Here is a 144,179-nt window from a genome sequence, read left to right on the forward strand (position 1 = left end):
AAATCACTGTGTTTGTCCTCATTGCAATTGACAGATTTTAGCAAAAACATTCAGTAGAAACTCTAAAAGTCAATAACGTGCAGTCAGCAGTGCCACTATTATTATTAAGTAATCAACAATGAAAACAAATGTTTCACTCGGGACTCGAATATCAGAAACCTCAGACACAAGCACCTCCCCAAGATTTTGAAAGCTTTGAAATTCCCGAACCTATAAACTTCCCAGAAAGGGGAAAAAAGTTTTCAACTGCATCCATATAATGAAATACTGACAATTTTGACCCATTTGGTATTTTAAAAAAACAATTCCAAAAACTTTGGGCATTCTAATAAAATGTTCATATTGCTTTGAAATTCCAGGAGAGAATTAAGGTGCGTTCACACGTTGCAACTAGTTTGTTACAACACGTTGCATGCCACAAGTTTTATACAACTAGTTGCAACGTGTGAACGCACCTTTAGCCTTCAGCAACTCCTTCTAAGTAGCGTTGAGAATCGGGTTGTCGGGTTGGCTTACTTGATTGATGCGTGACACCGTATACCAACTGCATGTGTAGTTCGAAGCTTATGATATCACTCACTGGAAAGTCCGATCCAAACTCAATTATATAAATACGTATGCATACTATGTATGTTACTTGGAACAGCGTAAGCATCAACACATTAACTGTAACTGAATACACGACTTACGTGTATATAACAAGAAGAGCTTTAATGTATGCCTTGGCAATTTTGTGAAATTGTCAAATGTTGTTTGCAGGTGCCAAAAAGGGGTAGAATTGTAAACTCCATTCCATTCCATTCCATAGATGGGTAAGGTGTATTTTCCTCAGTACATTGTGTGAATGTTTTGAATGCGGTGTGTGTATTTGTGTAACATGACTATATTTTAATTTAATTAATGCAACCTATAAAATGTTACAGAATTTGTTGTATAGAACATTCTCATAGAATGGTTGATTTTGCTGTCCATTGGATTCTTTGTCAAATGTTTCAGGGTGATGTTTTGTGGATTCTGAATGACTGACTACCCTACGTAATAAAATGTCCTCACCCCTTCCAGCGGCGTTGTTATTTTGAAGAGCTGGTCACATCTATATCTTTACATCTGTTTAAAACACTTAGAAAACGTGTTTCTACGCCACAATCTTGCAATAACCACACAAAAGATAACCCAGAGTGAAATAAAAGTAAACTTACATGGGATACCCAATTGTGACCACCATTGTCGTCGTATGTTTTTAACATTTCATAGCATGCCTTTGGAATACGATAACTTTCCATATTCAGGAGTCTACACCAGTACTTTATACAATGGGTGAAATACTGTACACAAAGATGGCTTTTACCCGTTTCACCGAGTACAATGTTTGTAGATACATTTTTGCTAACACAAAGATATCTTTTGAAATAATAACTTTGCATTTTTTCAACATTTGCACGATAAAGGAAAACTGATTTATATGGATAGTCAACTTCTTTATTGCAATGAATGCGACGTTTCTGTGTAGGTACTAACACCGTTATCAAGCAAGTGATACTGAAATAAGGAGAATATATACATAGCTGTATAGTGAGTATATACAATTAACCACGTTGATGTAAACTGGATATTTGATAAGTAATTACAGCAGAGGAGGTTGATGTACAGAGTGATTGATTGTGATTAGAGTTGACTTTATACAATTGACGAGTTGACGTACAATAGTTGTGATTACAAGCACAAAGGGGGGAGCATGGAAGCCAGAAGGACAAAGGAGGTAGGGAAGGATTACTGGTGGTGGTTTTGATTAGGTGGTGATAGGCTGACGAGATGAAATAACCTTGATCTCGATTCATGGTGGGGTTGTGGCGTTGGATGTTTATGGCTTCAAGGAGTTTCCTAATTTTGTAGTCTTGTCGGTTGATTTCTAGGATATCGATGTTGTTCCATAGGATGGCATGGTCAGGGTTGGCTTGGGTGTGGTCGGCTATGGCGGATTTGGAGTCGTTTTTCTGGACTGACGCTTTATGTTCCTTGATTCGTAGTGGGAGCGGGCGGGATGTTTCGCCAATATAGAAGTCTCCGCTTTGACAACGAATCTGGTAGACTACTCCCGAGGGGTCATCTTTTGTTGTTGACGATGGTTTGCCTGTGGCTTGGAGGAGGTTCTGGATGGATTCATTGCAATAAAGAAGTTGATTATCCATAGAAATCAGTTTTCCTTCATCTTCACAACTTCTAAAATGCCTCTCAAAGAAATTTGCACGATAGGTAAAACCCCATATTTCTGCACCATAAAGCAGAATCGGTGCAATTATACTATCAAATATTAACCATACGTAGACAATCTAGAATTTGAAATGGAACACCGACAGAGTGCTATGCTATTTTCCATGGGAAGGTAGTTAGTTGTTACGCAAACCGTATACTAGGTTGCCGGCTCAAAGTGCAGATGTAAACATGGCTGCCTTGCGATTCGATGGACGCGTAGTGCTGGTGACAGGCGCCGGGAATGGTAACCTTTTCTCTGTGCAGCATTAATGACAGTTGTTGAATTTTGCATCATTTTCCACTGAGTCTCGCTTTCACTTTTTGACATTTTGTAACATGATTGTTTTCAGTGAAATTTCCCACATCAGCTGATCATCACTTTCAACTGTCCAGGGATTAGAGTCCATTTCGATCTCATCTGCGTTTGTAGTTACTATTATATTTTAGCAACATTTTGCGCTTTCAGCTACTTCAGTTATGAAATATGCATTATATGACGAGTAATAGTAACAAATATCACCGTTACTTTATGCCAATTTATGGATACAATATTTACGTGAGTGTAAGTTAACGCTCACAATATCACATTTTTCTCAGTAAAATCAGATTTAACTGCACTCCTTGTTGATTTAACTACTAATGTTTTTACGTGTTTCTGTAGGCTGTTATGAATTGAGCCACTTTTCCCACGGTGGTACTTCCTACCGGCTGATTTCCACCGTGGTTCTAGGTCCGCCCGATCTTGGAATCCTCTGTCCGCTTTCGATGACTGTCATGCACACTTCCCCGGCAAAACATGTTCCAGTCTACCAGTGTGGCTGACACGACCCGCATCCTCAGTTCCTTCAGCTGTATTACATGAGAAGGCGCTCTTTGTAAACCTCGATCGATGCTTTCTGGTCCGCAGGTCTTTGACCCGGCATCGCCAGACCAAACCATCCTCACCTTAGCTTGAGTCTTTCTTCGAGTCAGCTCGCCGCAGCCACTACCACAACCGGGACAGGCTCGCTCGAAGTCACCTATGAAGTCCCGCTGGTAGTCAGCCAGTCGACAAGAGCCCGACGAATCGAAACTCAGGCAATAAACATCATCATAGATCATTACTTCTCTGGATTGGTTGGGGCGACATCTTGAAACAATAGCTTGTAGGTGTGGCTTCGAGGAGTTGATGAATGTGAATTGGGCCATAAAATGCCCTAGAAGGCCTTAAATTTGATGGCTTCTAATCTGTCCGAACCCTGTCATCGGACATTGTTTCGTTGGAGTTTTGCAGCAAAGTTTCACAAATTTTGTTGGAGGGTAAGAGATGTTTCTACATTAGGGTAGTAAATTGGAAAGGTAGCCCAGCTGAAATAATGCTTATGTTAGTTAAATTTTAAAACATCCTTTCATCCATATTTGCTTGCTTGTTCAATATGGAACAGACTTTATGGATAGCAACTTCTTTTATTTTGTGAGTAGGATATTTCGATACAGATTCTTGTACCGTTGTCATTCCTACTTGACAAAAGAAGTTGTTATCCATAAAGTCTGTTCAATATTGTACTTCCCAACTTTTAAAATGGCACTCAAAGATGCTTTCTCGTTTTTTAATTGCACACCCAGCAATGATTAATTATGGTCTGTAGATAATCATCTCTGGTCCGGTGACTAATGGGATTGGGTGGTCAGGCTCGCTGACTTGGTTGACACATGTCATCGGCTCCCAATTGCGCAGGTCGATGTTCATGCTGTTGATCACTGGATTGTCTGGTCCAGACTTGATTATTTACAGACCGACGCCATATAGCTGGAATATTGCTGAGTGCAGCGTAAAACTAAACTCACTCACCACTTATCTATGGTGCTGACAAAACATGCAGTGATTGATGATATGAGCAATCTCCCATGCCTTTGGGGTATGATGACACAGTCAGTCTGATCCTTCAGGTTTCAAAGGTAACTGGGGACCCATCTAGTCAGGAATATCCACAGGGCCATGAACACATGACACTTTATTTGGATAACAACCTCTTTTATTCTTTTTACAAGCGTTTCAGTGGTACTCAGATGCCCTTTGTATATATAAAATGGTATCACAACACCTAATTTTTTTCTCTATGGCAGCCTATTATGTGTTTCAACGCGCAACAAATCATGCTGCGATGTTTGCAGGTAGATAACAAGTGGTGGAGCATATGAAACACTTGCACTTCCTGTGTCATGAAACCACAGTTTCAATTATCTTTCACTCTTGTTAGAAAACTGATCTAAAACATACTTATTGTCTTAAACCACTCTATGGGACCCTCAACTAACGCCATGCAAATCAGCAAGAGATGGCAAGATATAAACAGGCTTGGTTAATGCCGGGTTGTCCATGAGACAAATTGCCAGACAGTTAGGTCACCAGCCCCTCAACAATCAGTAGCTTAGTGAGGAAATATCACCAAACAAACGTGAAGGTGCGCATTCACGAAGACATCAGCTAAACAATAAAAAAGTCGCACGAGTCCTACTTCGACGAAAGCCAAAATGGCAATGGCTTCCACATCAACAATGCTGTCGTGCAACTGTGGTGGGGTATAAGGCCAGTCCATCTTTACAGCCATCTGCCGACACATGCCCCTCATGACTGACATCGTTGGAACCTGCCTTCTTGGAGGAAGATCTGTTTTTCAGATGAGAGCTAGCTTTTGCTTTTGTTGTTGATGGAAGGATGCGTGCATGGCTTACAGAGGAACATGACATACGGCTCAAAGGAAAGAAGTTCTATTCTGGAGGATCCTTGATGGTATAGGGCTGTGTGTCTTATGACTGAACTTCAGCTTGTCACAGTGAGAGGAAATCTGAATGGAAAAATGATACCAAGAAGGAAATCTTCAGGAAGCATGTAGCGCCCTCATTTTGATAATCATCCCCATCAACAAAAAGGACAATCTTTTGGATGACAACGCCAGGCCACATCGTGCGCGCTGCGTGCAGTCATTGTTCCTGCATCAAGCCATATTACACCCTTCCGCTGGCCAGCCAGAAGCCCTGATTTGAGAACTTCTATCGTGAGCATATAAGGACATTCACTTGGGTGTAAGGTTAGATCAGTTAAGCCCCAATCTCGGATTCAGCGTCCTGTGCACTCCAGTGAAGAGCGAGTGTTCAAAATGTCATCCAGATGGATGGAGGTTGCACATGATGATACTGACAGTGTCTTGTGTTTCTGAAAACTATAGACCTTATTTGTAGATTGGGTGCAGGAAGTAGGATCTTCATAGCATCTTGTTACCTGTTTGGAATGACCGTACTTTTATTTGACACATTATGTTATCTTAATTTCAGTTTTGTTACAGGACCCATGTTTAATCTCAAATTATACCGTAGTTCAGATTTACCTTTATTGCTAAGCTTTGTGTTAATGAAAAGTCTTTTTAGCATTTTAGCACATGACATATAAGCTGTGATTAAATATACGGTAGGCTTATGTCATAAAACTTGGTGTTAGTGTAATGAGGGTGACTATTAGAGGAAACAGCTATTGCAATGGCTTCTTTCTCTTTGAATCGTCTCACCGCCATTCTAGTGTGCCCCTCAGAATCGAACCATTTTACATTACGCCACAATGTAAGCCGCATGTCACGATGCATGTCAGTTGTCATCGCCAGACGTCGCCTCTCCTACAGTAAACTACACCGCTGCATCCAGTTTCTTGGTTTGCTGTTGCTTCACGCAGCTAACATCACTGGTGGAAACAATACGCTTATGTTTTACTTACGGTTAAAATGTGTCATTTCGACTCACAAGTTTTCAGCCACACGGTAACGATCAGAATGTTTACATTCCCACAATGCAATTGTGGAATGTCGCTTTGACTACTCAACTTCCTCTGGATGTACTGATCTAAACTTACGCTTTGGTAGTAGAAATGCAACGCTCATATTGCCCCATATGGTTTACGTTAATGACAGATGTAATTAAAATAATTCAGAGAAGATATTTAATCCGAACGTGAAAACCGCCATCAAACTGTTATCATTTGTTTTTTCTGGTAACGCTCGCCTTTAACGTAGGGGCAGACACATTAATAGAACAACGCACCAGTTAGCCCCAGCGAGGATTCTTAATTTAGGTCACCGATTAATCGGCCGCTTGTTTTCTGCCTTAAATTAATCGTGAATTATCTTTAGAAAGTATTAAACTTGGCATCTTAGAAAGAAATACACTTCGCCTTACCATCATGTATAGTGTATTAAAACACTTTTCGCCCTGAACTATTATATTCGCAGAAGCACTCGGACGCAAGCCGCCCTCGTGCTTTAACTATAATAGTTCAGGGCAAAAGTGTGTTTTATTACACTATACATGGTGGAAGAGCGAAGTGTATTTCTTAAATATGTTACTGTATTAATAAATTATTATTGTTGTTGAAATGCATCTTGTACGTTTTTACACAAAGTTTCTTCTTGTTGTTCCAAAAAATTCGGAGTTATGGAAAGTATAAGTTTCGCGGGTTCAGAAACCAATGCCAAGTCTAGTCATTAGTAAACGTCAGCTAGCTAATTATATATGCAAGGAATGTCGAGTCAGATTTTAAAGGGCGGTCCTCCCAGCAACTCACCAATCAGGAACAAGTACATTGTATTGTCAATATGGCTGACGTTTTCTATGATTTGACACGAAGCACAGAAGTCTTATTTTCAAGCGAATTAAACTGAACACAATTGTGTACATATCACAAGTTAATTATCTTAACACGTATTCCCTACATTTATCACTTATCAGCAATATATTTTCTTGGAGTAACAAGCGAACTCGTTAGTGTAATGCAAATTAGGGGGCGGAATTTAGACATGTTTTGTAAACAAACTCGCGCTACCAGGTTATCAATCAGACTATGTAAATTCTACACTTGTATTTTCGCATGCACAAGAGTACATATTTTTAGTGACTGAGCATCAAATAGCATACCCTCCCCTGTTTGGCGTTACAGTACCTTTGTGAACAGGTATCTCAGTGGGCTAGCACACTTAAACCAGCTTTAGTCTGGGCTAGTACAAGCAGCCGCACATACACATACACACGCATGCACGTCGTCATGAGTGAAATATTCTCAAGCATGACATTAAACCCAATTTCACCTCACCTCACCTTTGTGAACAGATCTATTGGTGATGTTGATGTGGGAAAATGATCATTCAGAGAGTAAAGATTGGTCATCGTATGTGGACTTATTAAGTGTGTGAACTTCAGAAGGGATTATGCTGAAACATAATTAGCAATCAACTCCATTAATGCAGCTCATCATAATTGGGGTTTTCAGATGCCCTGTGTATATATAAAAAGGTATCACAACACCTAATAGTTTTTCTCTCGATAACCTATTATGTGTCTCAAATGCAACAAATCATGCTGCACGTGTTGCAGGTCACAAGTGTGGAGCATATGAAACACTTGCACCCCTTGTGTCATGAAAATACAGTTTCAATTATCCTTCACTCCTGTTAGAACACTGATCTGAAACACATACTTATTGTCTTAAACCACTCTATGGGACCCCCCTCAACTAACGCCAGCCAAGAGATGGCAAGATATAGGCATGGTTAATGCCGGGTTGTCCATGAGACAAATTGCCAGACAATTAGGTCACCAGCCCTCAACAATCAGTCGATTAGTGAGGAAATATCACCAAACAAACGATGTAAAGGATCTACATCATTCAGGCAGACCACACAAGACATCAGCTAAACAAAACGCAGTCCTACTTAGACTTGTTCGGCGAGCTAAAATGGCAATGGCTTCCACATTAGCAACGCTGTCATACAACTGGTAGGGTATAAGGCCAGGCCATCTTTACAGCCATCTGTTGACACATGCCCTCATGACTGACATCGTTGGAACCTGCCTTTTTGGAGGAAGATCTGTTTTTCAGATGAGAGCTAGCTTTTGCTTTTGTTGCTGATGGAAGGACGCGTGCATGGCGACAGAGGAACATGACATACGCTCAAAGGAAGAAGTTCCATTCGGAGGATCCTTGATGGTATGGGGCTGTGTATCTTATGACTGAACTTCAGCTTGTCACAGTGAGAGGAAATCTGAATGGAAAAATGATATCAAGAGGAAATCTTCAGGAAGCATGTAGTGCCTCATTTTGATAATCATCCCCTATCAACAAGGCCAATCTTTTTGGATGACAACGCCAGGCCACATCGTGCGCGTGCAGGCATTGATTTCCTGCATCAAGAAGCCATTTACACCCTTCCATGGCCAGCCAGAAGCCCTGATTTGAACCCTATCGAGCATGTATGGGACATTCTGGGGTGTAAGGTTCGTCAGTTAGCCCCAATCTCGGATTCAGCGTCCTGTGCACTCAGTGAAGATGAGTGTTCAAAATGTCATCCAGATGGATGGAGGTTGCACAGGATACTGACAGTGTCTTGTGTTTCTGAAACTATAGACCTTATTTGTAGATTGGGTGCAGGAAGTAGGACTATGCATCTTGTTACCTGTTTGGAATGACCGTACTTTTATTGACACATTATGTTATCTTAATTTCAGTTTTGTTACAGGACCAATGTTTAATCAAATTATACCATTCAGATTCTTTATTGCTGGCTTTTGTGTTAATGAAAAGTCTTTTTAGCATTTTAGCACATGACATATAAACTGTGATTAAATATACCGGTAGGTTATGTCATAAAACTTGGGTGTTGTAATGAGGGGTGACTATTGAGGGGGAAACAGCTATTGCAATAGACATAGTCTATTGCAACATACTATTGCGATTGCGATAGTTTATTGCGAGCCACTATTGAAATACTATTGCAGTAGTTTCTTTCTCTTTGAATTGTCTCAATTGAAGTCATTTCCCAAATGAATGTGTAGTTTATATGAAATATAAACAAGTTGAAGTAGTTTCAGTCTCATTTAAGGAGTGACAAGAAACTTGAAACCCAGATCAAGTAAACAGTTGAAGCATAAACTCAATGAAGCTGCAAGTCTGCACCCAAACATCCTGTATTTTACACTGCACATTTATCAGTGGAAGTCAATTACTAAACTATCGATAGTCAAACATACTATCGATGCATGGATAGTTTTTCGTTTCTACCATCGATTAATTGCTATCAGACTCAACAATTGCAATGCATCGATAGTTCGATGCATTGTTACAGCCCTAATTGCGATACAATTTTTTCCTTCTGTATATATATAAATTTTTTGTGAATAGATGAAAATGCTAGTTAGAATAGGTCTTCAGCAACCCAAACTTAATATAAGAGGGGACTAACAGGTGGTCAGACTCGCTGACTTGGCTGATGATGCATGTCATCATATTGCAATTGAGTAGATCAATACTCATTGTCAAGACTCAATTATTTACAACCACCCATCATATAACTGGAAAATTGCACAATGTTGACGTTAATTTATCATCAAGTACACAATCTAGGTCTGGGACAGGTCCAAATGTTTCTACCCGGGTACCCCCTATTACCCTTCCCTACCCCGATACCCATGATGTTAATTCCTGACATCAAATTTGCAAGAAATGGCAATATATTCTTCAGCTCGGAGGCTAAAATTTTCAGTTTTTCAATATCTTAACCATGTGTTATATTCAAATGAAGTGACTGTAAATAATGTCTAAATCTTCAAAGACAATACAACCTTTTAATCGTAAAAGAATAACATATTACATTGTTTAATGTATTAGTCACGTGATTATAACAGGTCCGGGTATTGAGACGTGGGTCCAACTCATTACCCACCCGTCCCAGGTATCCGGGTTACCCGTCCCTGCCTTAACACAATCTGTCATACAATTCATTCATGTTGTTACTGTATTCATGGTCTTACTTAGCTATCCTCTTTACAGGTATACAATGCATTCTGGTGTCGAGCTTAAATATACTGGTGGGTAAGACAAAGGCTCCACAGGTGGAAACATTAACGGGTCTGTCTAAAAAGATTGATAATTGGAAATATAAGAAGAATTATCAATGATAATTGCTGTGAAAATTTTGTCATCAGTAATATCTCACATAAACTATTGTGATAAAATACGAGTTTAATTTACCCATATTTATAGGCAGCTCCTTAATGATCCTCAGAACGCTGATTTTGTTAGTAATCAATGCATAAACGAGTCAAAACTCATCAGTAACATAAAAAATGTTGATTTCTTTCCGGCTTGTTTTTTTTCATTTTGCTCAAACAATTGTTGATCTGATATATGATTTATATTGATAACCAGCCCTAAACAATAAAAACAATTATTTTCATCATTGTTTGATGAGATATGTTACAAGGGCAAGGAATAAAGTCTAAAGCTATAAAGACAGTAAAAACTGTCCGATAAAACCAACCTTCATCTTACAATGCTAAACATTAATCGTGTTGGTGCACATGCCAGCTGTATTGTATAGTACGAGGTTGGTGCACATGCCAGCTGTATTGTATAGTACGAGGTTGGTGCACATGCCAGCTGTATTGTATAGTACGAGGTTGGTGCACATGCCAGCTGTATTGTATAGTACGAGGTTGGTGCACATGCCAGCTGTATTGTATAGTACGAGGTTGGTGCACATGCCAGCTGTATTGTATAGTAACGAGGTTGGTGCACATGCCAGCTGTATTGTATAGCACGAGGTTGGTGCACATGCCAGCTGTATTGTATAGTACGAGGTTGGTGCACATGCCAGCTGTATTGTATAGCACGAGGTTGGTGCACATGCCAGCTGTATTGTATAGTCACGAGGTTGGTGCACATGCCAGCTGTATTGTATAGTACGAGGTTGGTGCACATGCCAGCTGTATTGCCAGCTGTAGGTTGGTGCACATTGTATAGCACGAGGTTGGTGCACATGCCAGCTGTATTGTATAGTACGAGGTTGGTGCACATGCCAGCTGTATTGTATAGTACGAGGTTGGTGCACATGCCAGCTGTATTGTATAGTACGAGGTTGGTGCACATGCCAGCTGTATTGTATAGTACGAGGTTGGTGCACATGCCAGCTGTATTGTATAGTACGAGGTTGGTGCACATGCCAGCTGTATTGTATAGTACGAGGTTGGTGCACATGCCAGCTGTATTGTATAGTACGAGGTTGGTGCACATGCCAGCTGTATTGATAGTACGAGGTGAAGACAGACTAACAGTTTAAAGACTGTGACAGTGGCAGTACTAAGACCTTATTTCACAGATGGGAAAACAGAAAAGACTTTACTGATATGTAGGGCAAAGTAAGTTAGATTATCTCGAGATGAACTGATTATGATATCGAATGATGTTGATAAATCAAATATTTGTGTGACCTTCGGTGATGAATACGTTGTCACTAGCTCAGTGCCTATATCGTTCTCACAAAGGTAAAGTGTACATGTCATGCTTGTTGTCTTGTGATGTAAGCATTATACTGTGTATTGTATGTTTTTAGTAATTTGGCATCGGGATAGAAAACTAAGACATTTGGTTCAAGCATGTAATGTATTATCAAGTGTTAACAATGGTCAACTGAGAGACATTTGGTTCCCATATACAATTTATTATCCAGGGCATTGAAGTTTCACTTATACCTTTTAAGTAACAACAATGACAAATGTTCCCCTCTCTTCACTGATGTGTTCAATTGAAAAGGCCTATTTCTCTTCTTACTTCAAGAACAATATACCAGAGAAGCTTTTTGCTAACAGGCTAAAACAAAATAGATATACATGCAAAACGCAGGGAAATGCAAATTGTTTCCTTGATTTCAAACTTTGAATATTTGACGTAACAATACAATGGTGTGAGCGATGTTTGTATGTATTAATACGCAGCAAATTTCCGGGAGTCGAATACCATTTAAACACGTTTTTCAACCAATCAGATTAAAGAACACAGTGACTTTGGGTTTACAATGTTGGTTAATATGGTTTTCAGAAATTACCAAGTGTTTGTCTGTAGACATTTGGGAGATGGTCATCACTGTAGTGTCATACACATTGTTGTGTTCTCAGTAGAAGTGGGATATTGTACAGAGTTAGAGCAAGGCAATCTGTAGCATGAAGCAGTGGATGGGTGGATGTTACCTTCAAACTGATATGGGAGGGAATCCAAGTGTAAAGCAAACAACAGATGCTTACCATCATGTGAAGCCTGTTAACAACATCCAAGGTTGATATAGGTACCCAAAGCCTGATACAGGCAACACTTGAATGTCACTATGCACCGGCAGCTCTAGTGCTTTAGACACTTGCATTCTAAAAAGTTTTTTAGTATAATATACTTATTTGGAAGTTATATTTGCCATGATGGAGACAGATTCTACAGATCTCATGTCAGTACAGCTGGCCATCTTGGCATTTAATACAAAGTCAGATTAATGTAAGCTGAAGAATGGTCATGCACGTTCACAATCATACCGAATGCCTCCAATAGTCTGAATATTGAACAGAAGCCATCCACTTGTGTTCCTTTTTTTTTCAAATAAAATTTATCCAGAAATGGTTTATTGATTGCCCTACAACTGTTGGCCATGTTTATGTCATAATTGATTGTGATTTTTTGTGTTTGGACACAGAGAAGCATTTTTTCAGTGAAAAGGCAGTACATGTAAAATGTGAGAAATAATTGCAACTTTTATGACCATATCTAACACAGTGAGTTCATGATTAGCATATGAAACAGTGCTGTACACGTGGCTTGAATGTAAATCACCAGTGACACTGATACCGGTGTGTATTAGTATGATTAGGAGTGAGGAAAACATTTTTTAATTCTTCCATTGTAGCACCGTGGAAGCTCATTATGATCTTGTTTGTATCCTATTTATCATACTGACATGTGTGCAAGATTTTGCTTTCCCTCCATTTTTTAGTAGGTCAAAAGTCTATCAAAATAAAAACCTGGTTTACGAAGTGTAACTTTCAGCTTGTGAAAGTGTCAGTCACATCTTTATTCAGTTATCAGGGATCAAGATGAGTGAAGTTCTGATATCTGAAATGCAGTTTGATTATGAAATAAACAGTATGTATATGTTGTATAATAGATACAAGTTACGAATAATATTCATTGAATATCCAGCTGAAAGTGACCTGTCCTGAACTTAGTCTTGAATTGTTTCATTAACAGGACTGGGACGAGCCTATGCATTAGCCTTTGGTGAACGTGGTGCCTCTGTTGTGGGTGAGTATCTGGTACTGCGTGAGTTAGTTGAGTTTAAATAGTATTTTGGCTGACACAGTATGTCAGCTGTGCATTGAGGAGTACTCAAAGTACCGTTTCACAAAGCTATCGTAATGCTATGACTGTCGTAAGTCTATGTTACAGTATAGGAGGTACGACAGTTATAGACCTACGACAGGTACAAACTGTTTCCTGCTCCTTGAAGAAGCACTCGTCAACACATGACTCCTGACAGGGAAGCCTAATATTTTTATTCAGAGCACTCTTTCATATGAAAACTCTTTTCTTTTGTCAGTAGTTTCTTTTAAAGAAGAAATTCAGTTCTACATATTTTCCTGCCTGGCTTCCTCAGTACCAAACAGCTCATGCCACTTTACTTCACTGCCCCTAGCACCTAAGGATGTGGGTTCCATTACAGGTTTTCTTATGTGAAATGCACCTTTTGGTAGTCTCAGCAAACATAAATGTTTTATGTGAATTCCATGCAGATACTTTGAACAGGTTTTTAAAAGGTACTGTGATATGGTACTGACATCTGTGTCATATATATAATATTATGGTGGATGGAATGTCTAAGTGTTACTTTTCCTGCCCTAAATAATATTACAGTAATATACATTATGAAAGTGATAAACCCTGGAAAGGGATCATAAATACAAAAAATGACATCCCTTTCCTGAAGAAAATACCTGCGCTCTTTGTTTTATACAGGACCATGGTGACCCATCAGTATGTGATGTATATTACAAGAAGGCATTATATTGGCAACCCATCAGTTTGTTGAGATCAGTCCTAAGTGGATAAACAATTTGAACCATTCTTGTCTGTCATCTGTCTACAACTGCTTGCTACTATGAAATACAGTAATGTATTGGCAATACATGTCAGAGCTAGGACACATTGTACCTGTGTTGTATTCAGTGACCTTGACCCTTGGTGTAGTAAACAACATTGACATGTTTTCTGTGACCTTGGCTTGCATTTCAGTCAATGACCTTGGCGGGGACATACATGGTGGTGGTAAGACAGCCCGTGCAGCTGATGTCGTCGTTAATGAAATCAGGGCCAAAGGAGGCAAAGCCGTGGCTAACTATGGTGAGTGATTGGGATTTATGTCCATAGTTCACGTAATTCACAGGTATTTCTCTGTCATCAAGAATAGATGTGCCAGTTAATTTAGCTGATATTATTATGCCATACATTTTCAGAAACTGTTAATATGATAGTACAAGTATTTATCAATTGAGTGAAAGCAACTTCTTTATGAGAGTTTCATTAAGATATGTTTTTAAGTTGTTATCCCCGCCGCGCGTTTACCGTGAAGCGGAGGATATAGCATTAGGCTCTGTTCATCCGTGACGTACGCACGAATTGGAATATCTTAAGAACCGTTCACTAGATTCTTTTCATATTTGGTACCTAGTTTCATCACAGTAAAAGAAAGGTCCAAGTCAGGTTTGGTGACCTTGACCTTCATTTCAAGGTCACAAGGGGACTTTAACGTTTTACCTGCATGTTAAACTATCTCAAGAACCATTCTCTGGATTTTCTTCACATTCAACACCAAGCTTTATCTAGAGAAGGCACAGGGCCAAGTTGATTTTGGTGATCTTAACATAATTTTCAAGGTCATGCCGACACATTGACGATTTTAGCATGTTAACCTGCATGTTAAGCTATCTCAAGAACTGTTGTCTGGATTTTCTTCATATTTGACACCAAGCTTCTTCTAGGGAAGGCACAGGGCCCAGTCAATTTTGGTGACCTTCACATAATTTTCAGGGTCACGACGACACTTTGAAGATTTCAGCATGTTAACCTGAATTGTCAGCAAGATATTTCAAGAACGGTTCACTGGATTTTCTTCATAGACTTTCAAGACTTCCCTTGAATGTTTTTCAATAAGCAATTTCTTTAGTACTATTTTTGCATATTTCATACACTATGACATTCATGTCACGGTCAAAGTCAGTCTTGAAAATGTGTGTGTTTGAAGAACTAAAGAGCAAGATATCAAAAGAGGTTGACTGGTCATGTTTTTGTTGACATTTACCTTCATCTTAAACTTTCATTACTTTATATGTTTGATTTGATCATTTGCGGCGGGGGATTATGTCACCTCAGTGACAATGCTTGTTGTATTAATTTTTCTCTTCTAATGTGGATCCTTGATGACATATGTATGATAAGTAGAGAACAGGATTCTAACAGGCCAATTGTTTTTTTGTTAAAGTTGTCAAAATTATACATCATGAAGATGTCCAAATTAAATTCATCACAAATGTGTACAAATATGATTGGTCATACAGCTTTGCACTATGGGGAAATTAAGGGTCAGTGGGGTAGCTTGGTGATTAAAGCATTCGATAAAAAGGCCTGATTTCTATTCTCCCATATGGATACAATGTGTGAAGGCAATGTTTTCTACCATGATATTGCTTAAATATTGCAGAGAGAAGAATAAATACCATACACCCTCATTCTCATCTGATCTCTCTGTCCACAACAAAACAAGTTGACAAAGGAATCCAACTATTATCAGGAATAATTTGGCAACTGTGTCTTGCCTCAGCTGTGAATTATACATTGTTTTGGGCTCCTTTGGGATTGTATTTTCTAATTTGTAGCTTAATGTCTTAAATAAGATAACTGAATATCTGAGAATACATTCTTGTCTATTAGTCCCTCACTAGGGAGAGGTAACTGATAACAGTCTAGGATATATTTGGGATGCAGTCGCCCTGTTGAGCTTCTTATGTTTTCAGCACCATACCCCTATTTTTCTGCAAACATGACCTAAATCACTTATACACCAAGCTGACATGTGATACAACTCAAAACTGCTCCTTGCTGCATGAAAACCAGCAAATCATTCAGTGTTTCATATTTGGGCAGTTGTTAATAGCTTGGAGCCCATATTCAATGTCTACAGCTGTGTTTTAGATAAGGTGAAATGCGAAATATTTCTCTATGCATAAAATATGTTTTAGAACCTAATTTTTCTACACATGCAGAACATCTGGTGGGATTTAGTTAAAAATCCAATATTTTTTATGTCTTTGTCATACATATTGTGACATATTATTAGCCATAAGCACAAATTATTCGTCATACAACATATTGTAATTACATATGCTGTTAAATATCATCATGGAACAGGTTGCTCTAATGCAAGTGTGAGGAAGCAAGTGTCCCATGTAATTACATTGTGGCATCACAGGCAGAATGTTCTCTTTGTCATGGAATAAATTCATTGGGCCCAGTAGAATTAAAACATGGATCCAGTCATCATATGGGACTGTTTACCATTGGCAACAGCGCACTCAGGTACGAACTAAGTAACTAGTCAGTCATGTGTGCAGACATTTCTGCTTCACTTGATTACTGGAGAATTTCCGCCAAATTCATTATAACAGAATAACAGAAGTTTATTGTATTTCGAGGCCAGGAAGCCTAGAGTTAGTGTATGAAATAAGCCAAAACCCCAGCCAGACATCTCGGCTGGTAACTTCAAAAACTTACCAGCCCAGAAGAGATTTAACCAGTCTTTCTTAAATCTTTGCCTTTGGACACGTCTGAATATTTTTTTTCACCCGTCCATCGGGCTGGCTAGAAATCTATCCAGTCTCGGGCGGTCGGATGGGTCTTATTTTATACACTGCTAGAGTACTGTTTAAGATGTAGTTTAAGATGTTAAATACATTTTCAGAGCGCTATAATCTTATGATAATACCATATGCACTATTGTACACAATGCCATTGCGAATGTGGTCAAATGCAACACGTTCTATTAGGGATCACGCCCTCCCAGCAAAGCACAGACTCCCGCACCCCTGCCGGGCCGAGTCCCATCCAGGACCCACACCCCCACAGCCCGGCACCCACTCGCCAGCACACAGAGTCAGCCGCCCACGTGGTGGCTGGGCGAGCTAGGCAGCCGACCATGTGGTGGCTGGGCGGGCTAGGCAGCCGACCATGTGGTGGCTGGGCGGGCTAGGCAGCCGACCATGTGCGCCAGCGACCAGGCAGTCAACTCCGGGGGTGCGGACCCGAATCCTGGAGGGGACCCAACCCCCAAAAGCCTGAGAATCCGCACCCTACCAAGAGAGCACAACCCCAAACACAACAAATGTTACTCTATAATCTTGATTTGAATACTTTGTACAAGTAGGTGGCTAAGCGGAGCAATAGATTACTGTCTGTTGTTGATAACTAGGTAACAAAATGTGCAGTACAAGGATGGCTATAATAATACATGTACATAGGTAGATAATGTTTCCGACTGTGTGCGTAATATGGACATATAAACAGAACATGATATTCATCTTCTTCACCTTCTCCGCAATACGGGCATGATGGATCAGTTGTGTACATGTTTGTATTTAGTAACTTTAAAATTATTTGAAGAGCATCTGAACTAAGTCAAAGCCCTTTTTTAATTGTATAGATTTTATACTGGTTAAATATCTTTCAGTATTAAGCTGAGAGTTAAATGTACAATATGTTGACAGTAAAGTAGAATTACTAACATCTTGATTGCCGTCAGTAACGTCTAGCTTCTGCTCCATGAACTTTCGTAACTTCATTTCACTCTGGTCCCAGCTTTCATTATCCCCCGCCCTTCTTTGATCGTAAAGCAGGGGATATAGTATTAGGCTCTGTCCGTACGAATTGGAATGTCTTAAGAACTGTTGACTAGATTCTTTTCATATTTGGTACCTAGGTTCACCACAGTATAAGAAGGGTCCCAGTTAGGTTTGGTGACCTTGACCTTCATTTCAAGGTCATAAGGGGACTTAAACATTTTACCCTTGTCAGCGAGCTATCTCAAGAACCGTTCACTAGATTTTCACATATTCAACACCAAGCTTTACCTAGGGAAGGTGCAGGGCCCAGTCGATTTTGGTGACCTTCACTGAATGTTCAAGGTCACAGCAACACTTTGAAGGTTTCAGCATGTTAAGCAGTAGTATATACAATGGGGGTACGAAATCAAGTCCAACAAAAGCCTCTGCAAAGCCTTATTTCACAAATAAGGCTTTTGTCAGGCCCTTAGATCTCGCCCCATTACCCCTACTACTTTCCCGACCTATAAAAAAGTTGAGACACCAGCGGGATACGAACCCCCTATGTATACCTCACAACCGCACCACTCAACCGACTGAGCTACCGGGGACTTAGCTGAAGTATCTCGGTTTAACGGGTCTATACTGGGATTGCGCCACGTGGCACTATGTCGTGTTGACCTCGATGAAACAGTTTAATGTGAATCGCCTATGATCTCTTTGGTGTTTGTAATAAAGGCTTGCTGGGCTTTTTTCACCCCTTGTTCTATGTACTTTTTTTTCTCATCCTCGCTGATAGCAGACTTACGAGACTTGGATCGAATCTCTTGTTTCATTTTGTTATATTTTGTGAGTTCAGATAAAATTGAACGAAACTCCTCCTCTGAGATCTTGTTGTCAGTGAGTGCCGTGGAAAATACGCTCACTTAACGTGTTCAGCTTTGCTTCGGCCAGAACCCTGATCTCGTCGTGTTTCAATGCCTTACGATGCACTCTGCGTGATGTAAACTTAAGCACCAACCCTAACACCCCTGCCACCCCAGCTGTTATTTCGATACCTAGCACTATAGGTGCGGCCACGATGGTGGCTAATAACCCAACACCTGCCACCCCTAGTCCCATGCTGGTTGTCATAAGGGCAGTATCAACCCCATCCACGATATTGAAAGCTCTATGGTACTTCTTACATAGTGCTTTCCGCGTGTTGCGGTCTTGTTCTAGTTGGCGTTTTACATCACATAACTATCTCAAGCGGAACCTGTCTACGGTTTCCAGGGTCTTCGCGACTTCCTCTACGACTGGGTATAGACCAATTCTGTGTGCCTATAATATATTTGGTGAAATATTTTTTAATTGAGCTTCAGTTAATAGCTGATCAATGTACTTGAGGCCTAAAAGGTTTAGATTCCTGTTTAGGAAGATACGGGAAAAGTCAATAGGTGCCATCTGGTCTATGCTAACATCCATCCCTGCTATTAAGGGTGTCATCAATGTCCGTTGGTGGTTTAATCGTATGACGATGCAGCAACACAGTGTTGCGAAACGCTTGTTTCGATGTAGTATCACCCCGGGTAAAAGTTGCAGGCTTGAATTATTAATATCGAGATTAAGCGAGATGTCTATGATGAGTGTGGAGCCTGGTTCCATAGTCATGGCATCGGGGGAGTCGGCCCTTAGCTCTGACTCCATGGATGAAACTAACTTATTGCCCTTCCCCCCATGTACTCGAGAAACTATCACCCCATCATAACTTGGAATGAAAGACGTGAGCATGAAGCCGTTGTTCCTAATTTCGGTGACATATCCACGTTCGTTTAAAGAGATGTAAGGTGCGGTGAGGGTCACATTGACCAACCATTTGGGTTCCTTTAAGTCTACCATAAGCATCGGCCTATACACGTAGCCGTCATAGTACAGGGTGTACGCGGCGTCGTTCGGGATGGGAAAATCGAACCCTTCTAAGTCTCCTATGTCGTTAAGCGCTTTGCAGAGGCTTTTGTTGGACTTGATTTCGTACCCCCATTATATATACTACTTAAGCTGCATGTTAAGCTTGTCAGCGAGCTATCTCAAGAACCGTTCTCTGGATTTTCTTCATTATTGACGTCAAGCTTCATCCAGGGAAGGCGCAGGGCCCAGTCAGTTTTGGTGACCTTCACTGAATTTTCAAGGTCACAGGGACACTTTGAAGATTTCAGCATGTTAAACTGCATGTTAAGATTGTCAGCGAGAAATCTCAAGAACAGTTCACTGGATTTTCTCCATGGACTTTCAAGATTTCCCTTTAATGTTTTTCAATAAGCAATTATTACTATTTTTGCATATTTCATACACTAAGACATTCATGTCAAGGTCCAAGTCAGTCTTGAAAATATTTGTGCATTTGGACAACTACAGAACAAGATATCAAGAGAGGTTGACTGGTCATGGTTTTGCTGACATTTAACTTCATCTTAAATTACGACCTTCACTTTCATTCCTTTTTAAGTTTGATTTCATAAGTTGCGGCGGGGGATTATGTCACCTTAGTGACAATGCTTGTTTGAACCTTCGTCCAGCCCGTAGAAAATCAAAATCAGGTTGTGCCGAGACTGTGCTTCATTTTTCTCTAACCTGTCATGCAACTGTTCGTTTTCAGCTTGTAACTGCTCTGTCTCTTCCCATAGGCTGTCTTGTTCTTGTTTCAAGTCCTTCACAACTACTGACATTTTGTCACTCTTTGCAATTACTTCCTCCATAGTTTTCTGATTTAAGTCCACTTCACTTTTGACTGTCCATTAAAATGCATTTAATGTCTGCATTTTCCTGTTGTGATAATATGTCTGTGTCTATGTGCACATGTCCTTGACCACGTGTTGACAAGCGAGTTTGTCGTGTTTCACGTGTACCCGACTTGGGGCCCGGGTTGGGTTCTACATTTCCACTAACAGCAACACCCTAACCAGCCAAAAAACTTGAAACTTGCGCTTACTCCACTATGAATGGAAATGCGTTTTACGAATGTTCTGGGTACCTTTGCAGGTTGGTTAAAACAACCAATTTGGGCTCTCCACGCTTCAATGCCGACTCCCATATCGAAACTTTGCGGAGCTCCGACAACACACAACCGCCTGCCGCCATTCCAGGTGGCACTGTCATTAGGTGGCGAATTCATTATGTCATTATTTCATTGTGAAACATGCCATTGCATTACACGCATAAATCTTATAGTTCTTCAGCCTCTTGTCTGAGGGACAATGTCGTACAAAATCATGTTATTGCTGGAATAATGCTCAAAACAGGTAGTTTAATGGCATTATGAAGATTCCAAAGTTGTTGAAATGTCTCAAACTTTTCGGCTGACAACTGTCTGTCTTTATGTGATATCATCTACAACTCAGAAGTAGAAAGGACATATGTTCTCCAAACATTTTCTTATATGAAAACCCCCACAAAATCACTCCCCAAAAAGCCTGATTTCCCACATTATACATGTAAAGCACTCGGTGCACGATTGTTTTGATTGGATGGAGTTTCTAGTTGCTTCATTATAAAAAAAGATCGCAAGAAATTCTATAATCTCATGCTTATGAAGGAACCTTGAAATACAGCTCTTGAAAGGCATTCAGAAGTTGGACGAACATGAATACATGACACGTTTTTATGGATAACACTTTTTGGTATTTTTTACAAAGGGGGATCACTTTCTGGTAGAACAGCAGGTAATCAACAAATATGTGTTGTGAAATTTCAATTTCACATGCACAACTCACACACCTGGCTGTTCAACCAGCAATTTTTTTAGTGGGCCTCCCTTGTAAGAAATAGCGAAACGTGACAAACAAAATAATGATTGTTTGTTAAAACAACTTTTTTATTCGGGTGTCCAAACTTATGAGACAAATCATCAGAGTTGGTCTGTTGATTTCATACAAAAATTGGTTTCGTTGCAATTATTAGATTTTGTGTTAGTGAGCAATTCATCGGTCTCAAATGAAATCAAATGGACTGTAAGTGTTTATTGGAGCAGAAAGTGTATACATTGTGTACTACAAGCAAGCTTCTCTGATATCTCTCTATGTTCCTGCACAGACTCAGTGGAAGATGGAGACAAGTTGGTTCAGACAGCACTGGATAACTTCGGCAGAATTGGTAAGTAGAAACACTTGTTACTGAGTAGTTTCCTGTATGGTGTGTAGAGACTTGTCAGGGCGGTGGGTAGTCTAGTGGTTAAAGCGTTCATCATTCTGAAGACTCAGGTTCGATTCCCCACATGGGTACTATTTGTGAAGCCCATTTCTGGTGTCCTCCACCATGATATTGCTGGAATATTGCTTAAAGTTGTGTAAAATCATTCTCACTCACTGATAATTTGAATCAATAGATATTTTTTATTCAAAATTCTTTATTCCTTGATCTGTTTTAGATCTAGTGAGTGAGTGACTGTAGTTTTACTCCGCTTTTAGGAATTTCGGCAGGGAACACCAGAAATGAGCTTCATACATTGTACCCATGTGGGGAATGGAACCTGGATCTTCGGCTTGACGAACGAACGCTTTAACCACAAGGTTACCCCACCGCCCGTTTTAGATCTAGTATTTGTTCGTTAGGAATTTCAAGCTCCATTCTCTCATGCTTTTATGTGTAAGTAGAAAAATGTTTAATGCATCATGGTCACTCTTTGAGCTGGAGTATGGTTACCGGGTGACATTTACATTTTTCACAAATCAGTGCCTGGCATGCAACTAATCAGTATTGCTGATCTGTATCTATAAATTTATAGCTTGTTTCACTGATAAATAGATTCGTACATCTAAGGTATAACGCTAATAACAACTGTAGCACATGCTCCAATTTAATGAAGATGTTGATTATGATCAAAAAGATAAACAATGTTACTGTTAAAGTGAGTTCAGTGTGGCTTTCTTTGAACCTTATAGTGACAGGTGTTAAAAGATTCTGTATGGAAGATAGTAGTATCTTTATCAAGCAAGCATTTTCCTCACTCGAAGCTAGATTAGAAAGCCATTGTAGCGTGGCTTGAATGCTGATGCAGAAGGAACTGTGCATGCGGCTATATCTGGATTAAACACAGTGTGCGCGCCTACCGCCTGCTGAAACACAGAGTGTGCGTCTGCCGCCGGCTGCGCTGCTGTGGTTTGGGTAACAGGCGCGGGCGTTAGGGACGGCGCTGCTAGCAATAAGTTTGGATCTATATGAATGGGATTGTTAATTCCCTGATGTAAACCAGAACCCAAGCTAAACCTACCTTCGCTTGAGTGTTCCGAGGACGATCCAAGGTCGGTCCTTGAATGTCCACCTGCAGGCTTTCTGTGCAGATTCCACTGCTGTCCCGTGTTGTCCTTCGTTGGATGACGTTAGATTGTTAATAGCTGTGCGCGACAGGAGTTCGGTGGTGACGCGAGAAGTGAGGTAACTCACTGTTAGCTGTCGCGTAGTGTGATGACGTAGCAACTCATGACGTCATGTACTGACGTTAAGTTTGCAGCTGCGCGTGCCAAGGTCATGTTTGTAAACAAAGGCACGTAGTATGGCGACGCCAACAATAACACAATTTAGCGGTTAATGCTAAATGCGATTACATGTACACAGTCTGTAATGACTAAATATGATTTATACAACCAGATACACATTTCAAACATAAGACATGTAACTGTTTTGCATACGCTTGAATCCAAGGACAATTTATTTTGGTCCAAAGAATCAATCATAACCTAGCATACTGAAATGCACATGCAAAACATGTGGTGTCATAGCAGTGTATAAAATATGGTCCCATGGTACTTGACGATCTATATTTGTGAAGGACGGTCTATTAAATAAGTACCGTCCATAAGCCGAATTTTGAGGACCCAAAAAATATGTCTGTAGAAGGGGGTCGTCTTATCTATAAGATACAATTTCACGGAAATATTTTTTAGCTCGCCAGTGCCCTGCCAGGACGATGTTACAGGTTACCGGTACATCTGCCAGGATGTTTGCCACGATTACAACGTTTATGTTGTGAATGATGAATAAATACATATTAACCTGTACGTTTTCATTATTTCAACATATTATTACATATTAGTCATTATGACATTTATCGTACAATCAGCTGACTAAGCTGTGCACACATTTCCCGGTGATCAAGTTCAAACATGCACAATAATATAACGGGATGAATTCTGGCGCAGTCATCAGTAAAATATGATACAGAATACTATTATTTAACCCAAAGAAATTGTAACGGTAACATGCCATTCCTGCGGGAATATCTACTCCAGTGAGAGTAACTAGTGTTATGTGTTTTTATGTACGCGCCCTTTTTCCTTAATTATTCATGTCTGCACAACTTTCACCCATAACATTAGGTATCATCTGAAAGATCATGTTCTCACCTTTCTTAGTGAGTAATCTGTTTTGTTATATCTATAATCTTGGAAACATACCTTCACTACAAAGTATGCCAACCTACTCCCTGTAGCTCAATTTCATCAGTTAAATCCCTATATCCCATACTAAGTTCATATAATGATTATATTACCCAGGCAGGCTGATAGGGAAGTTTCTCAGCTTGCCATCCACGTATGGATTGATAACTTTACCATCACTTTAGTTAGTAATGTTTTCGGAATTGGAAAAGCACAATTCCTTGGGACTGGCGGGTCTGAGAGGGTTGTCCAGTTAATTGTTTCCTCCAACGTCCGCCCATTCCCCTTATCTAGACCATGGTAAAGCCCGTCAGGGCCGAACATCGCCACTGCTCTAAGGAACGTTGGGGAGGACCTCGGGAAGCCGGACATGGGTAAATATGGTACACCTCCTTCATATGCTCTATGGGGTTGCTTTGAATAAGCCAACTGTCAGGATTTATATTGACTAGACTTCCAGAGAGTATGTCAACAATATAATGTCATTCTCACCCAACCTGTGTTTGTTCATCTTTGACTCCTAGTATATTAGTTTGTGAAAACGTCCTTTTGGACACTAGTGTGGAAGTTTGGTTTGCCTAAAGCTACGTTTCTGTCTGCTATTTTTATGTTACGGTACGGGAACTAAGTCAGCAGTATACCAGTATACTGCGAGGGGCCAGGCCGCCGTAACAGAAATATATCCTAGCATTGTGTAATTTTAATTACAGTTTTTGCACTATAAATGTAAAATATATATAATCAACACTAAGGTTATGCGGACCCTCATGAACGTGGTAACTTGTACGCACATGGAAGGGGTAAAATAGGCAAGCCATTTAAATTCACACATTTTTACGGATGTTACTGTCAACTAGCAGTCTATGGAAAACAAGGCGGTAATTAGTCTGTCTCACAGTCCCTGAACCACATTATTTTCCCCACTGCCACGCCATCTCTGCAGTGCTAAAGCCCTAAATAAAGCAAGTCTAGATTCCCTCAGGTTCAATCTCTGGTCTCCCTAGGGCTCCTTTTCAATATAAATGGGCTTGTTTGTTACTATCAAAATTACATATATTCAGAGACTAAGCCTTAGTCTAGGCGGTAATAAGCAAGCCAGTTTGTTGACATGTTATCGTCTAACTACAATATGTATTATATTTAGCAAAACAAAATATATTATCCATTTTCTGTGAACTACACTTCATTTCGATGCGTGAGTAGACGCAATATGATTGTGAATTTTTTTAATAATGTGGACCAAAGTAACCGCCAGTTGTCTGTGGTCTGTGTTTGCCGCGATTAGGACCCCATCACGGGGGATCGGCTTATGTACGAAACATACCATTTTGACACTGGGTCAAGTTTGGGGGTTGGCTTATATATGGGGTCGGCTTATAGACGGTAATTAACGGTAAAGGAAATATTTGAAAAAATAAACTTAACTTGGTTTGAAAACCCCCATTTGTTGATTTTTTATTGTTTTAATTTTTGGGACTGGCTGTGTTTACTCAGTATTGGTCACTTTTTTGGACAGCCGGTCCTTGGACAGGCCACATTTCAAAACTATTTTATTCACTGATCATGGCCATCGTGTTGATATTCAATTGCTTTCAGATTGCAAGTAAATTGTTACCAAACTTCAATTTCAATTTTCTTTTTGTTTAATCAGAGTAAAATATGTTACAGTTAACAATTTGATGCACGAAATTGGGTTTTAGAAGCAGATACAACTTGTATTGTTTTCATACTTATATAAGCAAAAGTGGGTGGTGCTTGGTTGATGCTCCTGTGCCCAGATGTGTGTTAGACTGTGTTCACTGATAAGCATGCATGCCATGTAGGGATGAGCAAACCATGATGGTATTTGTAAATACTTGTGTTCCAATAATCCACCACAGTTGCAGCACTAAATATACTCCCAGAGAAGATGGCTACATATGTCACAGAGGTCACAGAATGTATATAGTTGTAAGGTCCAACCTATGCAGGCTGTGATTCCCATGTCTTTCTGTTTGCCAGATGTCGTTGAGAACAATGCTGGCATCCTCAGGGACAAATCTTTTGCCAGGATCAGCGACCAAGACTGGGGTAAGTCAAAGTTTGTCTTTCTTTGATGACAAAATCATATGTTTTTTGGCTGTGTGAAGCAACCTTAACCAATAGCCATATAAAAGTGCAACATTTTTTTAGGTCAGTTGGTATGGGTCTGAATTAAAGTGGATTATCAAACTCTGTTCTGTGAAAAGTACAGAAAGTAGCTTAGGTGTATTTCAGGAAAGGAAAATCTGCTATTATATTGTGGCTTATCATTCAGAAGAGCTGAGTTGGATTATTTCTAATCCTGACACTTTGCATTTAGATCATGAAGCTCAGAACCAAAAACATGATGCTTCTGCATCATTGGTGCCTGTTGCTTTTGGTTGCAAACATGAGTTATCTGCCTTTGATCATCCACTTTGTCCAGAAAGTCTGACTGCAGACTGGACTCTTTGATACTTTGCCTTGCTTAGACAGAAAGAGAAATGGAAGTCAGATCCAATGGATTTCATTATGACCTCCCAAGATCATGTGTTGTGTCCCAATAACAAGTGATTTACACAAATTTGGATAATCATGATTTCAGTATACTTACCCTGACATAACAAGTCTTCCTGTCCACCTAACATGTGGACATGAAACTTATTGCCAGTGTGAAGGCAGTGAGTGAGTGAGTGAGTGAGTTAAAAATTAAAAGTCACATCGGCAATATTTCAGCCATATCGTGACTAAAACTAGTTTAAATTCATAATACATACATATAATATATAAAACCTTGTCAACGAAGGACAGTAAAATTACTAGATTATCACAAAATGAGTTAAAACTAGCTAGTATATATCTTTAAAAGAAGAAAACTATTTTTGGACAATACAATGTAAAAATGGTCTAGTAATCGCCAGTGAGTAATTAAGGGACATATCGTGAATTAGCAACCGAGGGCAGTGGCTGCTGCATGTGGTGAAGAAGCTTGTTTTTGGTTCTGGTATATGATGAAAGTGAAGAAGATACTTACAGTGTATTGCATTAGGACCAGTATACTGGTATCATGAATATCCAAATTGATGTAACAGTGTGTGATGCCCATTTCTGATGTACCCCTCTATGTTAGTGCTGGAATATTGCTGACCATAATATCTCCCTCAGTACTTCAGTGAGTAAATGAGTTTAGTTTTATGCTGCACTAAGCAATATTCCAGCTGTCTGGACCAGACAATCCAGTGATCAACAGCATGAGCATCGACTTACGCAATTGGAATACACAATTGGTATACGATGACATGTGTCAACCAAGTCAGCGAGCCTGACCACCCATTCCTGTTAGTTGCCTCTTACAACAAGCATGGGTTACTGAAGATCAATTCTAATTCTAATCAATTCTTTTACGGGTCCAGTACCTCAGTGTTTCATTATTTTAAGAAAATATGATACATTATTTGTGGCATTTTTTTCACTCCCATGACTGAAAATCAGAACTTATGTTGCTACTAACAAAAACTTTTATTTTGTGGCAGCCTATGTTGAGATTGTAAACTGAGGATTACTTATTGAGGGTTGCTACAGTACCATGTTTTATTGATTATTCTAAGTATTAGTATCTGATTAACATGTGTGGTTTTAGATAGGTATTTTGTGACTTAGTACTGACTGTAGTAATTGGTTGTGACGTGTGATGCTTGCTGCCTCGAAAACAATCTGATGAAACTGATCACTGTTGTAATGTTGGCGCCACAGACCTCATCCACAGAGTCCATCTCCGAGGGTCATTCTTGGTGACACGAGCAGCATGGCCGCACATGAAGAAACAGAATTATGGAAGGTAGTTCACTTTCGGCTCTGCTTTTGACTCAACTTGTTGATACCAGGAAATCAAATCTGTTGTGATGAGCAATTGTTATAATCTCAAGGCTATTCCACCGCCTGTAAGCGCCAAGATGTGAGTGGCTTGAATGCTTCGATACCTTGATCGATGGTCTTTTTCCTTGGTTGCTTTTAATGTGCCATCATCTATTTCTCTGCAACATGACAAACATTAAGTTGTTCATGGAATGTGACACTTGCCTCTGTTTTTTTTCAGAATTATCATGACCACATCAGCTGCTGGTATCTATGGCAACTTTGGCCAGGCCAACTATAGTGCAGGTGAACATAATTCTGTACAACACTAAAGACAGACTTAAAAACATTATTCAGATTTCTGTCTGAATTGGCAGATGTTTTAATGTTTTTCATCTTTAACCTGATCATGTAGTTTACGTCGACATTCAGAAGGACTTTAGTACCGAAACAATCATGAACTACCCCTTGATATATGTTGAGTTTTGAAAATTGAACATCCTAAGTTACATCCTAAAACCCCATTGTGATACATCTTCCTGATGTGGCTAGGGATATGATGTATACAGCACAAACTGAAACTCATCTTCTTGCAGCCAAACTTGGTCTCCTTGGTCTGAGCAACACCCTGTCTATTGAGGGGAAGAAGAACAACATCAGCAGCAACACCATCGCCCCCATTGCAGGTTCTCGCCTTACTGAGACGGTCATGCCACCAGGTGAGAAATATGGCCTTGTTGGGAGCTCATGCCACCAGGTGAGAAATATGGCCTTGTTGGGAGCTCATACCACCAGGTGAGAAATATGGCCTTGTTGGGAGCTCATGCCACCAGGTGAGAAATATGGCCTTGTTGGGAGCTACCACCAGGTGCCACCAGGTGAGAAATATGGCCTTGTTGGGAGCTCATGCCACCAGGCCACCAGGTGGGAGCTCAACCAGGTGAGAAATATGGCCTTGTTGGGAGCTCATGCCACCAGGTGAGAAATATGGCCTTGTTGGGAGCTCATGCCACCAGGTGAGAAATATGGCCTTGTTGGGAGCTCATGCCACCAGGTGAGAAATATGGCCTTGTTGGGAGCTCATGCCACCAGGTGAGAAATATGGCCTTGTTGGGAGCTCATGCCACCAGGTGAGAAATATGGCCTTGTTGGGAGCTCATGCCACCAGGTGAGAAATATGGCCTTGTTGGGAGCCTCATGCCACCAGGTGAGAAATATGGCCTTGTTGGGAGCTCATGCCACCAGGTGAGAAATATGGCCTTGTTGGGAGCTCATGCCACCAGGTGAGAAATATGGCCTTGTTGGGAGCTCATGCCACCAGGTGAGAAATATGGCCTTGTTGGGAGCTCATGCCACCAGGTGAGAAATATGGCCTTGTTGGGAGCTCATACCACCAGGTGAGAAATATGGCCTTGTTGGGAGCTCATGCCACCAGGTGAGAAATATGGCCTTGTTGGGAGCTCATGCCACCAGGTGAGAAATATGGCCTTGTTGGGAGCTCATGCCACCAGGTGAGAAATATGGCCTTGTTGGGAGCTCATGCCACCAGGTGAGAAATATGGCCTTGTTGGGAGCTCATGCCACCAGGTGAGAAATATGGCCTTGTTGGGAGCTCATGCCACCAGGTGAGAAATATGGCCTTGTTGGGAGCTCATGCCACCAGGTGAGAAATATGGCCTTGTTGGGAGCTCATGCCACCAGGTGAGAAATATGGCCTTGTTGGGAGCTCATGCCACCAGGTGAGAAATATGGCCTTGTTGGGAGCTCATGCCACCAGGTGAGAAATATGGCCTTGTTGGGAGCTCATGCCACCAGGTGAGAAATATGGCCTTGTTGGGAGCTCATGCCACCAGGTGAGAAATATGGCCTTGTTGGGAGCTCATGCCACCAGGTGAGAAATATGGCCTTGTTGGGAGCTCATGCCACCAGGTGAGAAATATGGCCTTGTTGGGAGCTCATGCCACCAGGTGAGAAATATGGCCTTGTTGGGAGCTCATGCCACCAGGTGAGAAATATGGCCCAGCTCATACCACCAGGTGAGAAATATGGCCTTGTTGGGAGCTCATGCCACCAGGAGAAATATGGAGAGCTCAATATGGCCATGTTGGGAGCTCATGCCACCAGGTGAGAAATATGGCCTTGTTGGGAGCTCATGCCACCAGGTGAGAAATATGGCCTTGTTGGGAGCTCATGCCACCAGGTGAGAAATATGGCCTTGTTGGGAGCTCATGACACCAGGGGAGAGAATGGGCTTGTTAGGGATCATGTTGCCAGATGAGGGAAGGGCCTTATTTGCCACCAGGTGAGTGAAAGGGATCATGCTGCCAGGTAAGAGAAAGGAACTTGTCGGAGGGTCATGCTACCAGGTGATTGAAAGAGGGGTTGTTTAGAGCGGTCATCCTGACATGTTTGAGAAGGGGACTTGTTAGGGTGTCATGCCACCAGGTGACAAATATGGCCTTGTTGGAAGCTCATGCCACCAGGGTAAAGGAATGGACTTGTTAGGGTGCCATGCCACCAGGTTGTGTGCTTTTAGCACAGCATTGAACAGGATAATTGTTGAGCATTATTGTGGGGCGATGGGGTAGCCTAATGGTTAAAGCGTCCGCTCGTCATGCTGAGGACCTGGGTTCGATTCCCTACTTGGGTACAATGTGTGAAGCCCATTTCTGGTGTCCCCCGCTGTGTTATTGCTGGAATATTGCTAAAAGCAGCGTAAAACCATACTCACTCACTCACTCAGTATAGAAACAAATACAGTTCAAATGCCTCAGATTCTTGTTTGACAATCTTGTTTGCTATATATATATGTAGGCGCTGCTTCACTAACTGTCCTATGTGTTGTAGACTGGATCAAGGCCCTAAAACCCGAGTATGTGATGCCTCTCGTCTTGTTTCTGTGTCATGAGAGCTGCCCAGAGACTGGTTCCCTGTTTGAGGTTGGAGCTGGATGGATGGCAAAATGTAAGTACATCAACCACCACTGGTCAGATTCATGTGCTGCTCAAGTACAGTTACTAATATTACTTGCTTACATATTGACTGAGATTTTTTGGTGTGGATCAAAACCGCACTCTCATTTCTTCGTCTGTTTTTTATTTTGCAGTGAGATGGGAGAGAACTCTTGGAGCCACAGTCAGGAGGAAAAACATAGCAATGACACCTGAAGATGGTAGGTGTCATTGTAAGATGCAGAATCTTGCTGTAATCTTGCTGTAAATAAGCTCTTCTATCAAATGCAGGGTGTTAAATGATATAAATCTGATTTGTTACATTATCTATTTCCAGTGAGAGACAACTGGGAAAAAATTACAGACTTCACACAGTCCAGCCACCCTTCTTCTAATCAAGGTAAGTGATTAGAAGTGTTACAGTCAAGGTCAAGGTAGATGTAGCAGTTAACTCACCTCAACTCAGGTGACTTTATCAAGATTAACTCACCTGTACTCCAAATGGCAGAATCAATGTAAATGTAGAACAAAGCTCTTTTGAAGTCCAACTGCCTGATGAAGGGAAATGAAAAATTAGCTCACCCGATCTCCCAGTGACCAAAGGTAATTGTATTTTCTTAACTTACACTTGTCAGTTACAAGATTTGACACTGCCTACGCTGGGATTGAAAGAAAATCATGTATGTTTATCCTTACCCTGGGAAGATTTTTTCCACCTTATGCATATCATTGTGATATAAAATATCTGACTGACTAGATTTGAGTATTCTTAAATGATGCCAGGCCATTTGAGAAATCTCATTAAAACCATCTTTTACTGTGATACATTACCTCCCTGCATGAAGATCTGACAGATCTGTGTCTTGTGAACCTTGAGCAATCTGCCCAGTGTTGGTGAAGAACACAGGAGTTCTTGAGCCAATCAAATGTGTTTCAGAGTCCACAGCCGGGATGATAAAGGTGATACAGGACATAGATGCAGCAGCTGAAGCACCACCAGCAGCCAGGCAGACACAGTCTACAGGCATGGATCCTGTAAGTATAACTGGCTTATTCTCCAGGCTAGCTATTCTCGAAACATTTGTAGCCCTACGAACTTCTTAAGCCCATTCTTAACACATTTGCTATGATCAAAATTAAGAATTCTTAGGACTACGAACGTTTTGAGAATAAGGGCCCAGTTGATTTCAAGTTAATTAACAAGGATGAAAGGAACTGTGCCAATCCTGAAAAAAGTCATAAAATTACATCAGTGACTGATCTTCTTGGGGTTTGTTAAGGAAGAGAACTTTGATAAGTTATTTTGAATTGATATAAAAATTATTAATAAGTCTTGTCTGTCGATTCCTGTGGTGTTATTAGGTGCACATATGAATGAGCTCAGTCAGTTATCATGTTGTACTCTGTCCTCAGGAGTTGGCCAAGGCTCATGACTTTGCACCTGACACCTTCACCTATGAACCTCGTGAAGTTATTCTGTATGCTTTGGGAGGTAAGTCTGTCTATCTTTCTCAATGAGTTATATTCATCGATCAAAAAGGTGGGACATTAAACCTGAGATATATACTCCTAAAGAAAAGTTATGACTTATTTTCTTTTTTCAGTGACTGCAGGTAGATCAAAATGTCAGACAGTCACTTCTTTTGAGGGATGTGTATAATGTAAACAACAGATTGATGTGTGGAGTTAAGCAAGCTTGTTTGTAACACATGAAGATGCAGGCTAGAATTGGTCTTGATGCATGCCACCATGTCCCGTATGTGTAGATCGATGGTCACGATGTCCATCACTGGACTGCCTGGTCCGACAGACACCATGATTTACAGACCTGGGTGCCATTTCACAAAGCGATTGTAGCACTAAGGTGATCGTAACTCCCATACTTTAACATAGACTTACGACAGTCATAGAGCTGAGGTGATCGTAACTCCCATACTTTAACATAGACTTACGACAGTCGTAGCATTTACTGCTGAGGTGATCGTAACTCCCATACTTTAACTGAGGTGATCGTGAACTCCCATACTTTAACATAGACTTACGACAGTCGTGGCACTGAGGTGATCGTAACTCCCATACTTTAACATAGACTTACGACAGTCGTGGTGCTATGATCGTGAACTCCCATTGTAACAAACAGACCCTGCGTGCTATGACAGCTGTGAAACAGAAAATTGTTATACAGAGTGTGCTGTTAAACAACAAATATTCAAATAAACAAAAGCTTGTTCCTACGCTTGCAGTATTCTGGTTTAGAAAGGAGTTGTAACTGTAATTTTATCCTACATGTTTGCAGTGGGCATGTCCACAAAAGAAGACAATTACCTGCAGTTCCTGTTTGAGGGGTCAGAAGCCTTCTGCACATTGCCGACATTTGCCGTGATCCCTGCCCAGATGACCATGATGAAGGGTCTCATGCAGGAGATCCCCGGTCTCAAGCAGGACCCAGTCAGGGTAAGGCAGGACCCAGTCAGGGTAAGGCAGGACCCAGTCAGGGTAAGGCAGGACCATAGCAGGCCAGTTGCCGTCACCTTCACTACCTGCTGGCTCACTCGGCACTCATAATGGTGTATTAATAATGTACGTCTGAAATAGCAGTTTTTCTTTTGTTAGAAGTTATTTGTACTAACTGAATGTCAAAGGAACAACTTTCCATTTTCACCCCCTTTTTTCTCCTTCCCCCTCTGCATATAAGATACAAATATGTTTCAGAGTGAGTGAGTGAGTGAGTGAGTGAATTTTTTTTTCACACGCATTCAGCAATATTCCAGCTATATTGCGACGGTCTCTAAATAATCGAGTCTGGACCAGACAATCAAGTGATCAACAGCATGAAAATATATTTAAGAAGACTTATTGGCCTTAATAAAAAAAATGCATCACAGTGACCCACAGATGCTAGCTCATAATTACCTAAGCTGAAAAGGGATATACGATGTATTATGTTGTTTGTACATGCCAGGTATGAGTGCTGAATAAGCTAAGACCCTGCCACACCTGGTAGTGATGTGGATGCCTGTAGCAGTAGTTGTTAGTCTATGATAACCCTTGTATCCCCCTGTTGTTGCAGGTGCTGCATGGGGAACAGTATCTGGAGGTGTACAAGCCCCTCCCTACTGGAGCCACGATCACCAGTAAACTCAAGATAGCAGATATCCTGGACAAAGGCTCAGGAGCTTTGGTTCTGTACAATGGTATGTGCACGTAATGTTTCTTAGGAATTAGGACTGACATTGCTTGGATATAATGTATGGTTTCTATAGGAAAAGAGAGTGACAGGAGGCGTACTGACAGTGTATCATAACCAACATAGTGTTGGCTATATTATGTATATCATCCAAAAGTGTGTTCCACAGGAGATATCGCTTGTGTGAGATCAAACGATATCTCCTAGGAGATATCGTTTTGACAGTAGATTTTGTACAATACCCTGACAATGCTATGACGTCATGAGCATGATGACGTCACAATGCTATGACATCGCTGCACTGCAAGTCTAATGACAGAACGGTGGTCAGAGATGTACTTTTTTCAATGAAAACTAATGAGGAGTGATTTTTGATGATAAAGTTCAACCACTCGTTGATAAAAGTAAAAATATTTGTAACTTTATCAACTCGTGGTGATATATTTGATATCAAAAGACACTCGGGTGAGATTCTCTATATATCTTTGTACATACAGTACACAGTGCTCTGATTAAGCTTGGGTTATAATGGCTCATATCTCTGATTCCCTAGTCGAGAGCTTTGATGAAAAGGGCGAGAAGGTGGCCTTCAATCAGTTCTCCATCTTTGTGGTTGGGTCTGGAAACTTTGGTGGCAAGAGGGCATCTGACGCCCTCATCCCAACAGCCACAGTGCCGGCTCGTGCTCCTGACGCCAGCATTACAGAGAGCACTCATGTGGATCAGGTGAGCTACAACACTGGTGATGCTTGCATCCCATATATATTACATAACCCATTTCAGACCTAAGTAAGGGGCCGTGGGGTAGCCTTCACTCATCATGAAAAAGATCCGTGTTCGATTCCCCTCATGGGTACAATGTGTGAAGCCCATTTTACAAATTTTGCTAACTGCTGAACAACCTAAGCCTACTTATATGAAAGATGACATGATGACGATGTCCATGATGTGTTTGTGTTGTCCAGGCTGCCCTCTACAGACTGAGTGGAGACAGGAACCCACTTCACATTGACCCAAGCTTTGCTGCCATGGCAGGTAATCAGGGGCTTCATTGTCGTTTCGAGCATGTATCAGAGGCCCAGATAAGCTGCGTATCCGGGTAAAATACGCATATAAAATTTCCAATTACGCATTGAAAAATAATTGTTGCGTACCAATTATGCATTTAAAATGTTAGATACGCAAAAAGTTTAAAACAATTGTGTACGGAGTATATTTATAAAAATCGCTTGCGTAATGAAAAAGACATCGATTGCTATCAAGTTGTACTGTTAGTATAGGACAAGTGCTGTACTGTCCATTTAGGTTGAGTGATTTTTTATGAACTCATTTCCATTATATTTAAGTTGGTTTGGATTAGGTATGACATAGTCATAAGGCAGAACATACCTGCTTAGTAAACTTACTCAGTCACATAATACTTAGGTGAGTAAAATGACTGAAATACGCACGTTTGAAAGCAGTGGGTAACGGAAAATGAAATACCCACTCAACATTAATAATACCCACTCCAAAAAAATACAGTGGGTACAGTACCCACATGAGCTAAATCTTAGCTGGAGCTCTGATGTATTTTCACCCTCTTACACACATCAGTGCTGCAATGCTCTGTTGAAACCCTACATGGATATGTTCTCTGAAACTATTCAAAGCTGCAGTGCCTTGTTGAAGGGCTTATCTTACATAGGTCATCTCCATTACACAAACCAAAGGAACAGTGCTCCATTGAAGGGTTAACTATTGTTAGGATATGTCATTCTGATGATTGTTCTACTGGTGGGCTGATTTTGATGCAATTAAAATATCAAGGGGATCATATACACTACCTTTAAAGATTCGAGATGCATATGACAAGTTTCACAGTTGTACTTTTGTAGATATTACATGATATCTTATGGTTTTGTATTTTTCAGTTAGAATCGACCCAAATTTGTCTCTTATCCTCATTAATGAGTGTGTGAGTGAGTGATTAAGTTGGGTTTTATGCCACTTTGAACAGTATTCCAGTCACGTCATGGTGTGTCCATTGTATGTGGAAGGAGCCTGAAGGGAGGCTGGGCTCAGATGTTTCCCACTCTGGTACAAAACCCACAAGCATGGGTATGGTGCTGTCAGACCAAGAAACATAGCTACGGTGAATTAGGATTTGAACCCACGATCATATTTCTCTGGCATGCCCAAGGGACACAACTCTGCACAACAAATCAGGGAACCATAGGCCATGTGCTCACTCATGAATTTTCAACATGTAGCTTGTTATGAAATACACAATGCCATTTAGAAAGTGGTCAAATGTAACAAATGTTATATTTGGGATTACACTTTCTTAGTAAAGTACAGATTCTAGTACTTTTTGGGTTGAGTCCCATCTGGAATTCGAACCCACACCCTCAGAGTCAGGCACCTAATCGCCAGCACACTAAGTCAGATGCCTAGACTGCTCAGCCACTGTGGCTTCCACAAAAATGGAAGTCGGACAACTGGTAGTCTAGACTACGGACTTTGTGTAATCCCAAATATAACATGTTACATATGACCACTTTCTAGAATGGCATTGTGTATTTCATAGCTTTGGGCCGTGGGAGCCATGCCAATTAACACTTATCAGAGGGGTAAACAAAGTCCGCGACCACCTCCGTCGCGTAGTGGTAAGAGCGTCCGCCCGGAGTGCGGAAGGTTGCGGGTTTGATCCCCGACTGCGTCACACCAAAAGACGTTAAAATATGGTACTTGTAGGTCCCTGCCTGGCGCTTGGCATTAATGGGTACATCAAGGACTGGTCAGCACGGAGTCAGTATAATGTGTCTGAGTGGGGTATTCATGCTTCACTGCGGCATGGTATCACAGTGGGCTAGCACTATAAAATCAGCTTCAGTCTGGGCTAGTACAAGCAGCCGCACATACACATACACACGCATGCACGTCATCATATGAGCGAAATATTCTCAAGCACAACGTTAAACCCAATTCCACCACCACCACCACACAAAGTCCGCAGTCTAGACTACCAGTTGTCCAACTTCCATTTTTGTTGAAGCCGCGGTGGCTGAGCGGTCTAGGCGTCTGACTTTGTGTGCTGGCGATTTGGTGCCTGACTCTGAGGGTGTGGGTTCAAATCCCGGATGGGACTCAACTCAAAAAGTACTAGAATCTGTACTTTACAAAGAAAGTGTAATCCCAAATATAACATACGTTACATGTAGCATGTTATCAGTGTTGCTCTGATCTCCAGGTTTTGACACCCCAATCATCCATGGCTTGTGCAGCTTTGGCTATGCTGTGAGACATGTTCTACGTCGTTATGCCAACAATGATGTCAGCAGGTTCAAGGCTGTTAAAGTGAGTGAGAACAAACATTGCATTTGGAAGAAGCTCCGTTGTGTCACAGATAGAGCATTCTGTGACTAACTGAAAAGACCATGTGCAAGGTTGCATTTACTACTGAAATCAGTTGATTATTATTAGGTCCTTCTAATCAGGTGAGTGCAGTTGTCATGGAAGTCATACAGTATCATTTAATGTAACATGATGTCATAAAATAACTCTGATAGGTGGTCAGTAACTCTTTGTATTGGTGATGTCACAAATGATATTTTCCAATTTGCAGGTGTTATTTAGTGCTCAGAGCAAATAACATTGTTGTATGTGTGTTAAAGTTAAAAGTCCTACTTGTACCACTAGTATGCATGCAAGGACAGTTTCTAGACTACTGTACACTGTAGAGTCTGTGTGTTGCAGGTGAGGTTTGCGAAGCCTGTGTTGCCGGGACAGAGTATTCAGACTGACATGTGGAAGGAGGGTAACAGAATCTACTTCCAGTGTAAGGTGAGTCCCCTTCAGTTTCTCTAGCTAATGACACACGTTCTATGTTTGATCTGTACTTTCTTGTCATAACAAACCTTCATGGACATATTTTGATATACTATGTATTATAAACATTCACTGTGAGTCTGGTTAATGATTATTGATTTTCTGTTGCTTTCGTAGAGATATATATGCATGTACTTGTATTGGTAAAGTCTGTATTTTTGTGGGTGTGCAATATGCATGAACAATGGTTTATTAAATAAAGAAGTTGTATTTCCGTAGAATTACTACACAATAATTTGCATATATATGTACACCAATTTATAAATGCCACTCAAAGAAGTAAGATGCATGAATATTATGACAAAACTGTTCCCTTGAAAGCTTTTTGAATTATATTTTGCTTATAAATGTAAAGCTGTCAAATGACGGTCCAGTCAGAACCCTGACATTGATGAATGTTTACAGGTAGTGGAGACAGGTAACACAGCTTTATCCGGTGCATATGTGGACTTGACAGGTAGCAGTGAACAACAAGCCTCTGTAGTGGTGAGTGTCAACTGTTGTTATCCATTGCACATTGTTCAGGAACAAGCTCTCGTATGTAAAACATATGTTGGTAGAACTGTTGATAATGTTATCTACTCAAGTGATGAAGTTTTAGTTAAAGGTTAGCTAGAACTAAAAAGGATTTTCTGGCTTCTCTTGAAGTGGAATAACATAAAATAAATACATGAATGCATTTTAACATATTTTCAAATGAACAAAACAATAAGTAGGTGCCAAAATAAGAAGTTGATCCAAGGGGTGTAGACACATTTAACACATACTTTGCTATCAATGACATTTTCCCACAAATACATACTTGACTAACCTTTTCAGTTGTTGGAAACTGAAAGTGAAGTGTACTTTAATTCAGACGAGTCATCTGTGTGTAAGTTCATCTTTTTGATATGTTCTCTAAAACGTATTCAGGTGAACCATAAAGCTCTTTGGGTTGCCACAGACTGGAAGTCTGACAAGTAGTTGTCTAGTTCATGTACTTTGTGTTCCCGTCTGACACAGCTGCCCAGCTCCCATTGTCTGTGAGAGTGTGGGTTCGAATCCAAGATAGGACTCAACCCAACAAAGCACTGGAATCTGTAATTTACTGAGAAAGTGTAATCCCAAATATAACATGTTAAACCTCGTGTTTTGTTGTGTTTAGGATTGTTGTTGTGTCTGTACAGGCTCCCAGCCAGCTACAGAGTGACAAAGTGTTCGAGCTCATGCAAGATCAGGTCAAGTCCCGGCCAGGTCTGGCCTCCAAGATTAACGCCATCATCATGTGGGTCATTACCAAGGGAGGTAAACCTGTCTCAGAGTGGAGTAAGTATGCTGCCTATTATGTACTGGCATTTTAACAACTTGTAGTGAATTAGCACTTGTTCAACACAATGTTTTGGAAGTGAGTGAATGATAGGTGAAATTGATCTTATGTCAGTATGTCATTAAAGAAAAACTGTTAAAATATTTTGTCTGTAGACCAAAGACAGAAAAGTAGCAGTAAGAGTTTGTCAAGTCATATTTTGGGTCAATCTTGTGAAAATGATGGATGCCAGTCAAATGAATCTTTCAATGCTTTCTCAAAATTTGCCTGATTGAGAGAGTCAAAAGGGATACGTTACAGAGGTTGACCGTAATACACTGTACTGGTGGTATTTACTAACTGCATATATCTGTAGATAAGCTGAATTTTGAGGACCAGAAAACGGATTTGTAGAAAGGGATTGGCTTATGTAAAGGTTACACTTGAATGATTTCATGTGAATGAACAAGGAAAAAGGACTCTGTCATTGAGGATATGACATTTGCAATTATCCATCACTAGATGTGATGATTTACCTTTTCAGTTGTATATATTTCTGTGTATGGTACAATATTCAGGGATTAAGATTACAATGAGAGATTGCTTGTGAGTCTGTAAATTTTCATGAACAAGATTTGGGGTCCCAGTGTGACCAGTGTCTCTGCAGTGGAACACATATCAAGCTGTCACATTGTGTGCTGGCGATTAGGTGCCTGATTCTCAGGGTGTGGGTTCGAATCCCGGATGGGACTCAACCCAACAAAAGTACTAGAATCTGTACTTTACTAAGAAAGTGTAATCCCAAAAATAACTTATGTTACATTGACCACTCTCTAAATGGTATTGTGTATTCACATGTCAAGTATTTGAGAAGTTATAATCAACTGGTTATTGATGAGTGAGTGGAGAAAATCATGGATAATCTGCATTAACTTTCATTGTAACAAGGTAGAAATGTCGATTATGTTTACTATACATGCTGTAGTTAGATTAGTTTCAGTAACTCAAATGACTCTTCTCTTGTTCTTTCCACCCAGATATAGTTGTGATCTGATTCGTGGCAATAGTAAGAGCCAAATTTCGATTTGGTTGTGAATGCAAACTGGTTAAATGCATTTAAACACTTTTCTGTTTCGAAACTTATGGTTGTCAAAGCAGAGAGCTTGGTGTTTGCGTATTCCTTATGTAGTCATCATTTTACAGTTGTGTCAAACCATCGATAACTTGGAAGTATTTACGTAGGTCCAGCCAGCTTTGACACATAAGTCTTTGACTGTATGTAATAAGGTAAAGTTTAATTGCTAGAAAGACAGAATAAAACACTATTTATATTTTTAATATATTGAGTCATATTAAAACTATGTTGGCCTCAGTAATTGACAAACACATTTCTTAGTTATATCATGGAACATACATCATACTGTTGCTCACCAGTTATCAGTTTCTGTTTTGTTATTTCAGCTGTTGACATGAAAACATCAAAGAATGGTGACATCTACCGTGGAAAGCCAAAGTCTGGGAAGGCAGAATGTACACTGACAGTTTCAGATGACAATATCATGGACCTAGTCACCGGGAAACTAGCACCACCACAGGTAACACATACATGATCTGTCAGATGTGTGAATGTTGACTTTTACCCCAGTCAAAGATGTGCATCTGACATGCAGGTTTTACATTGTAACCACATAAACCAATTTATTGGCAAATTCTGGCCGATTCAGACCTAGACTGTCCGTGGGAAACAAAACTAAATTTGTAGGTGTTTAATATGTCACCGTGAGAATCATCTAATACCTTTCCGAGAAATAGTAAACTTTTATTATTCTTTCTGATGTCAAAACTTTTACATTGATGTGTGACTGATCACATAATTATTGTTTTGTAGGCCTTCATGGCAGGGAAATTGAAAGTGAAGGGCAATATCATGCTGGCCCAGAAGCTTGGGGTCCTCTTCAATGAACAAGCCAAGTTGTAAGGAAGATAGTGTCAATTGATTGTCACCCATGCTTTTTGGATAGGTATTGAAAAACTGTGATTTTTAGACAATTTCCTCATCAATGTAAATATGAAAACCTGACTTATAGTAGGAATGACATCTTCAACAATAAGTGTAGTCTTGTTTCTTCATTTTTTAAGAAGTGAGAATTTCAGTGTTTGCAAGAAGAAAAGGGTGAACAATTAAGCTGTTGATTAAGCAATAATAATACTGCATCATATAAGCAGATTTATTTCATATAAAAATAATTCATATGAAGAGTAAATGATCTTGCCAACCAATTAGACCTGCCTGTCTGTAACGCTATGACATGCATGGCAAGAATTTAGTGAGTTCAACAATATTTCATGTACATTAATCAGTATACAAGAACAGTTGCATGGAAGCATTATCTGACATTGGAAGCTTATCATGCATTGATCTGCGTGAATGTGTGATATATATATTTCTACTGTCTAAAGCACAGGGATTTTTAAAGAATATGCACCTGTGTAGAAAGAGTCTATAATTCACTCATTACTTTATCAAAACATTTGTTTCATTAAGTGTTGACCAAAGTCTTATTTCTACGATGTAATTTGGCAACAGAAGTGACTTGTTATAGCAAGGATACTTATTACAAATGTATCATTTCTATACATCTAATAATTTCCTATCGTGGAATTTAATATATTTCGCATTTATAATATTTGGTGAGAAAGAAAATCATGAATTGTTGGATAACCCATATTTATCTTCTTCAGCATTGTTTGTGATAAAAGTATCACATGTGATCACCTAGTAATGTTATTGCTTGATGAGCAAGGTTTGAGTGAAAATTGAAAAATGGGGATCAAACCAAATGTGTGGCTGTGGTGAAACTGATGCAAATATTTGGTATATATTCTTGACCAGTCCACATTTGCCATAATAAAACTTTTCTATTTTCAAAAGTGTTTCTGTTTTGTTGTTGGATTGTGTTTTCTTGAAATACCAGTTTGCTGTGTCTGATTAGATGAACTGTATCATAGTGATTTGTGTGTACACAATACACAATAAGCTTGGCCCATGAAGATCCGGGTTAAAATTGATCTTCAGTAACCCACGCTTTTTGTAAGAGGGATTGGGATGTCAGGCTCGCTGACTTACATGCCATCATCGCATCCCAATTGCGTAGATCATTTACAGACCGCCGCCATATAGCTGAAATGTTGAGGAATGTGGCGTAAAAGTAAACTCACTCATTCACTTGCCCAGGCAAGCCAGTGGTTGACAGCATGGACAACAAACCACACTGTGGTGACACACAGCGACCACGCTACCATCATCAGTCATCTTTATGGTAAGCATGGGATGGGTGGTGTGTTAAATGAGCAGGTGTTCACTACTCGAGCACTGGACTTAAAAACAGCTCCTGGTTGTCATACTTGACCTCAGGTGACCATAGTAAGGCCCTTGACACTGGCATTTATTGCTTGTTATTTAATACCACATTGAGCAATACTCTGATTATATATAGGCAGTTTATAATTGACATCATCATCATTCAACTATGAGGAAACATTTTGGGTGTCAACCAAGTCAGTTACCTGACCATACGATTCTGTTGGTTGCATCTGGAGACAAGCATGACTGAGTTTGATTTAACACTTCTGTCAGTATTTCAGTAATGTCATTGAATAATTGTTTGTCAGGATAATAAGGACGATTGCCCCAAATTGTGGAACTGTGGGAGATACCAAGGAGTTGCAGAGGAATACAATGGGCCCAAATGACCAGCTCATCTATCACACCAGAGGACACACGTACATCCATTGACCAACTTATTCATCATATCATAATGTATCACCATGTTTGTAATTTCAGCTCACATGGGCAGCCCTCTTTTCTGACATAAAAGAACAACTCAAATTGAATCATTGAATTGCTGCTGCCTGTAATGGCATTGCTCCTTCCAGTCACGCCATCCTGTAATGTAAACATTGTATTATGGCCAGTTTGATATTTATTCTTGCAGCCTTTGGTACTTGTATCATCTGGAGTAAGTGTGTATAATTTTGCACATGTTGACTTTATGCTGATTTATAATTTAGGAAATAAACCTAATTGTAATGAGATTTTTATATGCCTGATGTTGAAACTATCAATTTCATGGGAAAAGGAACACACAAGGTCGAATTTAAAACATTTAGAAGAAATGAAAAATTACTCACTTTGAATGCCATATTGAAAATGACTCTCTATGCACTCTTTATTCTTTTGGTGTGAACTTTGATATCTGGATTGTCATTCAAATAATTCAAACCATTGTTCAAAATTTGTCCTTTATAATATCAAATTTTGGCAGATAATGAAGTTGTAACAAAATAAAAACTCTGATCACCAACAATTTATAAACTGAAGTTTTGTTTTCACTAATCAATGACAGGATGCCCCAGCAAACACAGCAAACTATGGCTCTGAAACAGCTTGTGTGACATAGCCATGTTCATGCACCAAACAAACTGGTGAACTTGAATCAACCATTATCAAGGCTATCTGCACTGAGTGTTGGCCTTGTACATTGCAAAGACTCTAGATGCATGACACAACAGGCACTGGTTAATTAAGTATACCGCTGAAAACTAGTTTAGGAACACACGGTTCAGAGATGACTGATACATTGCAATAATGCTTCAAGCTGTGGGTGTTCTTGAACTTGTTTTCAGTGGTATGTGCATTAAAACAGATTCATAGACACTTTCATACAGAACTTAAATGCAAACAGTAGAAAACTGGGCATTTGGCACATGTGTTCACGTCATGTTATATATTCGAGCATTTGAGTCCTCCCCCCCCTACTTTTTAAGTATTTCCGACATTTTTTCTAAATTGACTTGCTTGAAACTTAGATATTAAATGTCTGAAGATGTAACATTCAGAGACTCAATCTTATCTCTGACATGGCTGCCACCTGCCTGCTAACCAACTCCTTTAAACTTAAAAAGAAATAACTGAAACTTGCAAGAACATTGCCAGTTGGTACCCCAAGGTCATGTAGAGGAGAGATGGGTTACAATAACAGACTCTTTGTGTCATTAGGTCTTCAGACGAATGTCTGGAAGACCTATTGTTTTTACCCGAATTATTATTATTATTATTTGTACGTTTTTTGTACCAGCTCTCCTGACCTAACCGCTGGGTCGATGTTCATGAAACTTTCAGGGACGATAGCCTGTATGCTGAAATTGATACAGTCGAATAAATCCCAACTTCCGGTTTCCCGTAAGGGCAGATAACCCAAAATGTCGAAATCTGTAAACCTCAATATCTCCAAAACTACTAGAGATAAATTTACTAAATTTTCACCCATCGAATCAACGCATAGCGGAAGTTTGCTGCCATGATAGATTTTCCACAATTTTGAAAAAACTGAATTTTTGTTGATTTGCGCGTTTTCACAGTGCCTGTGTTTGAAAATCTTCTTCTCCAGAATGGCAAATAGTACATATCGTTTTAAAGCCCACCCTCCTGACTACTTAGTTTGTTCAAGGCATGTCGATATCCTGAATAGTGTCGGAGTTATTACCCTTGGAAGTTGGTCGATTTTGTCAAAACGCATTTTTATAGTGTTCATAAAAATGTCACAGCTCTGACCCTAACCTCTGGGTCGATTTTCATGAAACTTTCAGGGATGATAGCCTGTATGCTGAAATTGATACAATGTTGAAAAAATTTAGGCCTTTCTGCATTTCGTTAGTGGTGAGATAGCTGGAGGAAGCGTCGTAAAATCTAGCAACAATCACCACTTCCTGGTTTTCCAGTGCCAACAGAAATAGTTCCCTCTTTAACAGGCCTTAACTCCGTTGTTCTTAGGTCTACAGTCAAAACAATTAGTGTTCTGGAATTGGCAGGATGTGATCCCTCCAGCAGTTTGCTTACCAGTCTGACTGTGACATGAATACGCTGACTTTTTTACCACAACAAAATCTACAATATTTACCAGTAATCTCTTTTAGTATATGTCTGTAGATATTGCTGTATTATTTTGCTTTGTTTTGACTGTGTCATCCTGTTTGTTTTTCTGCAGTTTGTGAATTTTCCGTTTGTGTCAGCAGCATTGAATCAATGCCAAATTAATCTCAAAAACACTGTAATGGGCGCTCCAGCTGGCGTCCAAAGAAACAGTACAAGTAAAGGTAGCCACGGGGAGTGTATGGAGAAGTCTTAAGACCGTCAGTATTGCCCAGGAGGCAATCTTAGTTATATGATATTCTTTCCAGGGTCTTCAGCACCATATGTACACAAAAATCAAAGACATGGAAGTAAATTTGTAAAGTTTTATTTTTAAAAAAAAGGACAACATATTGTGATGCATGAGTGACTAAAGATTGCATAGAATGTTAATTCTTCTTGGGTTTTGGAGTGTCGTATCTGCTCTTGCTGCTGTACCACAGGAGGTAGGGAATTCCAAGTGAAGGCAGGGTCATCACTGCGAACACCAGCCAGTCCAGCTGAAACATGGCACACACTTGTAACTCCTCCTGGACACTTAATAGTGCTCATACATATTTCATCAGGCACAAATAGAAATGTTATGGTTCTGAAGTCTCAATGCCTTTGTGGTGATACTAGTATGTTATTGTCATTCATATCAAATACAAATGCTAAATAGTGTTCTGTATCTTCCTCAAAGTTCCATCCATATTAATCTGCCTACCAATCAAAACACAGAATCCCATACAATCAAAGAAATTCATTTATGAAAATTGCCCTCAAGTCATTCTTTCATATCAGCAATGCATAAGCCATAGATGCTCCATATATCACCAAATATCAAGATATTAAACATATATATTAACCATGCCAATTCCAGTTTGGGAGTATTTAATGACATGCAGATTTGGGTGATATGTTGACCTACAGATAATCTGTGTGTACTCACCACATGTGGGGAGAAGCGCCTCTCAAAGTCCTTTTTGTTGACAATACCTCCTTCTCCAGGAGCACTGGTGTAGCCAAACTGTCAACATAAACATGTCAGATCCAGTCATAAATTAGATATATATTATGATACTCATCCCTCCATGTAGCATGTTTGTGAGTCTTACCTAGTGATAAATACTCTGTGCTCTATTTACATACTTGTATACCTAACAGTACAATGTTTGCAGCTGTCTTGTTTATTCACTGTAGGTTTGTTTGCTTTCATGACCTCAGTAATGGCCTTTCTTCATGATCTTAATGTACATCACGATACACCAATCTAACGATACGATATGTATCACGATTTTAAGGCCACGATATGATACGTATCGCGATACACCAATCTAACGATATGATATGTATAACGATTTTAAAGCCACGATATGATACGTATCGCGATACATAATTTTCGCACCTTTTCATAGCATTACCTTACCGGCAATGTACGCGCTCGCTGATTGGTCCATCAAAATAGTCTAGCCAATCACAAAAGCTGTTAGTTTCCAACCTATTTTTTAAGTATAGCTAGCTACATCTATTTATCGGAGCGGTCTCATATAATTTTACTATCAAGACTTTGAAGGAGATGGATATAGCATAAAAATTTGAATCGATAAAGTTTTAAAATAGGAATCGATACACGCAAGCATGTAATGCATATCATATCTTCAGTAAAAATGCATCGATACATCCGCGTATCGCGACACCCCTAGTTAGTACTGATTCAACAATTCCAGTCTTTAACGTTAAGGTCAGGACAGAAATGTAGCACTAAGTTAAATGAGAAAATGGCACCCAGCAAACTTGTTAAATTATTCTATGACATTGCATTTCCTAAACACATCTTGGACCAATGTCACTTTACCAGTGAACTTAGGTCTCAGGAAATAAAAAAACGTGTGTATTTTACCTGAGACTCTGTGGCCTCCTCTGAAGCCTTGTAGTTCACCTCAGCTGAGGTGAAGTTGAAGTAGCCAGATTTTGTTGGCCTTAAAATGACAGCGTGGGTCACATTGGAGTTGCTGACACGGGTTAAGGTAAAGCATCAACAGAAACATGTTGCAACAATACTGTCAATATATGACATAGAAAAATATATTCCTATCGTTACAAAACTCATTTCCACTGAGCAAACAGCATTGAACCCAATTATGAGGATTTCATCCTTTACATGTACCAAAACTGATTAACAAAAATGTCAATCTGTTGTATTTATGTATTAATGACAGTGATTTGGATCATACGTCCACACTATTTCAGTGTGTTTCAGGATTACAAAGTGAGTGAGGTTTTTACGCCACTTTTAGCAATAATCCAGCATCACGATGGGGCACACAAGAAATGTGTTTCACACATTGTACCCATGTGGGGAATCGAACCTGCGTTTTCGGCGTGACGAGCGCACGCTTTAACCACTAGGCTACCCCACCGTCCAGGATTACAAAGGTTATACATCTCATGTATGTTTTTTTTCCATGACAAAGCAACAGAAAAACAATAAATATGATAAAGAAAACTCATTTAAACTCATATGAAATTAGATAAAAAGGATACGGAGCTATTCTGTCCCACTGAACTTGAAGGTTTCCATTCACAACTTCAAAATCAGCTTCTGGAAAGCTATCGTCTTTTAGTTGAACTCCTAAAGCTGCACTGAAAATGAAGACACACAAATGTTCATCAAACTCAAGAACTAATACTGTTTGTAATCACATTTTAACAATTCTAGCTAGTGACAGCACATGCATATATAGATCTTAAACATGAGTCTAGAATCAGTTTCACAACTGATCACTGGAAACAGACATGAAGATTCCTTACATGAATAAAGCAAAACATCAAATTTCCACATGGTAAATAGTCAGCAATATACATTGAAAACATACAGAAGAACATCTCACCTTCCTCCCACGTTAAATATTCTATATTCTACTGTCAAATCTTTGCCTTCTACAAGGTACTGGTTGAGGATGTTCTTTGATGCCAATAACCTAGCTTCACCAGCATCTTCTGCTGGACACACTACAAACAGGCTCACAGCCAGAAACACAGCAGCTACCAATAGATTCATCTGGAAAAAACAAAATCAATTGTCGATATGTTGTACATGTGTTAGACAAACCAAAAGGTCAACACTCAACCAAACAAACTACTGATACAAGAAAGGCATGACCAGGGTACCCTTAAATATATAGCACATATCCATTAAAGCAAACAGCTGATTACATAACCTATATGACAGGTGCTACCTGGGGGCAATGTACTTAAACCCTATTGGTTTGACCATTTTTATAGCTGCTAAAGAAATGCCCTTGGGCAACAGGAAGATGGCCATAATTAATGACCTTAGTAACAATAGCCTTGGATAAGAATCCAGATTACACTGATTTGATAGTAAGTGTGAGTAACTCTGAAGCTGGAGGCAATGAAAGTTGATTGCATCCCATGTTTTTGTATCACTTTTATGTATTCATCTCACACCTCCAGTAACACAGGTAAACAGGATATAAATAATGTCGTCACCACATTCATTCGTACTGAAACATAGTTATAGATGCAACTTCATAATGCCCAAGAATGGCTGAAAATCAGAAACGGATGTTTCTGTTTAATCAGGTCTCAAATTAAAGAATGCACGGGAACTTTTTCAGACTAATTAGCTGCTGGGGTTCCCTTACCCTAACCCCTACCCCTAACCCTAAGGATCGTAAAGGGTGCCTAACCCTAAGGATCGTAAAGGGTGCCTAACCCCAAGGATAGTAAAGGGTGCCTAACCCTAAACCCTAAGGATCGTAAAGGGTGCCTAACCCTAACCCTAAGGATCGTAAAGGAGCAGCGAGGGCTGCGCCCGGTAAAGTGCATTCTAGGAGTATATTATGACTTCAAACTGATCACCTACTCATGAACAGACAATTTTAGTATTGTGATCTTAACGTATAAGGTACAAAATAATCATGATAACGCTCCTGAAGCATCTCCGATTTCCAAGCAATCAACAAATAAACACATCTTCATAGTTGATCAAGAGTGCATGCGGACACAGGCAGTTGTGTTCCATATTGACTTTACGAAACAGCACGTATTATTCCAAATAATTACTAAGAGACCTTTACGGTCATTTTTTACTTTAATCGTCGTGAGTGACATATGATGATCAGCAAATTCAACTCTGACCTGTCACCAGCATGTATTGGCTATTCGCCACGTCGACACGTTCTAATGAGAGAACTGAATTTTTTTATACAATCATTTATCACGATAATCAATGCACGAATTTGACAAGATACGCACTAGAGAACCAACACCCCAAAGACTTAAAACAATCTTGCGATGATAGTGAAAATAAACAACTCGACATGTACACTAACTTACCACGCTTCCTCGTCAGAGCCGGCCAGTGTGAAAAGGAAGTCAGATGCGTTGTGGGCTTGTGATTTTGTACTACTCCCCAAAGAACTAATCCCTATCTTATATGCAATTAATGGAGAACGAGTTAGGCATTTTCTGAGGAGCCATCAAATTACTGACACAAGACACATTGCGGATCATAAATATATGGGTTTTAGCATCACCATATAAAGCAGAAATTATAGGGTAGTTATAATTTGATTTAATGTTCTGAATTTAAAACAAGGATTGGTCCCTGGCGTTACCGGATATCCGTCAGTCGTTCCCAGAGTTCCCGAGTAAAAAGAACAATCATGGCGGAGAGTACGGAAAATTCTGGATCTTTGATCACAGTTACCGTCAAAACACCGAAAGAAAAACATGATATAAAACTATCAGTGGATTCTACAGTAAAGGAGGTATAATAAGTAATTGTGTGATCTAACACGTTGATTTCATATGACCCACGTCACTCGCATATTGTGGTAACAGGTGCCCCGAATATGCATCGGATACATCATCTTTTTCACTAGATTGCTTGATAATGTTGATGCAAGTGACGTTCGAAGTCATGCCTTTTTGTAGGACCTAACTTTGGCTTTAATAGAGATGTTATCTCTATGGTAGTATGTTGTCGGTCGGAAGTCATTTGTGTGCAGAAAATTTCAGTATGGTATCAATTACGAAACGCTGAAGTAATGAAAATGAAAATATGCACGATCATGATGGTTGCTGTGACAATGATAATAACTGTATGATGTATCATATTTTGTCATGATGTTGATTAAGTGACAATAGTGAAATTTACGGGACACACTTAACTGATATTGTGTGTATTTTTTTCGGTCCTGAGGGATAATTCTGTCAGGGGTACTTGATCCCCTTTCCAATCAGGAACTTGTTTATGGTAATTTGTTTAGGTACCCTTTTCTGTTGAAACATCCTTCACGATCCTTAACTAGTGCAGAGTTAAGTTCGCTACTCTTGATCAAGTGTATCAGAGATCGTGTTTGTGTGGTACAAAACAAAGTTTGATAATATGTATACCATATTTTGGTCATGTTCAATATCCAGCTACAGTTACTAATGATTTTGACTTCTACTGAAGTACACCACATCAGCGGGATAACAAATGATCCATACCCACGAAGATTCGTAGCTGTGAAAAATGACTAACATGTAACTAAAATTCTCGCCAGATTCGGACCTGTTTTGGAGTATTCATACCAATTTGGGTCGATCAGTCCTCAAGTATAGATAATTTGGATGAGTAATACCTTATTTAAATGATTTGTTCCAAAATTTGAATGACAGCACCCATTTGCGTCATGAGCGAAACTGGTTTGCTGTAATTGGTTTTGGATGTATTTAACGATTAAAGATATTTTTTGCAGTGGTTCAGCAGATACTTTTCAGGAGTGACTAAATCTTTTTTTTGGACTTAAACCCATTGGTTCGTCACAACATATCCCTCACAGCGCTCCAGATAAGCTTTTGGCCATGTGGGTATGATACTCATATTTTTTAAACTAAGTGGGTATTTCCAATTTCAAGTGGGTATCTATACTTTTTGATACCCACCTTATTTTTAAAATCTGGGTATTTATTTCAAATAACAATTTTAAGAGGTGCAACATTTTATCATTCGATAATAGAGATAATACAAGATCCTCCAGGTTAAAGATGAATAACAAATAAGAAATATTATGTGCCTTAGTCTACATCTGTTTTGGTGCCGCGAACAGCTAATGTTACAAATTCATTTAAGATCTCACCGTCAATTAAATCTGATTGTGAAACACAGCACTTACCTATTAATTCATCTAGCAGTCCTCTAATGATTGGTCGCTATTTACAGTTGGGCCAATCAGTGATGGGTTAACAAACCATGACTGGTATTATATCTGTGTTGAGCATCTTAAATGTGTTTTCAAGATTCTTTTAATCGCAAACATTTTGAGATGGAAAAACTTTAAGTTTATTTTCATTGGCTTGAATTGATACGATACGCAACGCATACGCATTGGTATTTTGACATAGCATAAACATAAATATTTAGTGTTTTTTCATACACTGGCATTTATTTTTCTTGCGTATTTCAACTTTTCTACAGCATATTATACCCAAAGACGCAGCTTATCTGGAGCCCTGCCTCAAACATTATTTCCAACTCATTGCATATAATTTGAGTTTTCTAATGTGTTTAAGATTTAAGGTCATGGACAAATGTTGATCACAATGTGGTAACTTCTTGAGAGTGTATGTCATACTTAGTAAAACAAATACTTTTCTGTATAACTGTCTCATTTTGGAATCATGGGATAATTATAGATTGAGCAATAAGCTATATGTGTGCAAAGGTGTTCGAATTTTTACCATGTTTACTGTGTCATACTTTATGATCAGGGATAAAATGTTATTGTTGTCTAAATGTTTTAAGGGGGTTCTCCTCCAAACTTATATTAATACCCAATCTGATCTAATGGGTACTATATATGTTCTACACCTGTTAATCATATTAATTTTTCAGTACATAGTAAAGATTAGACTTACTTATCAACTTCACCATTGTGTGTGAATGTGAAACAAACTGTTGTGTGTAGTGGTGTCAGTCTTGACTCTGACATCGGGTTTAGTTACAAATATCTACTAATGTGCACTTGCTTATAATTTATACAGATACTAGTTCCATAAGCATAGTGAACACTTTGTAGCCCAAGGCCATCCTGTCAGTCAAGTCAGAAACATATATTGTACTCTACAATGACTTTCATGCCTAAGGGATTGAGGATTTATAGCCTGAATGGCACTTGTTCTGAATGCCAATTTCTTTCCTTTATTGTAAATTGCCTTTTCGACATGTTTGTTGTTTTCGTGTACATGATATTGATGTCATGATGAAGATGATGATGATAAAGTGGTTATTTTTGTACAGAAAGTAGAACAGCTACCTTGCATTAAGTTGCAATGACTGGAAATTGTTTCAGATTGTGCATGGATGAAATGTTCAGCAACTCAATGTGGAAAATTGTAGCCCTTAGTTGTGACATATTCCGTGGTGTGATATGATTACTCAGTATTTTTAATCCTAGATCAATCCAATTTAAATCATTGTTTTTCAGGACCTCGTAGCAAACAGCAGCAATTAATATCTACTACCTGTAATCCTTTTGCTTTACCCCGTGTTATAGTATGTGAACATGTGAATGAAACACTCAGAAACAGCATTAATTCCATCTCACTCACTTGAAATGAGAACTGAGATACCCAGGGATGTATTTGGCCTTGGTCAAAGCTTGATATTCAGCCATATATCTGCAGCAAATGTCATTATTATCCCTAGTAGTGGTGTTCCGATTAATTGAAATAATCGAAGATTGGTCGTAGTGACTAGTAGTGATCTAACGACCAAGCAATCAATCACATTTTCTCATAATCGAACATAAATGATTTTGGAACTACTGTTGTAGTGTTTAAAACCCTTGACGATGAAACATATCTTAGAAGGCCTGAAAATGTGTTTAATTCTTAGAAAACTCACTTCACTTACTGAAAAGCCAAGACTGAATATTTCAGGAAGTTTATGTTCATATATATTAGTCATCAGTTTAAAATATCAAGTTGCATCATTTTACATTGGATGTGAAATTTGCAAATGCAAATGCAGAGTTTCTAATAAAAACAGAGAACCATGTTATACCTATCTGCAATAACAACCTAAATAGAAAAATCTTTAAAATGACGATAAATTATGTTCAATGATTGCTTGTTGGTAATGAACCAAACATTCACTTGTGAGATTTCAACCATTTCCCAACACTAATCCCCAGCATTTTCATTAAATGAATCATGGTATATATGATTCTTTTTCATCTCAGTCGTACTGCCAGGGCACATTGAAAATGTTTCACCATGCTATTTCAATATGTATCATGGCATGCAAATTAGGCACTTTTTCAATCTCTGTTATTATGACTTATACTATCTTGATATGAAAGAATGGCTGCAGTAAATCTGAACATGATTTCACCTTCCAGGCATGTTGTGGAAAACATTTGTAAAAGTTGAGAATGCATCACAATCAGGATTATTTGTATTTTGTTGTGTCAGAGTGACAGTATGGAAAACAGTGAATACCTTATTAACCTTCAGTTTCTAATGCTTTGATGTATTGTCATGTTGTTATATATTTCAGCTGAGAGAAAAGGTTTCTAAAGAATTTGGTGCCCCAGTTGAGCAGCTATGTCTGATATTTGCTGGCAAGATTCTGAAAGAGAATGAGACTCTGACACATCATGGCATCAAGGATGGACTCACTGTGCATCTTGTTGTCAAGTCAGCTAACAGGGTGAGCTGTGTACCTCAGTTCCATAGGGTATCTCCACTGCAGCTGCTCCTGTTATATCTGTCTATCTGCAGGGTGTTCAATCTCCATTCTGTTGTAATAAATATCCGCGATCATTCATCTTGATGGCTTTATTTTGGAAGTGATGTTACCAATACCATCTCTCTTATGCTTATAGTTATTTAAGCACAGATGTTCTCCTTCACCTGAACTTGAAAAATTAACCAATGATAGTGGCTCTTCTGATAAAAACCTTTAACTGATCTCCATCATAGTCCATGTTTTTCTGTTATCATTACACACTTGCCTAGTATGTTTGGGTCTTAGTCTTATGTCTGTTCCATCTGTTACAGAATAACGAGTCCTCATCATCTCGTCCAGCAGCTACAACAACATCACAGGTATTGTAGTTACTCTAACAACTCTTGTAGACTTCTCTAATCGCAACATGCACAATACGTTTGTTTTGCCAGATTCCAGTGTGGGTCGAGAGCATACCTAGTTATCCTGAGATCAAAGCTGTTTATAAAAGAATGATATAAAGGAATGCTTTCGCTATGGGCCAAAGTTAGTCTTAGGCACTTATATAAGCCTGTGACATTACTGTCTTTTTCAACTTTGGTTGTTACAAGTATGTTTACAAAGGGTTTGGCATTTTGGTGCTTTTTGCTTAGTCCTCAGGCACAACAAAACCCCCACAAAAAATATTTCCTATTTTTAGGTATGATAATGGGTATTTTTCCACCCACAGCCTCCCCCGAGTCAACCCAATGTGTCTGCAAGCCCCCTGGGACTTGGTGGACTGGGAGGTCTGGCCGGCCTGGGCAACCTGGGGATGGGGTCTGCAAACTTCATGGAGATGCAGCAGAGGATGCAGACCGAGGTGAGAACAAGGCTACTGGTGACCTCAGGCTAGCACTGCAGTGTAAAGCACAACTCCTGTCGCTGTATACCATTGAACCTTTTAACTTGTCATATGGATTCTGTTCATAATGATGAAGAAAAGAACAGAGTTACTCAGTCAAGAACAAATTGATCTCTTGCTGAATAAGAAGATATGTGAAACTATGCTAAGCTGTGTAAGAAATTGGCCTGCAGCATTTCCCTGTAAATGTCTTGATGTGTTTATTGCAGCTTTTGAGCAACCCTGATATGCTCCGCCAGATGATGGAGAACCCCTTTGTACAGCAGATGATGTCCAACCCTGATGTGATGAGGCAGCTCATTACAAACAATCCTCAGATGAGGGAACTGATGGAGGTATGCTGAACTATTTCAGTCAGGGAAGAATGTTATTGTCCCATGGGAAGTGCTGGTCATGTCCAATTCATGGTTGTCTCTCTTATTTTAAGAGAAAGGTTTTCCAGTTTTGGATCTTTACTTCTTTGGTCAATGTCTTTAAATAGTGATGTCCCCTGTAGCTACTGCTTTTTTCATCTATATCAAAAAAAGCTTTCGTGAATTGTCCATTCTGGAGTTTTCAGTTCGTGTCATTTTATGTGAGAGGTAGTGTAAATGGAGCCCAGGTTTTCAGGGCCTTTCTGATCATGTTTTGTGTGTGTCATCAGACCCTTTTGGTGTGGACTGCCACTCATACTTTCAGTCATTGGTTTGCATGGACTTGAGCATGTAATGTACCGATGCTAAATACACTATTTTATTTGTGAAAAATGCACACAGTTGCCAATGTTTGCAATACTTTAATTTGCCAGTTGGCCCTTACTGCCTGCTGCTGACTGCAGGCTTTGAAATCTACAGGCCCTGAATGAAATCTGCAGGCCCATTTTATTAAAGTCAAACCAATAAAAACAAAATAGACTACACTTTACACCGTTTCACACTGTTTCTACAAACATCAGTTAGCGAAGCCTATGGTGCAGAGAGAAGTGTTTATTTGTTGAAGACTCGTGTTGACATTCCTATGCGCAAAGCGCTGAAATGCAAGGAAGTGAAACTGTAAGTTATCGTAACATGATGGATCATGGATGATTCCCAAATATTAATAAAGAAAAACTTATGGGAAAGATTCCAGTTGAAAAGAATAGGCAGATAATTTACTGAAGGCCAGAAGTGCCTGCAAATATTTGAAAATGCTGGCCAAATTCAATAACAACCGGCGCTGGGCCTCATGACTGGCAATTATTTCGAAAACTGACATTTGCACCACTTTGTCATTGCTTGTATTGCGTGGCTTTATTTTGCAGCCCTAATGAAAGAATTGATGAAAGGAAGTGTCGTCTTTTGTAGATTACATAATAAACCAGTTATTAGGTGTGATTCAGCACTAAATAACCTGTATGTTGTGTAATGGATTTTCAGCCTTTATGACATTATTTTGTTGAAAGTTGATGTACGTTTCCCTCTTAATTATTTTCACTTTAATTGCAGCGTAATCCTGAGATAACCCACATGTTGAACAACCCGGAACTAATGCGACAGGTAGGTGGAGTTGAGCTTTGTTGTAATAAGTGTATTGTATCAGAATGTCCAGGAAAACTGTAAAAAAATATGAGCCCTTGTATTTATTGTGTGAATAGTCTAAGATACTGTTTTGGGATATTTGTGAGGTTACCATTGCCATCAAGTGTGTTATATAATGTTGTTACAGACTATGGAGTTGGCAAGAAACCCAGCGATGTTGCAGGAGTTGATGAGAACACAGGATAGAGCCATGAGTAACCTTGAGGTCAGCACCAGGTCTTTACTGTATTGTCCTAGAACATGTGTCATATTGTACAAGGCTGTAGAATTTGCTCGTTATATCAGTCAGTGGACTGTCTGAGTCTGACCAAGACTTGAATTATTGCAGACAGATGTCTCATGGTAGGAGCCGCCATAAAGCTGTAATATTGCCGAGTGCGGCGTAAAACTAAACTCACTCATGGTAGGAGTGTTGCGGAGGGCAGTGATAAACAACAATCAAAACAAGGCTGTAACAGTTCACTGTAGTATCAGTGCACAACTGTAGTCGTGCCATGAATTCACAAGGCTTGGATAATACAGATGTCCCCTGTAGTTCATGTGCAAATTAACTGCAAAGATCAGTTTTATTTATAAGTAGTTGAATTTACTTGTGTGTGTTTGATGGTGGTAAATGGCTCTGGACAGGGTAAATTCAAGTATCAAGTATCATGTCGAAACATATATCACGACCTTACTTTCACGATAAGTAAATCAAAGAAAGTATATATATCTGCTAATATAGAAAGGGATTATATCTTTGAGCGTACATGAGCATTCCTTAAAGTGGTTGAACATTCCTGTCCGTGACACTGCTTGGCATATTTCAGAGTATTCCCCGGAGGTTTTAATGCCTTACAAAGAATGTATCGAGATATCCAGGAACCCATGATGAATGCTGCACAGGAAGGATTTGGAAACAATCCTTTCTCGGGCTTGGTCAACAATGGTCAGTGGTTGGATTGCTGCAGCAATTCACTTGGCACTAAAACAAACATCTGCAGGAATGACCTGTTTGTGTTGTAAATAGATTTATTACTGAAGTGGTCAGAAATAACCACAGTTAATGAAGGTTGTATGTGCACAACTAAAATATCTCTTTGAGTGCACCTTTGTATTGTTTACATCATCTGGATGGCATTGTCATTGGAATCCAATTGTGATGTAAGGTTGGAATAATGTAACTGAAATTGACATCTTTGTTTAATATGGTTGAATATTGGAGATTGTTTAAGTCATTCAACAATTGTGCTTTTTATACAACAGAAGAGATCAGTGAATTTTTCTAGAGCAGACCTGAGAGGGATTAGGACATTATGAGTAAAATAAAATTGTTTGAACTTTACTGTGTGTCATGTAGATTTTATGCTGGGTCATTATTGACTGATGTTTTTGTGGCAGGAGGTGGAGAACAGCAACAGGGGCGTGAAAACACTGCTCCACTTCCAAACCCATGGGCTGCAGGTGGATCCACCACCAGCTCCACTACCGGGACAACAGGAACAACAGGTACAACAACATCAGCAACCACAACTTCATCATCTACTACAGCAGGAGACACTGGAGGATCCACTGGACCTTTTGGTGAGACTCACGTGTGTGTTGTTTAATGCCACATTCAGCAATACCCTTGCTATGTGTCAGCATCCTATAGACAGTCAAGTCTTGACCAGACAATTCAGTGATGCTGTGAGCAATTCTGTCAAATCCTAACTGTCAAGATAAGCTGATAAACCATCAGCAATGTCACATAGTTTGCTGTGGGAGTTGGGTGTCCTCATTCCTGAAGTTGCTGGGATTGTTGGCACCATCCATATGGTCATGAGTTTCACCAGAGTGTTGTTAAGTGTATAAGACCGGCATGTGTTTGCTAATCTATCAAGCTGACAGGCTGTATAACAACCTGAAATAAGGTATAACTCCTCCACGCACTGTTACCATCATTCTGTAGGTATGTTCAACACACCTGGCATGCAGAGTCTGATGTCCCAGATGTCCCAGAACCCTCAGCTGATGCAGAACATGATGCAGGCTCCGTATATGCAGGCCATGCTCCAAACAATGTCCACCAACCCCGAATTAGCTCAACAGGTACTATCTTTGCTGGCATTGTGGACACTTCATATTTGATGGCAAACTTGTTCTGTGTTTCAAATCAAATTGTCAGTATTTACAATTAAATTTGTCTGTCTGTCAAAAATGCTACATTTCTTTTAATACCTTTATCTCTAATTATGAGTGTCTCTACTAAATAAGTAAGTAATGAGTAATGTTACAGTATATAAAGTGTTTGCTTCAAATACTATGAAATGCCTATATTTCTGCATACATTTTCAGATTATTGGAAGCAACCCGATGTTTCAAGGCAACCCCCAATTACAAGAACATTTTAGAATGTACCTTCCACAACTTCTTACCCAGGTATAGCTAAGACAAATTACTAACTGAATAACAGCATTAGATATGTGAAGCCTTTGGTACAAATATATTAGATCATGTTACAGTAGACTAGATTTACAATCAGCTAAACAAGGAAAAACTAATGTATCAGGTTCCACAGGATATCTGTGAGTGTCACTGGATGATTGGAACAAAGGGAAATGTCACAGACATAAAGAACATTGAGGTATAATGAGTCTACAACATTACATCAGCCTGTCATCCCTATAGCATGGCAGGAGTAGTGAGTTCAGTTTTATGCTGCACTATTCCAGCTAAATGGGGGCAGTCTGTAGATCATCAAAATCTGGACCAGACAATCCAGTGATCAACATCATGAGCATCAAGGCAGGAGTAGATTCTCTAAGGAATATTCTACTGGCCACATACTTTTAAAAGAAGTCAGTGTCTGAAATCCCCAGTATATTCATGTCAACAGCTACAGGAGCTGGAGTATGTGATTGAATCATTTACTGGTCACGGGCCACCGTGTTGGTTCAACAGGTTAGTTCTTTACATTGTGTGGATCCATTATTCAAGGCCCATGGTTAATGTTGACATTCTGCAGGTGTGTGAAATCGCCCTCCCTGGTCAGTTCAGCAGAGACAGTTTGTTGTTTGTTGTTTCAGATGCAGAACCCAGAGATGCAGACCATGATGACCAATCCACGAGCAATGTCCGCCATCATGCAGATCCAGCAGGGGCTACAGCAACTGCAGCATGAGTCACCGGGTGCTTTCCCAGGGTAGGGCAGATAACTGTAGGAGCTTTGGGTAATGGGAGATACCTGTAGTGGTAGAGGGAAGTAACTGTTGGGGATTTAGGTTAAGGGGAGATGACTGTAGGGTTTGTAAGATAGGGGAGATAACTGTAGTGGTAGAGGGAAGTAACTGTTGGGGATTTAGGTTAAGGGGAGATGACTGTATGGTTTGTAAGATAGGGGAGATAACTGTAGTTATGTAGGGAAGAAGGAGATAACTGAAAGCATTCATAACTACTCGTGTCATTCCGGCAAGCCGGGTGGCGTGTTGTACCCCTCTCGTGGCCATGTTTATGACTAGGCCCTGTCTAAGCGTAAACGGGCACAGAGATGAAAATATAGAGGATATTTTGTTAATGTTGTCAAATAACATGTATATTTCATCGAGTGGTCTGACAAAGTTGATAACCTGAGGATATGTTCACAAATGGTGCAGCCACGAGTGAACATATCAACTTTGTCAGACCACGAGATGAAATATACACCCTTAAGAATATAATAATGTCTAGTACTAGTACCAAGGAAAGATAACTCTGAATTTCCAAACATGGCTACTCCAAGAATATCCTATAACTGTATCCCGTGGACAAAACAACTATACAGTCATTCCCTTTGTCAGTATGTTTCAGTATTGAAAGTTGCTGATCCTTTAGCTCAAAGTTTATGTTTAAATTGTGCTTTGCAAAGTCAGCGAAGTTTCAATGTTCAATGGTGCCGCCATTTTCATGCTTTGAAATGCGTTTTACTCGCGCGATTTGATTGGTTTGCCACGATTCTTGGCAAGCCCCCCTTGGGGATCTGTCATACTGCTTTATTACCTTGTTGATAAACGCCACACTCAGCAGTATTCCAGTTATATGATGGCGATCTGTTACACATGTAATCCTCACCAGACAATGATGTGATTGACTCGATGAGCATCTGTCTATGCACATGGGATACGATATTCCGATATCAAGCATAGACATCCAATCTTGTTAGATTCTTTATAGGACAGCATGTTGAATATGTGGGATCTATTTTCTTGAAATATGTGGCGTGAAAGTATGACAGTAACATTTCCTGAATATTAATTGGAGTTAGGATAAAGACTTTGCTAATTTCACAATTATTTTAGTTTTTGACCTAATAAAATCTTGTCTTGTCTTGGCTAATAATGTTTTACTTTATTGTTTGTCCTGCTTTCATTGAACACTGGCTGTTGAACATGTCTGCAGCTTAAACAACATTCTCTCATATTACAGACTCGTTGGCATGCCGAACCTATCAGGTGACAGTACCCCCACCACAAGTACAGCCAGCACCACTTCCCCTACCTCCCCCACCACGGCAACAACAACAGCGGGGACCACTACATCTCCCGCTTCACCCATAGGAGCAGGAACGGGGAGGGCGCCGGACCCAGGAAACCCAGACCAGTTTAATAATATGATGGCTCAAATGATGCAGATGATGGTTGGGGGTCAGATGGTGGGTGCCACATGTCACTTTATCTTATTGCCACATTCACCTCCAGTATTTATGAATCTATTTATGTTCCCTGTGGACATTCCAGGACAAAATTAGTGAATGAAAAGTCAACTTGTGAGAAATAGGCGGTCAGTGTTGACCTCGCTGCACAATAGTAATCGTAAGACATTGTACCATAAAATAGGGTCTAGGTAATAATGAAATAATCAGATGTTTCTGTTCCTTTGTATTAGAAGATAATGCATACAATGAAATAGTTAATGAGGATATGGGAATGAGCCTAAACCTAACACCAGTCTAAGTAAACTTAGGTTCAGTTTTGTTTGTTACACTGCTATACTGAGTCTAACAAAACCTTGTGGAAGGTTGCGTCAGGTAACCTTTCCCAATTGACCAATCAGAACACAGCTTACAAAATTGCGAAAGTGGACATTCGCACATACCTTTCAAACTTTTAGCTCGGAAAAGTTTGGACCCGAACGATTCAGAATGCTATTTTCCGTACGATCGGTTCCTAGTGATGCATGCCACTGCAGTGAGTAAACATTCGCTGAAAATAACGTTTTGTCAGTATTAAAGCATGTCACCTTGCGGAAATATTAGCTAATTATAACCATGTCAACAGGAACCCCAAAGTGTATATACTGCAGGTCAAATATCAGTGTTTTGTGCGAATTTTCATTTGTTGGGAGATCAGTGTTGGCGACCGGGGACGAGAAAATCCATTTTGTAAGTCCCGCTAAACCCTAAATAGTAGCTGTTGTCTGATTGGTTAAATCTGTTCGGCCATCTCGCCTGTGATTGGACGGTCATAGGTCGCTCAAAGGTTCCCTGACGTGACCTTCCACAAGGTTTTGTTAGACTCAGTATAGCAGTGTAACGAATAATACTGAGTCTAAGTTTACTTAGACTGAACCTAACACATAATGCAATTTTGTTTCCTGAAGGCACAGTTGGAGTATGGACGTGACACAGTGTTTTGGGTAGTACATGGACATTACACAGCTGTAGGGGGTGGTATATGGACACGACACACCTGTAGGGGGTGGTATATGGCCGTGACACGGCTGTAGGGGGTAGTATATGGACATGACACTGACTGACTGACTGAGTTTGGTTTTACGCCGCTTTTAGCATTATTCCAGCAACATCACGGCGGGGGACACCAGAAATGGGCTTCACACATTGTGCCCATGTGGGGATTCGAACCCGGGTCTTCGGTGTGACGAGCCGACGCTTTAACCATTAGGCTACCCCATCGCCCCGACATGACACACCTGTAGGGGGGTGGTATATGGCTGTGACACAGCTGTAGGGGTGGTATATGGACATAACAGCTGTAGGGGGTTGTACATGGACGTGACACAGCTGTAGGGGTGGTATATGGACATGACACAGCTGAAGGGGGTGGTACATGGACATGCCACAGTTGTAGAGGGTAGTACATGAACATGACACAGCTGTATGGGGTAGTACATGGACATGACACAGCTGTAGGGGTGGTATATGGATGTGACAGCTGTAGGGGGTGGTACATGGACATGACACAGCTGTAGGGGGTGGTATATGGACGTGACACAGCTGTGGAGGGTGGTACATGGACATAACACAGCTGTAGGGGATGGTATATGGACGTGACAATGTTTTGGGTAGTATATGGACATGACACAGCTATAGGGGGCAGTACATGGTCATGACACAGCTGTAATGGGTAGTACATGGACATGACACAGCTTTAGGGGTGGTATATGGACGTGACACAGCTGTAGAGGGTGGTACATAGACATGACACAGCTGTAGGGGTTTGTATATGGACGTGACACAGCTGTGGGGGGTGGTACATGGACATGACACAGCTGTAGGGGGTAGTACATGGACATGACACAGCTGTAGGGGTAGTATATAGACGTGACAATGTTTTGGGTAGTACATGGACATGACACAGCTGTAATGGGTAGTACATGGACATGACAGCAGCTGGTAGCTGTGGGGGGTAGGTATATGGACATGGACACAGCTGTAGGGGTAGTACATGGGGTAGTATATGGACATGACACAGCTGTGGGGGTAGTACATGGACATGGACACAGCTGTAGGGATGGTATACATGCTGTTTTGGGTAGTACATGGACATGACACAGCTGTAGGGGGGTGACACAGCTGTGGGGGGTGGTACATGGACATGACACAGCTGTACATGGACATGACACAGCTGGGTAGTATATATGGACATGACACAGCTGTAGAGGACATGGTACATGGACATGACACAGCTGTAGGGGGTGGTATATGGGGACAGTGTTTTGTAGGGGATGGTACATGGAGATGACAGTGTTTGGGTAGTACATGGATATGACACAGGTGTATCGGGTAGTACATGGACATGACACAGCTGTAGGGGTGGTATATGGACATGACACAGCTGTATGGGGTAGTACATGGACATGATACAGCTGTAGGGGTGGTACATGGACATGGCAGCTGTAGGGGGTGGTATATGGACGTGACAGTGTTTTGGGTAGTACATGGACATGACACAGCTGTAGGGGCTGTTATATGGACATGACACAGCTGTAGAGGGTAGTACATGGACATGACACTAGTGTTTGGAATTTGTTTAAATATCATAATTGATGATTGGTCCATTACAACCGATCAATCATCGAAAATAATTGGTTAGTGTCATTTATCAAATGTACATGTTACCTTTGTCAATGCACACACAAAATAAAGAAAAAATATGCAGTTCTTTGGGGTTGTTTGCAAATTGCACAAAATGCATTTGCATATTTCATGTATTTAAAGGATGACTAGTATGTTAGGAATATAAACTCATTCATGACATGGAACGAACTTGTAGTGCTAATGAAATGTAAATTTAATCACACAGACAAAACCAACCTTGTGAAAATATTGTTGATGCAAACAAGTGTTCCAAAATTGATTTTGTTCGATTATTAGAAAACATATTTGATTGCTTGGTCGTTTCGCTACTGCGACCAATCTTTGATTATTTCAATATATCGGACCACCACTACATGACAGCTGTAGGGGGTGGTACATGGACATGACACAGCTGTAGGGGATGGTACATGTACATGACACAGCTGTAGGGGGTGGTACATGGACATGGCACAGCTGTAGGGGGTGGTACATGTACATGACACAGCTGTAGGGGGTGGTACATGGACATGACACAGCTGTAGGGGGTGGTACATGGACATGACACTGCAGTATCCAGTATTGGGTGGTACTCTTCCTCGGTGATATTGCAAGAATATTGCTAAAAGCAACATAAAACCAAACTCACTCACACTGACATTACTTGATGGTATCAATCACTTAACTCTTGTGATTTTAAGGATGTCTGCAGTTGAACTAATTCTTGCATCTCTTCATGTAGAACCAACCCCCAGATATGAGGTACGCATCCCAGCTAGAACAGTTAACATCTATGGGCTTTGTAGATAGAGAAGCAAACATACGAGGTGAGTAATCTGTTGGTTTGTATGGTGAGAACAGTGTGAAATAGGCTAGTCAACACAGATACCAAGAGAGAAAGAAATTATAAGTTGTAGATAGCACACCCCTTCCACTTGCTCTATGGAAGTTACCCATGAAGATCTGGGTGAGAATCTGTCTTCAGCAACCCATGCTTGTCGAAAGAGGCGACTAACGGGATTGGGTGGTCAGACTCACTGACTTGGTTGACACATATCATGGCATCCTAGTTGTGTAGGTCGATGTTCATGCTGTTGATCACTGGATTGTCTGGTCCAGACTCGAATATTGCTGAGTGCAGCTTTTAACAACAACCAAAGCAAACTCTATGGAAGTGATGAAGGCTGATTTTACTGATTTTACTGAAACAAATTGCGTAGCATATCATCATGACTGTCATCATGTGATAGGGTGTATGCTTTTGCCACATTTAAATAAAATCTTTAGAACATTTTGGAAGACAAGGTACACCAGGTCATAAATGAACAGGGATGGTGTGGTAACCTAGTGGTTAAAGACCTGGGGTCGATTCCCCACAGGGGTACAATGTGTGAAGACCATTTCTGTTGATGACCGTGTCATCATATTGCTGGAATATTGATGTAAGCAGCGTAAAACCTAAACGCACTGACTAACTCATAAATGAACTGATCTGAAACCCTGACTGATTGTTGTTTTGTAATTTTCAGCGTTGACGGCTACCCTTGGTGATGTGAATGCAGCCATTGATAGGCTTCTACAACAAAGATGATGTGGTTAAAATAAAAGAAAAACTGTGCTTTAAGAGGATTTCTTTGTTGTGAAAATAAGGAAACAAGGATATGTCACCACATGGCTTTGAAATAGTGACATTCAGTGGACTATGATAGGTACTGATTTTGTGTATTAGTTAATAAATTCACTCTGAATCATAATGATTACCTTGGTAACCAAACTGCCAAGGGAAAAAAAGATTTTTTTTACCTGTGCAGGTTAGTAAATGATCTTTGCATGTATATATTTATATACATCTGGCACAATTGTACATTTTTTTTATTTCACAGTATCATATATTTGGATGAAAAATTAAAAATGTACATATTAATCAAGCTCTACTCTGTTGCTTCTGTTTAAGCCCTGTAAGACAATTTTATCATTAGTTTCATACATTCTAACATGATTTTAAGAAAAAGATTGACAAACGTCAAACACATACTTGAAAACTGTGATATTGTGATGCCCCAAAAGAAAAAAAAATAGAATTGTATCTTCGTTGGAGGCAAAGCATGATTAGTGTTAAACAATTTCCATTACTTATACTTTACCAGCGTGGATGACTTGGTCTGTAGGTGACGGAAGGATTTACATGGAACGAATACTGATCATTTCAAGAATAGGGTAGAAAATTTATGAGCATTTCATCAAGCAGAGTTGTTAAATGAGCAAGTTATTTGTTATGTATATGACAATATGTTGGTTGAAAATTGTACTCTTCCAGATAAACAGAGGTTACACTTGGAACACCAGATCTGTGCTTATGTCTTTTTTCCTTCCTTTAATTTCACTTTTATGTTTCACAGATGTTTTGCCAATATTGTATGGTTAATTTATATATTTAAGGTTGAATCCCTCACTTCAAGATATACAGAGTTTTCTTTCTCTCCACTTTTAGTTTGTTGAGTCACTTAGTTAACAGTGAAACCTTGTAAACAACTATTTTAACAAGATAACCTGGTTAGAGTGATACACTACGACAGTCTTGTCTCACACTACGGAAACTTGATATTGAAATGATGGTGCCCAAGAGCCTTGGTGTACAAGGTTACAAATAAAGTTACAAATAATTGTTTACAAAAGTTATAGTTGAATTGTTTACAGTATTGAAGAAAGAAGTTATTTCTTCTGGGCATAAATATCTAGTTGAGAATGAACATTAAGAATGGAAGAGCTATGTACATAGCTGTATCTTGGATGCTCAGCCTCAAAATATGCTGGTGGTATGTGTAGATGTTAAAGGTGCGTTCTCATAGTGCTACTTGTAGTAACAACTTGTAGCATGCAACACAGCTGCAGTGTCAAAACACCCTAGCTGTAGCGATTTAGAATCCCATTCAACTAGTTATTGCTGAGTTGTAAGACATAGGACTTGTCCCAATTTATACTACAAGTCACAGGATCTCAACCAATGAAATCACTTAGATCTGTGTCCCGCTTAGCGTGACATCCCTTTGTTTGTGATGACATTATTTCTGAGAAATTTGAAGGAATTGAACAGTGTTTCGCTTGAGAATTTAGTTGTGAAACCACACAGATTTAGAACTCTTTTCTTTTTTTAAAGTGACTGCAGTATTGATACTGACATTAAAGCTAGCATCTGTTCTTCACTTGATGAATCCATGTTGTCAACTCATGCATGAGTATCTTGTGAGACACCAGTTGTATGCGACTTAAAACCTACACTAAAAACAGTTGTTACAATCTGTATTGTTAATAAGTCACATGCTACAAGTTGTTACTATAACTCACACCAAGAGACTTCAAGAGTATGCTAATAGGTTGTCAAAGCCATCTTTAACATCAACATTGGTCATATATGGGACATATTCCCATTTGTCAGATCTTAATCAAAATGTTTTTCCAGTACACAAGCTTACATTATTATGAGTAACTGTAACAGCTACTGTTTTGTCAAAATACAACATAATGTTTCATGGTATATGGGAAACTAGATTCTGTGTCAGTGTCTTAGAAAGTGATGTTTCTCCACTCAAACGTGCATGAGATGTGGAGACATGGTATGAAGTAGAAGGTTACTAGTTACTGGAGAAAATCTTTACAATTCCATAATTTTACAGCTATGGATATTTATCTTGCATGAAATTATCACTTTTGTAAACTGCAAAATGCATCATTAAATCTTGCTGTACGGCATGTTCACAGTGCTTCTGCTATATTCATAACAAGAACCGTGTCATCTGATTAACAGTTGTGATTTCCACCACTTAGTGAGGTGAGGTGAAATTGGGTTTAACATGCTTGAGAATATTTCGCTGATATGACGACCCACCACTTAGTGACCATTTATAGGTGGGATTGAATATAGGCGAGCTATTTTAGTGGCCATGGGTCTGGTTGTTGAACGTGATACAACTGAAATACTGTTCCAAACTGCATCTAACCAAACCCACTACTGTCAGTTTTCGAAAAATGATTTCTGGAATTGGTTTTCCTTTTGATTGCTAAGAAGCTTATTGGTTTGTTGATGTAAAGTGGCTACCTTTCACAGTTCCATTCTTCATGTGGTGTGAGGCTGGTAGGCCAGATATAATATCTTTGTTTGTGTTCCATTGTGGAATGTGTCGCTCCCAAGCAAAACAAAATGATTTCTGTGTTGTGATAAATCTTTTTGTACTCACAATAAATTAACATCCAGCTTTGTATCATCATAATCATCTGTTAATGTTCATCTTTGAATGAGTTGAAGCGGCCGTACAACAGAGTCACTGTGTATTTGACTGAAAAGAATGTGCTTGTTTTGTGAAGAGACTTTCTTTTGCACATATGCTATGTGATTACATACACTATTAACCCAACCCCTGGTGAAATTAGGGCTTAATGTGTTATGATATTGGTATCAATAATCATTTCACCAAATCTGCTTGTTACATTGTTGAGTGACGGTATTGACAAAGAACATGGTTAAACTTGCAAATGATATGAAGTGTGAAAATGAGTCTACGCTTGTAAACAATAATGCTTATGATAGTGATTAAAGTTCTTTTGTTAAAAGATATATAAAGGAAAATGTATCCTTTGACATCCATAATTTTGAATGTTGTGGAACCTATTGAATACCTAAATGACTGGAGGCAAAAATGGAATGAAATATTAAGATGTGAAATAAGAAGTGAAGTAAATATGTGAGAAAATTCCCAGTATTTACTATGTCTGCTAGTATTAATTTGACTCAGCCATAAACCTTCAAACCAATACATATTAAATGCAATTTCAACCAAAACTGAAAGTAGTCATTAAGTAAGGATGATATTTTGGTGGTAATATTGAAACTATGTTGTGCTGTACTTTCTTTTTACTTCTGAGCCATTCAGGACAGGTTGTTACTTGCAATAAGAAAAATACTTTGCCTAATGATTCTTTTAGGGGCTTTTTGTTTAAATTAGTATTTATTGTTTAATTTACTGCTAGTTTTATTGACTGCTACTTTGCACAAATTAATACCTAATTATTTATGCAGGAAACTGAGGGTATGAAGCATTTGAGATGTTATTTTCTCAGATTGATTGGAATTTCCGACATATCTTGGTTACTATAGGATCCGATACAGGGTCCTGTACTTGTTAAGGAAAGTAGTTATGTATTGAGGAACATACATGTCCACACAAAAAGCCTCTGTAATGGATGTTTGCTTATGAATTTATATTAATACTCAGGAAAATGGATTTGGCAAAACTGGTATTGTTTGCAGGTGCTAACATACTGTAATGGAACTGATATGGTCAGGTGTGAGTTATACAGATATGTTCATTGTTGGGCATTAGCAATAGTGTACTACTCAAGACAAGTTACAGAACACCCTCAATTTGAAAACTGTGTCGCAGTACCCATCAGTTGTGACAGGCTAACTATAGTCATATGAAAACACAACAGGTGTTCAGTAGTTTGGTTTGAGTGGTTAATATTACTAATGGTAGTGTTGGAAAGTCACCTTATACCAGATTCCCCTTAAGGCCAAAATCATATACAGTGTTATAGTGGCTTATGACATCAAGTTACCTGTCGTGATGGACGTGTCTTTCTTGGGACTGCTTTTCACTTCTCCAGTGCTTGGTGTGATGGGGACAAAAACCTGTCCACTTATGCATTTTCCAACACATTTCTCTTCTCCCCTGTGGTATTACAAAGTATTACCATGCATCAGTGTTCATATGGAGCATCCACAACTAAGCAGATAGGAGCATTATTCTGTCATGATCCCCTCAGACAAATACCGGTATATATGTTGTCAGTCTGTACTGCAGTCGATTTCATCAACAGTTTTCTTGCTGTTTTGGAAATAAATGGCTTGAATAATCGTCCAGTTTGGTGTTTTGTTTGTGTGAAAGAGCTATGAAGGCCATGCAGGAGAAACAACATAATACAACAAACTGCAAATATCTTGACACACGTTATCGCTAATTGAATAGTCTGTTACTTAACCTGCATTTAATAGCTTGTAATGCAGAGATGCTTGATATAATATGCATAAACTCATTGACATATGCGATACATTTTCAGTTTAGAAATAAGACTCAGAAAAAATTCAAAGGATGATAAAGGCAAGTACACTCAGACAATATAACGCTCCTCATTGCCATATCCAGGCAAATGTATTTGTGATATGGCGATCTATGTAAAATGTTAACAAAACCGTGAAAATGTTCGTAAAGATTTCAATCCGTAGTGTAGTGCAGTAGGCTAGCTATTCTCGAAACGTTCGTAGCCCTACGAACTTCTTAAGCCCATTCTTAACACATTGACTACAATCAAAGTTAAGAATTCTTAGGACTGCGAACGTTTCGAGAATAAGGTCAGGAAATTTACATAAATAAATTTTTTAATACATCCAGTCAGATGTTATAATTTAAAAATATAACAAGGGAGAGATTTTACTGGCGGAGTAGTTTTACCAAATAATCATTTGATGAGCTGTATTAATGTAGTAGCATCAGGATGTAGTTATTGTTCTAACAAGAACCACAAAGCCGCTGGGGTGTGAGGCGGATGGACTTTTATTGGAACGAATGTAATAGACAAAAGCTTTAGCCTGAAACATGTTAAAATGACAATATAAGTTTACAATCAATAATTGACAGGAATCACATTACTACATAACAAGTGAATTAACTTATCCAAATACTTAATTAAACACACACGTACACGTATATACATAACTAATTATAACTACTGTTGCCAACACGTTACCGTGACAACTCCACAGATATATAAATGAATAATATCATGGTAATACACATGATTTGCTGATGCACATGAATTATACACATGTATTAATCATATTACATGGCATTGATACTATAAACATTTACACATATGATAGATGTTACATAATATACAATGATAAATATAATTGAAATAACAATGATAACATATCAGGTTGGTATGACATGAGCTCCTGCATTCAATGCATAGGTAACACTGCTGGTGTTCACGTCATCTGCAGGATGAATAAATTCCATGTGCAGATGATATTTACAACAAATGATTAAAAGAGTAACTACGGTAAAAGCTACATACAACCACATCTAACCACACATACGCACATACATCCACACACGCACCTTATTTATGGTAGCTATAATAATGCTAATAGTAATAATGCTTTAATGAGATAGGAATATGGAAAATAAGATTATTGGAAATATTATACTTAGATGGAATATAATTAATGATTATATGTAATGCTATAAATATATAATATAACACTTACACAACTCACTGTACTGTGAGTCAAAACCTAACATTAACCTAACTCACTATACTGTGAGCCAAACTATAAAACTCACTCTGATGAGAGTTATAACCTACACTAATAGCAATGTCATAACTCACTATACTGTGAGTTACCACCACATAAAATATTTACACATAGTAGAAAGTGGATACTGAGATTAAACATACTTTAAACTATAGCCAATATAACCATCAACTATCACACACAAAACCACAATAAATATACACATGTATACACAAGGCTAGAGATTACTAACCTTATATACATGGGAAAAAACAGTCCAGATCACCATGATCTCGATCCTAGAGAATATGGACAAAACCTCAACATGCGTGATGACAACCACATAAGATACTGACCAAGAGACTAGATGAAATTAACCTTTACATACCTAATACCTTATACGCTTGGCTGAACAGAGAACAATAGAACTTACACACTAGCCTGAGCAAGGGACATGCCTGAGAAGGGATTGCAGGGAGAAAAGCATGCAGTGCAAATGAGTATTGCTGAAATAGATTACATTTAAGATTAGATTGATGTTTAGAAGGGCTAAGGGTGTGTTATAAAATGTTGAATATAAAATTTTTGATAAAATGATTAGACTTAGGTTATTTAATGAGATTGTATATCTCATCATAATATGACACACAACTTTTAAAGATTCACATGTTTATTATATTTACAACTATACAATACAAAGTTGAATCTGCCACATTAACACATATATAGTATTCTTCTTCGAGTACACTACCCAGACAGTCAACAAATGATCGAAAGTCTATTGGGAGGGGAGATAACTCTCAAATACGGAAGTATACAAGCATGTTTCCAGAAGTCGAGCCGGAGAGGTCTGTCACGGTGAGGGAAATGTATTTTTGTGATAAGCAATGCAGTATCACACCTAACAGCTAAATATCGATAAAACTGTATCTTACAGTAATGTCACTGTTTAGTCGCTGTCAAAGTGTGATTAAATGCAAGTTGTTTTGACTGGTAGACGGTCAGGACGGTATCAAGTGCTTGAGGAAATGAGAATGTACGGCCATGTATTGACAGTCGGACAGGACCAGGCTACCGCGGCTCTCGGCAACTGGAACATTAGTACTTCACGCTGTCGGCCACTAGCTCGGACGTATAGCTGACACTCACCTGCAGCTCACACTGTCATGTCAATATTAGGCTGTTAGGGACCGTTCATAATTTATCATTCTGTGGGTGATGATGATTTTTATGGAGAAGCATGTACAATGTGAATGACCCCCCTACAATTTATGTACAAAATAAGTGAACCCCCTGCATGTCATGTACAAAATCAATTACACCCCTCTCCATCCCATAATTTCTAAGCATAAATTTAAACATATTTTTATGTACAAAATTGCTGACGCCCCTATTACGTGTGTACAAAATTGCTGACCCCTCCCCTCTCACCAGAACAAAATGGGTGACCCCCCTTAAAATCATCTGAAAACCCAACCCCCCACACCCCAAGCCATAAATGATTAACGGTCCCTTATCACCCTTTCTTGCAGTCAAGTGTGGGCCATTCATGAATAATCGCATCATGAAGCTGATGAGTTAGTGAGTATGGCGCCGCTTTAAGGAATATTCCAGCAATATCACGCCAGGGGGCACCAGAAATGGGCTTCACTCATTGAACCCATGTGGGGAATCGAACCCGGGTCTTCAGCGTGATGAACAAACGCTTTAACTACCCCAACACCAGTTTAAAAATGACATTGTGCATACAGACATTAAATTATCAGGATAAGGGTTAGGGTTAGGATAGGGTTAAGGGGGGATACGATCGGAAGTCTTTCCCTACCCCCCCTTGAAGCTACCCTTTGTGTGCCAAAGTCCTGCTTGGAATCCTATATAGGTGCACATTTGGGAATAACTTATAACATGGATAGGGTTAATACATATAGCTCGTGTCTTTGGGATAAAACCCAAGTGCAAAGTTATGATTAAGTACATATATACCAGGATTTTGAGAAAACATACATTTCTTAAAACTGACTAATTTCTTTACACAGATCAAAATTTTCATACAGTTGACAATCAATCTCATGTTCCTCTATTTTTCTGAAGTAATCGTAATCTAAAAAATATGTTTGCAATGGTCCTGGTGCAGAGATGCCAAACTCTACTATTTGATCATTGTCGCTATGATTGCACTAGAAATTCTATGAAATTTGAAGAAACTTCATGAAAATTCGGATATGGACAAGAATATATTTTTGTCGAGTTAGATACATTTTTGACTTCACTTACCTTCCATTCATCAAATGTTATGACACATTTGAACTGGAATCATTGCAAATGACAATGTGGAAATCTTCTGTTTGAGGTATGTGAAATTGAAGCTTCACTCTTGATTAGTGTCATAATATCTTTCATAGAATCCATCATGATTTTAAGTATTCGGTTGACTACTAATTTTATGGTCAATCTACTATTTCTGATCCTTGAAACTACTATTGGCAACACTTAGGGGTTGGCATCTCAGCTGGTGGCCAGTGAATTCTGTATAGATAATTAAGTAAATCTATGAATGTTATTTTGGACCAGTGAAGTACAGAAAGGGCCACTAATTTCTGTCCACTCCCTGGTTCTGTGGTCAAGTGTGAAATAAATACTAATTTTGAAAGGTTTCTTTCCCTGCTGGTATGGTATAGTTAATTCATTATTATATTTTTGCTGCCTAGAACAGTTTGTTAGCCACTATTATGGTCACCAATTAAGCTTGTTTCAGGAAGGATATACGTTTTCCCAGATAACTTATTTCAATATTGCTGTAAATATCTGTGTCTTATCAGTTATGCTGAGTGGTATCAGAGACATATAACTGGAAAATAAGTTTGAAGTCATATGCAAACATAAATCAATTAGAACATGTTTGATTGTAAAAAGGCTTTATATGGATAAAATGCATGTTAAGCACATGCTCACTTGTCAGGATTTATATATTTAAATATAGTTGCAAGCAACAATGAGGGTTCCTTGGCTGTAGTTCTATCTATTCTATTTGAGGGCTAGAAATCATCGTCCAAAACGGAGCCAGAACACGTTTTTGACAGGCGAGCGGATCTTCCATATACAGCCGGAGTCGCCGGGGTGATGTACCTTTTAAGAAGTTCTGGAGAAGAAATGGTTCCCTCTTTAAAAGGCTGTATCCCCCCAGTTGTTCTTGGGTCTACGGTCAAAACAATTAGTGTTCTGGAATCACCAAGACTTCATCTACCATACTGGCACTTTTTGTGCAGAATTTGCACAATGGTTACTGGACATCAGTTATGGAAAGTTTGGAATGTCTAGAGCTGATGGTTGGAGCTCAGCACATTTTGGGCACAAACTACTCAGAAAACTGCTGAAAAACATGGCCAAAAACTGAAAACAAAAATAACTGCCAAACGTTACATTTTAGCGACTTGACCCGTCCAGGCAAAATTGTTGGGAATTCGATTGTGCATCTGTACAAGAGATTTGGAAGTGTTGGAACAATTAGTTCTTGAGATATTTGCTGTCAAACTTTGAAATTTTGGAATTAATTTTGAATTATCTCCCCTTTGCTATTGGGCCTAGAGCCTAGAGATTTTTAAAGGGAATATCTTCACCTTGGTAGGCATCTGTGATTTTTTGTAAGCGATTTGAAGCATTGGTTTAGGAGGTATGTTTGGTACAAAAATCGCGAAATAATAATAATAATAATAATAATAATCCGAACGATTACAATAGGTCTCCTGCCAAGAGGCAAGGAGCCCTAATTATGGTGAGCTTCACTGCAATTAAGACCATTGTTTAAGCGACAGCCTTGTATAAGTATATTTCAAAGCATGTGTGCTATATATCTAAATGATTCTGTTGTTTGTTAATGACAATGGCATTATTCATGTTTCCAGTTAATCATTTACATGTAAAGGTGTTAGCGCTGACAGATTGTTTAAAGATATGAGGGCATTTTTATCATGTCAGCACATGTGATCCTTGTGTTTGTGTGATATACCTTAGGCAAGTGAGTTTGTTCAAAATTGCTGCTGTTCACCCAGCAGAAAATGGGTACCCGGTGGGATAGGTCATGTGACTGTTAACCCCCTAGTGCCTCACAGGCAGCTTGGGTTATCCAGGGTAATAATGTGCTGTGTTTTGATTAGCTCTTTGATTCTAAACCTGGTGTGGAGTCTGGCGCTATAAATGGACACATTATGGCATCTCTTTTTGATAGGACATTCATCTATATTATAACTTTGAAAAGACATTTGATGACAATCAGTCAGTGTCCCAGAATGAGTGAGTGAACGAATATGGTTTTTACACTGCTTTTAGCAATATTCCAGCAATATGGTTTTGGGACACCAGAGAAGGGATTCATGTATTTCACCCATGTGGGGATTTGAAACTGGATTTTGGCATGACCAGTGAACAGTTTAACCACTAGGATACCAAATGATCAGAAACTCTTTAGAATATGTCGCTCACTCACTGGCATAACATTTGTCTTGTTGCAGGAACCAGCAGAAATATGGCTAGTGGCAGGGGTGGCTTCAGTGGTGACCTCAGTTGCGACTCCAGTGTTGACCCTGAAGTCAAAAGGCTACCAGCTGAGGGACATTCATCTTCCATTGATGGATATGATTTTGTGGTGTTTTACTCTGACAGTGACAGAAATGAAGCATTCAAAATTGCAGAACGGTTGGAGAGGCAGGGAAAATTCAGGGGCTATCTGGATGACCGTGATGCCAAGCCAGGGCGTACAGAAATAGAGAATTTAGATTTTGCTCTTGATAACTGCAAGGCCTATATCATGCTTCTGTCAAAGTCGTTCTTCGAGAGCACCTTCCAGAGATTTGCAATGCATACAGGGCTTTATAATTCAGTGTTGGGCACAACATTTACAAACCGACTCTTGCCACTGCTGGTTGATGTAGACTTTAATGATATGCCATCTTCATTAAGAATTATTCAAGGAATCCTCTATCAGGCAGAAAATGAATACTTTTGGGGAAAGTTGGAAAAAAAGTTTGATTCAAATCAGTAACTCATAACAAGACTTGTCCTTTTGTGATTATGTCACAGTTGTGACTGGAATGTTGAGACAAATCTTGATGAACAACGATTTCAGTGGCCATGACAGTCTGTGGAATCTCAAGACCAAGGCTAAATATGGACCCATAGACATGTGGCACCAATATGGAATGTTTGGGCTATTTGTGACACACAGAAGTAAAAAGCTCTATTTCAGACATGAGCTGGTTTATGAACCCAACCTACCTAAAATGGAAGTGATGTTGAGAGTAGACAATTAAAAGACCATGACACATGCTACACTGGAAATGTTGCAGCGTGTGTGATATACCTTGTGTGTTCTGTCATATATCCTGCCCCTGGAAGCCGACATTGCCAGGAATGGTTGGTGTCAGGTATTCACAGGTGATGGAGAAAGGAAGTGGATACAGAACTTGTGGATACAGAAATGTTGTATCATTAAGAAGTTTTAGTCTGGTATGAACTGAGGACAAAATGGTTGTAACTCCTAAATGGGATGCAGCTGATTTGTTGCCAGGAAATAACACAGATTTCCTAAATAGTGTCAAGGAATGGTAACTTGTGCCAGTCCAAGTCAGTCTGTTTGTGTTTTTGTTGAGTACATGTACATATGTTTAATGTGGAGAAAGAAAAGAATAGTTGGTGTCTCACAAGCCTACATCATTATGTTGTTGTTGAAGGATCAATAGATTTTAGACAATGGTACTGGGATTAATGTCATAATATGGCATTGTGATTTCCCAAAGATTTCTTTTCTGATTTTAGTTCTGGTATTTTAATAATGCTCACCTGTGCGTCACACCATCAGTTCTACTAGAGGCTAATACAAAAGCCATTTGGTACTTACTGGTGTTCCTTTTGTATGGCAATTGTGTCCCCAATAATTCACCTGAATTACCGGTATGTGACATCCTTTTTCTGGGGACTTAACTGGAGGACAACCAAAGCAGATTTAACACTATTTACTGACAAGGCAGCTGGAGATGTAGTTATTTCAGGTATGTTGCAAATGAAGTGAGATGCCAGGAATTTAGAACTTCTTGGCACTTACTACGACATAGGGACGACATGTGTGTAAGTGTCCCTGTGATAAGCAGAGTTACATGTCAATGTCCCCGGCTTCAGTACTTACATGTTTGTATAATCAGATGAAAGTTGAATTAAATACTTGATTTCAATGAAACCATGTTCATGTTGCTGATGTATCACTCACACGGGTTGGCCCGTTATATATAACCAGGCACACAGCAAGCTAGTTGGTTCGTGTAAGCCCGATAGGTTGCAAAGCTTTTTATTTAGATAGTATTGAGGACTTGCCCAACCTTCTTAGCAACAATTATGTGTAAGTCCAGGCTTTATTTTTATAATGGTAGCTACGTCCCTGATAAGGACCAGGCAGTTACTGTACCTTGTAGAACATATTTGTCAGTTTTAAGAAATATTGACTAATCGATTTGCTACTGTTCACATGATCTCATGTGTCAATTGATTGTTGATCTCATAATACCTCACGATATTTTTATACCCCCGCTACGAAGTAACGGGGGTATATAGCATTCATTCTGTCTGTCCGTCCGTCTGTCCGTCTCTCTGTCCGTCCATCCATTAGTCCTGAAACTTTGTCCGGAGCATATCTCTTAAAGTTTACATGCTAGGTTCACCAAACTTCACACACATGTTAATCATTACCCATTGATGTGCCTTTTGCTATTTTAAAGTTTTTTCAGAATTTTGTTTTTGCTGTTTCCATGGAAACACGACTTAGTGCCCAATGTGTTTGATGGTTTTGTCCGGAGCATATCTCTTAAAGTTTACATGCTAGGTTCACCAAACTTCACACACATGTTAATCTTTACCCATTGATGTGCCTTTTGCTATTTTAAAGTTTTTCAGAATTTGTTTTGTTGTTGTTTCCATGGAAACATGACTTGGTGCAAAATGTGTTTGATGGTTACCTGGCCACAGCATATCATCGAAACTATACATGCTAGGTTCACCAAACTTAATACACAAGTTAATCATGACCCACAGATATGCCATGTGCTAAAAAATAACAATCTTCATCTACGTCCACTTCATTGTGTGCAACAAGTTCAATTGTATGTCAGGTTTCCACGGAAAACACAAAAAAGTAATGTTTCCATAAATTATTACTGTAATCAGTACATGGCAAAACAATTATCTAACATGTATATAAAGTTTAGTAGAGTCAAGGAGAAAGTCTTGTGAGCTGCTGATCCTTGTCACATTATATATATCAATATCAGTCATTTCCATGTCCCAAAGTGGGAAGCGGGGATATGTGAGCTGTGCTCACTTCTACACTTGTTTTCCATGTTATCAAACTTGCTGAAGCAGACATAGCAGAAGTTGTTTGCTGCGCCATTGTGAAGAAGAAGACATTGTCAAAGCAAAGAAAAAGAAATTGGACAAAAGACTGGATTCTCCGCTCAAACGAACAGAATAGAAACAAATTATGTTACCACAGGGGCTTGTAACTAAAACATACTGTCGTAATACATCGCCCGTGGGTGCTGTCTACAATAGTCGTTATTATTGGAAGCGCGATCCTCGATATGAAAAAAAGATGAAAGAACGGGCCTGTTGATGCACAACCAGGGTGCTGTCTACCGCGCCTCGATTAAAAGAACTTCAACAACAACTGCCATACAAAAACATCCTTCAAATTCCCAAATTTGCAGACACTAAGAGTAATGAATTAACATCGTCTTTCACGTAACCATCTTTTGCCGTCTCTGAAGCCCAGCGGCCATGTCTTTTGAACAATCTGTCCGGGACACCGGCGTTAGCCGCAGCACTGGCTCCCCCTGAGCGAAAACTGTGCAAACCAATTTTAGTGGCATCTTCACCAATGAACGTAATTTTATCTAGGAATATTTCTCTAGCTCTAGTATAGGACAGCGGAGATTTCCCTTTCAACTTGTATTTGGATTTACTTTTACAATAACACATCTGTCTAAATATGTAATCTTCGGAAGAATCGACTATATCTGCTGCCTCAAGATACCTCTTTAACATAGTAACTGGACATGTAGGAGAACTAGTGAGAGATCAAAACACTTCTCCCATCTCTGTAAACGTCAGTTTTACTTTTACCGAGAAATATACTTATATAGCCTTTTTCAAAAGTAATATCATTTCTTTTTATGTTCACTACTTCGGAAAATCTAAAAAATCCTGCGTATGAGAGCAAAGACATTGATAAAAACCTTAAATCTAGCAAAGTAGCATTGTTCCCACCAAACATATTTACCAGCTTTAACAACATATCTGGGGTGACTGGATCTTTCTTAACCACAGGTTTAACACAAGTTCTCATTGCTGATTCTTTAACATTAATAACCAGGTTATCTGCACAAGGATCTGGGAAACCTGCGATCCTATGAGCCCATGAAATACCGTAAATTGCTTCTATTATGCTACAACTATTTTTACCGCTTTGAATCAAAGAGACTAAATACAGCGAAACATGAAATGGTGATGCTGGGAAAAAACTAATATCTTCAAAACTGGAGGCCCATTTTCTCCAGTTCTTATAGGCTCTCTTATACTTGCTTGTAGTAGTTGGCGCCCTTGATTTCAACACTACATCGGGTAACTTGTCAGCTAGAATCTGTAATCTCTCATCCTGAAGAGTTTTTCTCTCACTCCACACTCCAGCGGTAAACAGCTCTGAAAATGTCCAGTGACATAAGTACCATTCTATATCCTTATGGCTAATGCATAACCTTGGAAATTGTCAAAAACAGATTTTCTGCTGCCTCCCTGAAAGGAAGTACTACCGCTTAACTGAATAAAATCCTTTACAAAGGGGCGAACTGTACCATTATCAAACAAAATTGACCAATACGATGCCGATGGCCAGTAGGGAATGACCAGTGTTGCTGGAGCCCTATTGTTCAGAGCATACTTGATAGCTTTTGTCACTAAAGATACAGGGGGAACTACCCAGTTGTTATCTCTAGACCAATCTTGAGTGAACGTATCAACCGCCTCCGAACCTGGAGTCCAAAATCTGGAGTTAAACCTATTCAGCTTAGTATTGATATGACTGGCAAACCTGTCTACGGAGTGAGGACCCCACCTGTTGTTTAACAGCTGAAAAACACGATCCGATATGGTCCAATCATCATAATCTTGGAATTTACTCAAACTGTCCGCTTTATCATTCTCTGACCTAGGGATCCAACAGAACTGAAGATTTATGTTGTTTGACCTTACACATCTGAAGATGGACAGAGCTATCGTCTGCAGTGCGGGGGAAAAACTACCGCAAGTAGCAATGTGACAACATGCTTTATTATCTGAAAACCACTTGACTGACTTATGTCCAAGAAGGTGTCGAAAAGACAACAATGCCAATTCAACAGCTTTTAATTCCCTCCAAGTTGAACTGAATGTTTTCTCTGAACTATTCCATGTACAGTGAAAAGTGTGGGTGGTATCCTGAATGAATGCTGCACAACCAATCGAACTAGCGTCTGAAAACACGCTTACGAGGGGAGAGAACTCTTGCTGGAGACTTCTGCTATTAAAATTCAGAACATTATCTCTCCAAAAGACTAGCTCTGACACAAAACCAGGATTATCATAAGAGGTAACAACTTTATCCCAGTGAGTGTAACCTTGTATCTGCAAATACATTTGCCTGGTTAATAACCTACATACGTCTCCAAATACTGGCATAAGGGAAATGACTTTACCGGTTAGTCTGGCAACGTCTCTTGGTGTAAACTTGGGTAGCAGGGACATAAACTTCGAAAAACTTAGGTTTATATCGTCGAGTTTCCTGTAAGGAATGGAAATGATACCCTTGTCAAGGTCCCAGTTAAAACCAAGCCATTCTAGCTGTCTTGAAGGTGCCCACACTGATTTCTGATCGTTACAGACAAAACCTGCCTTAGCTAACGTAGATCTAACGAAAGATGAATGCTTGCTGCATAAAGCTAGAGCCTGAGCGAGGCCGAACCCATCATCCAGATACACGACGATATCAACGGAATTCTGTCTCCAATACTTCACGAGTGGTCTGAGACACTTGGTGAAAATATATGGTGCAGAAGTCAAACCGAAAGGGAGAACAGTAAAACAATAATACTTGATATAACCGTTATTATCTGTCCACGAAAAACCTAAAAACTTGTGCTGATCTTTGTGAATATCAATGTGATGATAACCTGACTTTAAATCAAACTTAAACATGTATCCGCCAATATGAACAAGATTCAAAGCTACATTATGACCTTCAAGAACAATCTTCTCCTTCCAAACGTAACGATTTACTAACCTCAGGTCTAAAATTAACCTTTTCTTGCCTGATTTTTGAACGGACACTGACAGTGGACTTATAATCTGAGGTTTTAGTATAACTTGCACTATACAATTATTTGCCAAGAGTTGTTGAATTGCGTCAGTCACAAACTCGCCATGTTTAAATGCAGAGCAGTTGTTACGACTACACGAAGGAGGAGGGGTTTCGACAAATGGAATAACATAACCGTGTTCTATGACTTGCAAAATGTAATCAGAAGCAGAAATTTGTCTCCAGAAAGCAACATGATTCTTAAGATTCCCTTTTACTATAACATGAGAACTAGACTCAAACTCGAAATTATCAGACAGATGCATGGCACTAGCCTCAAGTTCGATACCTTCTAACCCTGCAGGTGAAGTAGAATGTGAATTGCTGGAAGTCACGGTTTCCGACGAACTCCCCGCCTTAGTTTTCTCCAAGACTTTGTCTCTCACTGTATTTCTTGCGTCCTGTTGGGGAGCTACCCTCCCTGGAGTTCTGCTGGGCTGACCGGCGCAAAGCTGCTGCTGCAGGACACGTGGCTCGCCAGTGTCCGACCTCGCCGCAGAAGAAACATGGCCTGGAGACGGGGTGATGACGCCCGGAGTACTGACGAAAGGGCTGATTGGGAGGCTGAGATGTTGGTTGCAAAGTTGGTTGAGGATAAGGACTGGAGTTAACGGATCCTTGAGGTCCTCTGCCTCGGGGCCTGACGAACTCACGACGTTGTCTCTTACGAAGTGCCTTGGTCTCTGCCCTTTCAAACCGTCTCTCCTCCTCCGAGTTAGAAGCAATTTCGTCCCCTTCCAACTCCGATATCAATCCCCATCCCGACGGAGATCTGTCCGCTAGTCTGATGAACTTATTCCTCTTCTTAATAGAACATTGGATAGTGTCTATAAGCTCTAAACATTCTGGAAAATCTCTCCTATTACAGTGTCTTTTAGCCGAATCTAGTCTGTCAGAAATATCAGAATTGAACTTGAATTGAATTTCGTTCCCTTTGTATTTAAAGTTTGGCGTATCAATTTTCCTCACCTTTTTGAAAACACTGAGAGACCTTTCCTCGGACTCGTCGACAATGTCTCTCTTCAATAATTTCAGCTTGTTGTCCATGTAGTCCTTAAACAGCTGAAAGGACTCAAAAGGTTCGGAACTGGACTCCTGTCTCGACTCCTGAGAAACGTCCGGAGTAGAAGTTGTAGAATCTTGTTGATCCATGACGGACATAAGGGCAGAAACCAAGGCAAAGCTACTCGCCTGAGTAACGCGTAGACCTCGAGTGACGAAACAATATCTTCAACCCACTTTGTAACCTTCTATCACGTGACTAAACAAGCACAACTTCTCGTGCAACACATGCCTCCACGGTAGTCGGTCTAGACTACCGTATTTACCCTAGATAAATTTATTTATCAATACATTGCGCGTTAGGCGAGGGCACCTCCTGAGTGTCGAAAGGAAATGGTCGTTTCAACACGAAGTGTGACATCCTCATAAGCAGACACACCTTTTTTTGCTGTCAGTTCTTAGATATAGTGATTTTAGGTCTTCATTTACAGTGTAGGCTTTAATGCATCGGTAATTTTTCAGTTATCGTCGAAAAATCAAACTGTTCATTTTACATGGAGTTGTTTTGAAACTGTCCATTGCTTTGAATGTTTACGTTGAACTAACTGTCCATGTAGTTGCATGGACTTTAGAGCATTAACTGTGGAAACCCACAGTTTTTTATACCCTTTTCCACAGACTTGGCAATGGAAACGGTAGTTGTTGTGAAGGATCCCTTTACATGCAGTCTGAGGCCAAATGAGGACATGTAGAACTTGCCGCATATGTATATTTTATGGCTAGGTGTAGGCAGCATGACGTTAACTAAGACGTCACAGACTGCCCCTGTTTCATGAGGTCTGGTTACACCTGTTATGCGTTCTTTGCGCTTATTAAGTGTATTTTTGTAACGCAAAATGTGATTGATATAATATCAGGTCCGTACAAGACCGCCAAACTTTCTCGCAGCTGAACCTCGTTTTGAGATTTCCACGATTTCCAGATTTCTGTTTGTCAGAGCACGTTGTATGACAGAGTACGGATTAGAAGGAGAGTAGTGTCCAATATACAAGTGATTAGATGTATCAAATAATACTGATTAATATTTATATATCCACTTGAATGAGTTGGTCTCAAAATTCTGAACTGGTTATTGTACTAAGTTGCGCAATAGGACGGACCCCAGTCAGCAGGAAAGGAGACTATCGTGAAATCAATGTTTTGACTCGGTCTCCATCCTGTTTCTTCATATTTTCGGTGTGCTTGACAACAAACGACTGGTATTGAAGGATATATGCGACTCGTCCAGTGGTTCAACATCGAAATTCATTTCCTGAAACCTTTAACATATCAAAATAATGCATATATATTAACCACAGACTATGTACAGTAACAGACCTGCCTATCCCCCTTGTCCATATCGCTATTAGTGCCACCGGTGGGAACAAAGGACGCCATTATTGTATTTGATTTCGCACATTCAACATTGTTTAGATGTCCCTTGGTTTTCAGATGCTTAGTGATATGCTTTACCCGAATGTGCAATACTAATATCTGAATGATAGTATGAACAATCTACATACTTTGGAATAACCTGGTCTTGGTTATTCTTGGGGTAGATGTATATTTGTATATTTGATAATACACTTCGTACATAATTTTGTAAAATGTAAAATGAATCCTATGGCACATATGAGCCCGATGAACGCTCCGCCATGATGCCACTGGTTGGGAAGCCATCGGATAAGATGGGTAGAAACCGGGAAAATACGAGGGAGCCCGACGATAAAGACTGGAAAAATCAGCCAATCAGATTACTTTGCATTTTCACGACATCTACCGAAGTACTTGATCTATATCTTTCATCAATGAACATACATTACGGTCACGATTTTGAATAAATTAACTTTCGGTTGTACGTGCGAAAGTGACTTGAAAGAGAGGTCACTCTTGTTTAGTTTCGGTTTCATGTCGTGTTTACGCTGGCAAGTAAAGCTGAAGTGAAACGAATGCATGTTTTTTTTAAACAAATTAATATGTGTTTTTATAGGTTTGCATCCATTAAATCCCAGGCAGGGTACAAACTGCAATGAGGGTGTACAATCGTACTTGAAGATACAAAATCGTAATAAATACGCCAGGTAGGCAGTAACAAAACATTCTTCTTCACAACAAATATCTCTAGAATATCGTTTGATCACCTGACGGTTAAAACTATAAACTGTCAACTCCTGGACAGTAAAATCACAACGCAATGGACAGTTTGTTTGCTAAACGTGAAAAACTGACGCATTAAAGCCTAAACTGCGAATGAAGACCTAAAATCACTATATCTAAGAATTGACAGCAAAAAAAGGTGTGTCTGCTGATGAGGATGTCATATTTCGTGTTGAAACGATCATTTTCCGCGATCTTGTTTCCATACTCAGGAGGGTGTCCTCGCTTAACGCGCATTCCAATAAATATAGAGGGAGTCAAGCTATTACAGAAAGATCTGTAACTTTCTAGATCCTTCTGCCAAATGGCAAAACCTGATATACTTGCAAAATAGTGCAAATGCGAGGAAAAACCTACCTTTACTCTTGCGCCACGTGTCCTTCTTTCACTGTCCAGCGAGGAAAATGCATGTGGACAGCGCTTCCACCCTGTGTAAACGGTCCCCAACACATGGCCAGAAGTAACGTTCACCCTTGCGCCTGGAGACACGTCTCCTGCCGTCACGTCGGTGAAGAATGAGACGTGTCTTATCTTTGAAGAGACCACTTTTCAATTGTCCTTCTCTCCATCTCAAGTGTTGTCCATATCCTGCTGTCGGAAATGGCCGTGGGTCAGGGCATCTTGCCGTCGACGCGTAGATGTCGAACCGTTCTCGCAGACACACTTCTGTTGCTAGGCATGGTACGGGCTATGAGGGTTGCAGGCTGTGTCTGAAGTGCGTGATGCGAATCCATCTGTGTTGACATGGGGTCGCTGCCGTGGGGCGGTCACTACGTGGACGTTCTGTAACTGATTGTTTTCCTGTAAACGTCGCCCAAAACGCCATATGGCGAGGTACCGGGCTGAAATATACCTATATCTCTGACTCTCTGTCAAGTTCCCCTGAGACGTGGTATGTGGACCTCTTCCTAGATCGATGTATAGAGGTGTTTTTCTAGCTTCTTAGGCTGCACTGAGTGGAAACTGGAAAAGTTAAGCGTCTGGTTGTCTGGCCTTCTAAAGTGAACATTGCTGGCCATTTTTCTCGAATATGGCGTGTTTCTTGTAAACAACTAATTGGTTGCGTTTCATCTACCGTTCTAACATGCATTTTCTCTGGTTCAATCCAAAAATTGTATTCACAAATCTGTCTCTTTTATTTATTTATCTAATATAGGAGCTTCAAAATGGGGCCAGGGTTGGAATCCTCGATGACAACTGATCTTAACACAACCGCTGGTCTGCATGAAAGGAGAGATGTAATGACCAAGCAAGGAGTTAGCACATCTCTATATGCATAAAACCTTTCAGAACTTTATCTTTACTACTACTACTACTGCTACTACTACTACTACTACTACTACTACAGATGAAGATGAAGATGAAGATGAAGATGAAGATCTACAGATGAAGATGAAGATGAAGATACGGGTTAGAATTGATCTTCATTAATCCAAGCCTGTGGTAAGAGGCGACTAACGGGATCGGGTGGTCAGGCTCGCTGACTTGGTTGACACATGGCATAGTATCCCAGTTGCGTAGATCGATACTCATGCTGTTGATCACTGGACTGTCTGGTCCAGACTCGATTATTTACAGACAGCCGCTGATAGCTGGAATAGTGTAACTCACTCATTTACTCACTACTGTTACTACGACGATTATTCCGGAAAGGCCTAGACATTCCCACTCCACTCCTCTCTCCCAGTCTAAATATAGAAGCCAGCACACCACCCTTCAAAGTTCCTGTTGGTATGCTTTCAGTTTCTAATGGTTAGTGATGCCCTACCATTCCCTATATTACGTTTAACGATTGCTGTAAAAAAAACTTTTGAATCCGGAGCCAGGTTACCTGTGACTGTAACCGCACTAAATGTTCTTGGTAACAGTAAGGGTATATCCTCTGGTAACCAAGTTATGCTCATGTCCATGTTACCATCACTAAATTAGTCGTTAACTGTTTGTGGGTAGGGGCGATATTGAGCCAAGTGACAGTGAGTTGATCCATTGTTTTGGATAGGTTTTGGATCTCAGTTGAGGCAACTCTGATACTTACGTTCAACAAATAATGGTGGCTTACGTTCTCCAAGGTTGTTTGTTTTATACTACCCATCAAAAGTTAAGACTCACTAGTGTAAATATAGCCACTTACTTCAGTCAACTGTTCTAAACTAGATTTTGCAAAATATTCCATACTGTTTAAAGGTACTGTTTACACAAGAACTGATGTGCTGTAAAACAAATTCGTACCGTTGAAAAGATTATTGTCATGAGTTCAGTAAATGATGAAAGTCAGTGAAAATTGACGAATTCTTAACAAAACATTACACAGAAACGCAGCTGTTCACATGCACGATATTTCACATCATGCTTTTCAGCAATTGTATGCATGATCCTCGTGCAGTTAATCTGCAGTTGGTTTCCCCAAGTTAGTGGAGAAATTCATCTTCGATGTAACCATACATATATACATAACATATGGTGAGTGCTTTAAGTGAGTCTAAACTTTTGATGGGTATTGATCTGTACGGCTTGCTTTGAGCATTCTTCAGAACAAATGTCATCTATACTCGCTTGTGCTGTTACACTATACTCGCTTGTGCTGTTACACTATACTCGCTTGTGCTGTTACACTATACTCGCTTGTGCTGTTACACTATACTGCCGCTTGTGCTGTTACACTATACTCGCTTGTGCTGTTACACTATACTCGCTTGTGCTGTTACACTATACTCGCTTGTGCTGTTACACTATACTCGCTTGTGCTGTTACACTATACTCGCTTGTGCTGTTACACTATACTCGCTTGTGCTGTTACACTATACTACTCGCGCTTGTGCTTGTGCACTATACTCGCTTGTGCTGTTACACTATAGGGACAGAGACCAGTTCTATTTTATGCTGAGAATTCTATTGAAGTTTAGACCCCATTGCCGTGGCCCCGAACCTTTCTTGAGTTCAGCAGAAACGAACAGGCTGTTTGAAACGCCGTAAAATATCTTAAACTGTACAAATGTGAAACAACCTTGTTTCAAACAATTTCGTGTGAGCGCATCTCGCTACAGTAAAAACTGGTTGCGGGAAGACAAGCAGATGGGATTAACATATAGATGATTAGCATATTCTACGATTTTGATATAAAGTGAGGCCTTAAACTATAACTGAACTTGGTCTTTTTAGAATATCAAAAATTATATTATGTTGATGAAGCATAAGATCCCTGTATTAATGACCAGACATTAGTATTACAACTATTTCTCTTTCTTTCCCATATCTTCCCTAATGATTTTTATGATTAGATTTATGTACAACGATGCTTTGTAGACGGCGAATTAATCAACAGAATCTATCTTTAAATATTAATTAGAAAACAAAACCCTTCTCATTTTCATCCATAAAAATCTACTTAGCTCATAATAATTCTGTTATTGCAATTTGACATTTAGGATCAAATTTTGATCAGGCGTTGCCTGAGGTTTGCCTTTGCAAAGAAACTCGCAACTGGAATTTTTTCTCCCTAATCAAGGTTTCGTTTTTGATAGGACTATGGTAGTTTTGATCAAAGTGCAGCACTAGCCACAGAATAGAAGCTCGCGAGCTCTTTTTTTGGCTAGTTTCATTATATTAATCACATTTCTGTCATTTATCAGCTCTCGTATTAGGCGAAATGATGATTAACAGGCGATAGCACGCTTTGTAATAACACGTATTGGCGACCGACAGAAACCTTTGCTTAATTACGGGTGAAATAGCAGAGATGATTATTATTTTGTAGCCGACTGACGACGGCGATCCTGCTGAATGACGCATGGACCTAATATCAAAACTATTTCTTGTAGAGTTATGTAGAGAATGTCGCGTATTCTAACGAAGCGTTATTCATAACAATTTTGTTCCATGCAGTCATCTGGGGTAGTCTAGTGGTTAAAGCGTTCGCTCGTCACGCCGAAGACCCGGGTTCGATTCCCCACATGGGTACAATGTGTGAAGCACATTTCTGGTGTCCCTCGCCGTGATATTGCTGGAATATTGCCAAAAGCGGCGTAATATCAAACTCACTCACCCATACAGTCATCTGTGATAGGCTCTGTGATGTGCCGGAAACAGCTGTTTCAAAAATGCAGATGTGCACAGTTTAATTTTAGAAAACAACTATAAAATAACTAGCCATTACTTCAACGTAAAGGGTCTTCTTTGTCCCAATTTCACTCGTATACAATTTGAATTGTATTACTTATACATAATTAGGTTTGGTATAAACAGGTTCACCTCATATCCACGTTTATCTTTAATGACACTGGTACGTTCCAAGCCAAACAACAGGCAGTGAGCATGAGTCACGTTTACTTGGCATCCTCTGTTTCAATTGTAGTGCCTTTCAGCATTAGTCTGCAACACACGCAACGTCGGTACAGCCTGGGGCAAAGAGATCCATCTTATATCTTCGCCGACAGCTACAGAGAGACAATTCAGACATTTAAATAAAATGTGACCTCTCAAGGATCAGGTCACAGATCAGTCACGTGGATAACCTGTTAATTATTTATATCGGGTAAGCCAGAGAACCAGGGCCAGACTTCACAAAGGTAGGTAAAGTGACTAGGTAAGGGGACGTTTGGTAAGCCAGATCACATTGGGTAGCGTGATAACAAACAGAGACAACATTCGGCAAACGAACGACTAAGTCAGGTGACGTTTGGTAAGTCAGGTGACGTTTGGGTAGCGAGATAACAGGAAGAGGGGACGTTAGGTACACGAACGACTCGGTTAGGGAACGATTGGTAATCCAGATCACATTTGGGTAGCGAGATGGATAAGACGAGAACAATATCTAATAAAGCGAGAGAACTTGAGGTTGTAAACATATTGTTATTAAAACAAAATGAAGCACTTTATAAGCTATCCAGGTGCTGTTTAATGTAAGGCAGGGGTTACATTGTATAATATCAGGCATATTTTGTTGTGTATCAATGTGAGACATCAGCACACACGACTATTAAATATATATGAAAGGCTGGTGATGGGGTTGACCCACTAAGTATACTATCCGCAGATGGCCATAACGGACAATGAAATATAATGTTTCACGCACCTGGTATGTTGACGTGCCCATGTGATGCATTGGTAGCAGCAACAATCAAAGCCTTTTAGCCAAGGACATAACGGCTGCCCTATATTGCTGTAACAGGCAACATGCTTTCATAACAAGCATTATTTCGGCAAACTTCAGAGGGAAATCGTAATTCATTACCACTAAAGACTCATATGCAAAAGCCAGTATAATGATGGTGTGTTTATCGCCCATATGATGTTACTGTCACCTTCATCCTCTCTGCTGCAGGCGAAGTATATAGCCATCAAAATGGCCATCGTCATGTCTGCCGCCACCTGCTATCGGGTGATAAACTCTTTATCTGATTTATCATTTCTTGAGTTGGACAGAAAACCTTCCTACCAGACATCTGAGTGTTCAGTTCATCAATGACCATGGTTCTGAAATCAGAGCTTTGATTGAATAGCTTTGTTCCTTGAGTCTGTGAAATCCTGACCGCGGCACCAGGGACTACTGTGACACTTTCAACATGGCCGGCTCAGGTGGCTTCGCCGTCTCCAAATCACGAACGTTTATCACACAATTGAGTAATGGCTTTTGATTTCCTTAAAGGAAAACGTCCAGGTTTCTGCTTCTTTAAAGACAAAATACAAAGCAGTGAAAGTTCACAAAGAAAGAAAGTTTTTTTTTCCTTTGAGTTATTGGAAAAGGGTATATAATTAGGGAAACGAATGGCACAAAAATGTATTGGGTATGAAGAAATCGTAGGTGAGTGCAAAAGTATATGATCGATGCAAGGGAGGAGATACCCCTTCTAATAAAACTGTCATAAACATTGTATCTCGACGATAACACGTTAAATATTTACATCTCCCTGAACCATTTCTATGAATAAGACACATATGTCAATAATAAAAGGCAAAAATCTACAAATAAAGAAATCCAATATTAGACGACTACTACTTTAGCGATGTTATTACCCGCAAGACATATTCCAATACATAAGATAACCAAGTCCTTGCAAGGGTGTCAGTAAATCATGCCTTTGTCCCGCATTAAAAACACACTGACCTATAAATAATCGAATCTGGGTCATCCACACCAGTGGTATCACAGTCCACATGTCACACATTTTAAACATGATATTCAGGATTTGTATCGACTTAAAACTGTAGATCTTTTGCTAAAATTGGAAAAGGATTTCTCAATCAGAATCTGAATAACTTGGTCCTACAATATTGAAGAACACAATCACCAAAGGCAGCGTTAGAAAATACATTCTTAACAAGTATTGAACCATTTATGAAGTATGTCAACAATCATATGGAGACCATGTTTGCGTTGGTTAATAATGTTATTTCATACATCAAATAACTCGAAATATGTATCGCGCAAAACGCGCTCGAAAAATCGATAAGGTAAAATCTATAACTAAAAAATAACTTCTAAATATATTTCACTACAAATCAGAACTTCAATGCTACTGAAATCAGACGTTATACCTCGGTACCAGGCACAGAGGCAGAAACCCCCCGTGGGAACTAAGGGACATGTCTTTGCTTTATAACGGCTTGAAATTAATAACATTCTTCATCACAGAGTTACGCTGAGATTGTTTTCTTACGTTCCTTAGAATCCAGTACAAATCCGATTCTTCTCGTCAATGTAAGAGAACAATGAATCGATATGATTTCTCCCCATTTCAGCTGACATCAAAGAACGTCAAGCTTTGCCCTAATGGTTCGATACAAAGAATCAATATCACAGGTTACGAGAAAGATCGGTAACAGCTTTCAAAATATGACGGACATTCTCTAATGGGTAAATGATCCGTGTTTCATTTGTTCCCGAGAGTGAACTGTAACAGCATAATCTTCACAGCTTCTGTTACATTTGTATAAAAATAACTTTTGTAAACTCTGCAGCACAAATTACAACTACAATTATATAGTTCCTTATCAAACCTGAGATGGTAAAAGCGAAACACAGTTCTATAGTGATACAAAACAACGCTGTTGTTCGATCTGAAATACAGAAATCAAGATGAAACCTTATGATTGATTGATTCCTCAGAGCCAATCTCGAGGTTCTTGTTGAAAAGTTCTATATTACACAACACCCTTGTACCAGTACTTGCCCACCCCAGACTCTGCCGCCGTACCGGTTTCCTGAACATCAACCAACAGGGCCTGTTCCCCACAACGGTCGTAGCGCTACGACTGTCGTAAGTCTATGTTAAAGTGTGGGAGCTACGACTGTCGTAAGTCTATGTTAAAGTGTGGGAGTTACGACTGTCGTAAGTCTATGTTAAAGTGTGGAGCTACGACTGTCGTAAGTCAATGTTAAAGTGTGGGAGCTACGACTGTCGTAAGTCTATGTTAAAGTGTGGGAGCTACGACTGTCGTAAGTCTATGTTAAAGTGTGGGAGTTACGACTGTTGTAAGTCTATGTTAAAGTGTGGGAGTTACGACTGTCGTAAGTCTATGTTAAAGTGTGTGAGTTAAGATCGTCTTAATCGCTTTGAGGAACGGTACCCGGGTCTGTTTGTTGAATGTGGAGAAAGGAGCTTGGCTTCCCCTGTCTCCAATGTTTCTTTTGTCAGTTCAGCAAATGCTGAAATAGAATTACAAGACGATATATGTTAAGAAATTTAGCTTTTCTCACAAATTGTGAGCACACGTAGTGGCACGTTGTCCGTCCTTTCGGCTGTCAGTCAATGTTTGCATTTTCGGCTTCTCCTCTGAAACTACAAGGTCAAGGACGTTTAAACAGCGCATGTAACATCTCATTTTCGCTATTTCAGGTACTCAGGGAATCCGGTTCCATTATAAACATGGCCGCCATGGAAAGGGATTGTTTTTCCAATTACTGAGCCATTTCTGCATGTACGTTATGAAACTTGATATACATCAAGTACATGGTATTTCTATACTAATCTCCTGAAATTACAGGGCGTATGAAGATGAAACTACACATGAGCGATCGGCACCCAGATGTTTTATAACAACATCAGTTGCAGCCATATTGACATGGACACAAGACTTAACTGCCCACCAAACAAGGGTCTCTATCATCTGACGAACTGTATTACCTTGTGAAGACACAAAATCACGACAGTGACCTTTTCAATTTTATGACGCTGTTAACTATCTTTTCAGATGCTGCCCTTTTGAAAACCGGAAACCGACATTTATATTCCTTCTTATGATGACATCTTTTTGGCTCGTTTATTGTAATTTCTGACAAATAATCAAATTGTCAAATCAAATCAAAATTAGGGAAATCTGGCAAAGAAGTTTAACTGAAGCTTATATCAATTATATCAGTTATATCAATGATTTGATATCGTTAAATGCCATAATGGTCTCATAGACAATTTTCTTCCACTGATTTGTCCACCTATACATCCACACCTCCAGATTGTATAATAGAAGATACCACTTTCCCTTTACGCTGAGCAATGTTCTAGAAGCTCTCATCTTTGATGTCTAATTCAACCCTTCAGGTACAATTGAGTGCGTTATGTCGACGAATATTTTTTAAAGGGCCACGACTCGTTTCCAAATGGTATTTTATTACGGTTTCAGCATCGTAGGCCGAGGTAAATAAAGGCGACAAAAGATTTCCATGATCAGAAGTAATATCTATCCACAGTAGAACCCATTTCTTGATTTCCACTGCATCATGAGCGTGTGTTTGTGAATCAAATAGTGATGATAGCAGGTGCGTCAAGCCGGAAAAGTGTTGTACAGAAGTACCATAAATTTAACTTCACGTAAATCCATTATCTGATGTGATTATGAAAGCGAGTTATGTCGCTTTTATTCATATGGTATCTCAAGAAGGCCAAATCGCCACACATATTATAATGCAGGTGGACATTGGTTTTTGACGTGGCTTGTTTCAATGCAAAGCCATGAACGACGAAGGAACCATTAAGCTCATCTGGTTTGTAAGGCAAATGATAATGTGGCATGGCCTGACTCCCGTCATCTTCTGTAAACTTGTTCGACATCTCATATAGATCCACTGATCAGACTGAGCTGAAATCTTTAATAATCTTTTTCCTGGTCAGGGTGGTCTGACATTTGATTTGAAGATAACATCATTGGGTAAACACATGTTAAAACCCAGAAAGCTGTCCATTAATACGAAAATAGTTGATTTATCGCATACTGTTAGTGTATTAACGAGTGTGTATACAAAAAGCAAGTTCAGAGATACACTGTCAAAACATAATTCTGTGTACAGTCACCCTCAGAGATATTCTCAACATATGCCTTTGTACAATCACCTTCAGATATACATTCCCCACATATATACCCGTTTTCGGTAACCTTCCAGGAACATTCCTCAAGATGATTCAGCTTATATTAAATAACCTCTAGTCACCGACTTTCCTTCATACAACTGCTTACACCAATCTATAAAGATGGACTTGCAACACATGCACCTGCATACAATAACTTACCTCTGTGTTGTTGTATACAATAACTTACCTCTGTATTGTTGTATACAATAACTTACCTCTGTATTGTTGTATACAATAACTTACCTCTGTATTGTTGCATACAATAACTTACCTCTGTGTTGTTGCATACAATAACTTACCTCTGTATTGTTGTATACAATAACTTACCTCTGTATTGTTGCATACAATAACTTACCTCTGTGTTGTTGCATACAATAACTTACCTCTGTATTGTTGTATACAATAACTTACCTCTGTATTGTTGTATGGCTTCGTTGTTTAACGCCGCACCGACCAATGTTCCAGCTATATGGCGGCGGTCTGAATATAATCGGACCAGACAATGAAGTGATCAAAAGCATGAGCATCGGAAAGCATGGGACACGATGACATCCCGTCAGTCGCCTCTACGACAAACAAGGGTTACGACGACGATCAGTTCTAAACCGGATCTTCAGGGGTCGTATTGTTATATGGGTGTCATTGGTGGTGAAGGATACAATCTGAGTAAGCGAACACTTGGTATGATATCTCGTTTATTCATTGACACATGCTCATGATGTAGTCGACTCTGTTTCTCGCGGAAATTGTTTATACTTATGAATTGATTTTGTAATTTGTACGTATATTATTATGTTTATCTTTATATACATTTATATTTATGTTGCATGACACAAACCGAATTGTGTTTCGACTTTTATCCGTGTTCGCGTTTTGTATACATTTTGGAAGCATGCTTTATAATGTGAAATGGAAACATAGCATGGGTAAAAACGTTTTAGTCTCCACGAGTATTCTTGAAAATATTACACTTTCTTCTACGTTGGATTAATAATCCACATCTTTACAGTGTGTACCATGTACTGAATTATTCATGGGAGAATCTTAGAAATACGTCAGAATCATGTTCGAAAACTCCCATGGTTGTAAAGGGTGTTATTATTAATAAGACAAAGCCTGGCGCAAACGAAGCCGTGATTAGAGAAGATGGGAGCTTCTGTTCTTCAGCCTGCGTTTTTCTCGAGAAGAAGCATTAGCGAACACTGGCTGGGCTCGCTTGGCAGGGAACAACAGTTCTTAAACACAGTGAATTCTTAAAATGAAAACAAAAAAGATCGTTTTTCCAAACGGTAAAGAGATGTCCTTTGTAACCTCCTCGAGGGCTGAATTATGTCTCTTTGAACCTTTGCTTTTTCGCTGTAATTGATTCAAAGAGAATGCAAGCAAAAACCCCCCTTTCATCTACTAGGACAAGCTTCACAAATGTTCATAATGCATTTACCACTTCACTTGAGAGCAGGTTGTTCTTCAATGTGGAAATCTCCAGATACTTCTTAAAAAACACGGTCATCATTTTGAATAAAGCCATCAACTTGTCATATTTTGATGAACAGTTCTCGAAATACGAATGCTTTTATATGTCATTATTCACTCGGAACGCATCACATAGTGTGTGCCGTTTCGGCTCTTTGAAAACAGTTAAAAATTGAATTCAATCTTCACATTCAGTTAATGTGAAATCCGATAAATGATATTAACAACAGAGTTTCCATTATTGCTCCATAGAGCATCCGTTTCATGTTTTTAAAAACTAGTGATACGTCTGTGAAAGTTGAGAAATATATTTTGTACATTAACATGAAAGGATTGTTTTTTTACTGTAACTTAAACCGATTTTGAAACAAAAAAATCGAAGGTTTGTTGTATTTGAGGTTTACCGCATGTATGCCATAGAAGTGAATCAGAGCAAACGGAATGTTCTGTGATACATACTTTTGTACTATTGGTAATAGCACAATGTTTGAAACGTAATTCTGTGATATCAGTCTTGACACAGGTCTGCCAAACGTAATTCTATATCAACCATGCCACCAGTTGTGGTGTCAGAAGACATGGCCCAAGCAAAGCAGTTACAGAACTTTGCTATTCAAAACTCGATGAAACAAAGTGCACACATATCTATTTTGCGTATTTGTTTTGGGGATGTATCAGATGTGTATAGAGATTTTGGAAATAATTCATATTGATCATTTCCCTCATATCGAAGGTTTTGTCTTCTGATGGGTCGTACTACAGCCCCATTAGTGACAAACAAACGAGGGAACATCACCATTAACACTATGTTTCCTTATGAATGGGAGAACCTGTTTGAACCTTTCTTACCAGGAAGTCGTCGACATTGTCCAACGAGGGCTTGCACACGTTCTTTCAAGGTCTGATTTGATTCATCTGCTGCCGCACTTGTCTTCTCAGTTCATCCCAAATATGTCTGAGTTTAAGTCTGGGGAACTAGAAGGCTAATCCATGGAATCAACACTGGCATAAGGTAAGGAATTCTGCGTCAGAACTGCGATATGGGGCGTGGCGTGTCCCCTGGTATGAGCAGCACTCACGGTACAGACTGGTGTCCCCTGGTATGAGCAGCACTCGTGGTACAGAGTGATGTCCCCTGGTATGAGCAGCACTCGTGGAACAGAGTGATGTCCCCTGGTATGAGCAGCACTCGTGGTACGGAGTGGTGTCCCCTGGTATGAGCAGCACTCGTGGTACTGAGTGATGTCTGCTGGTATGAGCGGCACGCGTGGTACGGAGTGGTGTCCCCTGGTATGAGCAGCACTCGTGGTACGGAGTGATGTCCGCTGGTATGAGCGGCACTCGTGGTACGGAGTGATGTTCCCTGGTATGACCAGCAGTCGTAGTACAGAGTGATGTCCCCTGGTATGAGCAGCACTCGTGGTACAGAGTGATGTCCCCTGGTATGAGCAGCACTCGTGGTACAGAGTGATGTCCCCTGTTATGAGCACCACTCGTGGTACAGAGTGATGTCCCCTGGTATGAGCAGCACTCGTAGTACAGAGTGATGTCCCCTGGTATGAGCAGCACTCGTAGTACAGAGTGATGTCCCCTGGTATGAGCAGCACTCGTAGTACAGAGTGATGTCCCCTGGTATGAGCAGCAGTCGTAGTACAGAGTGATGTCCCCTGGTATGAGCAGCACTCGTGGTACAGAGTGATGTCCCCTGGTATGAGCAGCACTCGTGGTACGGAGTGATGAGCCCTGGTATGAGCAGCACTCGTGGTACAGAGTGATGTCCCCTGGTATGAGCAGCACTCGTGGTACAGAGTGATGTCCCCTGGTGATGTCCCCTGGTATGAGCAGCAGCAGAGTGATGTCCCCTGGTATGAGCAGCACTCGTGGTACAGAGTGATGTCCCCTGGTATGAGCAGCACTCGTGGTACAGAGTGATGTCCCCTGGTATGAGCAGCACTCGTGGTATGAGCAGTGATGTCCCCTGGTATGAGCAGCACTCGTGGTACAGAGTGATGTCCCTGGTATGAGCAGCACTCGTGGTACGGAGTGATGTCCCCTGGTATGAGCAGCAGCTCGTGGTACGGAGTGATGTCCCCTGGTGATGAGCAGCACTCGTGGTACGGAGTGATGTCCCCTGGTATGAGCAGCACTCGTGGTACGGAGATGTCCCCTGGTATGAGCAGCACTCTGGTACGGATGATGCAGCACTCGTGGTACGGAGTGATGTCCCCTGGTATGAGCAGCACTCGTGGTACGGAGTGATGTCCCCTGGTATGAGCAGCACTCGTGGTACGGAGTGATGTCCCCTGGTATGAGCAGCACTCGTGGTACAGAGTGATGTCCCCTGGTATGAGCAGCACTCGTGGTACGGAGTGATGTCCCCTGGTATGAGCAGCACTCGTGGTACGGAGTGATGTCCCCTGGTATGAGCAGCACTCGTGGTACAGAGTGATGTCCCCTGGTATGAGCAGCACTCGTGGTACGGAGTGATGTGATGCAGCCCTGGTATGAGCAGCACTCGTGGTACAGAGTGATGTCCCCTGGTATGAGCAGCACTCGTGGTACGGAGTGATGTCCCCTGGTATGAGCAGCACTCGTGGTACGGAGTGATGTCCCCTGGTATGAGCAGCACTCGTGGTACAGAGTGATGTCCCCTGGTATGAGCAGCACTCGTGGTACGGAGTGATGTCCCCTGGTATGAGCAGCACTCGTGGTACGGAGTGATGTCCCCTGGTATGAGCAGCACTCGTCGTGGTACGGAGTGATGTCCCCTGGTATGAGCAGCACTCGTGGTACGGAGTGATGTCCCCTGGTATGAGCAGCACTCGTGGTACGGAGTGATGTCCCCTGGTATGAGCAGCACTCGTGGTACGGAGTGATGTCCCCTGGTATGAGCAGCACTCGTGGTACGGAGTGATGTCCCCTGGTATGAGCAGCACTCGTGGTACAGAGTGATGTCCCCTGGTATGAGCAGCACTCGTGGTACGGAGTGATGTCCCCTGGTATGAGCAGCACTCGTGGTACGGAGTGATGTCCCCTGGTATGAGCAGCACTCGTGGTACGGAGTGATGTCCCTGGTATGAGCAGGTACGGAGTGATGTCCCCTGGAGCAGCACTCGTGGTACGTGGTACAGAGTGATGTCCCCTGGTATGAGCAGCACTCGTGGTACGGAGTGATGTCCCCTGGTATGAGCAGCACTCGTGGTACGTGGAATGAGCACACTCGTGGTGATGTCCCCTGGTATGAGTATGATGCTGGTATGAGCAGCACTCGTGGTACGGAGTGATGTCCCCTGGTATGAGCAGCACTCGTGGTACAGAGTGATGTCCCCTGGTATGAGCAGCACTCGTGGTACAGAGTGATGTCCCCTGGTATGAGCAGCACTCGTGGGAGTGATGTCCCCTGATGAGTCCTCGTGGTACAGAGTGATGAGTACGGAGTGATGTCCCCTGGTATGAGCAGCACTCGTGGTACAGAGTGATGTCCCTGGTATGAGCAGCAGTCGTGGTACAGAGTGATGTCCCCTGGTATGAGCAGCACTCGTGGTACGGAGTGATGTCCCCTGGTATGAGCAGCACTCGTGGTACAGAGTGATGTCCCCTGGTATGAGCAGCACTCGTGGTACGGAGTGATGTCCCCTGGTATGAGCAGCACTCGTGGTACGGAGTGATGAGCAGCCCTGGTATGAGCAGCAGTCGTAGTACAGAGTGATGTCCCCTGGTATGAGCAGCAGTCGTGGTCAGAGTGATGTCCCCTGGTGAGCAGCAGTCGTGGTACAGAGTGATGTCCCCTGGTATGAGCAGCACTCGTGGTACAGAGTGATGTCCCCTGGTATGAGCAGCAGTCGTAGTACAGAGTGATGTCCCCTGGTATGAGCAGCAGTCGTGGTACAGAGTGATGTCCCCTGGTATGAGCAGCAGTCGTGGTACAGAGTGATGTCCCCTGGTATGAGCAGCAGTCGTGGTACGGAGTGATGTCCCCTGGTATGAGCAGCACTCGTGGTACGGAGTGATGTCCTCTGGCATGAGCAAGACTTGTGGTACAAGATTAATCTCTTTCCCAACGTGGAACACCTTCGTGATCCTCTCGGTATTGTCACTGTCACTGCAAGCGGCCATTAAGAGAATCTTACCAAACACTCTAACACCAACGTGACATATATATCGTTGTGTGTAAATCTTTAGGACTGACGTAAGTTAGTACACATCCATCTTTCCCTGACATTCTTAATATTACATGATAGGTATCTCGAAATACAACAATGAAAAAACCCCAAACAAAACAAAAACCTAATTTACGTGGGAGAAGAATATTCTGCGTCACGACAGCCATCACTTTCTGCAAGCCTTTCGACCAGTTATGTATCAAACCCATGTCATTCAGTGACACACTTGGACCGTACGTCCCATGTGAGGCGAACCTAGACCATCGTGTACCATCGGGGATCTCCTGGCTCCCAGGGCCATACATAAATATTCATCTTCTTTTCTGAATTATGTTTGCATTAATCTGTAAACCAGGCGCCCCATAACCCGAAAGATATGTTTGCTTCTTTCATTATATGATTAATCATAATCGGAACAAATACCATAGTTAAAGTGAAATTAACGAACTAGCATGTCAATACAATTGTTAGCTAAGGTTTAAATCACATGCATCACGCTCTTGCGTAACTGTTATGATGATGACAATCAATTTCCAAGTATTTCTGGCCCATCCTCCTCACGACGAGGCGTAAATTACTGGGGAGCCTAATCCATGTTTTATCAGCGGCAAATCTCCTCGTATACACGAATCCCATGCGTGATAGCGCCCCATCAGTATGCCGTATCATCACGTCGCAACGTAGCGTACCTGGCACACAACGTATTAATCACTACTAATCACCTGGTCGATAATGCAGATAAAACTATTGATTATAGGAATTAGGTTCCATTAGATATGAAGATGGACAGGTCGATCGGGAGACGTTGCTGTTGTAGAGCCTATTAAGTAGAGATAAGTGGGCTGCAAGACACCGCGACTATTGTTGCACCTGTATGTTGAGTGACTGCCTTGTCTTGTCTTGTCATAATTAACGTCATACTCAATCACGTTTAGCCATTAAAACAGGATGTGGAGATTTTAATTGTGATAACTGATTTGTCGTTGGTTACATATATTTAGCTGAAGTAGGGTCAACGACAATGTATCGTGGTAATCGAGGCGGAAAGGCGACGCGTCGTTACTGCCATCCTCGACATCGTCATGTGATCAGGCACCTTACACAATGCTTTTAGTGATAGTAATTCGGTCTGGTATAATGTTGAGTATTTGTTCAATTTCGAAGACACGTTTTACGCTGAAGTGTGTGTGTGTGGTACGATAGTGACAGCTTTAGGGAATAGGTCTGGGGTGAAGGGGATGTGTTGTTTGGTATGACAGTAACAGCTTCAGTGGGTCAGGCCAACAAGGGTTAAAGGGGATGTGTTGTTTGGTATGACAGTAACAGCTTCAGTGGGTCAGGCCAACAAGGGTTAAAGGGGATGTTTTGTTTGGTATGAAAGTAACAGCTTCAGTGGGTCAGGCCAGCAAGGGTTAAAGTAGATGTGTTGTTTGGTATGAAAGTAACAGCTCCAGTGGGTCAGGCCAGCAAGGGTTAAAGTGGATGTGTTGTTTGGTATGAAAGTAACAGCTTCAGTGAGTCAGGTCAACAAGGGTTAAAGGGGATGTGTTGTGTGGTATGACAGTAACGGCTTTAGGGGGTCAGGTCAACAAGGGTAAAAGGGGATGTGTTGTGTGGTATGACATTAACGACTTTAGGGGGTCAGGTCAACAAGGGTTAAAGGGGATGTGTTGTGTGGTATGAAAGTAACAGCTTTAGGGGGTCAGGTCAACAAGGGTTAAAGGGGATGTGTTGTGTGGTATGACTGTAACGGCTTTAGGGGGTCAGGCCAGCAAGGGTTAAAGGATATGTGTTGTGTGGTATGACAGTAACGGCTTTAGGGGGTCAGGTCAACAAGGGTTAAAGGGGATGTGTTGTGTGGTATGACTGTAACGGCTTCAGTGGGTCAGGTCAACAAGGGTTAAAGGGGATGTGTTGTGTGGTATGACAGTAACGGCTTTAGGGGGTCAGGTCAACAAGGGTTAAAGGGGATGTGTTGTGTGGTATGACAGTAACAGCTTCAGTGGGTCAGGCCAGCAAGGGTTAAAGGGGATGTGTTGTGTGGTATGACAGTAACAGCTTTAGGGGGTCAGGTCAACAAGGGTTAAAGGGGATGTGTGGTGTGGTATGACAGTAACGGCTTTAGGGGGTCAGGTCAACAAGGGTTAAAGGGGATGTGTTGTGTGGTATGAAAGTAACAGCTTCAGTGGGTCAGGCCAGCAAGGGTTAAAGGGGATGTGTTGTGTAGTATGACAGTAACAGCTTTAGGGGGTCAGGTCAACAAGGGTTAAAGGGGATGTGTTGTGTGGTATGACAGTAACAGCTTCAGTGGGTCAGGTCAACAAGGGTTAAAGTGGATGTGTTGCGACAAACTAGAAATCTCTTGTTTCTCACATTTATATAGGGCATACTTGGCGTTGTATTGAGAATAAAAAATGATTACTCATACTCAACAAAAACAGCTCATAGTCAACTAAAAATCGCGTAATTTCCCTTGAAGAAGACACGGTATTCTGTGTGTTTTGAAAATCTTCCTGGAATTGTAGATGAGATAATGATATAACCAGGATAGCTAACAACAATAAACGTTAAATGGTTGTTTGTCGTTCAGCACATGGACTTTTCTTTTAGATGGTACTTACAGTCTCACCATTAACAGCCAACGTGTATTCAAACACCTAGTCGCAATAAAGCATACCGGATAGAATGCAGACTGTAATTACAGTTCCTATACCATCTACAGAAGTCAGCATGTTACATATAATCAGGTCTTGTACTTCAGGTGACAATTTGCGGATAGGCCAGTAACATCCAATCTAATATGAACCTGAAACTTGCAAAGCCGATGTTAAGCTTCTCCGTACTCCTAAAAACATTACATAAATTGGACTTCAGATGAAGAGTCAGATGAGATGGAGCACAAAGATAAACCCCTCACAAGATGTGCGTCTGCAAGTCGTCTTAGACATTACGCAAATTAGTGGCACATCACCATTTTGTTTAGCCTGGGTCTGATTATCAGTGACAAGAAACCAATTCCATCTGACCACCAGGAATAGCTGGTTTAGTCCTTTGTACAGTTAGAGGATCAAGCAGCTAATAACTGAGATTGACTGGTTTTGAAGGTAGACGGTCATGTCCGTACCATTTCATTATTAACACGTAGGTGATTACAATTTGCCTTATAGGGTCCGAGTCCGGACGCCAAAGCACCTTCTGGATTGAAAAGAAGTCACCAGTGTACTTCAGGTACATTCAGTGAAGTTGTCTGTGATAGTTTCATCCGCCACGTCAGGAAAGTACGACTGTTGTGAGTGGTTGAAATGCTTCATGTTAAAGGGTTCATGTTCATCAGAGTAATAACATAATGAACTCATACCTTTGTGATAATTGTACAGGCATTAGCAATCAGCTTGCTGCTACAGCCATACAAACACTTCTATGTTTGGCCTGGTGGTTTCTGAAAAGGTTCTGTAAGTCATTGTGACTATTTGAATTTTTCATATTCTTTAACCATGATCATCAGCCATCGTGTTTCTTCTTCTGAGCGTGAAACGTGCTGAAACATACAGAAGTGTGCAGTGAAAGTGCTTCAACTCTAACCCGTTGTCTCAGTAGACATGGTTGGACTCATAGACAATCGCAATATTCTGCTTTGACACACATTTGACTGTCCAGAGGATGTCGAATTACAAGGGGTGGTGGGGTAGCCTAGTGGTTAACGCGTTCGGTCGTCTCGGGGAGGACCTGGATTCGATTCCCCACATGGGTACCATGTGTGAAGCCCATTCTGTTGTCCCCCGCCGTGATATTGCTGGAATATTGTATAAAGCGGCGTAAATATCAAACTCACTTACTCGAATTAAGAATGTCACATACATATGTACATATATCTGACGGTATTAGGCTGTATTTACAATCTTTTACAGATTAATACAAACATGATATGTGATCAAACCCGCCATCAGGACCAACTAGAAGTTGAATGTATACATGGACCTTCGTGTCGTATAACAGACATGTGACCCTTTATCAATTTCAGTTATTGCGAGGCTAATCGGACGTAAATATCAGAGTCTGGATGTATTGTCTACGCTACTTCGCCATGGGGGATACAACAATAATCTAAATGTTAATCATTCCCAGACCATGACTTTCTTATTCTTCAGACACAATCCCACCCGATGTTGGCTAGGACACAATGAGCCGGCGGTGAATATCTTTATACTCGTGTTACAATATTCTAGATTAATTTCTCCAAGAGCACAGTTCATGGTATCTAAAAATACAAGTACAATATGGTAGTCAGAAAGACAGCCTTTATATCATATCCAACGTTGTTGTAACATTTTGTTTTTGTTTGAGTCAGTATATTTAGTTTTGTGCGTGCGTCAGGCCATAGTCGTCGTCTGCGTCCAGGATGTCGTCTGCTCCCAGATCACCATCTTAGTTTTCTCTCACCTGAAACATGGCAGATCGATTTGTCGCCTACTGATAATTAAAGGCTCTCTTTGGACGAAGAACAACAATCGACTAAACGGGCCGACATTGTCACATCAAAGCGAGATCTTGCGTGACTGTATGTCCTATCTGCGAGTCCCGAACACTTCATCAGAAAATACATTCAGGATTACGACCGCGATTCTCGCTCACGATCACCTATGTTAGTAATGAGGGGTTTTAGTCGCAATTATCATTCTATCATCGTTGTGGCGAGCCCTGTCAGTGTCGGTTACTTAAGCTGAAGTGGTCCTCCGTGGCATTTCAAAGGCAATCGAAACTCTTTGCTCACACCCGTATCTGAAGATGTTTTGCTACTGCAACATCGTGTCTGGTTTCCTAGTGACAGATTAAACTGCTTTAAGAGGAAATGTGGCTCTTGAAGTTGCCTGCAGTTTCGCGCAGTCGAGCCGACAAAGAATACATTCATTGCTTAATAGATGAAAGCCTTTATTTATATGACTTGGTATAACTCCGTTGAGGTGACTAGCTATGCATCATGTCATCACTTAGTGTATGTAAATGTTGAGGGTGCAAACGTGATGACAAATGATGAATTACATTTTTGTATGTGCCAATCACGAATGCTTTGTAACACATCTGTAATGGTGAGGTGAGGTGAAATTGGGTTTAACGTCGTACTTAAGAACATTTCGCCCATATGACGACGTGCATGCGTGTGTATGTGTGGCTGCTTGTACTAGCCCAGACTTAAGCTGGTCTTGTAGTGCTATCTCACTGAGATACCATGCCGCAGTTAAGCATAAATAACCCACTCAGACACATTATACTGACTCCGAGCCGACCAGTCCTTGTTGTACCCATTAATGCCGAGCGCCAGGCAGGGACCAACAAGTACCATAGTTTAAAGTCTTTTGGTATGACGCGTCCGGGGATACATCTGTAAGGATTGCGACAAATTACTCGACAATTTTCAAATTGAGTTCCCTCTGACGATCAGTTTGTACTCTTGATTATCATTTTTGTTAATCGGGGACATTCAATATTCCTTTTGAAAAAAGTATTGTATGTCAATGACAAAGTAAAATGTGAGTAAAAGGACGTTTAGATTAAATGTTTATTGTGATCACATCACTCACCCATGGCGGCTGCCGTGATTAGGTGGTCAGACTTGCTGACGTCGTTGGTGAGTGCCATCGTATCCCAGATGCGACGCTCATGATATCGACCATATGTTGGCCTGGGTCAGACCCAATTCTTTACAGCCCATCGTTATTTAGGTGGGATACTAATAAGACGTTAAACAAAAATGAAAAAGAAGGGAACCAGCGACAATGATGATACATTTATTATCTTGGGACTTGACATTCGTCTGATTTTTGTCATTATAAAGTTGGCATTGCACAGGTATATCATATAGGTTCCATCCAATATTTTGCGCAACTAACAGTCGTTCCTGGTATCTGTTATTCGATAATATTGCGGTATCGCTTTACCCACCTCACAAACACTCATGAGTTCTCAAGCTTGGTCTTAATACATAATTACAAAAACACCCCCACTTCCATACGCTCCTTAAGTCATGTTTCACTGAGCAGAAGGTATTAAATCATAACACTGTGCTCGATACGACCAGTCAAGTATCTAAGAGTGATATAAATAGTCTCGCAGCCTGTCCCAAACAAAAACTCATAAAATTGATATGAAACACCTAAGCTTCCACCCGTCCTCTGCGTTTCTCCAGTAAAAGGCAATCTTCCACTATCATTGCCATGTTTCTACTGTACATGTGTAGGTCACTAACATGCCCCTTGACAATTCTTTGTTCACCCAAATGTCGACAAGTTCTCTGTTTGCCAAACCTTCAACACTCAGTACCCCAATATATTAATGTATTTAAATGGGTTTGAACCCGAATACACTCTTAGACCGGACATAATGCCTCTCGAATTTACTAATCCTCTTACAAATCTTTGGAGAAGTTAACTTCGAGTGCCTCTCAAACCTTTCAGTGTCTCCAAGAAGGGATCGGTTGTATTCACAACAATACCGTGGCTTGCTGTTTTGTTCCGTTGTCAGGAAGCGACATGAAGAGCAAGCTGCGGAAAGCGTAAATTCAAAATGGAGGATACTCAGGTTCTTCCAAATGTCGAATCGCTATCCGGAAGCGGAATTTTAGGGGTAACAGTGGAATTTTGAGAGCCCATTCTTCTCCATCTGAGTCCAGATTGCGTGATTGATGGCTAAATCTTTTTAAATCGCGAACGGATAACGGCACCGGGAAATCCAGCAAAGAATCTATTGATTTTCATGCAATTTCCGCAGAGATGTTTAATACGATAAGGACCCGAGCATTGACTGTTTATTTACTATCTAAGCTACTTTAATGCCCGCCTGTCGCTGTTGAGTCGGTTGTATATAACTTGAAACACATTATAATTCCATGTTTGACAGTTAAGAACTACTTTTGGAGAAAAACGAATTTCATTGGGTGCGACCATTTTCATTTTATTATGGCAAAAATGCTTGAACACAACGCCAATGCTGTCAGATAGGCTGCCCTACATACCATTAAAACAAACCAGTGGCTGTTTATGTGTAATCTTTCACTATGAACATTCAGTTCATAATACACAGCTGCACTCAAAATACATTGTACAATAGAAAATATAAAATCATGGAACCTTATAAAACGGATACCTCTTAGATGCCTAAGGGATAAAAAATAATTTCCAATTATCCAACCGATCTCCGAGTGAGCCAAGTTAATCCAGCTTCACAGAAATGATGATAACCAATATTTCTTTAATCCTATCCAGATACCATGCATTGAACTGACAAATTTCCTCGTATTGAGAAGACCGCTCCAGATAATATGACCAGGAGAAATCTTCCGGCCAAACCCTTTGAATATAACATGGCAGCTAAATGTGTTGGCAGGTTTCAACGAACGACTTTTGTCGAGCACTTTGGTCGTGTGACAGGGAACGGATATGAAGTTCTGGGCCTGCTTCTGGTATTGAAGGATTTGCACCGGAGATTTAACATGGAAATGGCAGTCTTTAACTTGCTTCTGCATAAAGAACTGATTTATCAGGAACGGTTTATTGCGTGAAAAAGCCCTCACGAAAACTCAATTTGCGAGGTAGCCTGGAAATGAGAAATCCGATTTTGCCCGAGTATACAGCGATCAATGTAATTAGACCGTCTTAAATACAAACGTGTTTTTGTTCTATGGGAATATTTACTGCAAGATTTCAAGCCTTTGGTGAGGGAATCATGAGTAAATATTTGTCATGGCAGAAAGTATTCACTCCTCACGGCTGAATTATGTTCCGACAACACGAACAGCCTCCACCCGTTGAATGTCTCTTGGGGAAGTTATTTAATGGATTTATTAACTGGAATAAAATTTTGAATGAAGTGCTCCTGTTCTCGCTGAATGTGATTTTCTCTTTTTTGTCTTCACTAATGGATATTTTCTAAAAGCTTCCTGTAGAAATGCTGAAATCCTAGTTTTGAAATCAGTTTCAAAAATAAATTCGATCATTATGAATGTAGGTTAGTTTGTAATATTGCGAACCTCTATTGTATAGGCCATGTTTATCTTTGCAGATTTGGGGCAGTGGGGTAGAGTAATGGTTAAAGCGTCCGCTCGTCATGCAGAAAACCCAGGTTCGATTCCGCACATAAGTACAATGTGTGAAGCCCATTTCTGGTGTCCCCCGCCGTGATATTGCTGTAATATTGCTGAAGCGGCGTAAAAGCCAACTCACTAACTCATTCAACTCTTTGCAGATTTTCTGCCACTTGGTAGGATTAATTAAAATAGTGAATTATCACGTTATAAAGAAAACTTCAGTCAGTTAGTGTATTAACGAATGTTCTGCCGAGTTGGAAGTATAATCCATCCAGTGAACGGATTAAAGCAGCTCATCCGCTAAAATACATATAGGATTCATTAAGCGAATAAATTATCTAGTTATCAGCTGAATTATACATATCATTCATTAAGGAAGTGAATTATCTAGTTTTTCCTTGGTAATATATATGATTCAGTAAGTGGGTTAATCATCTAGTAATCGCCCGGGTTACAAGTGTGTCTAGTTACCAGCGGAATATTAGTCCAGTAAATTATCCAGTAATCATTGGAATTACACACATGAACCCTTTACTGAGTGAGCTAACCAGTAATCAGCGAAATAGCATGTCTTCACGTGACACGTGCCTAGTATACACAACAGGATCAGACACGCCACGTGATGACCACCCGAATGCAATCTACACTGTGTATTAATACTGGCCTGCTAGACGGCAGGATGCTTCTGTTTTAGTGCAATTATTTCACTAATAATTCACACACAAAAATATATATATATGCACTATAACACTTCTTCCGATATTGTCACAGTACAGTCATCTGTCAGGCCTGTTAGATGTACTGTGCCATGGGTGGAGGCGGGTTAGTTTGAGATAACTATACACCTTTTTTAATGTTTAGGACCCCAGTTACTTATTTCCAACATATACAGGTGCTCGATCATTTTTGTTGATTCTAAGCATATGCACATACACCTAGCGCACGTACGTTTACTTCATACCCAGTGGTTGTGTCTTAGCTTATGCAGGTATTGCACCAAAATGAACACAAACCCCCAGATTGTATGCAGAAAACACACATCTCCGTGCGCATTCTGCGTACGTGTATTCCATATACGTTGTCTCCAAACATATTATATACGAACAATGTTAATGCTAGTGGTAAGAAATATATTGCGCATTCAACGTAAATCGTAACTGTACGCAGATCACCCTGTTTATAACCCTGCATTATTTATACAAATGTCGAATACTTCTGACACGGAGAACGTACACGTACAGATACAAAGTAATATGTTTAAGAGTGCCTAGACTGTACGATATTACGAACACGTCTTGTCTTCATCGCCGCGAAGCTGAGAAACTACCCACGATGCATCATCCTAACATTTCTAAAGGGAGAAATTCTGACGAGGTCGTTTCTGCTTTCCGTCCTTCCTGTGTAAAGAAAGGGAAAAGGGAAAATATGTAGAAAAAGAGACCGCTTTGACATCAAACGCCAATTTCACATGATGACCTTACAAGAGATACAAAGTGTTCTTCCTCACATGATGAAAAAAACACACGATAAATCTTAACTCAAACGAAAAAAGGCTCGCACGCATACGGCCTACACATGGTTACTGTGCCTTTATCAAAGAAGTTCTGGCACCAATCAATTCAAATTACCAGCCAAGCAGGAGGGGGATCGGCTATTGCCTTCTATTGGTGATTTGTGCTTTGTGAATTCCCTGTAGTTCTATCGCTGCTTGTGCGCTTAATTGAAGGTAAATTTGAACGCTCGTTTATAAAAAGGATTGAACCACGCGAGCCCCAGAGGAACGCCATTTTGATTATTTTGTCGTCGTTTGCTTCGAAGGAAACGGGTTCTAATTATGATCGAATCACAAAAGGATTAGGCGCCATCTTGGGAATATTAAAACATGCTGCTCAGTTGTAGCTAAAACGGAATGGAAATCTAAATCTCTGATTGAAGTAATACTATTTGATGGATATGAAATGTAAACAATATGAAATTAAATTCGAGAAGGATTAAGACCAGACTGCGTTGTTATGTTTTTCTAGAAATGCTTGGAAGCACAATTGTTATTTGAAATAACTGCAGGGCTTATAATCTGAAGAAACGTTTATTTTACGAGAAATGAAAATACTAGCTAATCTTTGATGAAAATAATATTAGCGAATTTGGTTTTATTCATGGCAAATATCCTAATGGACGGGAGATTGATCATCTGGTTATTTGCCGGCGTCTTTGAAACTAATACAGTTATTGCTGAGTGATTTTAAGATGGAAATAGGTCCCTCAGTGCTTGGTTTATTTTCAGAACGTGAAAAATGAAATTAAAAGGTTTATTTGTTAAAGAACAGGATTAGAAGTAGATAAGCAGCGCGGATTCCCAAATTCCTACGTGTGTATTATTTTTGAACAACCAGTGTAATTGATATGGTAAAACAATAAAACAATATAGTTTGTTTTAATGTAAAATTACTAGGTTACTTGTGACAAGTCATGCTGTTCTGACAGATTGGATTCAGTATTCTTTATACTTTGGTTAACTTGTTGTAGGCCATTTAGTAACGAAGTACTGTTTTGGCAACATTTGGTCAACTTTGTCCTATCCTCTGTGGGAACTGAATCGTTTACAACTAAACAGAGACTATAAAACAGAAGGCATTCACAACCAGCTGTAGCGTGTCCAACAAAGAAACATATATATCGGCCTCAATGGCTAATCAAAAGCATTCATAACCAGCCAGCTGTGTTGACAACAATAAACGTATATATTACACTCACCAACAGCCAAAGTAACAAGCTATCCCTTGCCGCATAGTAAGTAACTTAGAAATCAGACAGCAACCTAACAGACAGCCCTCGTAACTAGTTAGCCGCATGTGGCTAACCAAGGATTATGCATTAGATGCGATGGGTAACCAACGACATATTTCAGCATGTTGCCTGTCGTAGCATATACAACTGACCTAGGTCATGCTTATGTGTACAGGTAGATACGAAGGCACAATGATAAGACTACTTATCATGTAATAGATGGCGATGGAGATGGCGATGGAGATGGTGATGGAGATGATGTCACTGTCAGAACGTTGCTCTAGTAGCATAGTGGTTCAGTATATTTGTCATGGTGAAACACTGCATACTCGAGGATTTATATGGTTCTTTGTGACTAGTTAAAGCACAGTTGATGGTACACTGAATCAGTTGTTGGGGTAAGATGTATGCGAAAAAGTTTGACAATGGCACCAGGAATATACAGGACCAGCTTATTTGACACCCTGTGTGCCGTTGTACAAGTGAGTGAGTGAGTGATTATGGTTTTACGCCGCTTTTAGCAATATTCCAGCAATGGCGGAGGACACTAGAAATGGGCTTCACACATTGTACCCATGTGGGGAATCGAAATCGGGTCCTCGGCGTGACGAGCGAACGCTTTAACCACTAGGCTACCCAACTGCCACTCCGTTGTACAAAACAGCCCTATGTCGAGGAATGGAAGCTACGTTCACCTTAACGCTAAGACAGCTTTGTACAGCAGCACCCTGGTCCTCTTGTCACTTATACAGCAGCACCCTGGTCCTCTTGTCACTTGTACAGCAGCACACCGGTCCTCTTGTCACTTGTACAGCAGCACCCCGGTCCTCTTGTCATTTGTACAGCAGCAACCTGGTCCTTTAGTCACTTGTACAGCAGCACACCGGTCCTCTTGTCACTTGTACAGCAGCACCCTGGTCCTCTTGTCACTTGTACAGCAGCACCCCGGTCCTCTTGTCACTTGTACAGCAGCACCCTGGTCCTCTTGTCACTTGTACAGCAGCCCTCCGGTCCTCTTGGCACTTGTACAGCAGCACCCCGGTCCTCTTGTCACTTGTACAGCAGCACCCTGGTCCTCTTGTCACTTGAACAGCAGCACACCGGTCCTCTTGTCACTTGTACGGCAGCACACCGGTCCTCTTGTCATTTGTACAGCAGCACACCGGTCCTCTTGCCATTTGTACAGCAGCACCCTGGTCCTCTTGTCACTTGAACAGCAGCACCCCGGTCCTCTTGTCATTTGTACAGCAGCACACCGGTCCTCTTGCCATTTGTACAACAGCACCCCGGTCCTCTTGTCACTTGTACAGCAGCACCCTGGTCCTCTTGTCACTTGTACAGCAGCACACCGGTCCTCTTGTCATTTGTACAGCAGCACCCCTGTCCTCTTGTCATTTGTACAGCAGCACCCTGGTCCTCTTGTCACTCGGATACCCACCAAGACTCATAACGCACAGTATATTCTAAAAAACCCAAGATATTCCTAAAATCTGCGTAGATTGTACAGCTGTCAATAAATGTTAATTCTACGATAAGCAATACATGTTCCTACTCTGCAATGTGTTCCGACGTGGCAATAAGGCAATAGTTCATTAGAGGTTTGTTAATCTGATGAAGAACATATTGACAGTAAGTGAGTGATGAATGAGTTTAGTTTATTGCCGCTTTGAACAGTATGCACAGTTATATCACAGGGTGTCTGGCTGATATGGAAAGGAAAAGAAGAGATGCAGTCGTTTACCAATTTGGTGATACGGCCATGATGCTGGCAAATCTAGAAACAAGCCGGCTGAACCGGGATTTGAACCTATGGTCATAGGTACGTAACTTTGCACAGCTACCTGCGGCGCCATAAAACTCTGGATCCCTTAAGGACAGTACATGTCTTTCTTTTTCTGATGCAGAGCATCAAGCTGACTCTGAATGAAGTAGTCTAAGCAGGTGTGTCTACTCCACGGGGGATTTATACTGTTAGTCATGCGTCCATGGTCTCTGTCAGTGTGAAACTGTCACAAACGGTCTTATACTACTGACGTTATATGTAGGATAACAGTTACACCGTTTTCATTATGTAGGAATATTTTTATATCTAAACATGCCAGAGTTACTGTCAACGAAGCAAGTTTAAAACTGTAGTCAATTCCCTTGTTAGAACACATTTCCACTCACAAGGCAGCCCTCTTTGATTTATCTATCGACCAATATATATTATACAGGCTTGCAACTAGCACGCTGTGTAGCCAACAATAACGTTCACACATGGTAAGGAATATGATTCAGATGTGAATCAATAACAATGGAATCCTAGAAACCTCTAGTAAGGCAAAATTGTTACCCACCGGGTTCAGTTTCTGTTGCTTTAGTTCCAATCGATCCAATTCATTCCTCGAATTAACGGTTTGCCTATGTCCATATTAAATTATCTAATTTATTAATATGGATAATTTGACTGGTATGTAATGATCAAAAAGATGGTTGTTGTGGAGGTATCCAGTACAAACAGACTATTGCTCCAAGAACTAATGAAAAGCTAATCGACCCATGAGGCTAAGCTGCAATTTCCTGGCTAACTTTCTTCATCTTGTTAAACTCAGTTGGGTAAAATTGAAGCTATCGATTTCAAGCTAATTACTTAATGATAATATGATAGCAGCGGTTCTCGTGGGATTTTGCAGTAATTCCACAATTTACATCATGTATCTAACTGCTTCATTATTAATTGCTAGAGCCGATATGCCAGCGAAAGAGAAACAACATTTCTTAACCGTTTGATGTTATCGATAAATATCTGGTTGGCAACCCTGCATGCCTTGTCGGTCAATATAGCACATGTTTTGTTTCTCTAGAAATCATAGTTCTTGATGTTGTTTAACATCGTTGCTCGTACCAGAAACCTTCTCCACAAAATCAGAAAAATACCGCATGTTCTTAAATTTAAACGTAAACAAGGAATGAAATTTTAAGCATTCTCTAAATAACATTTTTAGGCTAAAACTGTTTTCCCTAAATATTCCAAATATCAAGAACCACAAAAGGTTTGCCTTCTGTGGACACAATCTTTTCCACGTTGTTCAAATAAAATAACATGGACTTGGCAGCTCGAGGTGTAGATTCCAGTCCTTGTAGTTGCCAAGACTCATATTGGTGATGAAATCATGGGTGACTTCTCAAATGTTGGCAATAACAACCTTCGCCACCAACAATATCATGAACCGCCTGATTTCAGTTTGTATATAAAAAGTGAAATAATTAAATATGGAGGCTGTCGAAACGAGTAAGAAAATTGCCTAATACAAATGAACCTGTTGTATGGTTTCCAGAGCAGATGAAGTCAGTGCAGGATGAAGTCATTGGTAGAAAGCATAAACTGAAAAAAGTTGAAACAGAACTGGAACAAACCCATTCTGCCCCAGCCAGCTGTCATCCCAATTCCTGCATGGGCGCCCTGTCTGAAACGTTTGTTGTTGTTCCCACTGAACTGGTCTCGCATTACATATACGCATCACTACATTCAGTGTTTAATCCAAGAACTTGGTATACACGAGATATCATGCCACATATGAGGACAGTATGATAACTGAGGAAGGAACCTTCCAATACTATGCAACAGAACGACCAGCTTTTGACGTTACCCTAAATACATTCCGCTTTGTACTGATGCCAAAGCTCCAGACCCGTAAGAAAAGAGATGTATTACTGATTCAAAGATTAAACATAATTCCTAAATGGACGGTGTTCAGCGGAATTAATGTGAGGAAGACTCTCCAAACTACAGAATGATTTGTTGTCTCTTTGTAATCTCAGAGAAGACCCAAGTTAAAAAATGTCAAAACAGTTGATTTTCCAACTTTATTGTAAATTGTTGAGTGGAAAGCCTACTTCTGCTCCCCCCATCCCCATGTGTTAATGGTGGATGATACCTGTAGGGTGGTACTAATTACGTTTGTTGCCAGCACCTGGTGTCATCGCGGAGTTTCAGTGATCCATTCATATCATTTTCACAGCCATTTTCCCTTTACACCAAATGGAATCTGTTTGTGGAGATAGTTGAGAAGACTTGGTATTCTATTGGTTGTAGGTTCTATATTGTATATACGGCGACACCTCGCTTACCTCATGAAGGTCGACAGTATACACAGAGTTGCCCGAAGTTCGAAATAAGCGTTGTGGCGATTTTTAGAAAAGAGTTCGTAAAAATTCGAACACGCCAGTGATAACATGCCTATACGTCGAGTTCGAAAATGTTTCGCTGTAAGATATTAGAGTAAGTTTATTTTCAGGACAGATCGGGACCTGATAGGAACCTACAGATTCTGAGGTTTAGATACAGATTCTGAGGAATCTGAGGTGTAGATACAGATTATGATGTGTAGATGAAGATTCTGAGGTGTAGATACAAATCCTGGGGTGTAGATACAGATTCTGAGGTGTAGACACAGATTCTGAGGTTTAGATACAGAGGAATACCGTTCTTCAAGGTCACATGAAATTGTCCCTTTCCAACCACATATTGCAATAAATAACGCAGTGTGTTTACCAATACAATATTCATATTATTTCGGAATATACACACCATTGATATTCAGGTACCAGATGGCCATTTCATTTGAAACACAAACACGCGCCACGTCAATACACTAAAAGAAACGATTATCCCAAACAGTCCTCGTTCTGTGACAGGTGTTTATTAAGTACGAATGCACAATATACAAAAATGGAGCTAATTTCCATTTATGAATTATTACCATACTTCTGGCTAATCAATTCCGACAAGTAACAGATGCTCATTGTCAATAGCTGTAACCTGAATCTGACGAGTCAACTCGTTTAGATTTCCAGATGAACAAAATTATGCGTTAACTGCTGTTCCATACCACTTATTGATCACTGACACATTCAATGCCAAAGGAAATATATATCAGTTATGTAGCCAGCTAGAGCTAATATTTAAACAGATTTTGTAGGCCAGAATGTTCTACCAACAACATTCTGCAGATACAATCTAGTGATCCTGTATATTGACAGACAATCGAATTCCAGTGAAATGAACAGCTCGTGTAAAAAGCGAATTTTTTTAAACTTCGTCTAACTGAATAATACAATTCTGTTTAAGCCTTTTTTTCATTACTCTGCTTTCGGATGAAAACCATATATCTTATTAAACATACATATGCATTAGATGGGCCAGCAGACAAATCCAATTATTTCTCAATATCTCAATATCAGCATAATGTTTTATTTATGAACGTGTAATTATCTCCGAGATATTCATCTTCCTGTTAGGTTTCCACCAGCACAGACATATATTTGAATTTGGATGATGTATAGTTGATATTTCCAAACGACTGATTACAACATTAGCGTCTGTTTCGTCCATGTGAAGTAATTACAACGAGTAAGCCGGAGAGCTTCGTCATTGTTCACAGTCTCGTGTGGATGTCTGTTCGCCATTGTAGCAAGCTGGCATCCACGGTGAACACAAGCCGTTGTCCGTACCTCCACTGTAATCTCACCGAGAGGTAAGCTGTCACGGACGTGGAGGGGCTGTTATCAGGAAATTCACAACCTGAATAGCAGAGAGTGGAATGCAAATAACAATATGGGCATTGTTAATTTCAGCTATTGACACAAGTAAAAGTGTCATTCACTTAAGAAGACATTAAATATCTAATCTGTAATGGCTTTTTCATGATGTCTTGAATTTGGTCCGGTGTTATTTATCACGTTTCTTCCTATGTCTTGGATTATTTGTTATGTAAATGTCTTCAGTATTTTCACAGGTAATATTGATCTGCGTAGATGACGATTGTAGGCATCTTTGATAAATTGCATCATGATTATACCGTTGGCTGTTGTCCATGTCATCAACCACCTGTTTGACAGGTTTGATTCATTAGTCTGCACTGATGTAGCTGGGATGTTGATGGCAACATGAGTGAGTGAGTGAGTTTAGCTTGACGCCGATTTTAGCAATATTCCAGAAATATCACGGCGGGGGGGGACTAGAAATGGGCTTCACACATTGTGCCCATGTGGGCAATCGAACCCGGGCCTGTCTTCGGCGTGACGAGCGAACGCTTTACCCACTAGGCTACCCCACTGCCCGATGGCAACATGAGACTACTAGCATGTAATATGAATGTATGCAGCACTCACATATGTAAAAAGGCCATAGTTGTATAGAATCAGTACTTCTTCATGGTTATATTGTTTTCATTGATATTTTCCAGTATATTGTTTTTTATATATTTCTCATTATTGGTAAACATTTTCTTCTGAATAATTAAAGGTCACATGCAAACAAAAAATCAAACATAATTAAAACACAATTATCACTTCTTCATGACATATAATATGCATTGCTGATTATGAAAAAACAAATAAGCAAAATTATAAGCGTATAATCGCAAATCAAAAGTGCAATATTTTGTACTTGGGTTTACCTCCCTCGAAACGAAGCAGCCGGGATACCGAACCCAGTCAGAGCGGGTGGGTGTGCACTCAAGTGTAACGGCTGGTTCATTAGCAGATGCCTCCTTCACGGCTCATTGGTGTGTGTATATATAGAGATGTTGGGTTTTGTAAATACATGCTCATTTTTTGTGTATAACATTTTGCAATCAACAGACATCATAACATGTCATGTGTTCAACTATCACACCTGCCTGTCTGTGTAATTACATAATGTGACAGAGACCAAACTCGGGCCATAAATAGATGCATTTTGTTTATGGTGTATAGCCTGATTGGTGTTAAGTTCAAATTGCATGTGGTCAGTGATAGCAGATGTGTATTGAAAATTGTCATTAGCAGACAGGCAGGCAGACACACAGATGTCAATAAAACAAGACATTGAGTTTTGTCTGTGACAACGACATATCTATATCACAGTTAGAAATTCTGTCAACGATAAATAATGACATTGCTTTTAAGTATCGAACTGAGAAAGTGACTCGGTAAGAAGAACGTGTGGTGAAATTATATAACAGTTAATTTACTGTCATAACATATAAAAAGCTCGCGCCTGTGAGATATCAACAAAACATTATGAAAATAGCTCACACCAAAGCCTTCACCGGACAACCCGCGTCCCAAGTTGCGCGAACCTATTTCACTGCGCACGTGCTATGAGCGCAGCCCAGCTGTTGAAACCCGTTTTCCCCTAAAAAGTCTGGGGAAAATTAGTGAAACGTTTGAACTCCGATTTCGCGCGGTTTTTTTCATCGCGTTATTTTTCAACTTTATAAGTTGAATTTGCATTTTTGACGATTTGTTTCGGTAAGTCCATACCGAAAGGTATCAGAATCTGCAAAGTTGTGTTTTACGTTGCATGTGACCTTTAAGCATGTAACGTTTCACGAGTATATAGCATGTTTGAAAAAGCGGAAAAACAAATCTCTAATAAGATTGAAGTGATTGTAGTTAACATCGCACTCAGCAATATTTCAGCTGTACGGCGGCGGTCTGTAAATAATCGAGTCTGGACCAGACAGTCCAGTGATCAACAGCATGAACATCGATCTACGCTACTAGGTCTCTAATAAGAGCAAAGTCTATCATTACTCTTGTTATTGCGAGATTGGTACATTTGCTTAAACTGTGAATAACTGAATACAAGCAGCTGTGTAAAATGTGAACATTTGATGGATTTCAAATAAAATCGACTTACTTCATAATAACTTGTTTCTGCCAACAACAGACCCCATTGGACGGTCCCGGCTTTATCATAAACACATGTTTATGATTAACGGTAAAATAGTCACGAGAAGAGGTGCTCGGGGAAAGATGAGCGTATCCTGCCTTACCACATATCCTCAGTGTCCCGTGCCTGTCATAAGATAGTAGTAATGACAGTAAGTAATTACAACGGTCGATGCATCATCATGTCCCGACGCTGTTTACCGGTGTTCATGATGTCGATCACTAGTTTTCAGATTTGATTTATTAGCCTGCACTAATATAGCTGGAATAGTCTATCTGTAGTGCTACTCACTATTCGTTTCTTGGCTAAAACATGAAACTACCAGTAATGCTATGAAAGCATGCCCGCCTCATAGAAAGGACACATTTGTACTCTAACAGTACTTCTCAACAGTGGAATAAAACGTCGTGATATGATTCAGTAACAAAGTGGGTTGTTGACCTCCTACATCAAGCTTGCACTGTGATTGTTTCACCTCACAGCATCATCAAGGACCAGACCGGATATATAATCTGATTTCTAGTTCTCCAGTTCCAGTTATGTCTCTTTATTGATCGTTACGCACCCAATACCACGTACATAAAGCTTTAACATTGTTTTATAACGCAAGCGCAAAATCAAACAAAATAAATCTTTAAATATTGACGAATATCCCATCAAAAGATCTACTCCAAATAGACACATATATAGAATCAATCTTATGGAATCGATACAAATAAAGTCGCTAATTTTGTCCCCAAATACCAATTGTTCTGTCCGTGTTAGAATCAAGCACCGCTCTTCACAGAAATGGGTCTTAAGTGGTTTGATCTGCTAACGCTAAGCACAGTATGTTTAAGCACTTCTTTCCCCAGGTCGGTTTAAAATAATCTCGAGAGCTGTTTTGTGTGAAAAAGGCTTTATGTGATCTGACAGTTAGATTTGCCACTTAAGTAACATCTTCAGAATTCGTCGATCAATCTTTTCGTAATTAGTACTGACGATGTCTATATTTACCCCCTCTCGCCATACAACAATACTATCGTGCGAAACTGATCAATAAACGAAAGGATTCCCCTCCGATCGGAGAACTCGCTACCACGGTTGTGATAATAACATAGTCAACGATTCTACAGAGCCTTTCCTAACATGCTTAGAATCTACAGAATTGAGTTCCGTTATAGACTGTATGACTCTGGTAAAACTAAATAACTATACCACACGACATACACTTTACATGTCAGACTAGCACCGCATGTCTGGTTGTTCTAAACCGTCTCCCAACGCTGTTAGGCTTCCACGACTTGGCACCAGATGAGCGAGAGCGAATTGCGCGCGCAGTGTCAACACGTGACTAGCTATACGGTTAATATAGTAGAGGGCAGTCAATATTTTTCAGTTTGACTCTGTCGCTAATAAGCTTTGTGTGTCGGTTAAGTACAAAACCCTGTCAATGAAGCGAGGCTGCCGACTTATATGAAAGGTCTCTCAGACTAGCCAAGCAAAGATTCAATACTGACTACTTTCCGCAGAGTTGTGCTGTTTTAATTGTCAAGTGAAAGGAAAGCACAAAACGCAAATCATTCCCTCGGGAGGGCTACACATCCCTGGCGTCAAAGCCACTCGTTAACATTAGCATATTACTGTTTCAACTTTTTGTAACGACGTCTAATTGAGAGCCTTCAACCAAGCGGAACGGACACACACTCAAGTGAGAAACGAGGAGTACTTCAACATAAACAGGTGATAACGGGTATATGGAATCGGAGGAGGACTGGCTCTGAAGAGGTGTCACTGGATTAAGAGTGAGATTAATACGAACAGTATATCGTCAACTTTGAAATTTGGACTTAGTTGAACTGGATTATATGATCTTTAGGAGTGCGACAACAACCAAGGCATATCTTGCTGGTGTTAACAACGAATGGAAACAGTGTGAAAAACAGTTACTACAATACGTCACAACAGCCGGCACTTGGTGACTAATGCCGGCAACACTGATAAAGCTGCAAACTGATGCGGAACTCCGACAGCCATGGATGTTGTGCCGTTATACCATGTTATACCATGTTAGACTATGCAGAGTGAGGGTCGCGGTTGACGGGGAGTTCTCAACTTATGTTTGGCAGCCGCAAAAAGGCGACGGTGAGAAAACATCTATCAGGTTGCATTAATGAAATGATCAATATTTTATCGAGTTCTCTGATCGTCTCGCTCGGTGTGTGCACCTGCCCCGTGGAGAGTTCGATCGGCAGATGGTCAACACAGATTTGACCAGTGGCTGGAGGTTTCGCTGTCCTGGAATAACCCTCCTCTGCTTTCGAGGCTCTTGGCTCAGCTGAATAGAGTGCGGTATCTCCAAGCTTCCGGGCCAGGCTGAGAGTGCGTTTGGATAGGAGTGAAGAGTAGTCTAGGTATGCTCGAGACGTGTAGGCGGTGTTTTCATGCTGTGAGCCAGGAATGTTCAAACAGAAGTGTTCTCCGATAGCAAAGCGTCAAGTGCTTACAGTCACCCTACAATACCGATGGTTCAAGTCAAGATTTGGACAGTTTTAGACTCATACACATTGACAGCTGCAACTTAAACTTCGGATTTTGTGACTGCCACCAAAGAGTCAAGATTTTGCCAAATAGTTCCAACCCCTTGACAGATTTAACTGTCTCGGGGAACGATCTTTTTTTCCCAATCCAAGTTTGCCTGAGGGGTCGGGCCCTTTAGGCTACCCGGGACCGATGAAGGAGTTAGATATGGAGGTAGTTGTAGCGAAGATAATTTCGCTAGTCATTTTGACTATCCTGACAGTATTGACGGGCCTATGCCCCCTTCGGATTCTCATGCATGCGCCGAACTTTCTCTCCAAGAACCGCCAAACTATTGAGTACTTCCTCTGTGGACTTCGGTGTTTCTCGGGTGGTATATTTCTGGCGACATGCTTTCTTCACCTCCTGCCGGACACCCGTAACAAGATACAAGTCGTCATGAGGAACATGGGGTCGCGGTCAACGTACGCGGTGCCAGAACTATTGATAATGGCCGGATTTTATGGAATTGTTTTCGTTGATCAGTTCATTAAATGGATGTATGTTAAAGCAAGTGAGGCAGAGCGTAAACCAAAACGACGGAGAAAGAAGTCATTGCCAATAGAGGACACGCTTGGCCTTGACCACATGGAGATGAACGTGGAAACCACCAGTCTCCGATCCGACGGAAATCAGGATAGGTTGTCCGAAGATCTCCATATCAACGACAGGGTGGATGAAACAACTATTAAGGACACCCTTGAATCGGACATTGAGCCAGCCCCTTTCCAGGATATTGAGGTAAACAAGGTAGTGTCCGAATTCACCAAAGCTGACTATTCTAATAAAGGACACTTTAGACTGATAATCTATATAACAGCGCTCTCCTTCCATGGTGTGTTTGAAGGTATGACCCTAGGTTTACAAAGTGTTGAGAGCAACGTTTGGAGCCTTTGTTTTGCGATCTGTGCCCATCGCTGTGTTCTAGCCTTCAAACTAGGAATGGACTTGTGTAATACAGAGGAGAAGCAGGGTACAGCCTGGCTTTGTATTGGAACATTTACTCTCATATCTGCTTTAGGAATTGTAATAGGCATTGTTATATCATCAGGAGCTATGTTGTATGCTGACGTTACCGTGCCCGAGGCCATTCTACAGAGTCTTGCTACGGGAACAATATTTTACATTGTATTCTTTGACATTCTCTTCAAGGACCTACAAGGAAAAGATGACATGAAGAGAATTGGGTGTTCCTTCGTGGGTTTTGTTTTGATGGCTGTTGTGTTTGCTATCACTATGTCATGATAATCAGTCCTAAGTGCTATCTAATCAGAGAACGACGCGAGTGTGCCACGATGCTCCGTTACCACTGCTTCTACGGTTCCCAAGAGCTTTCGTAATGCTGAATGTTTGTGGTGTTCTGCTTGTAGATGTAGTCTCTTCGACAAATCACATCCAGGTTTCTGAACATGCATGTCAACTTTGGCCAGAACAGTATACTGCGGTTGTGATACATCTTTATCAGCCAAAATACTTTCAAAGATCGGACGATGAACTCTGATTAGTGACGAGCCGGTCTAGAAATTCTCCATAACACCTCAAGGGAACATGGCTAAATTCGATTGTATGCCCTCGGGTGTCCGTCTCACTATCAAATGAGGGGATGAAGACGACGAAGACTCTGTGAAGGATTTGCCGGATTTTAACAGACACCGTAGACATAAGTCAGTTTCAGTAATGCTTGGTTGAGTGTGTCAAATCAATGGTGAGTTTCTATATTTCCACGCAGCCACAAATCCATGTCAAAGGACGCTAAATGTTTTCTAACATGTCCAACAAACAGATGTGTAACTGTATCAGATCATAGTATGATATTGAATATATTTTGCTTGTTACTCAAGGTTTGTGATTATTGATTTTCGAGAGAGGGATTTACCAAGTCAGATACGGATTTCTCCTAATCATGTCAATATGACCAACTCAGACGAAGGAGCAACAAACCCAAGAAGGTGATATTTTTAGGGAAACATCTAATTCTTCATTTTGAATTACATCCAAACCTGATATTCAAATCTCTTGAAGTTTACATAGTGAGAGTGGGGAGAAGGATGCAAAATCACTAACAGAAAAGATACGTGTATAAAATCTATGTGAAGTGAACGTAACATGACTTAACATCAATGTCTCAATAGGGATATTTCATGTCAGTATTCATGTCGTCAAAATTTCGAAATATATGGATTCAATATACGCCGATACGGGTTACATTGGGCTTCAAGGCAACATAGTGATTTTCGTTATTTGAATTGTTCACTGAAAATCTGACGCCACCAGGTAAATGTCTTACCCTACCGGTTGCAAACTATTTTCTAGATGTAACACGCCATGTAGACATCACTTTATGTAGCACGTATTGCCTGGGTGTTTATTATTCTAAAAAATGTGACGAGCAAACTTACAAACCCAAGATTAATGAAAAGATGGCGCGTCTCTCTTATGCTTTGTAAGGCATAATGCAATAATGCATTCATTATACGTGAGACCTTCCAGAGGAAAAACACGAATTTTCTTCTCAGTAGGAAAGACAATAACCCTATATATCAATGACCTGTCCTTGTTGTTCAGAACTGCCTTACCCAATCAATATTCCTTTTACCTCAGTGATTGCATGTCCATGATATCGTTTGAGCGAAGAAAAAGTACCTCACTAAGCGGCTATTAACTCGTTATTGGATTCCTTATATGTAGCCACCATCGTATAGAGGATGTCCCTCATAGCAAGTAACAATACTGGTGCTAGCCTTGGAGTTAACAGAGCCATCGACGAAAACCCATTACTGGAACAACAAGCGTATAGGACACGCTTTAAACTTACACTAACTTATTAGTATTAACTTACAGACTAGCCACGTACTAAAACTGATGCAGAAGCTCTGTCTGCACACAAACCATTCCTCTTATATGTTCAGACTATCTGTGAAATATATATCTTTGGCAGGTTAACGATTTATGTCTTGAAGTCGCAATTTCCCGTTGTTAAAGGATCTGGGATCCAAGACGCAGAGTGTTATGCTTATATGGCAGTTTATACCTAACATGCATCAAGGTTGTCCTGTGGGTCGATTAATGTCAATCAATGATTCAAAGAAAGACATTCTACATGAAGCCCGGCCTGATCCACGTCGTGGCTTAGCTTGTACATGAAGCCCGGCCTGATCCACGTCGTGGCTTAGCTTGAATATCATCTCCACTGAGAGATCGACGCCATGATTAATGGAGTTTTTGTCATCAGACATTACTTTTTTCAAAGTCTGTTTGTTAGCTAATATAGGTGATAGGCCGGTAGAATACATACACTGAAACCATATTCTCTGGACGATTTAACCATTTGTTTGAGCATTCTGTGGACGATTTAACCATTTGTTTGAGTATTCTCTGGACGATTTAACTATTTGTTTGAGTATTCTCTGGACGATTTAACCATTTGTTTGAGTATTCTTTAAGTAACTGTTGTTTGTGTGCTTCAGCATATGTGTTGTCATAGGCAACTGCGATTTATATTATTTAATGCTGAAATAGTGATGGCAGAAATGATAGTGCTTATTTATAAGTATTTAGCGTGGATTCAGAAATGTCAGTGGTTGTACTTTTAAATTATTTAGACTCTGCACGATGATGAATGTGTACACTGGGATGTTTTGTAAAGTCATTTGCGTAAGAACCTCTCAAGGGAAACTTCTATATCTGTGTCAGTAAATAGTATCTTTACCAGCACTTGCAGTCAAAATGTCCATGATCTAAATCTAGAAGAGAACATTTAAACACTAATGATTTACAGATTACGATATCCCAAATAATGTTTCCATTAAGCGAACATTTTCACTGAAGGTATCTATGATAATCTAAATAGAATCACCAAGAGAACATATTTATACACTAATGTTGGACACTTTCCAAATGGTATCTTCACCTAGCGATCATTTACACTCCAATGGTATATCGTCATCTAAATAGTATATCGTTATCTAAATAGTATCTCCAACAGAGCACTGAAGCATTGTTTGTTCTGCCACCAAGTACAATGAGATGTTATTTTATATTGATCCTTAAAGGTAATTTCATTCACAGAAAGCTTAAATTACAATATTAAACATGTTTGGAAGTCTAAAAATGCATCCGTGTCACGCAAACACTTAAACGTAAATGTATTTGTAATAAATACACAAGGACAGTTTAAATAATGTTTGTATTAAGGAAGCATTGTAAGATTCCTCATGTTCACACATCATTCTTCATACGTCACTGTTAACCTAACACAAGAACATTTATACAATGTGTGTGTGTGTGTGCGCGCGCGTGTGTGTAACCGTGAACTTAAATACACTGAGCGTCACAAGTCAATAACAAGCGTCTACTCCTGTGATAGCTGACAATATGATTAACACTTGAAGGATATGTTGTTCATGCCTATAGGACTGGATGCTTCTGTCAAACTGGCTAAAGGTACAAAGACTCTTAAAACAATGAAAAGTTCAGGAAAAGGCTCCTGACTTAATTTGAATATTTTAACTTTTATTATCTCAATTGAGACGCTGATTATATGACAGAGTGATCCACAGTTCCATTCCTACCACGAGCACGTCTGAACGTGAGAACCATATCGATGTGATTGACTTGTTCCATAGGAGAGTCAAAACATCGTGCAACGTCGTGACACATCCAAAGACAACAGGCAGAATTAGATTAGTGTCAGAACGTTAAAATTAAATATTATCTCCATATTTTTATAATGATATTTCAGTGGATGCTGCACCAAAATCAATATGCGAGAGAGACATCAAATTGTATTTCGGTCCTATGTGAGACCAAGTTCTCTAATCATGAAATCGAATCACAAACTAACAGCTATGACGGCATTCGTTGCCAGTCGCCTGTTTCCGTCAACTAAGAAGGATCCAAATCGATCGACGTTTTGGGTGAAAACACAAGAAACCAATAAGTGCGTTTATGGCAATAATAACTTTCGACAAACATCCCTTTCTCAAACTTTATTGCTCCAGTTTATTTCACAGGTTATTGGTGTTGATTAATGGATATATTTATTACTAAAAGTAGTAATAGGTTAAAAAATATCGACTTAATTTGACGATAATATCCATGAAATAATACACAGCCTCGTTTCACTCTGTCAACTCACGAATAGACGGAACCCAGTAAATGTCTGTGCTCGGCACCACCAGACTTGCTCTGGAATGACACGGGTTTCAAACCATGGAGTTGTTTTGGTTCTGTAACAGAGCAACCACGACAACCCCGGGAAAGTGATAACAGTACATATGTCCAGAACTGTTGTGGATGTGTGAACGACAAAGTTAGTAGTTTTCTACCCCACACATTCCTTCATTTTAGAACCCCCTTCTCCAACATTTACAGCTAATCTAAGCTTTCTATTATGCATATATCTGTTAAATGCAGAAGGACGGGAATTATGGCGATCAGAAGATGAAATACAAGCAAACAGCGATTATAGCATAAGCCTGTGTTTCTCAACGTTTGGGGAAAATGCGGCCATGCTTTTTCAACAAAGATTTCAAATAGCCTCTTATGAGTCTGTGGCAGAGTTTGATTGATCAAGATTCGGTCAAGGCCTCTGTAAAGTTTTGAAAAAGTTCTATGTGGACATTTTAAATTTCTGTAGCATCAGTAGCACAAATAATGCCCAGTGCAATTCCCAATTTTGACATATTCTTGTTTTGTTTCAGCAGAACAATTTATTTCAGTTTGCATCCGGTAGGGGAGGGGAAGCCTTTTTCCGAAATCATGGTATCATCATAATTTGATAGTGATTCATAAATACATGCTCACGATATACTTATATTAGTATACCTTCTCATTATTGAGGAGTTACGTCATATTGTTCCCACAAAGAACACCATTGGGATCTCTGGATTCGAACTGGTCCCGGCAGGTTTTAAAGATGCGACTTACTGGATCCTGTGATGCCCAACTTGGTTGATGGCGTGACTTCGTATCCCAAGGATCGATGCTGAGGATGATTAGCTGTTGTGATGGTCAAGAGTCGACTGAATACAGACGGCCCTCAATTGGAATATTTCTGAGAGAGGTGTCTGGCAACACCCACCCCATCCCCTCACCCCCCACCAATATATTTAGTTTTCACTTTATTTAGAAAACAAACAGGGCCAGAAAGGAAACAAATATTGGATTCGGTCAGTTTATATTAGCAACGCTTCATGGGAAAAAGTACACGGAAACATTGTGAGTGATCTAAATGCGTATAGGTTATACTATGAGAAACAATTCATCTGTGTGTTCGAAAACGTTTGTTTTCCGTGTCTTGATGCTCATGGCTCTTGTTTCTATATGTTTGTATAGCTCACGAGATGTTTAAACACTTACATGATGCACATGGCTCTTGTTTCTATATGTTTGTATAGCTCACGAGATGTTTAAACACTTTCATGATCGCGTTCAGTTGTTTACGTTATCTGAATAAGGAGTTCATAATGAAACAAAATATACAGAAAAATCCCATACCTCTATTTAATCTTCGTTTTCCGGTCTTCGAAAACAAATTTGTCTTTCTTCAAAGAATTTGCACAATATTAAAGAAGCTATATATGTACTGATAGAACTTTTGGGGTGGGCGTTAAAAACCGGTTAACCGGTATATTGCAGTTCAAACTTCGCATTACGATATATTGCGGTACACTTTTCGCGAACCGGTTCACCCGATACGATCGGCAATTTCCGTGACCATGATCAATAATTTTCGTGATGTAGTAAATTGTATTTACTTTATATTATGATAATTAATAGTTTTGAGAATGTTTATTTGTCAATCACATCTGAGACCTAAAAGTGGTCAGTGGCATTGTTTCAAAAGAAAGGAAAACATTAATTCCATTACCTTAGTTAACCCATTCAACACCGCATGCCGGAAAACTGGTCAAGACACCTTAGTTAACCCATTCAACACCGCATGCCGGAAAACTGGTCAAGACACCTTAGTTAACCCATTCAACACCGCATGCCGGAAAACTGGTCAAGACACCTTAGTCAACCCATTCAACACCGCATGCCGGGAAACTGGTAAAGACACCTTAGTTAACCCATTCAACACCACATGCCGGAAAACTGGTAAAGACACCTTAGTTAACCCAGTCAACACCGCATGCCGGGAAACTGGTCAAGACACCTTAGTTAACCCATTCAACACCACATGCCGGGAAACTGATCAAGACACCTTAGTAAACCCATTCAACACCACATGCCGGGAAACTGGGCAAGACACCTTAGTGAACCCATTCAACACCGCATGCCGGGAAACTGGTCAAGACACCTTAGTTAACCCATTCAACACCACATGCCGGGAAACTGGTCAAGACACCTTAGTTAACCCATTCAACACCACATGCCGGGAAACTGGTCAAGACACCTTAGTTAACCCATTCAACACCACATTCCGGAAAACTGGTCAAGACACCTTAGTTAACCCATTCAACACCACATGCCGGAAAACTGGTCAAGACACCTTAGTTAACCCATTCAACACCACATGCCGGAAAACTAGTCAAGACACCTTAGTTAACCCATTCAACACCACATGCCGGAAAACTGGTCAAGACACCTTAGTTAACCCATTCAACACCGCATGCCGGGAACTGGTAAAGACACCTTAGTCAACCAATTCGACACCGCATGCCGGAAAACTGATCAAGACACCTTAGTTAACCCATTCAACACCGCATGCCGGAAAACTGGTCAAGGCACCTTAGTTAACCCATTCAACACCGCATGCCGGAAAACTGGTCAAGACACCTTAGTTAACCCATTCAACACCGCATGCCGGGAAACTGATCAAGACACCTTAGTTAACCCATTCAACACCGCATGCCGGAAAACTGATCAAGACACCTTAGACCGGTAAACCGGCCAGGCAGTTGTCACATCAAAATGACATATAATTTTAGGAACCTACCTAACATATGATTCATTTATTAAATCTATTACTTTTCACAATATCTGAAAAAACTTATAATGTGTATGCTTTATTTTCATTAAAAAAATATCTTATTTAAATTGTAGTTAAAATGGCAGTAAACGTCTCTGGTTGACTAGTGTTGAAAGAGCTAAACCATGCGTTGAACATTCACAATATACTGGAATACATATTGCAAACCGCCAACACATATCACAATATACCGCAATACCCAACCCTAATGTTCACTGTTTTGAATTAAATATATTCATTCTGTTATCATATCAACAGTGCAAACGTAGACTGGGCCGTATCAACTACAGTCGAAGTAACATGTTAATGTAATCTTATCAACATCTCTGGGTTGTCCTATTCTCGTTAGTCGTCCAGGGTTAGGTAATTGCAGCTATTGCGACGCATGGTAATGTATTGATGCTGAGGTGACAACAGGGAAGAATACAGTGATGTTTCATCTGATACAGGGCGTGTATGGAAATGCAAAAAGCATTAAGTAACTCCAGATAATAATCAGTCTCGATTATCATCTGAAACAGATTCCATTGGGCGTAAAAGGCAAACTGACGGGGAAAAGGGCCAATCTGTACGTATTTCAAGATAAATCAATAGGACAATTCTACATGTAGACTATGTCAATCCATTCAGATGAGTTGCAAATACAATAAGTGACAGTGCTTGGATGTGAGCAGCCTTATCTTTGTAGGGGTGAGTGAGAAAGTTGAGTGAAAGGTGATAGTCAGCGTTTTCCAGCTGTGTCACAAAGGTCTGTGAGGAAAACCAACATGAGCCAAGAAACGCAGTTCTGATGACACACAAGGTTCCATGTTACATATTGTAATCTTCTTTCGGGGCTGGTAAAATATTTAACGCTGTCCTATACAATTTGTTTAAGACGTCGCGGTTTCAATGTGATCGATATTTAGGTTCAAATATAGCTTTTATCTCAAATATAGTTCAATGTGGAAAAGCCTGAGTGTCTTTAGTTCAAATCTACATACTTAGCCTAATGGGTATTCTACGATGGAGTTCTTTCCTCTGTGTTTCAATTTAATCAATACTTTCAAGAAAGGCTGTTTGAAACGAACATTTCTACAGCGCTGCATGTTTTGGAGAACGTATTTTGATATCATAATAATGTACATTTACTCTCAATCGTGAGTGATTGCATTTGCTTGAGTGGCAAACTGGAACGTTTTCGTTGATGAGGATCTCATTAAAGTTAGAAATTTATGGGAGCTTCCACTGCAGGACAGCATGGCGTCTGATAAATTGTAGAACATAAATGTAGTAACGATACACAGGTCGATCTAACATGGACTTGTCATGTATGAAGAGATTGCGGGGACTTACACATGTGAAACAATATACATGAGATATTTTACAGAGTGAGTGAGTTTAATTTTACGTCGCTTTTAGCAATATTTCACCAATATCACGGGGACACCACAAATGGGCTACACACATTGCGCCCATGTGGGGAATCGAACCCAGGTCTTCGGCGTGACGAGCGAACGCTTTATCCACTACACCACCGCCCCAGATATTTTCAGGCTTACATAATTCAACAACATGCATATATGGGAAGAATGATAACTTGCATTTGTTACCTACATGTATATGTTTCAAGATTAACAAACATGGTCAAAACCTTCCACATGCAAGACAGTAAATCTTGCCTGTATTGCTGACGTCATTGGTGAGGCAAATAGTAATGATCTCACAGTCTTTGCTGACGTCATGTCGGCACAACGTTCTGAATAGACGGCACTACAATTTAACTGCTAGGTGTGGAATATAAAAGATAAAGGATAAAGAAAAAATTAATTCTTGTGTGTTGCATATTGTTTACCCGACACTCGTATACTTCCCCCATCTTACACTCCATTACATAATCTCTAAGTGTAAACATAAACAAGATTAAATATCTATTTATCTTAATATGATGGATCACGAAGGAAAAGATTAAACTAATTCAGAAGTATTATACCATTCTGAAGTATAAATGTCTCCAGCCATATTTACCTGTACATAGAATTAAAATAATTCGTGTCTTTTCAGACTGTAACAATCCTGTACTAATTTCTCAGTTTGGACCCATGCTTTCACAATATTCACAGGGCAACTTGCTGGATTGTATAACAGTTTTGATGAGACTATTAATACATGGAAACCGATCTAATAAGATATCATCACATATTTTGTGGAATTGGCAACAGATGTCGGAAGTATGCAATCGTATATTAGGTAATGCATAACGTTTCATATTATTTGTTTTTACAGTAGACATGCACAACCTCCTGGTACCATATGAATTTGTCCTTCTTGATACGATTCAGGTTGTAATGTCGGGCAATTACTACAAACTCATAAGGCATCATAAACCCAGCCACTCAATCTCAATGTCAGAAATTGTTCCCTAATGTCATTCGTCATTGGATACAGGATTGTATACCCTTTTACACACAGAAAGATGTGGTTGAAACCCCGAGAACGCCGATCACTAGTTCGATTCCATACACGGGTAAAAGTGGATTCCTGGAGCCAGCCACATTGATAGTGATACGAGTTTGCTAAAGGAAAATCAACTCACTTACTCACATGTTTATGGCTACAACTTGAAAGCCATTGTCCACCGTGTCAAACGCTGTCGCCGGACAGGCCAGGGCCCCGTTCCTCAAAGCGATCGTAGCGCTACGACAGTCGTAAGTCTATGTTAAAGTATGGGAGTTACGATCATCTTAGCGCTACGATCGCTTTGAGGAACGGGGCCCTGGAGATCAAGTAGACATACTGACACACAGTTTGTTTGTTGTTAACGTCGGCATTATTCCAGCCATATAACAGTGATCTGTAAAGGATACAGTCTGGACCACACCATCCAGTGACTGACATCACGAGCATCGACCTGCACAAATTGCATACGGCATGCAGCAACCAAATCAGCGAGCCTGAACATGCGATCCCGTTAGTCGCCTTTCACGACAAGAATTGGTTCCTGAACATCATTTCCTAACCGAATATTCACAGATCTAGATTTACTAAACATCAAAGATTCGAGAAACCAAAATGACCGAACATGTAACATTCATCCAAGGATGCCCTATGCATGGTACATATGGGCCCAGAGCGTTCTACCAACTAAAAGAAATAACGAAAGAACAAATATTCTGCCTGTACAAAGAAATAAACTTACGCCGTTGAAAGATCGGTTCCTTCACGTACTCATAATATCTTTTCATGATGTCGATCACTGTAGACGAAGTAAACATGAATGTGGACCTTTCTGTAATCTGAACGAACATTAAGCATGGCATTGATCACATATGTTCCTTCACAAATAATAATATAAAATAATAAAAATGGGAACTCCAACAAACCAGAATTATTCTAGTACTGTCTGTTTTGAAACCCTGCAAATAAAAGAATATCTGCAACATTATATATATCCCCAACAAACAGACCTGCAGAATTATTCTGGCACTGTCTGCTTTGAAACCCTGCAAATAAAAAACTCTGCAACATTATATACATAATTCATGCATTACCGGTGTCGTCCTACCTGCCAGTATACGAAATGATAGTGTGTAATCGATAAGAAGAATAAATTGGTGCAGTATCCATTTCGTACAACAGGTTATTCCGGACTATTTATGATAGAGAATTATTGATTGTAAGTGGTACTCTCAAAACACATCCGCTACATACATCACACACCAGACACACATAACACGGTCATCTCCGCATCACACAGCGCCATCTGGAGGTCCTCATCGCATCACACAGCGCCATCTGGAGGTCCTCATCCTGCACTCGGGTGATTGCGTCACTTAAACAACATAACAGCTTTATCACGACGGGAAACGCCGATGGTGGTTTACATATTCGCCCATATGAGAATCGAACCTGGGAAGTTTGAACAAGTGAATAGATTTAACTGAGAGGTAGAAGACCGGCGGAATCAGATCGAAACTGGTGTTTAATTATCAATACGGAGTGCATTCCAACAGTGTCTGTATAATTCATGACGCCTTCAGCAATATTCCAGCTATATGACGGTTGTATGTACAATCTAGTGTTTGACACTAACGACATCCTAAGAGACGTATTCTCATCCGGATCTTCACAGGTATTATATATATACACGTTGTAAACAGTAATCCTTCGGAAAATGTTGAGGCGGTGGGTAGCCTTGTGGTTAAAACGTTCGCTCGTAACGCTGAAGACCCGGGTTCGATTCCCCACATGGGTACAATGTGTGAAGCCCATTTCTGGTGTCCCTCGCCGTAATATTGCTGGAATATTGCTGGGATATTGCTGAAACTAAACTCACTCACACGGAAAATGTGATGTCCATTCTAACGCGGTTCTGTTTGAGGAGGTTTCACTGTTGACAGGTGGAATAACCTTTACGGAATAATTGTATCGTCGCAAGTATTTACATTCTAGTCATCTCTGCTATGTTATAGTGATCACTGCATAAGTGCTTAGACAGTAGTCGTAAAAGAATCGACTTCTCCAAAGGTTAAAACGTCTCCTATACACATCACTGGATATTGATATCGTTGACAATCACTTTACTGCAGACCATCACCTCTTTGATCTATTTATAGAGGATACATATGAGTCTATACTCATATGAAGTGTTAACAGAAGGAAAGATGGATGGCGATAGTCGCCGCGCGAAAGTAAGAATGTGGTATATTTTGTCTAGATATAAACTAAGAATGGATCATGAACGGATTTCATAAACTACTATTCTTTTTAAATTGAAACACCCTCCTTACAGGGAAGTATGATCACCTAGACATTGACTTTGGTTCGCAACCAAGACTGAGAAGCCCAGTGACCTAATTTATCACCATTCCCTCACCGAACTGTATCTCAAGTGCTGTGCTAGGATGTCTTGTTTGTTGGTTCCCATCAAGGTTCGCTCAACATAGTCCTTGGTCTGTCGGTTACATATCCTTCCTAGTTGGTTTGATCCAAATCGGAAAATGTCCCCTACCTGGTGCTTTGGGCTTCCTTCCCACATTAAACAGACATGCCCGAAATAACAGAAATATGATCGATGCATGCTACACCCTTTAACAGTATCACTGAGCACCTTGTCATCGAGCCATGATTCGGTACCCACAACTCCCGTCCAGACTAGAATGCGCAGGTGGCTAACATTACACCAGCTTGTACTCAGGTTGGTACCAGCTCGTGATGATGCACGTATCATGGCATCTCCTCGCCATGGATAGATACCACCGATCACCGGTTTGTTTGCTCCAATAGTATTACGTCCGTGTGTCCAAGATGTTACAAACAGTTTCCTATCATTGGTTCAGGCAAAGAAATTCATTTATTACCATTATGATAATTCACTGTTAAAACGTCCTCTCATCAAAACCCCAATGCCCAGAACCCCTGCTTGGGTACTGGACAGAACGTCTGCCCGACCAGCGGAAGGTCGGTGGTTCTTGCTGAACGAAAGTACCAATGAATTTTAGTCTGAAATTAGCACAAGGTGGCTCTTTCTGTGGGGCAAGGCAGCGCTACAATGGCGGCAACAAAGCGGCATATATTTTCACTTTTCTTTTACATACGATGGAATCGTATCAGCCTGCATGTTGAAGTGGTTACAGCATCTGCCCGGATAGGGACAGGCTGGTTGACGTTTGGAACTAAAGAATGGACATTTATTTGAACTTGGCACAAGACAGCGTCTGATTTGTTAAGGTAAAGTAGGATAACATAGGGAACCACGTGTTTTGTTTTTTATTCTCACTTTTGGTGGCACTGTGGCATATGACTTTCAAGACCTTGACCATGTCTCCATCTGTTAGTTAAGGTATTTATTAACGTAAAGAGTGATTTACACGTTACATCGTGAAGACGTAGTATTAAATGACTTGAAAATGTGCTTGGATCAAACCTGTGCAAAAGCCAAGAAGTGCTTGGCATTGACATTTTGAATTCACGTCATATTTACCCCGAAGTTCTTGTTAAATCAGCATGTTCCATTGCTCTTTACTCAGTGATACATCAAGCTGCATGGTATCACTGATGGATCCGCGGTGTCATATTCTGTAAGCAGTTGAGTTAGGGCGTGGACTGCACATTGAAGATCAGACTACCTAACAGCTTCAAGTTCCAGAGAGGCTCTCACTAAAAAGGGCTACTTGGTAGCTATGTGTATAAATCAATGACACTTTATGAGTATAACTTTCTGTAACTTTCTCCAACGCTGGAGTATCGCCACGCCGTGATTTAACTGGAATACTGTTAAATGTGGCATAGAACACAACTCACTCACAGGTTTTATTTCTGTAGCTCATTTAAAAGTGAACGTGTTACATGTTAAATCATGGTAAATCATGACTGCATTAAATGTAAGACAGTTTTGTTTGTAGTTTTGTATCAGGTGTTCAGCTATATCCCTGCTGACTCCGGTTCCGCCACACACCAGTGGTTGATATGTTGAGCAACGTTCCACGTCGGGAGGATACGCTGACAGACGAAACAGCCATGCCACCTTCCTATGTAATGTAGTATCACGAAACGAAAGTGTGTTCTGGGAACCTATTTGAAGCTAGATTCCCACAGCCTAGTGAATGCTATAGTTTAATTTGGCGAGAAAGTCTTCCCCAGTCAGCCCTAGACCAAGCGCCGAAACGCTACGATGACAAGCAAATCAACCAGCTCACCTCCCGATCTAATGTAGTCTTACGCCACACAAAAGAGTTCGGTGGCTCTGTCAGACGCTGATTCTCCCGTAGTGGTGAATGGAATTCATTTAGGTTAGGTAATATCCGTTTATCAAACCAAGGAATTGTTCGCGTTGTCCGAGACGTCTGGAATTAGACATGCACAAACCTGGAATCTATTCCAACTGTTCCATTAGTAGACTAATGTACACTCCCTAACGGATCTGTAAAATACGGTCTTAGAATTTTTCTGCATATAAAAAATCGGCTGTCGTTTGAACCAGATTTCAGCTAGAGAATTGTAGGCTAAATGCCTTAAAAGCTTTCACTGACAAAGAGGTATCTCCAATATGTTGCCCATGTACTGGTGATGCATGGGATTGCTTTATCCACTGTCCTCGTCTTTAAATCAAACCAGGAGTACCTAAGAGGGACGATGCGCTATCGTTTTCTAGTTTTGAGTCCAAACACCGTGTCTGACACTAAAAAACATTAAAACATCAACGTCAGAGGAAAAAGTCTCGATTATCGTTCGAAACAGATTCCATTGAGCGTAAGAAGCAAATAGTGGTGAAAGATACTGAAAATAATTTAATACAACAAGGAATGAGGAAAACATTAGATTTGAGTCTCGGATATCGTATAGATACATATCTTAAAGCTTTAACCTCTAACATATATTTAATTGTATTAATTCAATTCGAGTTGACAGAAACATAAAGCACCATGTGTTACTATATCAACGGATGTATGCAAAAAAGATTTTTGCTGTAAGGAAACGTATTTAATTTTACCATTAGATCAAAGTTTTTTTTCTCCCTTGGTGATATTACGATGTAGTTTCTCCTATGTCTCTATTTTCACCATACACAAAACTCCAGGGCTATTTGTTCACAATCTCATCCATTCAGAAGACTTCGGAACTGTTGGTAGGTAATATCTGGACAATAATCCACCCACAGCTTCAATGATCAAATGGGACTAGAATTCCTACTCACTTAAAATCAATGCTAACTAGAGACTACATATCACTCTCCACTTTTAGTTTATAAGCTTCAGAATGCTGAATGACGATACTAAGACATACACACTCAAAGAATGCTCTCTTGCTACAGGGAACTCGAAAGGTAGGACTGGAGCCACTATTTAAGCCCGCTTTGTGTTACGCATTATAATTTTGAAATTTGAATACCAAACTTACCGCAGATGTTCAAATGGGAGACGACTAGCCTTTCTCGGTTCTTACACTTCAAAGTTTTGGATTTCTATCATGATAAAATGCTATATAATATCAGCGTGTGTTTCAAAGGTCCAAAGAATGTCTCAGTATAAAACTGGGAACGATGATGATTTGTTCACCATGTGATTGAACTGTGTGTAGTGCCCGGTCCTCAGCACCCCCTGCTGGTCGTAAAAGGCAACACATAAACCGCTTGTACAAATTCAGAAATGTTCATATTAAATACGCTATTTTCAAACGTCTCAGTCTACTTCATAGACTGCATGTTTACCCTTTGTGTTGTTATAGGCTTAAGTCGTGCAAGTCACGCAATGAACACAGATGAATTATACATATGAGAGCGCGTCTTGAAATCTCAATTTGAATTTGAATATTATCTAACGTCCCTACCCTTAACAAAGCTATCCCCTTACTCCATTTTCGTACTTCATGCCACCATTTACCAGTTGAAAAACGACGATGGAATAGGATACCTGTAGATGAAAGAAAATGTAAATTATGGTGTATGAATGATGTGGGTGAAGAGTTTCATTATATTCTTAAATGTACATATTATAGAACAGAAATATCAATGAATATACCAGCTTCCTTTATAAAAAGACCAAATATGTTTAACCCACTCTTTGCATGTAAAAAGATATCTATTAGAAAAAACTCTGTAAATTCTGTAAATATATCTTGCAAATTGTAAAATCTTCCGGCTAACTACTATTCCGCCATAATATGGTCATTTGTACCTCATATGACGATGATATCGGCCTGAGTATAATAAAGTTATGTTATGGAACGTCTGACAAATGGGGGGATACCCTTTGAGGAGGGCAAACAATACTGGTATCATCACATGCCCATAAGTTTGGAGGCGCTTTCAAACAGACTACTACGAACTAAATATATACCAAAACATTTCTCATCTAAGATGAGTTGAATAGAGTTTGTTTCTATTTTGTCATCGAATGATGCCGATGTAATATTTAGATTATCTCTATTTGTAAAACATGGAATGGACCTAAGAAATAACTTTTTGACTGGGATTTCAGATTTACCTTACTCTAACAGGTCCTCCTGATTACCACCAATTGTTAAATGAATGTTGTATTTCTTATCATTTCCACTGTATCTGCTAATCAGTATATTCTCAACCAGTGCATTTATGTAAACTTGTATATGGGCTGATGGCCTTTCATACAAAAAATACCTTTGACTTTGACTTTTGACACTTTGACTAGGTATGTCAAGTAAATATTATTTTGGTTCCTTTTCCGAATGAATTGACACTTGTTCAGGGATTTCGAAAATACGATCTAATGAAGAGTGAGATATCGGTTACATCTTACGCACAGAAAAGCAATAAGTATTTCTGCCGAAGAGAGTTAAATACGGGAGGCAGTCTGTTATAGCGATAATCAGACTTGCAACCATTAGACTTGCAATCTAATCAGTCCCAGACGTTTGGCTTACGGTAAAGAGATCACTGAGATATACCGAAATTGAGACGCAGATAGCTCTTTCGTGCTTGGCATTTTAGGTCGCGCGATGTCGACTACAAATTTTAGACCGGTTTGAGTTCAGTCTGACGTATCATCCGCAGATAGTGGAATCCAATCTTGCATCGTAGAACACAAACATATAATGACTAAAAACTTAGATTTGTAACAGAAGGTGCGTGGTTAGTGGATGGGTGAGAAGGTGCGTTGAGTGTGTGTGTGCGCTTGTGTGTTTGTGCGTGTATTTGTGTGCGTGTGTGTGCGAATCCACAACTCCTGTGATACGTCGGTTTTACTGGCTTACTGGACTGGGTATACCACATCGTAGATCGCGTCATTATTAACACTGCCTGATGGTGCCTGTCCTCCAAGCTATACCACATCGTAGATCGCGTCATTATTAACACTGCCTGATGGTGCCTGTCCTCCAAGCTATACCACATCGTAGATCGCGTCATTATTAACACTGCCTGATGGTGCCTGTCCTCCAAGCTATACCACATCATAGATCGCGTCATTATTAACACTGCTGATGGTGCCTGTCCTCCAAGCTATACCACATCGTAGATCGCGTCATTATTAACACTGCCTGATGGTGCCTGTCCTCCAAGCTATACCACATCGTAGATCGCGTCATTATTAACACTGCTGATGGTGCCTGTCCTCGAAGCTATACCACATCGTAGATCGCGTCATTATTAACACTGCTGATGGTGCCTGTCCTCCAAGCTATACCACATCATAGATCGCGTCATTATTAACACTGCTGATGGTGCCTGTCTTCGAAGCTATACCACATCGTAGATCGCGTCATTATTAACACTGCTGATGGTGCCTGTCCATCAAGCTATACCACATCGTAGATCGCGTCATTATTAACACTGCTGATGGTGCCTGTCCTCGAAGCTATACCACATCGTAGATCGCGTCATTATTAACACTGCTGATGGTGCCTGTCCTCCAAGCTATACCACATCATAGATCGCGTCATTATTAACACTGCTGATGGTGCCTGTCCTCCAAGCTATACCACATCGTAGATCGCGTCATTATTAACACTGCTGATGGTGCCTGTCCTCCAAGCTATACCACATCATAGATCGCGTCATTATTAACACTGCTGATGGTGCCTGTCCTCCAAGCTATACCACATCGTAGATCGCGTCATTATTAACACTTCTGATGGTGTCTGTCCTCCAAGCTATACCACATCGTAGATCGCGTCATTATTAACACTGCTGATGGTGCCTGTCCTCCAAGCTATACCACATCGTAGATCGCGTCATTATTAACACTGCTGATGGTGTCTGTCCTCCAAGCTATACCACATCGTAGATCGCGTCATTATTAACACTGCTGATGGTGCCTGTCCTCGAAGCTATACCACATCGTAGATCGCGTCATTATTAACACTGCTGATGGTGCCTGTCCTCCAAGCTATACCACATCGTAGATCGCGTCATTATTAACACTGCTGATGGTGCCTGTCCTCCAAGCTATACCACATCATAGATCGCGTCATTATTAACACTGCACTGTCCTCGAAGCTATACCACATCGTAGATCGCGTCATTATTGCTGATGGTGCCTGTCCTCGAAGCTATACCACATCGTAGATCGCGTCATTATTAACACTGCCTGATGGTGCCTGTCCTCCAAGCTATACCACATTAGACATTATTAACACTGCTGATGGTGCCTGTCCTCCAAGCTATACCACATCGTAGATCGCGTAATTATTCATTATGATGGTGCCTGTCCTCCAAGCTATACCACATCATAGATCGCGTCATTATTGCACTGCTGTCCTCGAAGCTATACCACATCGTAGATCGCGTCATTATTAACACTGCTGATGGTGTCTGTCCTCCAAGCTATACCACATCGTAGATCGCGTCATTATTAACACTTCTGATGGTGCCTGTCCTCCAAGCTATACCACATCATAGATCGCGTCATTATTAACACTGCTGATGGTGCCTGTCCTCCAAGCCTGTCATTTAACACATCTGTTTCTGTTGTACACAGGTTGCTATTTTGAAGTCCGAGAAAGCAATGCGAGTTCCGAGTTAGAAATGGTCTTCAGAAACCCATGCCAGAGGCGACTAACGGGATCGGGTTGCCAGGCTTGCTGACTTGGTTGACACATATCATCGTGTCCAAATTACGTATGACGAAAAGGGTCGCCCTGAAATATCCCTGTCCTCAAATGAATTGGCTCCGAAGTCAGCACTTGCCTCTGCGGGTTGAATTGCTAAGCGATTATAGACTATTGTTGTGTTTTTTGGTGGTGGTGGTAGTTGTGGTGCTGCTGCTGTTTTTCGTCTTTTTCTTGTTTTTCTTTCGGTGCGTGTCACTATCATTATTCATAACGCGATACCTTCCATCAAACATCAGGGGTCTGGAATCAAACCCGGACTTTCAGCGTGACGAGCTGACCCTTAAACCACCAGGTTATATCCCACCTAACTGCATGTTGTAATGGTTCCTCGACCTCAGACGAGAACTTGATAGGGTTCTAAAATAATAAGTGTTGGACTTTCTCTGAAATTCTGGTCCATAATAGGTTTCACAACAACAACTAATTTATATGAGGATTGGGTGGTTAAAACATACGACATGGCTGATTAAATTTGGTAACCCTTCGTGTGAGCTTTCCCACGATCTCAACCCCTGGATTATTTTAGCCAATGTAACTGTTCTCCGATGTAACTCCACATTCACACTTGGCTTACAGTAAAGAAATCACTGAGGTTTAACATAACGTCATGGATATCTCCTTGCTTTGCATTTCAACAGTGAACAACCGTGCTATTCCTAATCAATGCAGTGCAGCCGGAGCTTGAGAGAAAAACTCACGTTACGCTTTATTGTCTTTACATATATTTCAGTAGAATACGGGTATAAGGCGGACTTACTGGTAAATGTGTGTTTCAGTGTTTATGTGGAGTACTTAACTGTACTTTAGAAACCTTTTGCGCTGAATGTATGTATGTTCAATAGAACTCAGGTATAAAGGCAGATTTACAGGTACATGAATGATGTTATAGCGGGGTTTCATTGTACTGTTAAAACGGTGTCAACCGTTTCAAAATACAAAACAAAATACATTCGTGCAAGTATATCTTTGAGGGGTAGTTTAATTCTAATTTCGCTTTTGTTTTAATGAAAACCTATGTGTCAACATTTGTATTGTCCTAAATGAATATAGGTAACATGATAATTAGAATAAAAACAAGATTTAATAAACACGTCTCTTTCAGGACTCCAAGACGCGATAAATGTCTTGCTTCACCAAATTGGGATTTTAAGTGTTCTGTTTCAGGTCGTTTGTCCAATTTTGTCCAGAAGCGTCTAACAGTTTGAACATTTCACCCCAAACATGCCTGGGCCGATATGTGACATTGACAAAGGATGTACCTCATATATATATACCCCTCCAACATATATGGGAATTATATATACCACTGGTAATGTTCGAAGACATCTCAGCGTACTATTTGTTAAAAACCGAACACACACGATCATTTCCACAGTATCCCAATCGATCGTCAGTACTGATGCCAATGACTTATTTATTAACCTCGTATTAATATACCGAGTGAACGATAGTTGAGAAATGTCAATGTTATATTAGAAATAGACGAGACTATTCTCTTCTCTGGAGCGAAAGAAACAGGCAGTCTCAGAGAAATTTTGTAGACAACCGTTCATAGTTTTTGTGTGGGTATTAGTACGTCTAAGATGACAAAACTTGACTGTAAATGCCGTTTAAGTACCAGTGACTCATTGTGATCAATTTTCGAAATCAGACACACTGCAATGTTTCCTTTTACAGAACGTCAAACTTAGTTGCAGAAACAGAAGAAAGTCTGATATACAATCTGATGTGGAACATTAATTTTCTTTTAATGCTAGTATACATGCCATCATAAAAGAGTGAATTTCGAGGAACCGCTTTGGAAAAACGTCCTTGGTTGGCATACATCGTTCAGCTTAAGAGCTCAATTGGATTAAGCGGGCACCCAGTGGGCCACCCGTATTGTGAAGATATCGTATCTGTTGACAACACTTCTTTGGTCCATCCGTACCAGTTAATGACTTGTTTGAAGTCTCAGCAATAGTTCCTTTTTGGCAACATGTACACTTTAAAGACTCTGTTAAGACGACGGCGGTATCTTCAGTTAATAGCCATACTACTGGGCCACGTGGGCCCATCTATCATTTGTGTAAAAACAATGATGCATCTTCTGTTCCTACTGAAACCCTTAAAGCAGGTCTATCCGTACCTATCTCGATTTGCATGAAGTCAAATATCTCTTGGCTACGCGTACCTATCTAAGATACCCATGAAAATCCATATTAAGTTTGATCTTAAGTAGCCCATGCATGTGTCAACCAAGTCAGCGAGTCTTGACCCCCTCATCCCGTTAGCCGCCTCTTACGACAAGCATGGGTTGCTGAAAACCAATTCTAACCCGGATTCTAATACCCTTGTGACGTGGTATGAATGGTATGAATGGTACATGTCAACACAACAGCCACGTTTGTGAAGACCACATTTACATTTTGTCAGTGCATAGATCTCTCACGACCTCCAACAAGCTCGCATACACACATGCAAACATGCTGTCAAGTATGCTGCCTATGGTCTAGCAGTAGACGTCTCGGATCGGTCGTGCCCATCCACTGACGTTAATGACATCGTACACAACTAAAGGATGATCCTTATCTTGTTTCCTTTAAATCTCAGATTCAGCTCATTTTAAGATTGATGGCACTATTAATGGGTTTTTTTTCTGAAAAAGGCTCATCTTTTATGATCAGTTCCCAAAGGACATCTTCACGTCATTGCAAGATCGCCATCTAGAGATGGCCATCTCACCTCTTTTAAATTGTATACTCAAACTCAGTTTTAGAAAACTTTACCATTAACTGAAAAATGAAAGATTAACGTCAACGTATATGAAGGGAGATGGTATATATAAATATTCACATGTACCATGAAGGGAGATGGTATATACAGATATTCACATGTACCATGAAGGGAGATGGTATATACAGATATTCACATGTACCATGTATTCACAGCGAAATTCTTTATTTAAAGCAGTACATATTGATCGAAATATTCAATCTTTTGTATCTGGTTGATATGTGTGCCAAAAGCAATGAACACCGTGTCTCCTTTTTTAGGCAGAAACATACTAATTATAACAATAATGCACGAGTCCCTCAAAGATTGACTGACGATCGATATGTTGAACATCCCATCTGACTCTTGATTGTGGTTTAGATCTCACCGGCACATTGTGCCGAGTCATCAATCTCTGACTTGGCTCTCTTTGATCTGAGTATGACAATGAGATAGTCCATGCTTTGCGAACGCGGACGTTTGACTTAACATTGCCATTTACATGTGGAAGAAAAACGAGGTAACACAAAAACTGACAGGGAATAATTCCCACTGCGCAATTTCAATATCACCATAGGCCATATTCGGTGCCGCGAGAGTAACAGCGCGGCATGAGTGATGCTACTATGGTTATTAATACGAACGATGAAACTCCCGACGTACAGCAAGTACCTAACTGCATCACAGAATACTGGGACCAGTCAACAACGCGGTTGTAGCGCTAGTATTTTCAGCAGAGCTAATATGTTCAACTGCCGTTGTGCTCCAGGGCTCGTTTAATCAATTCCGTGGCCAAGATATTTACGCAAACTTCA

General features: G+C 40.2%; 4 protein-coding genes and 1 long non-coding RNA gene across 5 annotated transcripts; 4 read left to right on the forward strand and 1 right to left on the reverse strand.

The window, feature by feature from the left end:
* Nucleotides 1-2,415: 2,415 nt before the first annotated feature.
* On the forward strand, nt 2,416-42,450 carry LOC124264477 (peroxisomal multifunctional enzyme type 2-like). The gene is made up of 23 exons (XM_046699215.1): nt 2,416-2,497; nt 13,340-13,393; nt 14,381-14,488; nt 22,030-22,089; nt 26,373-26,441; nt 28,125-28,209; nt 28,468-28,532; nt 28,823-28,945; nt 31,074-31,190; nt 31,333-31,398; nt 31,515-31,577; nt 32,115-32,212; nt 32,591-32,669; nt 33,474-33,631; nt 34,248-34,371; nt 34,918-35,090; nt 35,330-35,399; nt 37,597-37,703; nt 38,103-38,189; nt 38,640-38,720; nt 39,401-39,539; nt 40,981-41,114; nt 41,408-42,450. The coding sequence occupies exons 1-23, from the start codon at nt 2,443-2,445 to the stop codon at nt 41,495-41,497; spliced, it is 2,205 nt and encodes a 734-aa protein (XP_046555171.1). The 5' UTR covers nt 2,416-2,442; the 3' UTR covers nt 41,498-42,450.
* Nucleotides 42,451-45,802: 3,352 nt separating this feature from the next.
* Nucleotides 45,803-49,983, reverse strand: LOC124264488 (translocon-associated protein subunit beta-like). Its single transcript, XM_046699228.1, has 6 exons — nt 49,835-49,983; nt 48,364-48,533; nt 48,017-48,115; nt 47,373-47,484; nt 46,422-46,499; nt 45,803-45,990 (listed from the first exon to the last, which is right to left on the reverse strand). The coding sequence occupies exons 2-6, from the start codon at nt 48,531-48,533 to the stop codon at nt 45,880-45,882; spliced, it is 570 nt and encodes a 189-aa protein (XP_046555184.1). The 5' UTR covers nt 49,835-49,983; the 3' UTR covers nt 45,803-45,879.
* Nucleotides 49,984-50,119: 136 nt separating this feature from the next.
* LOC124264478 (ubiquilin-1-like) lies at nt 50,120-69,896 on the forward strand. The gene is made up of 15 exons (XM_046699216.1): nt 50,120-50,268; nt 54,045-54,197; nt 54,548-54,595; nt 54,946-55,077; nt 55,329-55,454; nt 56,583-56,633; nt 56,803-56,880; nt 57,485-57,500; nt 58,059-58,238; nt 58,606-58,745; nt 58,992-59,075; nt 59,723-59,838; nt 61,098-61,323; nt 64,727-64,811; nt 65,514-69,896. The coding sequence occupies exons 1-15, from the start codon at nt 50,164-50,166 to the stop codon at nt 65,573-65,575; spliced, it is 1,602 nt and encodes a 533-aa protein (XP_046555172.1). The 5' UTR covers nt 50,120-50,163; the 3' UTR covers nt 65,576-69,896.
* Nucleotides 69,897-71,878: 1,982 nt separating this feature from the next.
* Nucleotides 71,879-77,564, forward strand: LOC124264483. The gene is made up of 2 exons (XR_006895143.1): nt 71,879-72,193; nt 75,844-77,564. It is a non-coding gene; the product is annotated as an uncharacterized LOC124264483 (long non-coding RNA).
* A 42,313-nt stretch (nt 77,565-119,877) lies between these two features.
* Nucleotides 119,878-122,905, forward strand: LOC124264482 (zinc transporter ZIP1-like). Its single transcript, XM_046699222.1, has one exon. It carries the CDS (start codon nt 121,224-121,226, stop codon nt 122,313-122,315), a length of 1,092 nt encoding a protein of 363 aa, XP_046555178.1. The 5' UTR covers nt 119,878-121,223; the 3' UTR covers nt 122,316-122,905.
* Nucleotides 122,906-144,179: the final 21,274 nt, after the last annotated feature.

This window comes from Haliotis rubra, unplaced genomic scaffold (genome assembly GCF_003918875.1).
Source record: "Haliotis rubra isolate DU_JTF1 unplaced genomic scaffold, ASM391887v1 Scf927, whole genome shotgun sequence".
Classification (NCBI taxonomy): domain Eukaryota; kingdom Metazoa; phylum Mollusca; class Gastropoda; order Lepetellida; family Haliotidae; genus Haliotis; species Haliotis rubra.

Bases quoted from the DNA above. Each gene is read 5' to 3' on its own strand.
- LOC124264478 (XM_046699216.1), top strand. From the start codon at position 50,164: ATGGCGGAGAGTACGGAAAATTCTGGATCTTTGATCACAGTTACCGTC. The intron at 55,078-55,328 runs GTGAGAACAAGG...TGTTTATTGCAG, and splicing joins AGCAGAGGATGCAGACCGAG to CTTTTGAGCAACCCTGATAT. The intron at 64,812-65,513 runs GTGAGTAATCTG...TGTAATTTTCAG, and splicing joins TAGAGAAGCAAACATACGAG to CGTTGACGGCTACCCTTGGT.
- LOC124264482 (XM_046699222.1), top strand. From the start codon at position 121,224: ATGAAGGAGTTAGATATGGAGGTAGTTGTAGCGAAGATAATTTCGCTA.
- LOC124264488 (XM_046699228.1), bottom strand. From the start codon at position 48,533: ATGAATCTATTGGTAGCTGCTGTGTTTCTGGCTGTGAGCCTGTTTGTA. The intron at 48,116-48,363 runs GTGAGATGTTCT...CTTCATTTTCAG, and splicing joins ATATTTAACGTGGGAGGAAG to TGCAGCTTTAGGAGTTCAAC. The intron at 46,500-47,372 runs GTAAAATACACA...TTATGTTGACAG, and splicing joins AGGAGGCCACAGAGTCTCAG to TTTGGCTACACCAGTGCTCC.
- LOC124264477 (XM_046699215.1), top strand. From the start codon at position 2,443: ATGGCTGCCTTGCGATTCGATGGACGCGTAGTGCTGGTGACAGGCGCC. The intron at 22,090-26,372 runs GTAAGTAGAAAC...TCTGTTTGCCAG, and splicing joins GGATAACTTCGGCAGAATTG to ATGTCGTTGAGAACAATGCT. The intron at 28,533-28,822 runs GTGAACATAATT...ATCTTCTTGCAG, and splicing joins CCAGGCCAACTATAGTGCAG to CCAAACTTGGTCTCCTTGGT.